A 144179-nucleotide genomic window follows, 5' to 3' on the forward strand; every position below is an offset into this window, starting at 1 on the left:
ATTTCTGGGATATGTAATTGTACTATAGAATGTATATAAATTTTAGCCATAAGTATTTATACGGATTTTATAATATCCATTACTGTGGTCGTACATATGTACATAACATATATGTTGCTAACTGCGAGCAGCTGGGAAATTTATTCGGCGAGTGTCACAAAAATTTTTCATCAACATTTATTTCGGTTTAAGCGAGATATGTATGACGACAATGAATCCATATTAGTGTGGGGGTAGACGTGAATACAAACCACTACCATCGGCTGCACAGAGGTTTTGATGCCCTTTACACGTTTATGCTTGTAATAATAAAACAGCTTTAAGTCAAACAAGAAAGTTGTCCACATAAATACTTAATTTTGTTTTGTCAGTTTATGTGACAGCTATATGCTATATAGCACTGATATAAATATCCGACAAATGAGCAGATCTTGAAGAGAAAAAGAAACAATATCGACATCTCAAAAATTTATGTATTAAGTATAATATAAAGACGGACAGACCGACAGATGCATATGACTAAATCGACTCAGCTCGCCACGTAAATCATTTAAATAAATACTCGATTGGGTCCGAAACGTTTCGTTTTGGCTGTTATAAATTTCGTGGCAGACGTAATATGCACCGTTCAGGGTATAAATACCATACGTGGGCACGTATGGATATGCCTGAGGTCCTGAACCAGGCGCGCCGACATTGCGTAGGCGCAGTACAAGAATTTCACAACTTTTATTCGGTTTCTTAATTGACTGCCTGGTGTGATATTTCAAGAGGGGCGACTGGCAAGTGCCGCATGCTATATCATACGTGTTACATTTGCTTTCATACACACATATATTTTGATAATGGTAATAAATATGCAGTTACTTAGAAAAAAATAAAAATGTTGGCACTAGTGTATTGAGGCCAAAAGTGCATTACTTTGCGGAGGATGACATAGATGTAGACAGTTTTCATATTAAAGAATTTAGATTTTTTTATTTACTTTGTTTTTTCCCCTATTAATGATATTGAGGTAATTGGGGATCGATTTCACACATCTTCGCCATTAATCAATAATATTGCCAATATTAGATTTTCACTTATGTATTCACTTACCATATACATTTATTATTTGTTTCGATAATGAGCTACAATCGGCTGATGCGTTGTCGCAAGATCCCTTTGTTCCAAAATTAATCGCAAGAAGTAAAGTGAGCTCTTTTCCCTTGATAAGGCCGGCAACTCCCTAGCTGTGGGGGTGCTAACAGGCCATTGGCCTATAAGGAGTCCATGCGGTTGGTTGAGAACGCCTGAACAAATTCTTATCGCCCACAAGGCGTTTTGCTGACCTATAGTTGCAATTACAACAATTCTATTTTTATATCTTCACAAAGGACTGTATTTAGTAGTCCAAGGGCGATCTCGGTATAAGCCATCAAACCGAACCGAACCTTTTTTTATTCGGAGAGACTTTCGTATTTTCAGAATACCAAGCGAAAAAAAAACTTTTTTTTGACACACCCTAATATAATCGATCGAAAATAACACTAGTAGGATAGATATCGAGAGTCGAAGAGGGAAACAAGACGCATATGCAGAAAAAAAAGGATACCGATATGCGTGAGTATGAAGAGCTTTAGAAGCTGGCCGACAGGTGAAATGCTCGAAAATTCTATGAAAAGATCGGAGCAATCTCTTGTAGAACCCTTAGAGGTAATAAAGTATGTGATATTCAGAGTATACTGAAGTGAACACTACTTCAGCCTGTTGAATGTCAGTGAAGGTGTAAGATCTGGATATGGCGCACCGGTAGGACATCGATGATGATGGCATATATGTTCCATTTACCGACTATCATGAGGTTCGAATAGCAATTATCCGCCTGTATAACAACAAAGCGGGAGGGGCCGATAGTTTACCGGCCTAGCTATTCAAATACGACAAGGAAACACTGATAAGGAGCAAACACCAGATTCTTTAAAGAATATGGTCGGACGAAAGTATGACCGTCGATTAAAATTTAAGTGTGCTCTGTCCAGTCCACAAAAAGGGAGACCCCTCAATCTGCGCCAATTACCGCGAGATAAGCTTCCTCAATATYGCATATAGGGTCCGTGTGAAGGATGTGAAGGATTGAAGGCCAACAAACTGATTGGGCCCTCTCAGTGTGGATTTAGAGCTGAAAGATATACTTTTGAACAGATTTTCACCATGCGCCAAATTTTGGAAAATATCTGTTAAAGCAATATCGAAACACACTACCTCTTCGTCGATTTGCTGCTATGATTCTATGTTTGAACTGCGTATCCCCGCAAAGCTAGTACGGCTGTATAAGCTGACATTGAGAAACGAGAAGTCCTCCGCCAGGAATGGGAAAGACCTCTACGTGTCGTCCGATACCATGGTAGTTTCAAACAAGGAGACTCCCTATCGTGTGACTTCCTCAATCTATTGTTGGAAAATATAATACGAGCTGTAGAACTGAATAGATAAGGTAAAGTCTTCTATAAGAGTGTGCAGCTGTGGGCGTATTCATCTGATATTATTGGATTCAACAACCGCGCTATTAGTTCTGCTTTCTCTACAAACTGGATAAGAAAGCTAAGCATATGATTCTGGTTGTGAACGAGGATAGGACGAAATATCTCCATTCAACGAGCAAACAGTGATTGCATTCGCGACTTGGCTCTTACGTCAATGTTGACAATCAAACCGCCATAGATTACTTATATATCTTAGAGCCAATATTAACATCAACAACAATATCAGACTTGAAACCTGACGCTGTATCACTCTTGCTAACAAATCCTACTTTGAAGTGAGTAGGCAATTGAAAATTGACAAAGATCAAAATTTAGACGTCCCTTAATATTCCCGTGCTATATGATTGATAGAAACGCTTTGCAGAAGATGTATGATCCTTTGCGCATTGGCCACTTCGAATACCGCATTCGACGGAACGATGAACTGTGCCGTTTTCGATTCAGTATCTACCAGTAGAAGCAGAGGAAAAGGAAAACCTCCATTCCGGATATCAGGTTGGGAACGATCTGGCTGCACTTCTATCGAACTGGCGCCAGATAGCAAAACGGATAAACGACTGGCGCGCTATCGTTATTTCGGCTATAACCGCGTAAGCTATGTCTACGCAGATATAAAGAAGGATCTACTCTCATAAACTATATATCTAACACGATTAGTTTCAGCTCTTACGAACAAGTAAGAGGTAAAATAACTCTCATACACTGTGCGATATACAAGTATTATGAAAGTATAAAAATTTGAACCTCTTAAATTAATTTTCGCTTATTATGTGGCAAAAATTTAAAACCACAAACACGAATGTTCATACAACTCAATTCATACTAGCGATATCTCAACTTTAATCCCAACCAAGATTATTTTGAAACATTAAACAGCGTCAGCAACAGTCTCAAGAAATCAATTTCCACTCAAATCGATATCGTTGCCATGTGAATTTCCTCGTTGGAAGAGAAGAGCGGGAAAATGGCAAATAAGAAAAACGTATATTTTGATAAGGCATTTTTCATGTCAACAAGTCGGCACAATCTGAGCGCCAAGTAGAAAAGTACGCACAATCAACAGACAACCTTTCGCACACACACAAACCGCCACACTCGCTCTGGTTAATACTTATGTACGTGCGTCGGCTAACCATTTTCATGCTTAAGAAATCTCCTCCTTTAACTTTTTCATTTCCTTTCCTTTTGTGCTGTTGCCAACTCCTGACCTGTTGCCTTGCCGTACCCATACCCCTTCTTACATTCCGGTTCCAACGCTGCGTCTCACGTTACTTGCGGTACATTTACATTTTATTACAGTCATATACTTATATTTGTGTTTTCACTTTACGAGTATTATTCTCGGGTGTATTTATACGTGTGTGTGTACTTTACAAATTAATTTCTACCGTCGCGTGCAAGCAAGCTTAAATAGGTGTAACAGAGTAATTTAAATAAAGTACTTGTCATATTTATTAATGCATAAGCACAAGCACATATAGAGTTACACATTTTACACGAATATAAAAGAGATAACAATATAACAGAAAATAATTATACACCTCTATGAAAGCGGGTGTTGCGGTATGAATTACGAAAATATTTGCACAAACGCGGGCAAAAGCTAATTGAGATAGATAGGAATTCAGGACAGATGAAAAGGGAGACATTTGGAAAGAATTTCTCTTTCGAAACCTTTAAATATAGATATTAAAAGGATATGTAACTGAGTTGAACTCTTTAATTTGAACTTATATAAATGAATTTGGTGAGTAGGAAGGAGGGCCAAACCCGGCTTTAAATATTTTGCAAGGTGGTTTAATATACGCCACTAAAGCTTATCAGAAGAAGTTTTTGGAAGTTACATTCCATCCGATATGCATATTAACCGTTTCCACTACAGAAGCATCCATTAAACAGGGACGGACCAAGACCTTACTGACGTAGAAACCGCATGCGCCGGTTATAGCCGAGTTAACAACAGCGCACTAGTCGTTTCTTCTTTTCGCTAAATGGCGACAATTGGAGATTTAAAGCGAAGCCAGGTCCTTCTCCACATACTCTTTCCAACGGAGTGGAGGTCTTCCTCTGGTTCCCCGGTGGGTACTGCGTCGAATACTTTCAGAGCTGCAGCGTAATCGCAGTCTCGGGAATAATGAGTTTGGTTTTTTGTTCGTCGGGAGAGAACTTTATTTCTCAATTGTCTACTCAGTTTATACAGCCGTATTAGCTTTGTAGGGATACCAAATTCCGACATCGTGCTATAAAGGCAACACATTTTCGTGCGGTCAAAAGCAGCTTTGAAATCCACCAAGTTTTGGAGTGTGTTGATCCTCTTTTCACGGGTATTTTCCAAAATTTGGCGCAGAGTGAATATACGGCCAGTTTCACACAGTACTCGTAAGCTCGATAGATGCTTGTATGCGATATTTAGGAGACTTATCCCAAGGTAGTTAGCGCAGATTGTGGAGCTGCCATGTTTGTGGATTGGGCAGAGCAACTTAAATTCCAATCGTTGAGCATGCTTTCGTCCGACCATATTTTACAAAACAGCTGATGTATGCTCCTTATCTGTTTTTCGCCGCCGTCCATCGACCTCCCTTGCTTTGTTGTTCTTCAGACGGGCAATTGCTATTCGAACTTCTTCATGGTCGGACAATGGAACAACTGCTTCATCGTCTTCGATTGGGGAATCGTATTCGCCTTCTCCTGGCGTTCTGCTTTCACTGCCATTCAGCAGGCTGGAGAAGTGTTCCGTCCATAAATTTAGTAGTACAGATAACCATTTTCGGGACCAGGCGAAGTCGAACGGCCTCAACCCTTTTGGTGATGTTTCCTCTTGTAGGCTGAATTTACCGTCTGTTGTGCTAAAGATACCTTCCTTGCCCAATCTGGCGTTAAAGTCGCAAGTGCGATTTTGACATCGTGGCGGGGGCAGCTCTCATATGTGCGCTCCAACCATCCTTGGTCACATTGTCCTTCTCTTTCGTCAGAGTGTGAGCGCAAATCAGCGATATGTTGGAGAACTTCGCTTTGATGTGTATTTATCCACCAGAGTGAATGATAGTACTCGGCCACCGAGTCTCTCTCCCATCGCGAATCTCATACCGAATTTGCGCTTCTTTATATAGCCACTGTAGCAAATGCCACTTTATACCGCATACTACAAATATATTTGGCAATATGTGAGTTAACTTAGTCAAAAGGACTTCGTTATCTCGAACTTAGCCCTTCCTTTGTTTTTTTTTTTTTTATTGATATAAGCCCTCCATTTTACTTTCGTTGACCGCATCTTTCATTAGCTTAGTGACCAGAAGCGTTGAAATACAACAAAGAATTTCAATTTCATTTATAACGTTAACCTTTACTAATTTCTAAAACCACATTTGTAATAAATACCACCTAACCATTATCATCAGTTAATCTGTAAATTATATACTTAAATTATTTAATTAACATACAAATGTATATATTTTTATTTATCTTCTTTTAACTATTGCAGCTATAGTAGAAAAAACAGTCAGCAAATTTTAATTTTTAATCACATAAAGAACTCAAACACTCTAGGAACTTTAGAGTGATCACACAGGAGATATTTGTACATTCTCTTTTTTAGGGTAATCGACTGAGTCGCCAAATACACGGACAGTAGACTTCCCGGAAATGGTAACAGGGAAATTTTGTATTAAATGGCGCCGCTCCTCCTCATCACTTTCAAAACGATTATCACAACTCCGACACTGATCCACAAAAAACCTCGCTAAGTACTCTTTTACCTTATAACATTCTGACGAGCATTTCGATTCTGGATGAAATTGCGATCCAAAAAACGGATATCTAAAAGTCGTTAGTTTTGTTGGAATTAAAACTTAATTCACAGTTAGCATGTGTTTACCTGCGATGTTCGATAATGGAAGCAAATTCTAAGCGCTTCGCGTCCTCGTTTTTCGCCAATATATGCCACACATCATTGAAACTTTCAGCTGTCTTTATGGAAAATTGTTTATTTAACAAACAGTTAGTGGAAATCTGTTCTACACTTCAGACTATTTGGAGAGTCCGAAGGTTTTAAATGTGTAGAAAAGAAAAGTAATTATCTGCAGCTATCATTACCTTAAGGCTCACGCAATACCTATGGCGATGGTGACCGAATGGGTTGTTCTTCATAATGATCTCTAATTCAACAGGTAAATCGGCAAAAAGTCGTGAATCACGAAAATCTGTAAGAAATTATTTCATATGCTTACATTCAAATAGTTCGTTTACAAATACGAGGTGTGTTTAAAAAATGACGGGATTTTAAAATTTCGTGAGTTTGAAGAGCCCAATTGTCCGCTAAGGTTAGACGTGTTTTTATGTTTATTTGAGATTTTTTTAAGTTTAAGATTTCTTGGCTATTAAACAAACTGGAACGAAGTCCAAGCCTCCATATTCGCCAGACATTGCTATGTGTGATAGAGTTTGAGAAGGTGTCTGACATACTACTGTGACCAAAAAGTAGTAAGACCGATTTTTACGATGAGTGAAATTATTTAACAAAGATGTTCCATTAAATTTCGTGTGCGGAATCAAATCGCTGGTGCCGAAATGTTCGGAATGTTGGAAAAGGTTTACAGTGATAACTGTATGTCATGAGCAAATGTTTATGATTGGTACAAATTATTCACACGGTCGAGAACGCGTTGACGATGAACCATGTCCAGGACGGTAATTAACATCAACTAATGATCAACATTTCAATAAAATAAAGGAATTTCATACTGTCATGATTGGAATATCGAAAAACTCTGAGGAAACCATTTTGAAAGATAATTTCATAGACGATCAATCGACCGAATATCGTGACAAAGATGAGCCGAAGCCTAAAAAAAGCCACGTCAAACAGGTCAAAATTTAAGGTTCTATTGACAGTTTTCCTCGATTATCGAGATGTTGTGTACTCGGAATTCTTTCCGGCCGACCAAACTGTCAACAGTAGCTACTACTTGAGTGTTATGCGTCATTTGCGCTATTCGTACAAAGTGGCCGAAATTATGGGCCGGCAACTCTTGCTTTTTGCTCCACGATAATGCACCGTCGCATACTGCATTGATTATTCGTGTGTTTTTGGCAAAATTTTCTACCAAGATCGTGCCACAACAACCTTATTCGCCTGATTTAGCTTCGTCTGACTTCTGGCTATTCAGCAAACACTTAATGAATTGAAGATTGAAGACATTAAACGTGAATCGCTAAGTGCATAGAAGGCTGTTCCGGAAAACGACTCTGACAATTGTATCGGGGATTGGAGAAAGCGTTGGCGCAAGTGTATTGGGGCCAAAGGCGATTAATTTAAAGTGTACGACGTAGATTTTGAAAAATTTTTTGAGAGTGCTTCGCGGGTGATCAGCTTTTTTTGGATTCACCTCATTTTGAAACACGTACACCGTCGACTGCTTTTTACTTTCGGGCTCTTACGTATAAGTTAACGATTCATCGCCTGTCGTATATTTTTGTCGTTTCGTGCAATCCCACGTGAATTTTTTTTTACAAACAAATGTTAATGCAATCTTGAATTTATGCTTGCCCCGCTAATGTCTATTGGTGTCTTAATCCCACGATGGGTCACATTAAGACCATGCAACGTCAGTTTGCGCACAGCATCAATTGTTCCCGGAACAAGAACTGATTATAGACGACTTTCGACATACGACCCCGATTGGCTTCAGCATACCATTGATAAACACTGGTCTTTAATGCAGCTTCATCGTCAAAAATTGAATTAAGTTCATCGAGCCACTGTTGCTGAGATAGTCAACGTCAAAAGCGCAAAAATGTTCGCGATTTAATTCCATTTTTCGCTGAGAGGAATATCAGCTGTAAACAACGTAACTTGCGCGCTCGTATATCAATTCGCTCTGAGTATGTATGGTATAATGTAAAAATGCCAAAATTTAAGATAAAGTTGTGAATCGACAGAGTGCTATACTTGAGTTGTCAAATCCCAAAATATAAAAAGCAACCCACTAATGTTTATAGATTTTTTGGTTATATACATATGTGGCTACTACTTCAAGTTTTAATGTGCAGTTCTATAAATATGTAATGATTATAACTGATTAAATTCACCTGGTAAAAATTCCACTGATAAATAGCAATTCATGAACTCGCATTTGTCGCGCACATCAATGCCGTAAGGTGCATCCGCCAAATGGGTTGTGTAGAGTACCAAGAGCTGAAAGCCTAGACATGTTCCCCAAATCGGTAGATTAACACCTTTCTTATGCAATTTCATAGCTATTCGTATAATATTCATAGTGGCAGTAACACAATAATTTGTTAAATCCAAGCGAGCAGGATCGTGTTCATTGACATAGACCGCACCACCAGGCAAAAGAACGCTGCGAAAGAAAATTTGCCAAAAAAAAAAAATTTGGAAATTCCATGAATTCGAATCTTACCCATTTACTTTGCTTAATATGTCCTCATAATAGTCGACACTTCTATTGATCCTTGTTTTTTTTTTTGCACGTAAGTTCGTATAGCAGTTTATGAATAAGAAGTAAAATTATAAAGAAACAATATTTATACAGTTCTTTCAATAAAATTGTCACAAATGTGACATACCAAATAGGCACAACACCAGCTCCTGCATCCTCCAAATATTTCACATTCCTTTCATCAATATAACTGCAAATTTCGGGGCTCATACTATCCTTACGATCAATACACAGCAGACCAATAAGAGGCTTATTCATAATGATATTGAAATGTTTTTAAATCTATACTCGTAAACCTGAAAAAAAATTAAAACGAATACTCACAAATGTCGGATAATTTTTTTTTTTTTTTAATTGTATACACATATGTACATGTATTATGTCAATAAATAGCCGATATCATTTCATACTATGTATGTATGTATGATACAAGTGAGTGCAGGTGAAAGTATGGAGAAAAATCTTCAGTTCTTAAAAACTGAGTATGATCACCCATTCTCTCCTTTTGAATGTCCATATCTTCTGAACCAGTCAAGCTCTACCACCCATACTCAATGGAGACATTTAGCCTTATCGTAAGCTTCACGTGAACGTCGTGGAAAAATTCACAAATTTGTGTTTTTCTTATGGTGAACTTCACATGGAGAAAAAATTCCATATTCGAAAATTTTCCTTAACCGTAAATTAATTTGTTTTCATGAAATTCGTTCAAAAAAATATTAATTGACTTTAAGAAGTTTTTATATATAACTAAAGCCTATTAAAAAAATACAGCTGACGATTTTAGTCAGCAGCAATGACGAAAGTCTTGATAAAGGAAAAGTTTTAAAAAAATAAAACAAGGAGAAAAAGCATGTGTTTTGAATGATGTTACATTATTTATCCAATAGCAAGAGGCCACAATTAAGTTACCACCCAATATGGAGCCATTCAAATTTTTATACCCTGAGCAGGGTATATTAACTTTGTCACGAATTTTGTAACACCCAGAAGGAAGTGTCGGAGTTCAGTATGTTGTGCTGAGTCGATTTAGCCATGTTATTCTGTATATATACAACCAGTCCCTTAGTTTTCAAAATACCGTTTTGAAATTTTTCAAACGTCATTTCCTCTTCAAGAAGCTGCTCATTTGTCGGAATTGCCGATATCGGACTACTATAAAATATAGCTGCCATACAAACTGAACGATCAGAATCAAGTTATTGTATGGAAAACATTCAGATTTGACAATGTATCTTGACACAGGTTATTTTCTAAGATGTAGTGTTCCGAATAAATTGTTCAGATCGGTTAACTATAGCATATATATAACTGCTATACAAACTGAACGATCGGAATCTAGTACTGATAAGGAAAATTTTTGCATTTGACGTGGTTTTTTCACGAAATTTGACATGGATTACTGCTTAAGATAATAACATAATCTCCGACATTTTTGTTCAGATCGGATTGCTATAACGTATATCCACACAAACTGGAAACTTAGTTAAAAGAAAAGCACCTGTGAAGGGTATATTAGCATCGGATTCACCGACCGTTTTTCTTGTTTCAAATACACCAATACATCCGAAAATTATTATCTACACAATTTATGCAAATAAGATAGGATAAATAAATGAGGATTACACCGTGACCTAAGATCTATTGTACCCCAACATAACTATTTTTAGGGGTTAAAACGGTTTAGCTTAATTTCTGGGAGAACATTGGTTCTTTGGAAAAAAGCTTATATGATTATACCATGAAAATTTCGATTGAAAATTAGGGTTTACTTTCGATATCTAGAGACAACAGGGTGGCAAAAATATTTTAATTCAATAATTACTTCATGTTTTTGAAATAGTTTACCCCAAATTTCGTGAAACAAACAATATTTGAAAAAAGTATTTGCCAAAAACTTCGTTATTTTAATTTTAACATAAGTTATGGGGCTATGTAAAAACGTTGTGGACACAAAAGTTTGCGATGTTTTCATTACCTACTACTATGAGCAAAAAATAATAGACTATAATAGAAAAATCTATGTCGTCCCCCTAAAAATAATATCTCATGGCCCCAATACACTTCCTCCAACATTTTTTCCAATCGTCGAAACAGTTGTTAAAGTCAATATCCGCAAAAGTCTTCAATGTGCGCTACGATGTTTTATGTCTTCGATTCACTCCAAACGGTTCCCCGAAACGGTCGTGTGAGATTACCGAATAGCCAGAAGTCAGGCGGAGCTATATCAGACGAATACGGTGGTTACGGCGCGATATTTATCGAAACTTTGGCGAAAAACTCACGAAGAATCAATGCAGTATGCGACGGTGCATTATCGTGGAGCAAAAACCAAGAGTTGTCGGTCCATGAACCTGGCCTCCTTTTACAAAAAGCTTCGTGCAAAAGACGCATAACACTTAAATTGTATACCTTAATGACAGTTCGGGCGTTCGGAAGGAGTTCGAAGTGCAAAACACATCGTAATTGAATAAAACTGTCAAAATAACCTTCATTTTTGTTCTTATATTCGGCTGATTGATTGTCTGTTTCCGCGTCGTAAGCTTAGATCAAAGACTAATCGCCAGTGATATTGCGTTCATGACATCCTGATAGTCGGAAAGCATTCTTTTCAAGAAGTAAACGCGGCGCTGTTTTTCGAAAGAGTTGAGTGATTTCTGAATCAATCTTGCTTTCACTTTTTTATGCTCAAATGATCTTTTAAAATGGTTTTCACTGATCCTTCCGATATTCCAACGAATCCAGTTAGATCCCTGATCTCTATCAATCGTCGGTTCTCAAGCAACAATTCCTTTATTTTATTGACGTGTTGATCATCAGTTGATGTTGATGGCCATCCTGAACGTGGTTCGTCGTCAAAGCGCTCTCGACCCTCAATGAATAATTTGTATCAATCAAAAACATTTGCTCGCGACAAATTATCACCCAAAGCCTTTTACAACAGTCTGAACATTTCGCCACCAGAATTTTGATTCCACACACAATATTTAATGGAACTTCTTTGCTAAATAATTTTACTCATCGTAAATATCACCGAATACACTTTATGCACTTCCGAAATAATATCGTATACTCAACATAAATGATTCATTGATGTGACATTTAGCACAGTTGTCACTAACACTCATACCAATTTAGAAAAGAAATATCTCGAAGAATAGGTTTTCGCGCGAAATTAAAATTCAAAAATCCTACTATTTTTTGCTTACAGTAGTATAACTTTCTTATATAATTTTTTATAAATGGCACGTAGTTTTGTCGGAAATCGAGAGGATAAGTTTTTAACCCTGAAAAATTAACTCACTCCTCCCCTTCCTCTTACAGACCTAAAAAAAATTACCGTAAATTATTTTTCCTCTCATATTTTTATTGTGTGTGAGCGATTTTTCTCAACGTTGCTATGCAGCATACATATGTATATATACATTAGAGTGTGTTTAAGGAATCAACTTTCCACTTGACGTCAAGAATATGCATAATTTTGTGCTATACATTATAAGGAAACTAAGTCATATGATAAAATCATATAATATAATAACATGCAACAGAAACTTGTGTATAGTTTATCAACGTTCGAAGCTTCACACGGAAAACCCACAGGCGTAAAAGCCGATATTAAGAGGACGACCAAACACCATAAACACATATAAAATATATATACATACATACATATATATATATATATTTATATAGATTTATTTACACAAATATACACTCACAGTTATGTATATAATAGCAATCGAAATTAAATGGAAAGTCAAAAAAATGCGCTGATTCGCTGCAAAGTGTTTTCTCGAAGGTCAAGAATATGCAAACAACAATTTCGTTTGCCAAATTCTAAAATAAATAAAATATATGGTATATGATATGTACGTATAATACAGAAACACCTCTCACGTTCACAAAGATACAGATGTTTAAGCGAACTTACTAAAGTGCAGTTGAATGCAGGTCTTTTTCACTTGTTCTTTCACGCGAGACTAAAAAAGAGCAAGAACTTCAAATCGTCTATATACCGTGCATTATAAAAATTGGCGCCAAATTCAAGCAAACGTGTATATAGTAAAATACATACTTATGGATAAAAGTGCACGTGAACGAAGCACTTACAGCGGTCATCATTTCGCCATTTCAACGGCTGTTATCGTGTTAAACGCAGCTCTCTAATCGAAACATGCATGTGCATCCATTGTAATAAGCGACGTCATACACATATGTATGTAAACAAAAACTTAGAGAAACTGTGAAACATGCAATCACATTCGTAAATTTTTAGAATAGACTTAATTATTAAAAAATTTTAATGAAACGAGTATAATTGAGGCGAATCAAAGCAAACGGAAGCAAAATGTTAGGCAGCTCTCATCTGTTTACGTTTTACGTTTTGCTAAGCAAAAATGGCCATTTTTATTAGAAAGAAGACCGGGAAGCGAAGTGTGATATGCTTTCTTCGCTTCAGTCATGGTTCTATAGTAGTTGATGTAGCTTTTTTAAGTGCTACCAAGTTTCTTTTACCGATTTTAAACAACTTTTACTATTGTGAATGGTTCAAATCTGAAATAACCGTCAAAATTGAAGATACAAAATGTCTTATATAACAAAAAAATCTATATTGCATGATTTTAATTGCCTACACAATGATTCAAATTTGTGTCAAAACGGATGAAATATTTGTATATATCCATAATGTCAAGATCAGTTGTCTTTTGTTTTTCTCATGAATTTTCTGTTTACATTTTGATAATTTTGTGTTATGTACACACTATTCGGTTTCACTTATCACTTAAAAACGCATATTCATTGGTTGAAGTATTTGAAATTTTTGTTTTTGAATCAGAAAATTTTGAATAATTTTTTATTTTTGGGGTATCGGCACAATTTAGTCATGGCTTAGACTTGATTTAAGAAGCATCTCGCAGCCAAGGAGATAATAAATATTATTTAGCTCGAAAATATATAAAAAAAAATATATACATAAATTTTTCAACAAAAAAAGAATATATATAAGCATTTTTTGAGGACATTTCTCAGCAGTTTAGTTTTCGTCTCTCTTTTAGAAAATATGATATACTATAACTTGTTCCTTACTCTGCTAGCTCACAGTTAATTCCAATGTATGGAAGTTCAGGTGCAACGCTATATCACTAAAAGGTTGCTTAAGGCTTAGTTTAGAAAATGATCTATATGAAAGGTATAGTGTTCAACGTTGTGGTCCTGCCACAGCTGAACACACAGTTGTGATAATATAAAACGATTACTTCCCAAAACTTGGTGATCTTTACAAGGTTGAACACTATACCTTTCATGTAAATGAAATTTTCTTTTTTATATAAAAGTTTTACACATCGCTCTCATAGCCGAACACATTTCATGTTCATTAATATTTTCATGCAAACCAAATTAATATAAGCGAACACTCCAATGACCGGAAATGGTCATTATTTTGCTATTTTGTTGTCGTGTGGCTTCGAAGTTAAATTTTTGGATCAGCCCTGCTTCAGTTGACGTTCTATTTAAGCAGATTGCTCTTATATTAATAGTATGAGCTTGCATTTCTAGATTAACGGTAACTAATCTTATTTCCATAACAAATCGATTCAAAGAAGTCGAAACGGGCCCGACACTTTTTCTGGCCAAGAAATCTCAATTCGGCAACATTTAAATTTGGAAAAAAACTTCATCAAACAATATACATATATTCGGAATAAAATATGAGGAACCTTTAAGTAATTGTAGTAACTGTTACCTTGAATCGTTTACCAATCATCACCAGTCTGTAACATTCGCCATAGATGGCCTACATTATCTATTATGTAAAATCTATTTCCTTAATACAACGGGTTTTTCAATAGCAAAGGACGCCATATTTTTTCCCGCTCTTTTGACATTTCTCTTCAGCATAGTTTGCCTTTTTAATCGCGGTCCAACAATTAATTATTAAAAATGCTGCCAAATGGTGTGGCCGAAATTTTAATCCACAGGTACAGTACAAAATGTTCCCATGCCAGTGAGATAAAGAACTGTCCGTAGTGTCGAGAATATTACTGCCGCAAGCGCATCGATTGAGGAAGACTCAAAACACTCTAGACTTAATCTGTGACGTCGTTGTGGCGAATTTTGGGAAAAGATCTTGGTCTACATCCTTACAAGATCAAACTGACGCAAGAACTCAAGCCGCTTGACCACCAAAATTGTCGTATGTTCGTGAATTGGGCTAAGCAACAACTTGAAAATGATTCGGATTTTCATTGAAAAATCATCTTCAGAGACGAGGCTCGTATCTGGCTGAATGACTTCGTCAAAAAGCAAAATATTGGTCAGGCAGCCATCAGCACGTACTCAGTGAGTCAACATTACATCCCGAAAAAAATACTGTTTAGTGCGATTTATGGGCCGGCTGCGTCATTGGACCGTACTTCTTCCGTGATGATCAAGGCGGCACGTTATTGTGAATGAGAATCGCTACCTCTCAATGATAACCGAACATTTTTGGCCCGAATTGGATGATATGGGCTTGGATAATATGTGATTCCAACAGGACTGCACCACAAACCACACAGCGAATGTCACAAACGATTTATTGCACACCAAGTTTGGTGAACGTATTATCGCTCGAAATGGCCCAATCAATTGTCCAACTCGGTCGTGAGAATTGCCGCCTAAAATTGAGTTCAGCCTCTGGACGTCTTCAAGCGTGCCGTGGTGGTCATGCAAAAGAAATAGAGTTCCATACATAATGGCATCGAATGCGCTTTCACAGGAATAAAGAATTTCATTGATATCCCAAATCGGTTTTGTTTCATTAAAAAAAAAACCCCTGCATTATTTATATAAGTGGAAAATAAAAATTCGCATATTTCTGTTATTTTCTTGTTTATATGAAGAAAAAATGAGAAACTTCATAACTCTCATAGTAAAGGTATCGATAAAAGTGTATCGATATCTGATGTCAACATTCAAGCAGGCCAGTAGACAATAGATATGACTCAATTTGCTCCTCTATTCTTATTTTCGAGCTTTAAGGTTTCATTTTATCTTTTTTCTTCTTACAGGGAAGATGGAATTTTTGAATTTTTCGTATATATGTATGTATGTATTATACCGTCAACTTTAATTATACACTTACGATTAAGGAAAAATGTTTTATTATTTTGTTTGCTGCACAGTTTTATTTTGTTATTTATCTATTATAATTTTTATTATTTTTTGTACCGATAGTGCTATTTATCATTTGTCACTGAACAAATAAATCGCAGAAGCTTAGTTTACAATAATTGCTGTTAGAGCAAAGTTAATTTTGTAGACAGTTTGAAGGGACAATGTTGATTAGCGGCAAAAGCTGTGTATTCTTCCATTTAAACGTATAAAATTATGTTTAGTTGGTGTATATTTGTATTTATGTAATTTACTAGCTAAAGCAGGAGACATAATTTTACGCTTACAGCACCTTTTAGTAAGAATCTATTATTTTCCGCATAATTTTAGATGTGAAAATTAAATAATAAAACATTATTAAATTATGCCAGCAGTGAATCTTTGTCCTGTAATGCCTCTTTGCTTTTAATTAATTTATGTGTGATTCACACACACACTTGAAGCTGCTAATGTAAAATGTATGTAGGAACTTTAGGGAGCAGTTGATAGCAATAATAATAAATCCATAAAGTGACATCACGCATGTCGGCCCTCATGGCCAAATAGCCTAAAAGCGCGATAGATGTTATGACGTCATACACGCCTCCAAGCGTCCAAAATAAAAAGCGTAATTAGCGCCAGCAAACAATGCGTTAGTATGGCGCCGGCCGTAGAGGCTGTACCGGTAGTGCGTGTTGAGGTGGAAATGTGCGCTTCGAACAAATACTGTTGTACGAAAGCGGAACCCAGGGCGCCCGTATACTCCGGTTGGTAATTATAGATGAGTTCATTGATTTCCTCGGTGCGATTTGCGAAGTTGTTGCGATTCTTGCGCGCTTCATTCACAAAGAAGTCTGCGAAATATTGCGAGCCGATAACCGCTTGTGAGGTGTGCGTAATATTTCGATTCGGTATGAATTCGTAAAGTACTTTCTCAGGATGGAATTGCACGCCATAAAATGGATACCTGTAATAAATTAAATTATAAGTTTATTGCAACAAAGTATAAGAATAATTGACAAGGTTGTTCAAATACATGTTTCTTAGAAAAAACAACAGTTGCACAAAAATTAGTTGGAATTTTTTATCCAAGGCAGCTGATTGGTATAACGGGTGATCTTTTTCGGACAGATTACGCGTGAGTCGTGTCAAGTCTTGTTATTTGTGTTCAATATTACTTGGCATTTCATCAGGGAAAAAACGTTTACAAATCGTTCAACTTTGTTACGAAAAATCACGTTTTGTAAAGAGTGTGTATTACGATTGTACTATTCGCAACATCATCCCCGATTTTGAGACCCAGCCTTATTTACAATTCGATAGTAAAGACCAGGTCCCGGACGCAGTCAAGAAAATATAGCTGCCGTAGCTAAGAGTATATGCGAAGACCGTGGACTCGACGCTGTTCGCAGCAACTCGGACTGACATATTCAACGGCTTAGCACATTTTACGTCGATATCTCAAATTGAAAGCGTACAAAATACAACTTGTGCAAGAACAGAAGCCGCTTCACCTTCCCAAACGACATCGCTTTGCTTTATGGGCTCTTGAAAAGTTTCGAGAAGATCCGACGTTTTCGAGAAAATTTTTCTCAACGATGAGAACCATTTTTGGCTTAATAGGTATAAAAGCAAGCACAATTACCTCATTTCAACCTGAATAGTTTCAAGGGCTGTATTTTAATCCAAAGCAAACAACGGTTTGGTGTGGTTTGTGGGCCGGCGGAATCATATGTATCTATTCAAAAATGATGCAGGTGAGCACGTAATCGTCCGCTACCGCGCCCTGATAACCGCCTATTTGATGCCTGAATTTGAAGCCAGTGATCGCGGCGCCATTTGGTTTGGTTTTTTTTGGGCGTCACTTCCCACAAATAGCATCAATTTAGTAGATCTATTGAGACAACACTTCGGTGAGCAGATAATTTCAGATTTTGGCCGGCCGATTGGCCGCAAAGATCCTGTGATATAACACCTTTGGACTTTTTGCTGTGTGGATATATAAAGTCCAAAGTCTATGCGAACAATCCCGCTTCGGTTCAGACCTAGGAGCAACATATCACACGTTTCATTCGCCAGTTACCAGTCGAAATGCTCGAACGAGTCATCGAGAATTTGACTCTTCGAATGTACCAGCTGAGACGTTGCCGCTGCCAACACTTAAAAAATATAATCCTCAAAAAATAAATGCCAAAAGATGTACTTTCGAATGATAATAAAGATTCCTAAATAAATTTGAAGTTTCTATGTTTTTTCTTAAAAAAAAAATAAGGAACCTCGAAATGGATCGCCCTTTACAACCAAAAACTTGTATTCGAACAACCGTTATGCGCCACTTCACGTACTTGACGTGCTCGACGGTCGATATGAATTCCGCGCCATTCCAGTCGTGATTTACGCTCAGCACATTCCACGAATTATTTAGGCCGTGGTCCGCAAAAGTCTAAAAATAGAGCATATAAAACGTTACATAATCGCATAAATTTAGCTAAGTACCAAAAATAAATGCGCACAAAGACTTACAATTAAATTACCTTTGGTATAAAATGGCAAATGGTATCTAAAAATATACGAAATAATTTAATTAAATGCCCAAGCTTACAACCAATACTATGAGTTTCCGCGCCATGCTTTAACTAAACTTAAAACGTGCACAATTACAAATACAAATGACAGCTGTGCGTATAGTAGTGCTAGATTTTTATGCAATCGAAATTGGAAGAAAGATTGCGCATTTAAAATGTATATGCATATTAGGTAAGGTAAAGCGAGATTTGACACGAGATTGGTACGAGAGGACGGCAGCGTAATTGGTTTAACGGAATGGCCAATGGCAGTGGTACCGCTTTTAGTAATCTGCACGTCGCGTTACGTGCAAATTTGTGATGGCTTGACTCAGCATTTTTTGAGCACATGCAAAAAGTGTCAGATCAGGAAAGAGAATATACGTCATATTTTACATTTTTGTACGATTAAGATGAAAACTCAAGTCAGATGCATAAAATGTAAATCTTCGTGGTTGAACTGAGGTGAGCTACATTTTTTTTGATGTGAGTTTTGTGGGATTGGCAGGCAATCATCTACTAAAAGTTGATAGCCTTTGCCCAAACTGTAAACATATACTGTCAACACTTGAACCGTCTGAAGGAAGGAAGCAATCGCCCAAAAGCGGCCAGCTGGACAATGGAAGGGGAATTGTGTTCCATGTAGTCAAAGTTAGGCTACATATCGATAGTGACTCGCCAGAAGCTCCGGGAGTACGATATTGACCACAGGTGATTACGACCTATTCCTGTCTATGGCGAATGATTTTGTTGTACAATGGCGACATGGGTTTCTGCGAGAGTGGGCAACGTAGTGGCAAGAAGCTATTGAACAGAATAAAATAAAGCCTGTAATTTAATGCTAAAACAACGGATAACTTTTTACTTTATTTTATAAATCAGAGGCCAAAAAGCCGATGGCCAGCAATCCATTCGCAAGGAAATTTTGTTAAACGCTGAAGTTAACTTTTGATTTTGAAACAAAATTATCGTATCGTGACATCTGCTAAAAGTCACTGTGTCGTGTGCTCTATGGCCAGAAGGAATCAATGATCTACATTTCTTCCAATATGAAGCCGACCACTATGCCATACAGCCAACGAAAAAATCAATTTATTGAACGAGCACATTATCTCGCGCAATTGAACCGTGACCTGACCTCCAAAAGCATGCGATAAAAAATAATTGAAGTTTTACACTGCGACCTGTGGTCTATTGTACCTTCTCCTATATCATACATCTAATATATCATATGGGGTCGCAAAGGTGCTGCACTCTGAATAATTCCATGAGTTTGGTGGACGCGATTGAGGTGATGTGATACCTGTCCACGTAGATGGATCCTAAGGCCTTCAGCATGGTTTTACAAACTGCTGAGCAATCTAGAATCAGTTGTTCTGGAGTTTCCTGTTCCCAGTCGCAAAAGGTAATTTGTGCAAGAGACTATGGCCATGTTGGACAAGTGTTTCTTGAGCCTGCAGTGTCCAGTATATAGAGAGAATTTGTTTCAGGGGAGCTTGACTTTCCTCGGTTGTAACCTCCTAGTAGCAACTGGCCGTTCCACTCCCCACTCTCTCCTCTAGGCGGAGCAACATTTGTTATTTTTTATTTGATTAAATTTTCCAGAACTTATATTTTCTTATCGACTACATTTCTTTCTTAGAAAAATTATTAAATTGTCATCAAACTCAAGCTTTTTGCAAAGCTATAGTTTAAGCAGGCCTGACATACAATTAACCGTTACTTTAATTATATTAATGTTATTCAGACCAGCTTTGTTAATTCGTTAATCGTTACTCGGTGGTTTTTTACGTGGCTTTTGTTTTTGTAAAATTAACAGACTATCGTTTTACCGAATAACGAAGCTACCGACCAGACTGGCAAGCATGGTAGTTTTTTCATTACTTGGTGACATCACTCAGCTGTTTTGTTTGCGTTGTTGCCTCAAAAGTTAACAATTCATTGCAAAAAAAACGCATTTGCTGTCTACTATTAATTAGTTTCTGATAAACTTTTTAAAAGTAAGTATTAATTTAACAATGTACACCCACTACTGAATGTACAGCAAAAAGTATGTTCACAGTTAACTCAATCGCGCCAACAAAGCCCAGCAGTGCGTATACGTAACATTTAAATATTTTTTTTACACAAATTTACAAAAACTACAATACCATGTATGTACATATGTATGTGTCTATGTCCAAAGTAATTTCTTCATTATAAGAATTACAGTGAAATATTAGTTGAATGCGCAGTTCGCCGTTAATAACATTAGTATTATTAGCATTATCACTTTATTAGCCACTTAGTTTGGTCGACAACAGTAATTATGAATTATACAAAGACCACCAACATGCATGCACCCGTCATATATATGTACATACATACATACAAATACATAATCCAATGTACGTACCTCCTTCGTAAAGCAGAATATGTGAAAATTCGCTGTGACATTGTAAGTGCTGAATATCTGCACCACTTCATCGCTAGCTGGTGCAAAGAGTCTGCTCTCCTTGTAACCCTTCTCGAACTCCAACGGCAGTGCTTGTGCCGACGACGAACAATCGGTGCGCAAATCTGTGGCGTTGGCCGACAAATACACCAACAACTCATATCCTAAGCAAGTACCCCAAATAGGCATGTAAATGCCGCGTTCGTTCATTTTGATTGCGATGTCGTATAAGTGATGGCCAGCGTCGGCATAGCCATGAGATTGGTTGAAGTACGTCGCACCGCCCGGCATTAATACACTGTTCAGCGTAAGTGCGGTAAAAGGAGGATTTGAAATGGAGGGTTGGATACATACATATATTAATGTGCAAATATTAAAATGGAGGATTCAGGCATTTAGGCAAAGCCACTTACCCATTTATTTTGGACATGATATCCTCGTAATACTTTCTTTCACGATCAATCCTGCAATAACAAAAATAGAAATTGGAGTATTCAACGAGGTAAAATAATAAATAATTAAAATAAATATAATAATAAATATGTATAATATAAGGAATGCCCATCTTCTAATAGTAAAAGAAAAATGAAAAGCGATTGCCATAAATGGCTACAAGTAGTGAAATTTCGAACAGAGAGATTTGCATTTTCTTCAAGTATGATATCTTCAAAATAAATAACAGGCTATTCGGAACGATGAGTTGCGGACTTGAAACTTTAAATGCGCTTTTCTCAAAATTGTATTTTTCTAACTCCATTAGTATCTCAAAAACGGATTAACCGAATAACTTGAAATGTGTAAGGAAAACTCAGCACATATAAATGCATGGAATGATCTATTCTCAAGAAAAAAAATACCAAAATTCGATTTTTTACAGCAAAACAAAGCAAAATTCACAATTTTTTCTCAATTCATTTAACTATAGTTCATTCCGTGCCGCCGCTAATTTATTTGTTTCTGATATGCCAAGCAGCCGGAATCGTGGAGGACTTATCCAACTTTTTCACCAAAATTATTTTTTTAAAAAGTGAGAAGAGAAAAAATACAGTATATTACAACAGCTATTGTATTTGGGCAGTCAATTATAAAAATGACGTTCCATATACAAAAGTAGTAAGGAACTATTGATGAGAAGAGCCGTGTCGCGGTGGAGAGAAAACAGTCTGCCTACAGCAACGCTATAAACGATCACAACACGTACGGGATGGGATAGATGCCGAAGTTGAAGAGAGAAGCGAGGCGCTGAAGATTTCAAGACCGGAGCATTCGATGGAACGATGAGCTGTACGCTATACTCTTATACGACGACATTGACATAGATCAGCGAATTAAGAGAGGCTTGGTCATGTCGTCCGAATGGATGAAAACACTTCAATTCTGAGAGTATTCGACACAGTACCCGGCATCGGCCCAGCAGAAGCAAAGGAAGAGGAAAACCTCCACTCCGTTGGTAAGACCAGGGGAAGAAAGACTTGGAATTTCCAATTCGCGCCACATAGCGAAAAGAAGGAAAGACTGGCGCCTTGTAAACTCAGCTATAACCGCGTAAGCAGTGTCTACACCAATAAAGAAGAAGTTTACGAAAACAAAAATGAACTCATGTGGCAATTTGCGAATTTTTTCAAGCTGGCATTTATTCTGCCGCATTTATTCTGTGCAGAATATTCTAAACAGATGTCATACGCTCATGCCTTTCTTATTCTCTTTGCATATTCTCTTAATATTAATCAAAAGAGGTATCCGCTAAGTAATTAATGTAAACGCAATGAATTAGCGCAGTGCTTCTGTTTTGTGGTCTTGAAAAATTTAAATTTCTAAAGAGTTTGGAAGTGTGTGCATTAGCTTTATTTTGCATATATATGCATATATGCATTTATATATGTATATATGTATGTACCTATATACATACACATGTGTATGCAAGACCCAAGCAATCTGCATTCAATCGAAGGAATTAAAAATCAATTAGAAGCAGAATTTATGTGTTTGATTTTTTTATATTCAAAAATAAAAGCTGTTTTGCGTGTGAAAACATGTGCGCGTAAGTGTGAACATCAACAAAAAATTGTTAAATAAATAAATTTCTTCATTCGTTTCTTTTTTTTTTTTTTTGTTTTTGGTCTAAAAATAATAATTATACTTCCACTTTTGGCATATCAATAAGCAATTTGTTTAATTCTCACCCAATTAGTTTAATAACCGCATTGCTTCGGATAAATATCTGCGCAGAAGCCTTTCCAAACATTCGTTAAGCTACAGCAATGCAGACACACAACGGAATTTTTTATACTTTTGATTTGTGAAGTTATATTTTATAAACAAAATTGCCTGCACGTACTCACTATAAAAACATGGAGCAACTCACAGTGTTAATACTGGCTGCCGACACAGGTGCCGCCATATTGTTCACAGCATCACAATTGGATCTCAACAGCCTAACCTTAATTGGAACAACCAAAACTCAAACTGGTTGTCCTTGGAGATCCACGGAAGCAAAAAAGTGCATATATAATAGTTTTACAAAAAATCATTGTCGATTAGCTTCTTTCCAGCAAATATGTCTTAAAACCTGAAGAGGCACACTTATGTATTGTTACTTTAAGCAAATCATTTTCTTAATTTTTCGATACCTCAATTAGTTTTTCAGTTAAAGTCTTCTAAAGTGTAGACGTTCAGCTCCATCAGATCCCATCAAACACGATTTTTTCAACACATTTATGTACATTTTTCAATATTCAACATTTTTCAAACTTGCTGGAGTGATTAGACGGAAGTGGAACGACACCATCACGTATTGGCCTTTGGACAAGTTACTAAAACAGGTATTGGAGGTGAAAGCAGGCGGTGTTTGGTTAGGCAGAGATACGTGTCCATTCCCCTCTCCCTGGTAACATGCTTTATAGATGTCAACGAGGGAGCAAGTGTGTATCTATTTCTTCCATAACTAAACAAAACTTGTTCAAAACAATACTTGGTATGGAGGTCGAAAAGAAAGAAAAGCAGACTGGTATATCAAGGAAGAAGGCTTTGTTTGAAAGCAAAAACGACCTCTAAAGCATTGGAGAAAGCTCACGAAAGGTTTACCGAATCGAATAAGGAATTGCAATTGAATGCCCACAGTCCGCTAGAAACGAAACAGCTACCATCGAAAATGGAAAGCATTGACCGGACAAATCACTCAGAAAAAATGGAAAACGTTAGAACTGAAAATGCAGAATGCGCACTTCGCAAGATTGTCTTAATGGGGTCAAGATCCTAAAATATTCCCTGCTATGAGTAAAGATAGTGGTTTCGAAACTTTAAGTAATGTGGGAGATTGGAAGATGCTGAAAGTCACCAACTCCGATAAGGAGGCTGGTAGCCAAAACTAGATTGTATGTGTTTTCTTAAAATGAAATGTATCAGTGAGATCAATAAAGTATCTAAAGCTTTCATCAAAACTTTTTAAACAATGTCTTGATCTATTTATTAGTACAGCTAGCATACCGTCTATGGCTTCCAGGATACAGTGATAAACGTGGCATGACTGGAATATGGGCCGCACATGTCGTCTCTTAAAACTCTACAAAAAAGAAAAGAATGATATAGCAACTCTAGTAGGAATGCTAAAAGGACACCGTCTAATAGGCAGACATGCCGATAGACTAGGAATGACATATAATGACCTTTGTAGAAACTCTCAGTAGATAAAAAAGAAGGAGACTTTTAAATAGTAAAAGAATTGCAACCATCAGTCGGGGCTTTTTCAAGTTAGGGGATGGTTCAGAGAGAAGCCAATAACGTGTGGGGACATTAATCCCGATGTTATCACATTAGGCTGAGGGGATTTTAGTTTCGGCAGTCTAAGTATGGGCCATACGGCCCGACATTAGCTCGGATATATTAGTTCAGAAGAAACATGGTTTTGAGTTGCAACTTCTGAATCTAAGACGTATTTTCCGTGCCCCCGTGTGTTGACAGCTCCCATAGCCGGCCAACATTGCAAATTTCAAAGTTATAGTCGCTATTGATGGTATTCCGTGTGTATCTTGTCAAATTGTTAATGAACTATTGCATCCTTCCAGGCTTTGGATGCAATCTTCTCAGATATGATTATCAATTGGATTCCGGAGTCAAATAATACTAGTGTGCTTCAGCTCATAATCAACAATTCATACATGTTGTTGATCGATTGGTTAGATTCACTCCTTTGAACATGTTCTCGAACACACTTCAGATTAATTTCAAAGGGAATCTTAGCTCATAATCTATCCTCAAAATACACAATGTAACATTTCCGATTTTACTGCTCCATACCGTTTATACCGCTTTTACAGTAGTCAGAGTATAAAATGCATGGCTACACACAAGCTTACTAGTTCTAATATTAGCTACTAAATCAGCATTTCATATCCGTTCAATAAAACCATAAAAAAAATTCTTACCGGCTAGCTTGTATGAATATATCAACACTAGGTCAATGACTTAGAGACGTTGTTAATAATTATAATTCACGCAATTCAAGCAACCATAAGCAAGTAATTATATATGATATGATTGTATTCAAAAGGCTTCCCCGAACATAATTGGTTTTTGTTTTAATTTTATAGCAAAATATGGTAATTATTAAGTCTCACTTAGAGAATAAGTATAATATGATTTAATAAAAATCATGACCAGAGGAAAATAATGAAACTCTGTTTTTTTGAAGCAAAACAGTTTGTAATTCAAATACATACATACCAACCTTGCTTTTCTTGTTATTAAAAACAGTAATTTCATACCAGGAACTAAATTATTATTGTCATTCATTAAAAACACATCTAAGTTGCGGTTAATCAAAATAATATGGCTGAGATGAATTATATCAGCTTTATTTTTTGTAGTTTTATAATCTTGTTGGATTAACTTGTAAAACCGAAAATAATAACAACTATAGCAAGTAAGGAAGGACTAGGTTCAGGTGCAACCGAATATTTTATTATCTTGAAACTTGCAGGAATCAAAGCCAGGGAAATACCTATAGGTGTAAACCGTCTAACAGAGGATCGGAATCTAAGCAATTTCAGATATACATTAGGGTGATTCAAAAAAAAAAAATAAGGAAGCCTCTCCAAGCATGAGTTCTTAATTGTAACGGGAAGGTCCTCCTATTTACATATTTCTATTTTTTTCTTATTATCATATAGAAAACTTTATATCTCGCTTCCAATCACATCAACAAATATTTTGTTCCCTAGATTTTGTGGAAAATTAAATGCTCTACTGAACTGAAACTCATAGGTTTTTGGAGAGGTTTTCTTAGAGGTGTCTAGGAACCTATTTTTCAGAGTACCAAACGAAAAAAAAAAAATTTTTTTTTTTGATTCACCCTAAAATGCATTGATGTTTGACGACGAAAAACGCTTAAATTTATCGAAAAATCATATGAGACCATTTTTATAGAGCAGTAAATTTCCTACAAAACTATAAGTTTCATCATGCGTAACGATTTTTTTTTCCATTGAGTTATGAAATTCATAAGAAATAAAAATTTTTCCGAATAATAATCAAACTTCAACCGTTCATTTCTTTTAAACGGTTGGGTTTACGAAAAAATCGTATGAGACTTTTTTTGCAGAGCATTAAATTTCTTACAAAATCTAAGGAACAAAATGTTTTTTGAAGTGGTTGGAAGCGAGATATAAAGTTTTCTATATGATAATAAAAAATAGAAAATTGTAATTAGGGGGGCCTTCCCCTTACAATTAAGAACTCATTCTTGGAGAGGCTTCCTTAGAGGTGTCTAGGAGCCTATTTTTGAGTGTACCAAACGAAAAAAAAAATTTACGTATGTACATACATATACACTATATACGTCATACATTGACCGACATACTATCCATACATACATATATGTATGTATGTACGGCATACGGCTTGTTAAAAAAAACGAAAATCATTATACGTAGTATATGAAAGTTGGGGTAGTATTGACCCGATATTATCTGTTACTAAAGAATTCGGCCACGCGTTGCTGTGGTATACATTTTGTACTATTATTCATATAATAAACTATTCAATACAATAAAATTTACAAATAAAGGCGAAAACGTGTTTACTGTCCAGTTAATAGAGTTGTCCGTTGAATAGAACGTCCATTTAATAGAACTTTCTTTGCATTTTTTATTTTTGAATTATTTTTACTATCCTATCTTCTAAGTTGGTCCGAACTCCACACAGTGTGCTAAATTTTACCAAAATTAGTTCAGTTTAGGCGTTTAGGAGTCCATCGCGGACAAACAACGTGACAAGTGCTTTTTATATATAAAGATGAGTAAAACATGCTGCCTCATTTTCAGTGATATGACTCACATATTGGCCAAATATACTATGCGGTACAAAATCAGTTCGATTATTTTTGTATTAGATATATGGGGGCTAAGAGAAGTATGGGCCTGATTCAATCCATTTTCGACATACAGACAAACTATTAATAGGAAAAGGTTATCCCTGAATATTAATTACAGATATAGTTCACACGTCGTCGGAAAGGATGAAAACACTCCAGCTCTAAAAGCATTCGACGCAGTACGAACAGGGAGAAGCAAACTCCGTTTTAAAGATCAGGTGGAGAAAGACCTGGCTACACTTGAAATCTCCAATTGGCGCCAAACACCGGAAAGAAAAAGCGACTGGCATGCTGTTGTAGACTCGGCTATAACCGCGGTACATACGCCAATAAAGAAGATGAAGGCCCTTAACCCTTGAAAAACGCGAAATTATAGTGTTTGACTACACCCGAACTTAGCTCGTCCTTACTTGTTTAAGTTTTTGTTAATGTGTTCGTTAATTATGAATACATACATTATGTGGTTCCGTGATATAGTAGGGTCATTAAGTATGTAAAATTAAGTACTTGTAGGTAAATAAATATGTACATATCTGTTTATATGGCAAAACCAAACTGAAATTATGTTTATAGTATACACTAGATACAAAACAGATTAGACCGTGGCAGTCACGATAATATCGAATCAATTTCATTGAAGTAAAACTATTTGCATACGTACATATGTATTTGGGATCTCCATAGAGTAGCTGCTCACTACCCCTATGCTGTTAAATGTATAACACAAACAACAAACAAAACAAAATTATTATTCTCAGAAACTTTTTTATTTTTATTGAAAAAGTTCCAAATTTCAAATCACTATATTTAATCGTCTAATTGAGATAATCAAACTTTGTCGCAGAAATTTTAAAATTTTGACAAGTGAACTTTCAGAATATGTGGGGGTTATTTTTGAGAAACGAAAATTAGTTGGTGAAATTTTAGTTTGAATGAAAGAAGGAAAATTCCTATGTAAAATGTATGGGCACCTAAAAAAAAAATAGCGACCCCTTAGAGTTACGCTACAGCGCCTGGCTTGAGGAAGAATTTTTTGTTTGTCAATCACTAACATTTGAGGGGGTAACAGTTGATAAAAAAAATTCTAAAAAAGTTTTTGAAGCACCCTAATGTGGGTACTTTGTATATATTCACTCGCAAGTACACAAGTATGCACTCGCTCATTATTGCACTGTTATCAGAAGAGTAACGTCAACAGAGGAATATAAAACACGCGCACATACGGTTGTCAACAGCACCGTTACAGTATGCTAAATCACTCAACTATCATTTTATCATTATCAGTTGTTTTTAAATAATAATAAATTATTAGTGCTTATGTACTCACCAAATCGGCACCACACGTCCGCCGGCGCCCTCAATAAATTTCACGTACGAAGCGGCAATGTAACTGTTGTAATCCTTGTCGGGATAATGGCGGCGCACGAAATTCGACACTTCCTGTGTCAGGATACCGACAATGGGACGAGTATTCTCCGCATTGACATTTACCGTTACGTCATCGTTAATATCGAAATACCTGCCAGCAAACTGAGGACTGCCGCTGCGTGCCACAGATCCATTACTCACGGATAAAATCGATAGAGCAGCCAAAACTGTTGTCACAGTGACGCTGGACGACGAAGTGGCGTCGCTAAAGATCGTACTTATACGCATTGCTGTGCTGACAAGGGCGTCAAACGGTAAATGATGAATGTGTAACAGCTATGCGTGAGTGTATGTGAGTTGTATGAGCGTGAAATTTTCAGTTTTTAATCACGTTTCTGCACTTGCGAAAACGGCTTCTGCGGGAGCGCACCTCCAACGCTCGACTGTGACAGTGAGTAGCGGATTTTTGAATATTTACAGGTAAGCAGCTTGGAGTAGCGCGCTACATACATACATGTGTATGAATGTATGCGCTGTGCGTGTGTAGGTTGGTGTGGCGGTGCAGCGACGAAGCGGCTGCGCTAAGCACTTGAATTCATAAACACTTTCAGCGCGCTGTGCCATACATGCCAATCAAGTTTTAATTTTTAATTGGGCGCAATGTTTTGATTAACGAATTTTGCGCGCTGTCTAATGCATGTACACACATACATACATATGTAGGTGTGAAAGTGGGTGGCTGTGTGCGTGTCTGGCTAACGGAGAAGAGCAAAAAATATTAAACTGATATAAACAATCAAAATCAAATCAGGGAAATTATATCGTTGGTGTTGAATGAAGTGTTTGTCTTGTACGCATATATTTACATATGTTTGTATGTATGTGTGACTTGAAGTAGCAGATAGCAGGTATGGAGGGAAATATAAAACATAAATTACAGTTATAATAAACACATTACTGCTTGTTTATTTGCTATCAGAAATTTTTCACGGCGTTTAACACTTTCTTAGATATATGTATGTACATATGTACTAACTTTGTAAATAAATAATAAGTATGTATGTTTGTATATAACACTCACCAATTTATGTTGAAATTTTATTATGTAAATATAATGACAAAAATTATTTGTAATATTTTCGTTTTTATTTTTTGAACAATAATTTCACAATTTCAACCAATACAAAAAAAAATCAAATAACTAAATTAATACATCAGATAATACAAAAGTTGATATATTTAATCAAACAAACTTCGCGCAGCCAACTGCATTATATACTAAAGAACCTGTTATTAAATTATGCTTAGTTCACCGTGCCGGCAAACGGGGAAGTACATGCACTGAAACGCCTTTTACAAAGTTTTACTTTTATAGCAAGAACTAAAGGTAATATTAAAAGGAAAGTATATCATTTGTACATTGTGGAGCCTGTTTAATTTGCTAAATATCTGGTTGAGTTCCGCCTTATACTCGTCATATTGCCCACGTAGCTGCAACGAGTTTGAAGATGACTCTGAATGGCTATGCACATGTGTACACAGAAAGTATTATTCAACCAGAGACGATCTTTATTACATTTTTCTCGGCATTATAAAAATAATTCATAAAACGATTTTTTAACAATTTTGGTTATTTACAACGTTAAAATGCTTTCAAAGGAATGTACAGAACTTTAACTGCTTTTGCTAAGGAAAATCTTCTAACCAAATCTATCAGCCGTTCGCAAGCCACTCAAAAACTTGTCAAAGAAATTTGATAAGCAGCTAAAAAAATCAAAGCTGTATATACATATATCGAAAACATTTCAAGTATCTGTTTGGTATTTCCGAACACACGTGATTTAAATGTTCGTACATAAATGTAACTTGACTTGCAAAGTAAAATACGATTGATTTACAAACCTGTGTGCTTTTGAAGACAAGTGTAGTTTTATATAAACTTAAATATTATTGTATGAGATATATGGAAGCCAAATGCAACAAATCTTATCTAACGAACACACAACAGTACGTGACAATATAATAAAATGTGTAATAAACATTAATACATAATTTTTAAGACTAATTAAGTAAGTTATATATCATTTAAAATACACAATTTGCTGCTTAAAAACACCGACAATCATTTTTACAAGTCAGAATGAATCGAAGTGAAATTTGTTATATACTTTACGTCTTCGATATTTCCTTCTGGCGGCTACAAACGTCGTGGTAATTGCTTGCTATACTCTTTTCAGCGTATTCAGCGCTACAAAAACAACTATGCTAAAAGTCATGTTGTACTTCCTATACAAAAATCACATTCATTAACTGACAGGAAACACATCAAACACTTAAAATGGCGGAAGCGGCATATCCAAATTATCCAACACTCCCTAAATGTAAAAGTACATACAAACATATATACATATGTATATATGTAGTCACATTAGTATATCGTGAAATGTTTTATATTTGGCACTAACAAAGTACGTTTATATATTCAATGACATTATTAATATAATAAATACTTTAATAGAATTACGTTTTTGTAAATATGCGAAGATTGGATTTTCACAAACTGGCAACTCTAGTAAGGTTATTATAACCTTGTTATTGAATTTTTATGTTAGAAAATACAATACTCTTGTGTGAGATCAGTAAGAATATTTCTTATACTCCGAATTGATACGCGCCGCGTTCATAGAATGCTCCGAAATCATATACAAAATATTTTTACACATACGAAATTATTTTTCAGGAGTACGAAACACTTTTAAGCGATATAAAATAAGTCTCATCAGTATCTCTGTTGTGCTGCTAAACTGATTTAAACAGCTGATGGCCGCCTTATAATTGTTTTTGTTTTTTTCCCTTTCTTTACGTTTTCTATCTCTACAGCTTATATGCTTACCTTGTGCACATGTATTCACTTATACCCGCAAACTGCACAATAATGCAAAATATTAAAAGCAGATTTGTTGATAACAATATTTAACGGCATATTAAATTAACACAACTTCAGAGATAAGACAACAAGTTCCAACTCAGCAGAAAGGCATATATTAAAAACACGTTAATTTTAATTAGATATGATATTTATGTATTAGTTACCAATTAATCATCCAAACAGCTAATCGGATTTATTTCAAAGAACACCGTTAGATTGGTGATCTGCTGAAAGCTCAACCACCCATCATATTTTGCAGTTTATTCTTGATACTCTTCTGCACACTTTGTAAATACTTCATTTTGACTAGTAAAGACTTTGCCTCAGACAACGCTTTTGACTCAAAGCTGATGCTTAACTCTTTCACAGCTACGTTTAGTTGTTGCACAATGTCCTCATTTAGGCGCTGCAAATCTTCACTGGACTTCGTGTCAGCCACTTCCTCGTTGAGCTCCATCATTTCCATAAGAAATTCCTTATTCAAAGCGCTATTATCCTGCGGCATTTGCTCTCCTTGCAACTTTAATAAATACTGACCACGCTCTATTGGAGCAGACAGTGTTTTGTAGGCTCTATTTATGAGGGCACTCCACTCTGCAGAGTTATTCTGCTCCCGCTCTGTTCTATAGCAAACAAAACAAACAACAATGTACCTTAGATTATCGAAAGTATAGTAAATATACACACTTGTTGCTGAATTTGTCAGGATGTACCAATGTTTGTAGTTGCCTGAATCGTCGTGTTAGCTCTTGCGGTTCCAACGAAAACTTATTTGATAAATTAAGTAAATGAAAGTAGTTCTGAAAAATTACAATTAAAAAATTATATACTGAGTATCAATATACATATATCGGATTTGTTATTACAATTTCCATATCTACATCTTGTAAGAAGCCACATGATAAGCATAACATATGATTTTTACGTCCTTTCTGGTTACAATTCCAACATGCGCTTTCAGTCATGGAGCTGGTTGTTGGCGCATATTTACGTACTTGCAGTGAAGAGGTCCTTAATGTGCTAGATTTTGCGGATCTAATAATAGCTTCCTTCTGCTCTTCTGTAGACTTAGGAACAACACAAAAGTTAGCTAAGCTGGGTAGACGGGTGCAATTCATATTGGTGTTCAACTCCAAACGAATAGTATGCAAACATCTCGTAAAACGCCGCATTATAGTATGGTGCAGTAAAGCTATTAATTGTGAACTTCTTTTCTTTTTCCGAAGTTATTCATAACATACAGTCACTAAAGGAAGGTTCTTATCTAATTCTCGTAATTTTTTATCTAATAATAAAGAATATGGAATCAAAACAAATTAAATGACATTCAGTCATTTATCTGTGTTGCCACCCCGAACTAAACTCAATCGAGCAGCTTTCAAATACCCCTCAGGAAATGTAAAGCCATCTCGACTTAAGTCATCACATTATTCGCCAGCGCATTTGTGTAAATACTTTTCGACCATTTTCGTCTGTGTTAAGTTGAAGTGAAAAAATAACATAGGTTGTAAACACATTTTACATTTTTCTGCGCTGTATGTTATTTGTTTCATTAACTGAAATCTCTGATATGGCACTTGGGATATTATTAACCGAAAGTTGGCTTTTCACTTCGCTTCTAATTAAACAATATAATGTATTCGATTTGCCATTCTCAAATGTTAAGTGATTCGAAGGCAGGTGTGTTATATATACACTGTTTTAAAATGTAGTCTTTAACTAAAAACGGTTGTGATCGTGTTCCAATTAGAATGTTTTGAGCGGACGTTAATCTCATTTTTATCCCATTTTATTTAAACAGAAAAGCATATAAATGCGTAGTCTAACACAATTTCTTATAACGAATATCTTTTCACAGTCTGGCTACTTTATTCGGTATTTACGTTTTAAAACGTCGTACGGTAACATGAATTCCTCAATTCCCATTTTTATTTTGCATAAATACAAATTCTCTAGTTTGCAAGGAAAGGCATGTATATTATTTCACATTAAGATTTTTTTTACATTATTAAACGTAGTAAGTGTAGCTTAATCTTGGCTTATTCAGTTTACATAGTGTTCAGAAACTTATTCGGTTATGTCCAACGAAGTTCGATTAAGTAAACGCCTCTCTTGGCTCTTGCGTCATGGAGCAGTGCAGGAAGGAATTCCCTTACGTTCAGACGGATTTGTGTCTGTCAACTCCATTTTGGAACATCCAAAACTTTCTGGAGACTTTAATTTAAAAATACTGCAAGAGTTTACAAAAAAGGACCAGAAGAACCGCTATACGCTGAAACAAAATATTGACGGCTCTTGGATGATACGTGCTAATCAAGGTCACTCATTGGACAATGTAATAGGATCGCATTGTTTTCAGCGCATTTATAGCTGCGATGAAGTTGATATAGCGGTACATGGCACATACTACCGTTATTGGGAACGAATACTCTTAGAAGGGCTTCGCACTATGAAACGTACATATGTGCACTTTGCCGTGTACGACGACAACCACAAATATAATGAAAAGAATAATGCAGTAAGTGGTTTTCGTAATAATTGCGAGCTGCTGATATATTTAGATGTCCGAAAAGCTATGGAACACGGCGGAATGGAAATTTATCGCTCCGCAAACAATGTTATATTATGTGCGGGAATTAACGGTTGCATACCTAAGGATTACTTTCAAAAAGTTGTAGACCGACGCACTAAAAAGACTTTGTCGTTTTAGTTTCTTGTTCAACTTTGGTTTTATAGATCGTAATACACTATTTATAGTAATTTTTGCCAAAAAAAAAATAACTCCGAACATCGATATTGTTTTATTCGACTTTACAGATGAGTAATTCACCGACTAAAACAGCTATCACCGAATCCATTAATACAAATTCTAATGATAACGATGATGCCACTAAAAAATCTGATTTTAAATGTACCCTATGTCCTCAAAAATTCAGTAATATCCATGAATGTTTGAAGCACGAACTTTTGCAGCATGATATTAAAAGAACAAAGCGACCTCAAAAGACATTACGCACCAAAGTCACCGCTATCCTTGCAAAAAGCAGGACAGATGAACAACAATCACTAAAAAAAGAATTACTAAATGGTCTTCATAACTGCGAACCAGGTCAAGAACTTCGCAGTATTTTTAAACATCACAGAATGAATGACGGAAACTTAATTTTGGTTTATGAACGCATCGAAACATGTCTAGAGAAGGAACTACAGCCGCTAAGAGGGCTAAAAGTACATCCTTTCGGTTCCATTGCAACTGGCTTAGCTTTGAGAGGTAAATGTGCAAAACAATACAATTTTATTTAGATATTTAATTTTATTTATAATTTTAAATGCTTCTCATTTCCAGACAGTGACATCGATTTGTATATTGAGCATGCCAATGGTTTTCAAACAACAGTAAATTTAACTCACCGGACATTCAATCGTATCAATAATATTTTACAACGTAGCAACTGCTTCAGTGAAGTTATTCCGATTCGACAAGCCCGTGTACCGATTATCAAATGTAAGCACAATCCCACTGGATTCAGTTTGGACATAAATTTATCTTGCCCCAGTAGTGTGAGCAACACGAAATTCGTGCACGACCTGCTGCAATTCGACAACAGAATTCATGAGTTAATTACGTTCCTTAAAATATGGGCTAAGCAGTTACAATTAATTGGTCGAGGGAATATGACCAGCTATTGCCTTATTACACTGGTTTTATTTTATTTACAACAACCACAGTCGAATCAACGGGCAGTGCTGCCATCAGTTAAGGATCTCCAAGCGAATATTCCTGACAATTTGATAATGGGTGTGAATTATGCGTACCAACTTCAAGAAAGAATATCTCCTTTACCACGAGATTTGACAACTGCAAGACTAATTGAAGGCTTTTACAAGTTTTATAGCAGCTTTGAGTTTGAAAATTTCCTTATATCACCATTTTTGGGGATAGCGATACCACTTATTGACTTTAAAAAGGGTCTCTTCAGTTTTCCAGCCTATAATAATCAGTTGCGCGCTGTGGCCATCGTGAATAACGAACCTTTGCAACCGATTCAGGTCAGCGAGAATATATTAAAAAGTAGTATTCACTAAATCTTTTATTAAAAGAAAATATAGTCAAAAATAAATACGTATACAAATTATATATTTATAAAATTTTCGTTTTTAGGTTGATCGTTGCGTTTGTATACAAGATGCTTTTGCTCTAAGTCATAATGTTGGCAAGTCTATATCTCAACTAAATTTGGAGTATTTTCGAAAATGCCTAAGCCTTGCTTGTGATGTATACGAAGATGTAGACATTTCAACAGATGCTCAACGGTATGAGGCACTACTTTATAGAATTATTGATCGTTTGGCTCAATCGGTGAATATAAACGTCCCTTTCTCAAGCCAAAAAGCAGACAAACCTTCGCCAGCAGATGCTTCCAATAATAGTACCGGCACCGTACGCAGTAATAATAACCCTAACAAATTGAGTTATCGTTTCGCACCCTCGCGTTCGGAATTACGAACAATCGTAGCGCTCAATGAAGAAGATAATTCGAAGACCATATACAAATTATGGGCTAAGTATTATTTAGAAGCCATTACCGAAATCATTACAGAAATCTTTTGCTTGGACATGCAGTCTGCCACACCCACCCAATATGACAAACAACAGCGGTTGGATGAATATACTGGCTCTCACACTTGGCTTTTAAGTGGCTCAGTTGATCAGTGGTCGGGTCGTATGCATCAGCGTTGCCATGATAAAACGTTTATGGAACTGCAGTTGGAGCAAACCAAAAAATTTACTTCAGAAAGACGACAAAACGCCGCATTTGCTGTACAATTAAATGCCATATTAACTGTAAACATATTAAACAATTGCACTGCCATTGAAGTGGTAGTGACACCGCGAGTCACAAAAGGCCACGCCCTAATAAAGAATGATCCTCTGAGGAAGTTCTTCGCTAGTTTTAGGGCGAGCATGCAAAACTTTAACCTAAAGGAAAAACTTAATACAAATGCATCAAATAAATCTATTGAATGAATTTGTATCTTTTATTGACAGGATCCAAATATTTAAGTATTTATGTACAATATTTTTATTTTTGAAACTGACCTATATAAATTTTGATGAATAAAGTTGTATTTTATAATTAATCGGAGCAATTAAAAGTTAAATTATATTTTACTCCTAGCATGTCATTCACAAAGACGGAGTAAGTTCCTGAACGGTCCCGGATTTTTAGCCGGAATTAAAAATTTCTTCAGGAATGTTATCAGCCGCTACAACAAAAACAACAGGAAGTTAGTGAGGGCTCCTTTGTGAATGGCGATCATTGCGTGTCTGAAGATAATTGCGTTCGAAGTCTGATCGACGTACCGTGCATTGTCGTCCACGTAATCAAGGAAGAACCTATTGATGCACCTAGAAGGCGGCTCGCTTCAAGCAGATGACTGCAATGCTGGTTTCTGCGAGAACATACCAGCAGAAACTGCTTGGAGAGCAGCTTGTTATGTTCCTTAACAGTAAGCAAGGTCCGCATTCTTGCTGTGAAGTTTTTAACCACAAACACCAAGAGGCATCTTGAGATAGTCCAGTGTGCAGTATTCTGACACGTCTGAAGCTTCTTTGTTTACGTTCCACCACATTCAGGTGATCATCCTGTGCAGTGTAGCTTATGACCGGCCGGCTTCTTGCCTTATATTTTGGCAACAACATTTCTCTGTCTTTTCCCCATGAGCTACCGGATAGCAAGTTGAGGATTTTGTTGCGATTCTGTACTTTCGCAGTTATCGCGGTCGTATGCGGAGCGCACAGGTAGTCGACTGTAACACCTAGAGTATTAGGATTATTCGAAGTCGGAGTTGAGTAGCTTTCTACACATTTTTATTGTCCACATATATTTTCCAAGTTTTTCTTTAAATAAATTCGTTTGGTATTGTCGTGCCTAGGATTTCCAAATGTTCTACTATGATGTTATATGGAGTGGAATGAACGCCAGAATCATTTCCATCACGACTTTTATCTAATCCACCATAGTCCTTAGCCGTATTTGTTTGTCTCAATGAGTGTAATCTCGATTGGCGAACTGACAACGGATGCCAATGTTCGTTAGCAACTCTAAAAACACATCCACAACTAGGTTCTATTCACCGAATTCTCACAATGGTGACCGTCTACGCCATTCTTTAACATTTCGGTCTGCAGGTCTTATACTATTTGAATTAATTGATCCGCCACAATCTCAAACGTAAATTGCGTTTTCAACAGAGCTCTAATGCCTTCTATGCTGTTTCTGAGGGTGTCATCCCTTCTTCAGCATTTCTTAATTCCGTACTGTATATTGTACAGTTAACGCTGTAACCTTTCCTCACAGCAGTATGCTGTGCTTTGAAAAATAACATTGCCAGCACTTTGACTTGCTAAGTGCCGAAAATGTGTTCGGCCACCAAGATTTCTTGTTTAAACTTCTGTACTGCGTTAGTTCAGAGAAGTCCTTGTACTTAGGCCAATATATTGTACAGAGTATAACAGTAAGCGTATTCACCTAACGCATATTAGTAACAGATATTTATATATGTACATAATTTCGCAGATGAAAGCAAGCTCGATAACTTGTGTTCAAATTTAGATATCTTGATCAATCACTGCAAACGTTTCCTTTGGTACTGAGTTGAATGGACAAATTCGGCACATTGCTAGCCAGCAAAGTTGTGGTAATCAAGGAGAAGAATATGAGAAACGGTCACGTTCGATCAATCTTGGCGATGTCCTTTTCAGAATCCACAGATAACCAGTCCGGATATGTGTCGTGGGGTCTGGCAACACAAATCGCCTATAAAATGTTGTAAACTGCACCGAGTAGTTCTTATCATGATCAGGCTAATAATGAGAAATAAAATTGTAGGTTCTGGGAATTCCATTTTGCTTTCTAATATTACGGTTTTACACTTCAAAGCCTCCTATAAATTTACCCATGTATGGGCCATGAAATGGGCCACTGTTTCTATAGAGTCGCACAGTGAAATGTTAGGCTGAACAAACTCCTACATCTCAAGAAACTTCAGGTAGAGCAACCTTCAGGTTTTCAGTTCCAATTAAGTTTCCAATAAGCTCCAGCATGGCCCGCTTGACACTTAACCTAGTCGCCTGCCATAAAATGAAGCATATAAAGTAAAAGATCTATTCATTTATTTAAACCTTTTTTCTTCTTTTCAAGGATAAGATTTGAGGCGTTTAAGAGTGTACAGAAATTACTTTTGCTCGCAGATACCACATGCGTTCGCAGAATTTTGTTTTATTACCTGAACTTAAGACTCTGGTATTCGAGCGATGAAATTTCCAAGAATTATTTATGTTTATTAATCCCTACTCGCAGAAATATCTAATATTTAAAGTTAAGCTACTAAAATATGGTATCATTCACATTTATTATCTAAAGTAGATTGAAATACAGACGAAACTCTCTATAACGAACTCCAATGGACTGGATATCTCAAAAAATTTACTGGATATCATTCACATTTATTATCTAAAGTAGATTGAAATACAGACGAAACTCTCTATAACGAACTCCAATGGACTGGATATCTCAAAAAATTTACTGGATATCATTCACATTTATTATCTAAAGTAGATTGAAATACAGACGAACTCTCTATAACGAATTCCAAGGGACTGGATATTTATTTCGCTGTAAAGAAAATTCGCTATATGGAGATTATAAATGTACACTCAAAGTAAACCTAAAACACAGTGTTCTTATAATTGCTTCACAATAATGAAAACTTCGTTATATAGGAGTTCGTTTTAGAGAGTTACGACTGTATATTGATTAAAACTTAAAAATGAATAGCGAAATTGCAAATCTTTAGCCTTAAATCCAAATAACAGTAGATTATTTAAGAAAGAACAGGCAAGACCAAAATGACCTTCGCAATGTCACTTTTATTAAAAAAAAATGGGTTTCCTTTTAAACTATTGAGAATAATAAAATGTATGTATACCCCTTACTTGATCATTATCGATTTCTTGAAAACTGTCAATTATACATTCTGACAAAAATAAAAACTCCCGGAAATTGTAGTTAAATTCTCCGGGTAAATGATATTTCAAAAAATTTATTTTCCTAAATTGGAAAGACATTTCTTTAATTGTTAACTATGGTAGAAAACATTCAAAGGCGGTTGAGAGATCGTTGAAGACAATCCGCTTTCTGGACGACCATCCACCTCTTCAAGTAATGAAAATATTAAAAAAGTGAAGAATAAGGTGCTTGAAAATTGTCAGGCAAGTTTTAGAGAGATGACAAGAGAGTTCGACATCTCTTGTGAGTCCGTTTGAATGATTTTGGAGGATATTTTGGGTATGTAACGCAACTAGTCCCGATAAAGTTGAAATTTTTCAGAAAGAGTTCCGACACCACCTTCAAGAGAGCATAATAACTGCCGATGATAAAAAACCAGAGCGACAGTCGGTCAATAAGGAGTTCTATTTGGCCGTATTGAGGCGTTTGCGTTCTCACTCTTTCGAAAGCGGGCGAAATTGTGGAAGAACAATTCATAGATTTTACATAATGATAATTCAAAATCGCATCGTGCCACAATTGTGAACGAATTTAAAGCCAAAAACGCAATAATACCATCGATTAACCACCATATTCATCAGATTTGGATCCGTGTGATTTTTTCTTGTTCTCCAAACTGAAATTGCCACTCCGTGGAACCCGTTTTCAATCGTTGAAGGGCATTACAAAAAATGTTTCGAGAACTACTTTAAAGGCAACAAAATAAATATTTATGAAAATTAAATATTTTCCGTTTTGTTTACAATTTCGAGGAACTTTTTTATCACAATGTATATACTTATACATGCAATCAATAAAATGAAGCTTTAAGATTTGAATATTATCTTAGCGTAAGGTTAATATTGAGTTAATATTGAATTACGTTAAATTAATGAAAATGTCAAGGATAAAGATTCTCTTAGAACTTAATACGTTTTTCCGTAACGTAACCTCACTTATTAAATTCAGTGTGTAAGTATTTTTTGAAATCTATAAATTAAAGTGAAAAACTTGCGAATTTGTAATGAAAATGAAAAGAATTGAGTATGTAAACCTTTTCCGAAAATAAGTAATATTGTTACTACACAAAGGAAACCTAAATTACACCAGACATTTACCCAACCATTGAGGGCGGTCCACATTGTTTTGTGCTTTTTGTGGTCGAAGAGACCTTTTATCGTATAATACGGCATTGAGACGCGCTTGTGTCATTAAGAAAGTTATGAAATAGTTATAGGTACGGCATCTCAATTTTTAAAATTTTTGCTTAAATAGCAACGAATTCTGCGATTTGCAAACAGTCGGGAAGTGTTTGCGAATTAGTGCAAGTCGAGAACTTCTCCATACTATTAATATTTAAATCTCAGTATTGTCATTCTAAATAGCGTAAGGCAATTGATCAGTTATGACGGACGAAGTGCAATTAAGTAAACGGCTCTTGTGGGTGTTGCGCCATGGAGCTGTGCAGGAAGGAATACCTGTACGCTTCGACGGCTTTGTGCCTGTGACCGCCATTCTGAACCACTCAAAATTTGCTCGAGATTTTAATTTTAGTAAACTTCAAGAGATTGTAAGGAAAGATGAAAAGAAACGCTTTGCGTTGAGGCATAATAACAATGACTTTTGGGAGATACGTGCTAACGATGGTCACTCAATGGTCAATGTAGTAGGATCGCATCCTTTCCATACCTATTACAGCGTCAATCATTTAAATAAAGCAATATACAGCGCATACCTTCAATTTGAACGAATGTTTATGGAAGGATTTAATGCTATGATACGTTCACATGTGAACTTCGAGACGTATGACGATAACAGTAATTATTGTGAAGAGAAAAATGCGGTAAGTATATCAACTTAAATATTTGAAAAGTTGGAACAATACTGTTTTATGTGAATCCTAGGGTTGTGGTTTGAGTTACTAAGTGATTTATTAGTTAACTAATATATATTTTATTGTATTTATTCGAAAAAAATTAGTCGTTTTCAACTTTACAGATCAATCTACCGATTAAAACAGCTACAATCGAACACGTAAATACTGTGAATTCTAACGGAAACAAAGTCAAAATTAAAAAAATAGATTTTAAATGCACCATATGCTCTAAAAAATTCAGAAAGGACAAAGACTGTTTGAAACATGAGCGTTGGGAACATGACATTAAAAGATCAAAAAAGGGCTTAAACGATAAAGTTGAGGATATTATTGCCTATATAAAATCGAACGAACAACAATTATTGCAAAAGGAGTTACTAAATGCTCTACATAACTGTGAACCAGGGCAAGAGTTATGCAGTATTTTTAAACAACACAAAATGAATGACGAGACCTTAAGTTCGGTTTACAAGCGCATTGAAGCGTGCTTGAAAGATGAACTACGGCCGTTAAAAGGAGTAGAACTACATCCTTTCGGGTCCATAGCAAGTGGCTTAGCTTTAAGAGGTGAGGGCACAAAATATTAACGCAATTTTATTTATTTTAAATATTTTCCATTTCCAGACAGTGACATTGATTTGTATATTGAGCTTCTCGACAACGCCCAAACAACCGGGAATCCAACAAAGCAGGCATTTAATCGCATCAATATTATTTTACAACGCAGCAACTACTTCAGTGAAGTTATTCCGATACGACAAGCGCGTGTGCCGATTATAAAATGCAAGCACAGTCCCACTGGGTTTAGGCTGGACATAAATCTATCATGTTCCAGTGGTGTACACAATACCAAATTTGTGCGAGAACTTCTGCAATTCGACAACAGAATTCATGAGTTAATTATGTTCCTTAAAATATGGGCTAAGCAGTTACAATTGATTGGTCGAGGGAATATGACCAGCCACTGCCTTATTACATTGGTATTATTTTATTTACAACAACCACAATCGAAACAACTGCCTTTGCTGCCAGCAGTTAAAGATCTCCAAGAAAATGTTCCTGAAAATATGATAATGGGTGTGAATTATGCATATCAACTTCAAGAAAAAATATCTCAGATACCCCAGGAATTGAGCACATCAAAACTAATTGAAGGCTTTTTTAAGTATTATCGCTGCTTTGAATTCGAAAAAATACTTATATCACCATATTTGGGGAAAGCGCTACCCATTGATAAGTTTAAAAAAGGTCTATTTAAGTTTCCAGCTTATGATGCTCAGCAATGCGATGTGGTCGCCGTGAGAAACGAACCTGCACAACAGATTCAGGTCAGTAAGAATTTATTATAAAATAATACTCAATAACGCTTCCAAAAATAATCAAACCTAAACACTAAAATGTAGTACATATTATATACTTGTATTTATAAAATTTTCGTCTTTAGGTTGATCGTTGTGTTTGTGTACAGGATGCGTTTGTTCTAAGCCATAATGTTGGCAAAGCGATATCTCGTCTCCATTTGGAATATTTTCGAAAATGCCTGAACCTTGCTTGTGATGTATACGAAGATGTAGCGATTTCAACAGATGCTCAACGATATGAGGCACTACTTTATGGCATTTTTGAACGGGTAGCTAAATCGGTGAATATAAAATGCGATTTCCCAAGATAAATTCTGGACTAGTTGGGGCGAACCAGAAAATTTTAAATTAAGAATTTACATACATATTATATAACATATATGTATGTTAATAAATAAAGTTGAATTTTGTGTTTAGGCGGAAAAAAGTTTGTATTATCTATTAGAGATCTTTCCTTAATGAAAGGCCTGAGAAGATAATGGCCTGCAGTTAATATTCAAATAGGGGAAGTATTCTTAATATGTGTTTCATTCGATTGCAACGAAAATAACATTTTACACTTAATAAATTAAAGTAATAAAATTACCGAAATTTAAAAATACTCCTACTTTTGAAACCTGAAAAACGCTCTATGGCATGCTGTTGTATATGGTTCAATATTATTAATACCCACCAAAGTTGAAGATATTGAACAGATGAAAGAGGCAAAGATAATGAAATACTTGTACATCAAGCAAGGAAGGGCTAAGTTCTAGTTAAACCGAACATTTTATGCTCTTGAAACCAGCAAGAACCAAAGCCGGGCAAATACTTTCACGTGTTTTCAATATTAAAAGATGTAGCGAAAGGGTTTAACTTTATTGTTTGAGAAAATCTTGAATGGATTACATTCAAATTTGCACTTATTTTAAACGTACTTTCTTATATCTTAAATACGTCAGCGAAAATTCTTTTAAAATCATCCTCAAATGTGATATATGTGATTTAATCTCAACGGAGGGGCTAAATTTAATATATTGAATTATTATGAAAAACTTCAAGCAAAGAATCGATTGGAAGTGAAGTTATTGCGTTTTAAGGATCAGTATGTTTGTGTTATCGGTGCGAAAATGAACTTCGAACTAAGAGCCAACATTAAATTTAGTTTGACGACCAAAAATTGCTCAGAATCCAACGTTCGATCAACGCTTGTGACCGATTATTTGACAAAAATCGCATTCTAACCATTAACCACTCCCCGTATTTACCTGATATGGAGCCGTGAATGAAGAAATATTTATTTCTTGTTTTAACGCGATTTTGGTAGTATTATATATACGTTGTATGGAAAGAGGAAGGAGTTACAATCCATTTCATCTATTTTCACAAAAAGGGATGATAGGGGATTTTAAAGGATTAGTCCTAAGAAAATTTAATTATTGCAGCTTAAGTGTTTTAAGAGATATGTATGTACAATAAACATATTACAGGGCGGAGCTACGCTCATTCTTTCAAAAATTTTGCCTTTATACTGCAATCTCCTGTACCAACTGTTAGTTTAATATCTCAATTTACTTATACATAAATACATAACCCAATATCTAACTCGATTCCTTTTAGGTACAAAGAACCGTAAGTTGGAACACTTTTCAAGGTATCAAGCGAAATTAAAAATTTTGAGTACTTTCAATGCCTAGCAGTATTTTACTATCTTACCTGAGTTGAACACTGTGATATTCGAACAGTTAATTTTCCACAAATTATTATTGTTAATAATCTCTATCTCACTTCTAATCTAAATTACTAAACTAAATACCTGTAACACATAGGTATATTTTGTTTTCTTAAGCTCTGAAATGTGAATGTAATCTTAACGCATTGAATTGTCTTCATTGAAGTTTCGATATAAATAATAAAAGAACTTCAAATCATTACCCTAACAGCGTTTAAAGCAGGTAAATTTTTTAAAAAGAACAGGTATGAAATATTGAAATGACTTTTGCGATATTATTATACTCTCCCAACATGTTGCATAGTCCAAACAAACGATAACTTCCTTAAGAATTGATATATCTTAATGAAACTTGTGCACCTGATTCTTGACACTAAGGTAACGTTGGTATTGCAGATATACAAATTGGGATCATAGCCACGCCTACAAAACGTTGTCTTGTTATGCTGTAAATAAGTCACAATTTAAGATATAAAACTGTAATTTGATACAGGATTTTCAAAATAAGTTAATTAATACCAAATTTGTAATTCATTCACCTTTCGCCGAACAATGAAGTTGAGACAATCAAACAATTTTATATTCTTAATATAAAATTAATCCAGCATCTGAAGGTTTTTATCTGGCTTTGATTCTTGCATGTTACAACAGTATAAAATGTTCAGTTACACCCAAACTTTGCCCTTTCTTACTTGTTCTATTTGTTGCTAGTTCACTAAAAATATTATCGTTGACGTTTTTTCTTATTTCGAAGACTACATATATTGGACTAAATTTGAATGATGTTCTTGTCGTGTTGCTTTGGAATTATTGTTTATTTTTTTTTTCTTTTGGTCTCCTGTGGTGGACTGTGGGACGGCATTTCAAGCTCCTTAAGCACAGCTGCAAACGAAACCATTGTTTTTCGGAAAATGCAAAAGAACAGCTGGTACGACGAGGAGTCGCAGTGGAGAGAAAACAGACTGAACGAAAACATGCCAGCTCTGAAAGTATTCGACGTAGTACACGCCAGGGGAAGCAGAGGAAAAGGAAATCCTCCACTCCTTTCCAAAGACCAAATGAAGAGTGACCTTTCTAAATTTGGAATCTAAAATTGGCGCCATATTACGCCTATAACCGTGTAAGCCATGTCTACACCATTGAAGGAGAAGAATACTCACGTATGTTACTTGAATATCTTTAGGGTCTAAACCAGCAATTCCATCTGCGTTCCATCAGTAAAAAGCTTGTCGATTATAGAAAATATGAATTAATTTATTATCACCATAAGTTAAAGTATTGACTACAAATCACAGTATATTAGCATTTGTAAAAAGTTATACTTATTCAAGGATACTTATGTATAACATTGTTGTTGTATGCATAACACTAAAGCATTTCGATTATCATTTAAAACTATGTAGTACTTACTATAAGATAAAATTATTTATTGTATATTGTTACATTTAAAACATTTGTAGTTACAATTAGTTTTGGCAAGCGTATGCAATTATTGTTAAACTTTGTGATTTAGCACATATGTATGTACATTTATTCATATATCTATATGCATATGGACCTAACCACGACTGTATCAATTGATCAATAAGTCGCGCAGTTTTTGGTGTACGTGCTGATCTTATACGTCCTTTGTCTCTTGATTGAAGGATTTTCAAAAAAAAAACTATCAGCATAATTTTAGATTTTAATTCATAGCTACACGCCAGCACATTATTTCTAGAATTCTGAATTTTAATGAGTTTGTTCTGCCCGTTCATTAAATTATTTCTTTCCTTTAAGTAATACGCCACCTCCTCGCAATTAGCAATGACTTATTGATGCAATATTGACAAGTATGGTTTTGAAATTGTAATGATTACTAGAAAAATTTAAGACCTACATTCTCAGTCTAGAAGCGAGTAAAATGAAAATTCCTTACATAGCGTAATATATTGAGACTATAGAAATGAGTTCTCTACATACTTAAGCAAATATTTTTCGAAACTTAAGTGACATTTTTAATTAAAGCCTAACTTAAACGAGATATTCACCCCCCTCCCCGTTGGAAGGCGGTCCACATTGATCAGTGCGCTTTATTCGTTATGCTATTGTTCGTCGCCGAAGATGTGGTCTTGCGCTAGGCACAAGAGCAATATTTCTTTACAAAGCTGTCCGATATGCAATGCGAATCTTTGTAATACGAATCCAGACGACTTATTTCACCTGTAATATGCATAGCCTCGGTCTCCGGATTGTAGCGCAGTGTTACCTCAAAATCGGCACTATTCGGTTTTGTAACGAAGTGTAAACGATACACATCCAATGCAGTGCCGTTTGCATCTTTCGGTCTGAAAGCCTCATATGAGCGGTGCGCACTTACGACATTGTGGAGCTGCAAAGCGCGACATTGAGACGCGACTGTGCCATTCCGAAAGTTACGCACCAATTCATTTATGTAGTTAACCGTTGAATTGCCCAATTTTTGTATAATATTCGAGTTTTTATGCACCTTATTGTAGGGTATACAGGTGCACCAGTGTTCATCGATGGCTGCATCGTTACAAGAACGATCCAAAGGCACTGGTTCTAAAAGCGTTTGGCAATTCGGGCAGCCTTCAGCTGGAGTTAGAAACTTGGCTTTATCTTCAACACGCTCGGACATGCCAAGGAAATGCTTGAGGGTCATATGCAGATCATACGGTGTGGTTAGGCGATTCTTATTCACACTTAAAGCATTTACAAAGCTTGGGTACCTTTGCTTCAGATACTGTGGCAACCAAAGAAAGATGAATGGCAAACGTTCCTCCATATGACCAGATGCGGTTGTGCGTGCAGGTCCAAAGCGTAAACCGTGATCGCTGAAGAATACAACAATCATGTGTTCGAGTATACCTAATCTCGCTAAGCGTTCCAAGTAGTCGAGCACTACGACATCCATCGATGAACAGTCACTTAAGTTGTTGTGACTGAAAGAATTGGCCCAAAATAAACCGAATAATGGTTGGTCTTTGAAACGTGCGGCAAATTCAATGGCATAATCCAACACGAATTGTGCAGACTGCTGATAGCCGAGGCAAAAGGTGAGACCAGACTTATATGTTTTATGTAAATGATGTTCCGCAGCCAGTTGGAATGGACGTAAATAATAGTCTACAGGCGGTTTCGTAAATCCCACCTTATAGTAGTTGAATGTGCTAATATCTGCTGCATCTTCACCGTAACCTGTCACATAGCCATGCTCACGAAAGGCATTCCAAATCAAGCTGCAGTTGTCTAAGGCACCCAAAACTCTTGGAGGACATTTTGTAACTGTATTGTCTTTATTGTAGCCAGCAAGTACAGCCATAAAATTTGGGAATGTATTATCGTCTATCTAATGAAAGAAATATAATTGCAAATATACAGCTCTAAATATTCTTATGATACATACATGAATTTATTAACAAGTTATATACTAACGGATTTTTCAATATGAGCGCTACAAAAGTTTTTAAATAAAACGGTCCGGTTTGAGATATCAATGAAAATCTTTATTCGACTTCTTTTGCATAGCTACCATGGGCACGCTTGTAGAAGTCCAAACGCTGAATCGGGTTTTAAGCATAAATCCGCCGATACTGCTGCAATTTCACGTTCGATATTCGTAAGAAATTCATCAATCGTCGCTGGCTTGTTGACATAGGCCATAGACTTGACGTATGTAGCTCTACAGGAAATGGTCTAATGGCCATTTCGTGAGATAACACCTTCACCAAACTTGGTTTTCAATAAATCTATTCCGACATTCGCTGTGTGGCTTGTAGCGCCGTCGTGTTGGAACCAAATATTTTGCAAGCCCATATCATCCAATTTGGGCCAGAAATATTCGATTATCATTGAGCGGTAGCGATTCCCATTCACAGTAACGTGCCAGCCAAGATCATCTCGGAGGAACTACGGCTCAATGGCGACGCCGGCCCATAAACCGCACCAAACCGTATTTTTTTCGGGATGCAATCTTGACTCATGGAGTACACGTTGCTGCCTGAACAATAGTACACATTTTGACGAAGCCATTCAGCCAGAAATGAGCCTCATCGCTAAAAATGATTTTTCGACGAAAAAACTCTCCACAACGACGTCACAGAGATGATCAACGCTTGAGAACGACGTGTGAGAGACTGATTTGAGTCTTCCTCAATTGACGCGCTAGCGGCAGCAACATTCTCGACGCTATGACGACTATAAACTGAACTTAGTGCTCTTAAACTTGAGGCCACTGATTTCAAATTTCGGTAGTAAAATTTAATAATTTCGACTCGTTGTTGGATCGTATATCTTTCCATGATGAAATGGCAAACCTTTATGGAGAGAAATTTCAAAAAAGCGGGAAAAATATGGCGTCGTTTGCTGCTCCTATTGGTCTACTTTTGTAGCGTCCCTATTGAAAACCCATTTATAAATGTAGTCTAATTAGAAACAAATCTATTACAAAAAGCATTTCAATATAGCGTCAAAAGAAATGCTACCGCATTACGTTATGTATTTGAAGCAAACTGAGTAGTTGTACAGTAAGGGTTTGAGGATATCGACACAACTTGGGCCTTAATATCTGATACTTTCTTCTGAACACCTTAAACCCATCGGATATTAATGTTATTGCAGTAACAATTTTACTAATTCATCCTTACACATATCTCTCAATAAGACTTCTAAAAAGCTTTTTGAAAAAAATTGCTTTGTGGAAAGACTGATTAAATGGCACCGCTGAAAATTTATATATTATACTTATAATATATGCTATTATCTATTATTAATACTTATACATATGTAATAATTAGAGCAGTTTCGGTTACCTTATTGTAGCCACTTAATTCGAACCAATCATTGTCGTATAGGTACTGCGCTGTCTTCGGCATGGCTCTGATCAAATTTACACGCGATATACTATCGATACCAATCATTAGAATGCTGGGCGGTTTTGTACGGCCACGCTCAGTATCCTTCTTCTTCCAAGTTTTTAAACGCTCCCGCACTTTTTCTTTTTCATTTATTAATGGGTGGCCATTTTTATACACATTTCGCTTATTAGAATCACATTGTACTAAAATGCTTTCGATAGAAGGCGATAAAGAAACACTTTTCTTAAAAGGAACACATTTACTAAGTCTGAAAAACACAAAACAAAAACTTAAAGAAATATTTAAATAATTTTTACTAATAACAAACAAATTTTAATGACGGTTACATTTATGAATAGAGTATTTATAAATCAAATACATTTACAGTTCTAAGAGATTTTTTGCTAATTCGTTGAACTAAACTATGGCGTGAAGGACAAGCAGCTCTTTTGGAAGACTTACGGATGAGCTGAAATACAGGTATTCCTTGATTTCAACTCGTTTCGTCGCCCTAATCGTTTAAGTATATACATAAAGGGTGATCCACTTCGAAGTTGCCCACTTTTTTACAGAAAAAGCACAGAAACTTCAAATCAAATGAGGAATGTTAGCTATCATTCGAAACAAAGTTCTTTATCATTCATTTTTTGAAGATTATCTCTTTCAAATTTTGGCCACGGCTACGTAGGAGCTGGTTCATCCGTTGAGTTCAATTTTCGATCACTCGTTCGAGCATTTCAATCGGTAATACGTATGATGTTTTGCTCCAAGGCGTGATTGTCCGCATAGACTTTAGATTATACATATACTCAAGTTTAACGGCGTGATATCACACGATCTTGGTGGCCAATCGATCGGCCCAACACGTGACATTATCCGAACCGAAGTGTTCTGTCAATAAATCCATTGACTGATGTAATGTGCAGGAAGTGACGCCGTCTTGTTAAAACCAAATGTCGCCGAGATCACGTGCTTCAATTTAAAGCATTAAATATTCAGTCAATATTCAGGTTGCTCTTCATCCCAAATGCGGCAATTTGTTGGTTTACATACCCATTGAAATGGGCCTCATCGCTGGACAAAATTTGGGTCGTAAACGTCGGATCTTCTTGAAACTTTTCAAGGGCCCATAAAGCAAAGCGATGTCGCTTGCGAAGGTAGAGCGGTTTCAGTTATTACGTAAGCTGTATTTTGAACGCTTTTAATTTAAGATCTCGATGTAAAATGCGCCAATCGTTTTATAAGTCAGTCTGAATTACTGCAAACGGCGCCGAATCGACTCTCCACAGTTTCAGCTACGGCTACTATATTTTCTTCACTGCGTGCTGAACATAGTCTATTCGGTCAAATATTATTCAATAATTAATTCTGGTTTCCAAGATGGGTCGATTATGTTGACCATAAGTTGAACACTACCGCGCGAAAAACATTCTTTATAGAAGGTGAATTTTTTTAATAAAGTTGAACGATTTGTAAACGTAGTTCAGTCGGAAGTCTTACATATACATATCTCGATTAGTTTTAGGCGTTACAAACAATCGTTAGGTAAGCAAAACTATAATACAGTGTATACTATAAAAAAGGTTCTTCACTAAACTTTATAATCAAAATTTAGTATATTTTCAATATATTAAAAAACCACATTATTACAGATAATATTTATTTTGCTCTAAAATGTGTAAAAAATAAGGGAATTTAAATTTCATGGAAAACAATGCAACACTGATGTGAACACTTCGTAGCCTAATGGCCGTGACAGAAGACTGCGCTAATTTGCATAAGGGGGCTTAATTTACATTTACTTGCGCATTTAACCCATGTTAATGCAAATTTGTAATGCACATGAATTTCGTGCATTTAGCTGAATTTACTAAATTTGAGTAAGCAACACTGCTCAAAAATGGCCGATTTTTGATAGTTTTTGAGAGATGTCGCTTAAAGTCTGTCGTCTCCTTTGCGTTTACAGCAGTTTTATATTGCTAATTAAATTATGTGTAAGTATATTAACAAAAACATACTTTAATATTTTTAGATGGCAGAAAATAAACAACGCACAGTTTGCTATACATTTCTCTAATATTCTTTATTTTTTCACACACTTTTTTCGCATTACAATAAATTGTTGCTTTTAATTTCACTCTATTATCTTTGAAAATAAACGAATATTTCGTTAAATTTATATTGATCTTCCAAAAATACCAAAATTTCTATTAATAATTTCTCTTATTCATTTTTATTTCACTTTTTTTTTAATAAATAAACAAATTTCACTAAATACACAAATCTGCCGTCTGTCACCATAAAATTTCAATGCGCATTACCGTTGCTTTATGAATACCAGCTAATAAAATATAGGAATTGATGAATGAAATGAACGTACATGTACATGCATGTATTAACTAATTAACTTTAGGTGGATCTGCATAACATGGAGAGTATCGAGTGCAAATGTATTAAGAATAATTTTAAGTCTATTGAAAACAGGCAACTGCATGAAGTTCGTATGTTAAAAAAGTCCGTTGGAGATTTTCAGACAGTATGCACGTTATTGTGAAAGCGTGTGCTCTCATCTCTCTGCACTTTCAGACATGATACGTGTTTTTATATATATGACACGAGTGAGTAACTTTGAGTTAGTTTGTGTTTGCATATTGTCTGGAAAAGTAAGGTGCTTGTTTTGCTGTGGTTAAAGTGGTTTACAGAAAGTGATGGATAGTGAGGAATATAAAGAATATCGTTCCAAACTTATTGTACTAGTGCGTAAAAATAAAGTCTTATGGGATAAGACTAAAAAAGTCCGCCTCAGTTATGCGGCCAAAAGCAAAATTTGGAATACGATAGGAAAAGAGTTAGGCCAATCAGGTTAGTATGTCGTAGTATTTGTCTTTGAACATGTGCGTGTGTATGTACATGTATATTTAAACCCTGCAGGAAAGTGATTGTAGTTGTGCTGCATTTCCGTGATACAAGTTTGATGCCGTTATAAATCAGGTGTTTGTGTGAAACGAAATATAATTAAATATGTGTGCGTATCTATGAACGTTTTGTTGTTAAAAAAGCCAATACTTATGTGTGTGATGTTGTAGCCGTGACATATTGCTCGTTCTTCTTTTACGGGTACTATATTTAGCATTTTTCATGTTACCAGAAAAACATACATAAATATGTACATATGTACAACGTGCGTTCCAAAGTAAAAAGGAATCTAGCGCCCCCTGGTGGCACCCTCTATATGTCGACTAGTGCGTTAGAATCTGCTAGCTTTATCGATTGTCCAGTGAGAATTTCATGACATTTCATTGATTGGAAGTGAAGTTATTGCGTTTTAAGTGTCAGTATGTTTGTGTTAACGGTGCGAAAATGAGCCTCTAACAAGGAGCCAACATTAAATTTTGTTTTAAAATTAGTGAAACTTTTACAGAAACGTTTCTATTGATGAAACAAGTTTATGGCGATGATTGCCTATCCCGTAGCAGAGAGTACGAGTGGTTTCAACGCTTTCAAACTGGTCGTGAGGACATAAATTACGATCATCATAGGGGCCAATCAAAAATCAGCCGAAATCATCATTGAAATTCATGGAAATGGATTTTAACATCTCCAAAACATCGATTTATCGCATTTTGCCCAAACATTTGGGCTTACGAAAGGTTTCTGCACAGTTTGTTCCGCACAAATGGACTGACGGCCAAAAATTGCTGAGAATCCAATATTCGAAGGACGATTATTTGACCAAAAATTACATTAAAACCATTAATCACTCCCCGTATTCACCTGATATGGCACTATGCCAATTGCCCATGAAAGGAAGGGGCCATTCAAAAGGCTTGTACTGGCACACTGGCGGCCATACCGGCCAACGGGTTAAAACACTGCACTCTGTATAAAAAAACATACACATTTTTCTCTCTCCACAAGTGAATATCTATAAATTCTAAAATCAGACAAAAAAAAACGATGACGGATATCAATGTACTTGAATTATCGTTTGGAAATAATATGATGAACATAAAATCCATGGTATTTCCGTTGCTTACTAATAATAAGCTAATGTATGGAAGTATATAATTTATTTATTCATATATTTATCAAATCATACATGAATGAAATGTAGATGTAAATCTTTGGGTTCTTCATGCAATGGTGAAAATTGTTGTCATACAAAATATGCAAATAGATTTGGAATGCATACAACTACAAAGAACACAAAAAAATCCTCTCTGAGTTTGCTCTTTCTCTCTTTTAGAGATATGCATTGTATATGTAGACATGAATAAAAACAGTATGTTAACTGCTAAGGGCCAACAGATATAACTTACCTCGCTCTGCGTGAGATTACAGTCTGAAATAACGAAGCGAAGAAAAGAAATGCTTTGCTTTCAGAGTTGCTCTGTAATAAACCGGCAACTGTTCATTGGCAAAGCGTAAAATATGGCGAGAGAAAATATAACATGTTGCCCAACTTTGCTTGGCTTCGCGCCGAAAACTATTTATGTGAACGTACAACTATTTACATGAACGCCTACAAATGACTGACGCAAATCGATGCAAAAGAACTGTGAATTGACCATTAGATATTGCAATTGTAAAAAACTAGAAACGATCGACACAATGTGTATGTGTGTGCGCACTTATTTTAGTGAGAACGAATTTATGTAGCGAAGGAGAGCCAAAGTACATCCACGTGCATAAATATATACGCTTTGCGCCTGCAACCTTACATACCATATATACAAACATATACTGATAAAACAGAAATACTGGGAAAGCTGTTTTACTCTGAGCAAGTTAAACCAGAGAACTTAAAAAATTTCTCTGGTTAAACCACATATTGTTTGTAGCATTTTATCTTGTACGGAGTTCATATCGAATACTAAATGCTATTGCAAATACCGCTGTTCTAATAAGATTTCATGAAACCTATGAAAGTATGTATAGCGGGTGATTCAAGTAGAAGTACTTTTTTCAATAGCATTTTTGACAGATCACGCTAGAGTCGAACAAATTTATAAATCATTCAACTTTATTAATAAATTCATATTTTGTAAGGTATTATGCTCAGCATAATTGGTTTACCAAAGCGCCCAATACACTATACCAGCATGCTGGCGCAATCACTTGATGACAGCGTGTTATTCGCAAAACCATCACTTACTTGATATCCAGCATTATTGGATAATATTCGACCAAATAGATCGCGTTCAGCTTGCAGTGAAGTAAATATAGCAGCTGTAGCTGAGAGTGTACACGAAGATCGTGGAGGGTCGATTCGGCGCAGCACTCGGACTAACGTATGTAACGACTTGGCGCATTTTACGTCGAGGTCTTAAATTGAAAGCGTGCACAATACATTTTGTCTAAAAACTGCAGCCGCTCGTCCTTTCCAAGCGACATCGCTTCACTCTATGGGCTCTTGAAAAGTTCCAAGAAGATCCGAAGTGTTCGAGCCAAATATTTTTAACCGATGGGGCATATTTCCGGCTCAATGGATATATAAACAAATATAATTGCCGCATTTGAGGCGAAAAACAATTTGAAGATATTCAAGAGCTCATTTTTCATTCTGAAAAAAAAAAAACGGTTTTGTTGGTTGTGGACTGATGGAATTTTTTCAAAAATGATGCCCGTGAGAACGTAACCCTTAATAGCGACCATTATCGCGCCATTACAACCGGTTTGGTTTCAATTAGATTGCGCTACTTTACTCATCGCATTCTTCAATCAAAAATTTGTTGAGAGAACACTTGAGTGCGCAGATAATTTCAAGTTTTGGGCCTGACGATTGGCCACCAAGATCGTGTGGTAATACATCGTTAGAGTTTTTCCTCTGAGGTATGTAAACTCTAAAATCATCACACTTCGATTGCGACCTTGGAGCGAAACGTCGAGTCATTCGTCGTTAGAAATTCTCGAACGAGTCATCCAAAAGTAGATTCAATGGATGGACCATCTGAGTCGCAGCCGCAGCCAACATTTGAAGAGATATTCCTCACAAAATAAATGACAAAAAATGTTCTTTAGAATGGTAATAAACATTCCCCGTCATATTTGAAGTTTCTTTGTTTTTTCCCTAAAAAAGTAGGGAACCTCGAAAGGGATCACCCTTTATTGCTTAAAATTTTTATATGTGCTTTTATTTTTTTTTTTTTTTTTACGGTCTATGAGCGATACTCCCCGCCTTCTGCAGACATGAAACCTTACCTAACCCTAAACTCAGATGAAAAACTGTCGTTACAATTTTTGTAATGAAATCAAAACTATACATAAAGTTAAATTATGTCTTCAAATACCATTTCGACTGCTCAAATATTTTTTATCGGCTCTTCCATCTGTCTGTGGTATATTTGCATCTAAAATAGTGTCCAAGTGTAATATGATTAACAAAATAAGTTACATTAAGATATAAAAATAATGACTTTTTAATGAAATGTATTTTTTATTATTATAATTCTGGCAGGAGAGATGGTACGTAAAAATTGGCAGTGTTTGCGTGATCAATATCGTAGAGACGTGAAGAAACAAATGGTAGACGGGATTGCATCTTCCTGGATATTTTTCGACGAAATGACTTTCATTCGGAAATTTTTACATATTCGGAATTTCGATGGAAGCCTAGATTCAGAAGATTCCGAAATTATAAACAAAAGTGGTGGCTCAAAAAAGAAGAAAACATGCAGGAGATCATATTCGAGGATCATTCCAACAACAGACAATTTTATGACCCAGATTTTTCCTACAGGTAACTATATATAAGTCGATAAATTTGAGCTTATCTTATGTAATTAAAGAACTTTACAGCAACTAATCATGTAAACTCAGAGTGCCAGAAACAACAAGAACAGCAACAAAGTGATGATTCGCCTACGAAAGTAAATTCGACAACCCGTCTTCATAGACCAATTAAAACGGACGTGGACAATGAATCTGTTGAGACAATAATAAACAATGCTCCTATGGAGGTACATACGTACAGCGTTTACTATCAATTTTATACATATTATTTTTAATTATAAATATTTTGTACTATTATGTACAACACTTTTAGCTCCTTGACATTTTTTAAGTTCATTTATATAATATTTTATGTTATTTTAAATTTTAGCCACCAAATGCAACTGTAAATGAACTCTTAGAGGAAAGAGCACAAATTCCAAAAAATACTGAAAGGACACATTCACAGTTGAGGAATCGTACAGGTATTCGTCTTATTCATTTTAATAATTATTTTTTAGCTAACCTACTTTTTTCAATTTTGTATTTACTAAAGAATTCACACCTAACAAACAATCAAAACGAAACCCGCCTGTGAGTAATATTTACGAAATTCCGAGAAGCATTGAAATACCAGTTATTGAAATTAAAGACGAAGTCGAAATTTTAGTAGCGGAAAACGACACAGTTGCCGGCGCGACTGTTGCTTCGGAGAGCTCCACAAATATAATGGAAACAAACTGTTCGATAAATGAAAAAAATTCAGCCGAATTTAGTAGAAATTCAAGTAAACATATAGAAATAGAAAAAGAACCGACTGATAAGGAGGATGACGATTATCATTTTGTGATTAGTCTCTTGCCAACATTGCGACGCATTTCTTGTGATCGAAAACTAAAAACGCGTATGGAAATAATGAAAGTTGTAATGGAGGCGGCACAAAGTAATGGCACATAAATAATAAGTATTATACATATGTTGTTATACATATGTACACTAACTATTAGTTAGATAGATATAGTTATAATGAGGTATTGCACTAACTATTATTATACCCTAAACAGCGTATATTAAGTTTTCCACGTAGTTTGTAACCTTATAAAGTTACAGAGTCTGTTCGGCTGAGTGTATATAAATGAACTAGTTCCTCAGATTTATCGATATGAGTTTTTGCACATTTGCTTTTCCCGCGAAGAACGTGCTTATTTTTAATTATTTTCCAGAACCGCCGATATGGTATTACTATAGCTATAGCTGCCATAAAATCAAGTTCTCATATGGAAAACTTTTTATTATAGCATATAACTTACATACATATACATATTATGCATATAGTTGCTAAGAAATGTAACTGTAAAGAGTATTATATTTTCGGTGTAGCTTACTAAATTTGTTAATAATTATTATTAAATACGTTTAGATAGATAGTTAGTCAAATAATAATATTCTGTCAAACTCGAAACGGGCTGAATTTAGAGAGTTCTTAGTTCCCGCAAATGAAGAAAATATAATTATTATCAAATCAAAGAAGGTAATGTGATTCAATAATGAATTATGACTGATGAAATTGTATTTAAGTGCAGCACTACAACGCAAAATACTATTGAGTGCTGGAATAACCAACCATCGTTGCAATTTCTATATTTTTTCGTACTACTTATACTTCTTAAATTAAGTTATAACCGCTCATAGGCAACTGAGTTGCAGATAGCCATTCCTTGTTATAACTTAGCAAAGTTTTATGATCAAATACTTTTTTAGTTTGAAAACAGTGTATAACTTAAAAAAATATACTATATGTGAATTTTTAACTATTATCTATATATGTTTTGAATTAAGTATTTGATCTCCAAACAAATTTTTTTTTAATAAAAATAAATTTGTATGCCTTCGTAACATGTTACTACAAAATATATTATTGTTTTCTTCACCTAACAATTTTTTAACGGGCGATCCAGTAGATCTTACTTTCTCAATCGCCTGTTTTTAACAGACCGTGTGTGAGTCGTGTCAAGTTGTCATGTTATTTTTGTTCTGTATTGATTGGCATTTCATCATGGAAAAATTTACGCCAAATTGTTCAACTTTATTACGAAAATTCATCTTGAAACCCAGCATTTATTATTAGATAATATTCGACCAGTATACGAAGACCGTGGAGAGTCGATTCGGCGCCGTTTGCAGAAACTCGGACTGACTTATGCAATGATTCGGCGTAATTTACGATGAGATTTTAATTTAAAAATGTGCAAAGTGCGGCCTGAGCAAGAAGTGAAGCCGCTTGACCTTTCCAGGGGACATCGCTTCGCTCTATGGGCTCTTGAAAAGTTCCAAGAAAATCCGACGTTTTCAAGCCATATTTTGTCTAGCAATTATACCCATTTCGTTTCGACGACATTGAGCTGTCATTTCATTTAGTAAACACAACGGTTTAGTATGACATGTGAACCGGTGAAATCATCGGACCACATTTCTTCAAAAATGATACCGCTGAGAACGTAATGGTCAATGGCAACCGTTATCGTCCCATGGTAACTAACTATTTTATGCCTGAAATTAAAACTCGTGACCTCATTTGATTTCAATAAGACGGCGTCACTTTCCACACATAGCATCAAACAATGGATTTATTGAGAGAACACTTGGGTGAGTAGAAAATTCCACGTTTTGGGCCGGTTAATTGGACACCAAGATAGTGTGATATCACACCGTTCGAATTTTTCTGTGGGTATATGTAAAGTATATGCGGACAATCTCGCTTCGGTTCAGGCCTTGGAGCAAAACATCACGGTGTAATTCCCCAGATACCAGTTGAAATGCTCGAAAGAGTCATCGAAAATTGAACTCAACGGATGGATAACATGAGACGCAACAACAATATTTGAAAAAGATAATCCGCAAAAAATAAATGGCAATAATATTTTTTCGGTTGATGATAAACATTATAACATACCTACATATACAGTTTTTTCTTGTGAAACATTCACGTACATTTCGAAAACGAATGTAATTTGGTAACATAGTACACGCGTTCCTTGTCGCTCTGTAACAAAGAGTATTGCATATTATTGTATGGAAGTGGGCAACAGCAGGTTAACGAAATAGCGTTGTCTGAAAACACATGGAGGGTTCAGTCATCAATCAAGCAACAAACTTGGTATTATAATAAAATATTTTCATTTATCACAGATGGCTCAGCGGCCAATAAAGATATATACATAAAGAACTGCAAATACATTGGTTCCGGTTGTCATTGCACAACATACTCAAATGTATTATATACTGACCGATATGTGATGTTTTCCATCATTACCTTTTGTGAAATTAAATGAGAGTGTTTTCCTGAACATAATAACATATTACGCTAAGATAGAGTTCTTATCAGCGGAAAAATTAATGCTTCCCGAATAATTTGACACAACTTTATTTGATATTTCAATCACAGGGGATAAATATATGTATATAGTATATAAAACTGACAAGGTATTAGTGTAATATATAGTATGTGTACTCACCTATAGTCACAATCTGCTTTCGCTCCAGTCCCATTGCGCATTATCGACTGGTAACAGCAATGGATACGCCCAGATTTACTGAACGATTTGATTTCGCTCTCTTCAATTCGCAGCACATACTCTCGTGAAGTAGCATTGAAGGCGACGGACGTGAGCGGCTTTTTGTTCGAGCAGGGTTTGTATTTCTCACGTTTGAAGTGTTGCATTATGTCCGGCGCATGCACGTCTACGTCCGGTATTCGACAGGATTCACTCCAAACAAGATAACCTGTGGGTGGTCGCATTATTTTATATGTGTCATTAGAGAAGGAATTTTGAGAAGTAGAATCATTGAATGACTCTACGCTGTCTGTTGTTTGGTCAATGGTTGATGTCTCAACCAATTCAAAAGTCGACGAAACGGTCGCTGAGAAGGGTAGCTCAGTGTCGGCCGGTGGTGTCAGTAAAGGCCTTGCAGCAACACTTTTGTTAAATCGCGACGTGCTGGTGCGATTTAGTATCGAGTTGGTGGAGACTACTTATGCAGATTTTGGTTTTTTTTTTTCACATTCATATGGTGCACATACATTTATGGACGTTTGTATAATTAGACGGTGGACGTAGCACGGTACATTACAGCAAGCATTATTACAACAAATTGATACAAGCAATTTTGCAAAAAAATTTATTGTGCGAGCAAAATCCAGAATTTTGAATTTTCGATTTTTGTTTTTTTGTTGCAATTGCGCCAAAAGCATGCAAATTAAGAAAGAACATAACACAAAAGTAATGAATTATGACGAACAAGCAAACAAGTAAAACGACACAAAATGAAACTTACAAATAAACAGTATACAAAAACTACTCTAAAACATAATAATAAAATATAATCGTAATAAAATTATACAAAATTATTGGAAATATCATAAGAATTTTAAGATAACTTATCTTATATATACTTAATGCTAATACACCTAGCATGATGAAAATGATGATGATTGGGATTATTGCCATAATGATTTAGAATCTAAAGAAACTATTGGTTCTAAGGTCAAGGTTATCGTTTATCCTATAATCAAATAAACTGGGAAAAAGTCAAGGTAATGTAGGGAGAAGAGCACACAAAAATGCTATAGATTTTTGGTCTGTAACCCTCACCTCCTTTATGTTGAAAAGCACATCTGATAAATCTTCGGAGACAACTTATCGACTGCACAACATGCCTACATAAATGGTCGTCCAACAGAAACTGCCCAACACGAGGTGGAAGAGTCATTACATCTAAAATAGTATGAAATGGCTGCCTTTCATGATACAGAGGAAGCTTTTAATAATATAGAGTTAAGCACGATCGCAGAGTCGCTCAGACATGGCGGCGTGGGCGACATGTTGTGCAAATGCATACAATCAATGCTTATAAATAGCATTTGCATAACTGTATCTATCTAAGCAGGTATTCACAAATACAAACAAAAAATCAAAATACCTCAATTTCATTTTCCTACACTCGGTAGTACTACAATTTTCTCTGCCACACACCTAAAAATATCTAACGGTCGAGATCGATACCAAACTGAACTGAAAATTGAATATTGAATATTGAATATTGAGAAACGTATTAAAAAAGCTTACCCGTGCAAGAGAATAATGTGTAGGGACTGGGGCCTAAAACCGAATATAGTCATGTGGTTGTATACGACTATCATTAGACAAAGCTTACATATGGAACACAGGCAACACTGTAATGTAAATGGAATACAGAGGTTGGTCTGTGCAGGAGTTACCGGGTTCTTGTCCTGAAACAGCTGAAAATAAATCTAAATACAAAGATCAGACTATATGCTTCCAAGATTATATTTCACTAGTGACTTTCAGGTACGAATACCCTCCAGAAGGTTTAGTAGAATTCTATATGAAACTATAACGACGGGCCTTAAAGCAAGGACGGGAGTATACTCTAAGTATCTTGATCATGCATGATGATAGCATCTTTCAAGTGGAACTACTAGGCATAAAGAAGGTCAGTGGAGTTCTACTGAGTAACTACGAGAGGATACAGGGGGACTTATCGTTGCTATTATGGTTTTAAGCTCACTGACAGGTAAACTTCGCTGTCCATATTTTGGGTATCCTGTCATAGCAACATTTTCGGCAATGTAAAGCAGACGAGTTGGACAAGTCAGAAGCCTCCCTAGACTAAGTCCGGGGCGCAAAAAATATCGTGACCGGTAGGAACGATTAAGAGGGAACTAAACTCTCCTAGACACTCTTACCAGCTGCCATTTGACAACAGAATACGAAATTGTACTTTACGAGAGAATAATCAATTGTGTCTATTAATGGTATATTAATGTGAATATTATAATACTTATAACTGTAAGGCGAAGGACCTTCCCGTAACAATTACAAATTTATTTTGAAATATTTTCTTAGAAGTGTCAAAGGACCTGTTTTTAAAACGCTTAGTACTAAGAATCTCTGCAAAAAATGTGGCAAGTGGCAAGAATTATAGACGACAGAAATACCTAAAAATCTCATTTCCCTTCACTCCGGAACATGAGTAAAAAGTATTTCAGGCCAGCTCAGTTTCGCATCTAAAAAATACTCAATCTATAGCTAAATAGGTTCGCAGTACCAGAGGGTAGTTGATAAGATAAGCAAGACCTCCCAAAGCGGTCTAAAAACAGAGATAAAGAGATGAATAAATAGCTAATAGAAGTGCATAACAGTTTCCTAAGAAGAATAAGAAGGAAGAATTCGCAACACAAAGCTTAATGTTCCAATACTCTCGGTCAAAAACATGAAAACAACACTTATCCTTGTGCGACTGTTATAAGCCGCCAGAGATCATATCCAAGTGGTCGAGAATGTCGGCTAATATGTAGAACAGAGGGAGTTGATTGCAGGTTGTTAAGCTCAGCTCATAGACAGGTCTCACAGTAGTAAGGTCTACGAAATCGGAATAGGCTCGCAAAAATGGGCAAAGACTGTCACTATTATTTGAAGAACTTCACTTTTCTCATCACAATAACAACAATCCGATATGTTCCATTCATATCTGCTTATCTAACTCCGGCGTAATGCCTCGCTGGAAACCTCGCAAGAATTTATTTAAAAAAGAAGTAGAAACATAAATAGTAATATGTTTAACGTACTATCTGATCAAATTTGACCCGATTGGTCCATTTAAACTGACAGCACAAACCGAATGAATAAATACAGATGATTTGTACAACCCTTTTTACATACTTTACTTTATTACCAACCCAAGTATTTGGGTGGCACAAGTTATACGGTGAAGGTCATGAAGTAATGTTTTGAATATGAAGTATACCAAAAAACCTAAATGTCTTGCAAAACGACGTCGAGTAAAGGTCGCAAGGGGGATGTTGACAAGATACGCATCGACACTATGTACATTCATCAAACGCATCGTTATTGGTGACGAGGCGTAGGTTTATCAATATAAGGTTGAAACTGTTCAACAATTCTTATGGGACCCACAAAAGCGAGTCGAAAACGAAAAACCAAAATTTGATATTGATTTGACAGACGACCATCCCAGCCATGTAAAAACCATAACAAATGTATAAAAACTTTCATTAAGCATTGGCAAAGTAGTTTTAGCTTATACGTAGGATGCAGTTATCAGTCCGGATCAAATTTGATGAGATGGTAAATATGACTTCGTTAAAAGCTAATGTCTCTTTTGATTCAGTTAATCGTTTTAACTACAGAGATTATTGGAACTAGCAAGAATGTTAACTTTAATGCAATTGGCTTCACTAGTGTTACAACATTTAGGCACTTACACATTTTTTCAAAAAATTTGTAAAAAAAATTTACGATAAAAATTCTTATTATTTTCAAGTGGTTTTAAAATGTGCTTAAAATAAATATATTAATAGAAAAAAAGTAATATGCATGCACTACATGAAAAAACCATTAAAATAAAATGTCAACCTATACTTATACATACATCTGCTCTAAAAATACCTGCGGCGCTGCGTCTATCCAAATAATCAATATTTAAAAATACACCTCGGCGTATACGTACCCTTCATGCCAGGCACATGTGAGTAGTGCAGGACGGGAATGCGCTCATCCGCATAATCATTTCCGCGCATCGAACTACTCAAGTAAACAATGAATATCACAAAAGCGAGTAGGAGCAGCAGCTGCTTCCGGCGTAGTACCCGATATGACCAATTGAAATATTTGGCTGATGGACTGCCTGCCTTGCCAGTGTTCGTGAGCTGTTGCATTGACTTTTGCCAACAAGAGGACACCGCATTTTTCATTAGCTGCTGCCCGGCACATGATAGTACCTCTGTCTGTACGATTGTCTTAGACTTTCCCAGCGATCTAGTGGTATCGGCTGTGAGATATTAAAAATCAGTTTTATAAGTTTTAAATCGCTCAGAAATTTACCTTGCTGTGTGGCCGTTATTGGCGTTGAATCCATATTTGTGTTGTTACGTGTTTTCGTACCATTTCCAAGCAAATGCTCCTTATCCTCATCAGTGGAGTTAGTTGTGCTCGGTGATATGCTCGCCATAGTTAATAGTTTGGGTTGCCGCCCAGAGGGGGTAGTGCATATTCTTTAACGTTCGAATACCCTAAATAAAGATTAATTATTTTGTGATTAGTTATTTATCTAAAATGGTGGAACTGTTGTAACTATGGGAAGAGAAAACTGTTAAAATTTCTAGAAAACTTCCTATCTGTGGCCACCACATGGATTAGGATGGGAAACACGGCTTTAAACAACTTCTAAAAGATTTTTTGATTACCGTTAACTTGGACTACTTTGGAGAGGTGTATTGAGGGTGCAGAGAAATTACATACTTATTTGTTTGCTCTGTTCTGGACTGATATTTTCAGACAGATCTAAAATTTCGACACTTTTTAAAAAAAGACCATCACTAGAATTGAATCCAAATGTTTCGAAGTTATACCTAACCTAAAAAAATGCTATTTATTTCACTGTTGGATAATTTTCTAAGTGCGCCATTTTTAAACACGTTTTTCCCGAAACTGTTTTTTTGAAGTCAGTTGGCCCGATTTCTAGAGTACTACTCAACCGATCTTCATGAAATTTTACACATGTTTTTGAGATACAATTTTTAAAGGCTTGGATGACATATTTTGTAATTGCGGATTGAATCAATGTTCAATGATTAAGATGATTTATAATATGATAAAGAAGTTTTTAATAGTGGCTGTCCAAGTGAACATATTTCTAACCTGAAACAGTTTTTTCATAACATTTAGACTAGAAGAGGACGTTAAGTAATATTAATCGGGAAGGACCTCGTTCGACACCAAACGAGGTTTCAGACAAGGGGACTCGCTATCACATGTATTCTTCAATGTACCGAGCAGTTACATTCTTCTATAAGAGTGAACAGCCGTTGGCGTACGCCGATGATATTGATATCATTGGCCTCACCAACAGCGCCGTTTGTTTTGTTTTCTCCAGACTGGATAAAGAAGCGAAGCAATTAGTTCTGGTAACGAACACGACAAGACGAAATATCTCCTGTTGGCAGTCATAACTTTGAAGTTGTAAAAAATTTCGTCTTGGCATTAACACCAACAGCAATCTTGGTGTTAACGAAATTCAACGCAGAATAACTCTTGCCAACAGGTGCTACTTCCGACTGAGTAGGCAATTGAGAAGTAAAGTCCGCTCTCGACAAACAAAGTCTAAACTCTACAACTCACTCATTATCCCTGTCCTACTTTATTGTGCAGAGGCATGGACGATGACAACATCTGATGAGTACGACATGAGTTTTCGAGGGAAAGGTTCTGCAGAAGATTTGTGGTTCTTATGTAGTAGCAACGGTGAATACCGCAGTAGATGGAGCTATTAGCTGTAAGAGATATACGACGACATTGATTTAGTTGAGCGAATCAAATGACAGCGGCAAAGCTGGCTAGGTCATGTCATCCGAATGGATAAAAACACGCCAGCTTTGAGAGTATTCGACGCAGTACCCGATTGGGGAAGCCGAGGAAGAAGAAGACCTGCACTCCGTTGGAAAACCGAGGTGGAGAAGGAGGAGGAAATATTACATTTCTAACCCACTAATGGAATGAGAGAAATTAGAGGCATGTTGATTGTATTTACCTCTGTGGTATAAACTCAAGTCAAGTCAAACTTTTTCCCATTCAGAAATAGTGTAACAAGCTTAGGGGTCAGAGCTGTTATAAAATAGTTATATTCCTTCGAATATTATCTTGCCTTTTTCGGTACCGCTATACGCACCTATGTCGAAACATGTGGCTGTAAATGACTTCATAGCACATTTTGCAATCGCATTGGCCTTTATTCTTGTTACTACATGACATTACATCAACAATTAAAAAACCTTTAAACCTATCGTATTGTGCAGTTGTGTTAAACCTGAACATAATCTGTTGACCCTGAAATTTATCTCTAAGATTTATGTTTGGTTGTTTTTTTTTTTCTTTCCATAATGATGTTTTTTATGATCTTCTGCATGAAACTGCAGCTTAATGACTATTGTTAAATTATCAGCTTTTTTGTAACTATGAATACATACAATATGTTACAGAGTTGTGTATATGTTGCGGCTGGCATAACAGTTAGATACGTCTTTTTCGTGCAATAAAAATATTTATTCCAACAAAACAATTAATTGTTGTGTATGGCTCGCATCACGCTAACTGCTAATTAGTATTAAAAATATTTTTTAACAAGCAAATTTATATAAATGTGGATGTGCAGCCGATAGTTCTTCATATACATAAATATATATTATATATACACGAATGCAATTTAACAATTTTAAATTCACTAAAATAAATAAATAAAGGAAGGTAACGTTCACAATGAGCAAATGTCGTTTTAGGATGTGAATATATCTTTTGATAAATGGGTAGAACGTGACTCAATCGATGTCAGTGGGAAATTGCAAGATTTAATATTATAGTTTTGGTCAACCAACGGTGTAAAAAACCCAAAGAAATTTAATTTTACGTCCGATATGGTACTAGGTAGCTTTATAGCTGCAGGTGTCAAACTTGGAAAATAGACGTGGCCCTCTTTTGTGTGAAATCCAGTGTCTCGAGTCTTGATGAACCGATTTCAAACAAATGTGGCACATGAAATTATTTTAACATTCCTATGTCATATAACACCATTTTAAATTGCTCTTGATTATTTCACTTTATCTTATACAAATGAATAAGCAATTAATATACCATATGCCCAAGAATTTTCCAAACCGAAAAGAACTGTTCAAGCCCCTAGGTACCGAATATGTGAACCCCAGTACTTATAGTTGACTTTTTACCGAAAATACCGGTCAATGTATGGGATATGCAATTGAAATTCAGGGATAATCCTTTCTTGACAATAGTATATCTGTGTGCCAAAAATGTGTCGAATTGTGTCAATTAGCCCCAATACCTAATAAAAAAAAACATTTTCGAATATTGGGGTGATTTTATACTGTATAGATAGGTCAATGAAAATTTCAGAGGATGTTTTATTCCTAACACTGTATCTTTGTGCCTAAAATAGTTAAAATTGGGTTAAAACTTGATCTAGCCCTCATATAATTATTATTATTATATTATATTATTTTCGAACATGCAGATAACTTGATTCTATTGGATTGGTAATTGTAAGTAAGGTACCTTAAAGAAAACCAGGGATACTTTTTTTGGCATGTGGCGTGATAATAGTTAGTAGATAAAATCGGGTCCCCAACTTTCATAAATCATTAATGTAGATTTTCGTTTTTCTAACAAACCTTAGGCCGAGTTTGTCAGTCAATGTATGAGTTATATAGAACATATCTACTATATATATAAAATTGCTTGGATTCCGATTATCTAGTTGAAGTTTTACACCTTCTGGTATTTCCTTGGCTTATTGCTGCAAATTACAAAAGCATCTGCTGCATCCGAACTTAGCGCTTCTTGCTTACTTGTGTATATTATACTTTTGGTAATTACGTTATATGTGGTCCCTAAAATTCTTAGGACGATGATTTGACCAAAAATCACATTTTAACCATTAACCACACCCGGTATTCATCTGATATGGCGGCTATACCATCAACGAGCTAAAACACTCGTTCCACATGCTTTTGGACCGTTCACAAAGCTGTATTGAAGCAGAAGGAGCCTATTTTGAATAAAATCAATTGATTTTACCGAAAAAAACCATTTGTTCTGTTTTTTTTTTTTTTTTTTTTTTTTTTGGTTAATCCTGTTTACTTTGGAACGCACCTTGTACTTTTAGTAATTTTCAAGGTATACGTTATGTAAGTGGTGGGGTTATTATTATCCGTTTTTACACACTATCATGCTATATAAAAATGTTTTAGAGGATTGCATACAGCTGTTTATTGACGAAAACTATATTTGTATATATCTATAGTATAACAAGTAAGAAAGGGGTAAGTTCAGATGTAATCAATATTTTATACTTTTACAAATTGCTAGAAGAAAATTAAACATTTAACTAGAGAAAGTATCGCCGTGATTTCATTCATTTAAGGTTCGAGGATATACCGTTATTAGAAAAATATTATTTCTGAATTTAGTTAAGATTTTCTTACATATTTGCCAATAGATGCGGTATAAAGTCAATCCGAAGTTCGAAAATATTTATGTTCGACATATGGGAACTTTTGTCAAGGATCATACATTTTTTACTTAAGTTATCGCTTGCACGGGCATACAAACATAGGGACGGCATAGGCAGTCACTCGGAATTCAACTCATCACGTCATCTTGATCATTTATATGGTATGTAGATATTACCCATATCTATTTTGATTAGTTTTAGGTGCTACAATCAACCTTTAGATAAAGAAAACTATTATATTCTGTAGCAACATGTTGCAAGAGTATGAGAATGTGGGAATGCCAGCAGATGCATCAAAACCCATGGAAAATAAATACATACAGACATATAAAAATCTATACAGGTCACGTTATGTATCAATCAAGGCATTTTTCACGCGCTAAAGGGACTATTCATCAACATAATTGATATCGATTTCCATCGAATCTTCAGTTTGTATGAAAAACAAGAAAAAAACATTAACTTCGGCTGCACCGAAGCTATTATACCTTTCACAGTTGCATTTCTTTTAGTAAATATCTGACCAGTTTGTATGGAAGCTATAGGCTTAGTAATCCGATCTCAACAACTTTTTCGAAAATTACCTTAAGCAGTAATCCATGTCAAATTTCGTGATCGTTCGATCTTTCGGTTTTTATGGCAACTATATGCTATGGTTAACGGATCTGAACAATTTCTGCAGAGATTGCATTGTTGCTTCAGAAAATAACCTGTGCCAACTTTTGTGAAAATACATTGTGAAATGTAAAAGTTTTCCATACAAGAACTTGATTCCGATTGTGCAGTTTGTATGGCAGCTATATTTGTTTTAGTGGTCCGATATCGTCCGTTTCGACAAATGAGCAGCGTCTTGGAGAGAAAATGATTTTTACAAAATTTCAATACGATATCTCGAAAGGGTCTAGTTCGTATATATACAGACAGACGGACATGGCTAAATCGACTCAGCTCAAATTACTGATCATTTATATGTATATATACTATACTTTATACAGTCTTCCACGCTTCCTTCTGGGCATTATAAACTTCGTTATATTAATCAATTTATTTTTTTCAAGAATTTTTAATTGGAAACCTTTTGTATTGACAAATGTTGAAAAGTTATGAAGACATTGGATTCACCAATAAATATGTATGTATGTGCACACATATGTTTACCGAACTGAATGAGGAATTGTGGGTTTTCTCACTTTATTAGCTTTTCGTTATTAAGCCGCATTCTTATTTGCGATCCAGAGTCCTGGTCTCCTTATGATAATAATATATTGCTGGTAATACAAACTTAGCTATATAGCTTTTCTAGATAGTTAGATGGATCTTTTATCACGCCTGCGCTTGACGCGAATTTTAACAGACTTTGCAGCCTCACTATCGATATCTCCGTCAGTTTACCATACCGAGGGACCCCAAATGTTTACAGCGTATTCTTGACAATGCGGGACAAGTGCATAAGAGATGCTCCATTGTTTCCCTGGTGCTTTCGACGACCATTTTTGCTATGCTTACTTTGAATCTTCTTTCTCATATAATAAATTAAGAACCATATTTTAACATCAAAAAGCTTTTAATAGAATTCATCATTCATTTGAACATCGAAATTTAATGAAACGATACAAATTATCTCTTTGACCCAATAAATTGCTAAATAAGCGCGATAATACTATATAAGCTACACATAGGCACATAAAGTTATATACCAGTGTTCTGTAATTAGGTAAATAAGTCTGTAACGCATTTGATAAAAACTGCGTAAAAACAAATATAATATATATGATTGAACAGTTGTGTGTGTATATATTTTACATTGTGGCGATGAGGAATTGCCTTCAAACACCATAATTGCACACAATAGCTTTACAATAACAGATCTACGAAGGCACGGGTAGACGTTGCGCTCTTCAATGAAATCTAAAATAGCATAAAAACATTCCTGCATCGCAGATATGCACTATATGTACATAATATGTGCATAATTATATGTACATTAGGGTGTCCCTTATTTCTCAAGCTGATGTTTTTCTTACAAACGTGCCTTGAAGGTTCAGATTTTGTGTTAAAAATAAGATCCAACGTAAACAAACAGTGCTTAAATTTACTTTTGACTGATTTAATGCAAAATATCAAAAAATGTCAGGACTTTTTAGTCCCGTTATAGAAGGCGTCCGTTTATATGAGCTGTCGGTAATGGCGATTTTCTCTGTATATGCACGCAGAAGATGTTTTCGTATACATATCTAACGTTATGCTTCAATGACATAGATTTCTGCACACAGTTTCTATCCTACAACTGTATGGACTTTAAAGCAGAGACCACACAACTTAAAGACTTTGACTTTTATTATAAACATTTTGTATTGTAATTGGTGTATATTGTATGATTACTTCAAGAAAAATAAGAACGACCCAGTTTAGAACTTAGGAGATACGTAGGTTGCCTTTTATATTGGTTGTCAAAAAAGTCTTGCGGTATTTTCGCTAGTTGGCGCTGAGAGCGTGTAGTTCTAGTCGCATCGGATCATGCTATACCTTTTTGGAAAGCTCATTTCACGCGCTAACACGTGTTTGATTGATTGTCGTTTCTTTTAAGTCGTTTGTGAGTTATGGCGTCGCAAACATGGAATAAAAAGAAAATACGGCATATTTTACAGCACTACTACGATAAAGGCAAAAATGCATCTCAAGCCGCCAATAAAATTTGTGCAGTTTATGAACCCGACCCAGTTTCCATTTAGACCGCACAACGATGGTTTCAACGTTTTCGTTCTGGTGTAGAAGTGGTCGAAGATGCGTCACGCTCCGGAAGGCCTGTCGTCGAAAATTGCGATAAAATCGCTGAATTGGTCGAAAGAGACCGGCATAGTAGCAGCCGTAATATCGGCCAAGAGCTGGGCATAAGTCATCAAAAAAATGTTATGAACAATTGAAAATTCAATAAAAAAATACGGCAAGACTTTTTTGACAACCTAATAATTCGGAATTAGAGGACAAAAACGAAAATCGCTTTCTTGCGAACCATTAAGATCTATACACTTTTGAATGCGTTGTATCTTATTTTCGAAGAACTTTTGCCATTCAAATTAAGACATATCCAAAACATGCGTTCTGAACGCCTCAACCACCTTTTCATGCGACGAATAACATGGAACTCTTAGTTTATTTTTTTTGACCGGGAATAAAAAGAAGTCATTCGATGCCAAGTCAGGGCTTTACGGTGGATTACTCATTATGATCTACGACGTCGATTGGATTCACCATACTATTGATAAACACTATCGTTAAACTTGTTGAAGCTTCATCATAAAAACTTCAATCGATGAACTGTTAAATGCCATGTCGAAAGTTGTGATAAAAACAACGGCGCAAAAATGTTCGCGTTTTAACTCCATTTTTTGAACGAGATGACTATTTTAAGTTACTGTAAGCACCACAAATGGTGTTTGTATGTGAAAAAGTTCTGAGTATACATACCATATAAAACATCAAAAACTTCTAGTTTAAATAACTTCAACATAAAGAAGTGAGTTTCCAGATTACAACACTAGACTTGCCAAATTACCCTATATAAAAGACAACCTAATTTCGATTACGAATTAATATTTCTCTTAAATATGCAAACATCTTTAAATCTCCAAAGCTTGCTTAAATTAACAATTTATACGATTGTATTATAGGAAGGTCGATCTACTAAAGGTAACAATGAAAAATTCTAAAAAAATATTTAATTTTGTATATGAGAAATAGTTGCTGCAAAGGGCTACATTACGAGGGTAACTTAATAATAAGACTATAAGCAAAAACTTGCAAATTTGCGTTTCGCTTAAAGGGGAAAATTATTTCGGCTGCTTGATGATATTTACATAAGTACATTATAATATTTATATACGTAGTGCTTGTGCTGATCATCATTTGACTTTAATTAAAATTATATATGTACATATGTACAGATCTGTATATGTATTATATATTATTTTGTGTGTTGCTACGGAATATTTGACAATTTATTTATATACATATGTTCTTAAATAGGTTAAGAGAGAGCATATTGATTTGAAGATTCTGAGGTATCTCTCTCATTAACTCACATTTTCGGGATTGCGTAAATCGGAGATGCGGAAATAAATTTACAAAAAGTGGAATGACATCCCTAAGTACATATGTATGTATGTATGTGGGGGTTATGCTAAGCTGTAGCTCAATTCTGACAAATGATATTCACTTATTTAAGTGCATTTACGTCTTAATTTCATATCTTTGTTGGCGCTTGAGCTCTCTAATCTGAAGTGGTCGTTTTCAAACTGTGTCACTGTTTACTATATATTGCCTATATATCCCCCAATTGGTTCAAATTATTTCAAACAACTGTTAAATGCACTAAACTCTGTATAAAAACAAAATACTCTGATTTATTTGCTCACTTTTAGACATTGTTTTATATTTATAGAACTTCGAAAAAAGTATTTTTCAACAAAATTTTTTTAGGCTCATTTGTATCAGCACACTATTTTCTATTTTTATACCACTGTTTAGTAACAACCTTTTATTATTATTTTTTGATGCCAATATACATATGTACATACATCTTTCCACAAATCAAATTGAGTTATTTAATTCTTTATGTACTTAAATATGAAAAGCGCCTAAGTCCAATTAACATAAATTTTTGTTTGTACCTTTTCTTTATTTATTTATGTTTCTTATATGTATATATTTCTTTTATCTTCCATTTGTTCCCTTATTTGTGTGAGCTTTTACCCCCCCAAGCGTTTCAATATGAATTGTTGCTGTTTGTTTTGCTTTTTTTCTTTTTTTTACCTTCACTTTGTTATTGTGGCTTGCAAGTACACGTGCAGTGGGCAACGAAATTGCATTGTATTTTTGCTTTTATTTATTTTGCGTTAATTGTTAAGCGTTTACTTTGTTTGTTTCTCACTGAGCGCTCTAACTGCATATGTATAAACGGCGTTCCTTTCTTAGAATCTTTAATCGTCACAGCTTTTGCATAAATTGAAATTTACTATTACGAAATCATCATTAAATCATTTGCTGTATTACTCATAAAACTTTATTTATAAATTGTCTGCATATTTTTCAAACACCGCAGCTTTAATTAAAAATTAAAAAAAAAAAACATTACACTAAACACTTGTCGTTATTTGGGAAATTTATATTTTTCCTCATACATCATTTGTATTTGTAGTTTCATATACGAAGTTGTTAAGCCACGAACACTTTGAACGCCACCCGTGGCGGTATCACAGACGAGACTGAATGGCGCAAAGTGGTAATCGCCATCGGATAGCTATGACGGCAGCTGCAGTCGGCTATGCTACAGTGTCTTGGACGATTGCCGAATAATAGTCCGCTGAGAAAATTAATTATAATTACAATATATTGAATGGGATGGTATTGCGATATTTTGTATTTGAACAGCAAACGCTTGGACTTGGATAAAATGAACCTTCTATGTAGGGTTGAATGGTGAATTGCTCACTATTTCGCTGATTTATTAATACTAGTCCAGTCATTTAAGCTTAAATTAGGTAAGAATCTCGGAATTCGAGATACCCAGCTGTAAGTCTGTAAATATTGTATATTGGCTCCCTAAAAGTTGTCTCAAAACATATGGTAGGGTGTATCTACCTCATTGCGACGCCATTTCCGGTGAGCTCTCGGAAATAAGATGCGCCCGCATTGGCATGATAGCTCCTTACAGAATAATATTAAGTAAAAAAATGAGTGTTTTAATTAATTTTATTTAACAGAAAACTTGAACGAAGGAAAAACAAAACTGAAAATTGGAATTCCCAAAAATTAAAATTTCTGTAAAATTTCGCAACATTTTTTTTTTTCAAATAGTTGGAATCGAAAAAATCCTGCCGTCAAGTCTTTAAGAATTGTATCTCAAAGACCTGCGTAAAATTTCACGAAGGTCGGTTGAGTAGTTCTCGAGAAATCTTACAAACCGACTTCAAAATCACAAAGACTTGAGTGACAGTAAAAGTGGAACACAAGTGCACAACCGAAACTTATACTAGGATCAGCTTGAAAATTTAGAAACGTATTTTAGAGGTGTTATAGAATTTAATAAGATAATAAAAAATTTGATTTTTTAAAACCCGTAAACCCATGGAACCCTTTAAAAATTGAATATGTCGGCACAGAAAACGAAAATCAACAATATTTCATAATTTTTATAACATATTTGTAAAATAACTCTTCTTAAGCTTTCTGTTATTCGACCATTATAATAAATTATAAATAAAAAAATATATTTATAAATATATGTATACTTTGCATTAATCAAAATAACAATAGAAAAAAAAATGTGTATGAAAACGCAAATTAATCTACTGTGCACCTTTCCGTATACAATTACATCAACTAATTTGTTGCTTTCATAGTTTTTATTAGAAAATATTGTTTATGCACATTAACAAGTAACTACTGTATGCATTGCAAGGAAAACAAGAATTTTGAAAACAATCACATCAAAATAAAATAGTAAAAATATTTGAAACTCCCATCTGCACCATCGCTGGTTCTTCTTACGGATAAAATTACTTCGGTCAATTTCGCGGCCTCGGACAGCGTAAACATAAACACACATACACACATACATACTACATGCACATACATCAGTCTGGCATGAAAAGCCAGTAAGTAGTTAAAAAGGCTAGATAAAGGCGTAAACTAAAATATTTAATTACATATTTTGTAATTTTATAATTATTTCGCTGCATTGTAAGACTTCTTTGCCATCTTTGATTTATTTTTGAAAGCTTCGCAGGTGCAATTTTCGTAACAACAATTTGCATTCATTCGAAAATGTGTTGTTAGCTTAGCCAAGGCACGTTGTTTGACACAAATTTTATGGCAAAAAAGTTTATCATACAAGCCGTTGATTCCGATCATTCAGTTTGTACGGCAGTTACATTCTATAGTGGTCCGATATCAACGATTCCGACAAATGAGCAGATTCTTGGATAAAATCTCAGATTGATATTTCAAAAAGAAAATACAGATATAGTATATACTATACATACATATGTGTAACTTATGGTGTCTCCAAAATTTGCTTTGAGGTGTTACAAACTTCATGGCAAACTTAATATAACCTGTTCAGGATATTAAGATATCTTTGGTTGACGGTGGAAGCAAGAGGAGCGTTTAAGACATCATTAGGTCTATTGTACTGCAGTAATAGCCAACTAAGCCCCATTTCGAACGTCTGAAGCGGCGGAAGTCTGGGCAATCACAAAGAATTCTGCGAGTGTGATATTATTAACAGGAGGATTATGATAGCCCCTACATTATTTAGAAAATAATTTATTCTAATAATAGTAACGGTTTTTTCGATAGGGATGCTACAAAAGTAGACCGAAAGGGATAGCAAACGATGGCAAGTTTTTTCCGCTCTTTTGAGATTTGTCTTCAGTAGGTTTTGCCATGTCATCATAGAAAGATGATTTCAATTTATGGTCATCATAATTGTATTGTCAGTAATTGCACAGTAATGTTCCCGTGCCAGTTAGATAAAGAAGTGCCTGTAGTGTCGAGAATATTGCTGCCGCACGCACACGTCGTTCTCAAGCGTTGGGCATCTCTGTGACGTCGCTGTGACGAATTGTCTTTACCTACATCCATACATATGCACATACTTAAAAGATCAAATCGACGCAAGAACTGAAGCCGCTTGACCACCAGAATCATCGTATGTTCGTGAATTGGGCTGAGCGACAACTTAAAAATGATACGGCAACGCTAGGGCAGCTTAAAGAAATGACATTCACCGTTGCTCCAGAGCTGAGCAACTTATCCCCCTTTTTATTTCCTTCTATACCTACATACATACATTTAGTGACTCTTCCTCAAATTTCCATTGACTTTGATTCAACGGTGAATTTTCGCAAAACCCAGTAAAAAATGGTCTTTTTCAGCTGTAACTTTTTTTCCAACTTCCCCATATTTAATTTGGGCATTGGTTGAATGAAGATTCAAATCTCACCTATCCAACACTATATGGTATGACACAATGTGATTGGAAGCACTGAAGATATGCGATTGCAACGACAACTACTGACAAAATATGAAAAGACTTTTTCGGCTAATCAATATATTAAATTTCTTTATTTAAAGCAGCAGTTTTCACACTTCGGCATTTTATTTATTTGGATCTCCAAGACAAATGTTCTTTTATATTTGGAGACTTAATTTATAGGCAATTTAATTAAAATTTCATTTAAAATGAAATATAGCCACCTTCTAAAAGGAATTAAACTCCGGTTGATTCAGTTCTGCATCCTCGTTGGGTATGAAATGGATCTCACGGATCTTGAATTCATGGACGGCAAGTAATGTTAGAAACCTTAACCAGCCCAGAACATGTAAGGTCAGCTTTAAAATAATCATGACACCAATGACTTAATGCTGCAATTAATGTTATTTAATATGAGTTAATGAAAACTAGGAAATTCTACTAAATCGGTACTTTATCACAGGAACGTGAATGCTTTTTACGCCATACAAATTAATATAAATATAAATATAACTTAATTTCTATGATTCCTAAAAAACTAGCTAAGTCAACCCGGTTTAATAAACATATGTGCATATAGAAATAAGTACATATATGTCGAGTATATCCGAATATACAATACAATGTACAATACATGCAGTGGCAGTTTTACATTTATGTGGCATTCAAATCAGAAACATGCCATACTAGCCTTTCGTTATCACTCCCTAACATCCGGTACTGCGATTGTAAATAAGCGAATATTAGTGAAATAGGATTTTTTATTTGTTTCACAGTGAGCAGTAAATCATGGTTATTTAAAGAAAGGAAGCACAAAACATAATTATTATATGAAAATGAGTACAAATGTTTATGCGGAGAAATATGATTGAATTAAGAAATACCCACAGGAAAAAATATGACAGATGTCGGCAATTTTCTACTCCAGATCTAATGAAATTTCTCAGAAACAAGAAGTTCGTGGTGACCTTTATACATTTGAAGCAGACATAAGAGCGGAGTAATGAGGTGATTTTAAATTTAACATTTTCCATTATATTGGTAATATGTTATTTTCACACTCAATGGCCACCTTCTTTTAAATACATACGTATGTTCATCGAAAAAACTTTTAGAATTTTATCGAAAGGTAGGGAAAAATTAGGCATTGTATCACAATTGTCTGTCACAGCATCGTCAAACCTGATTTTTGTAATAAGCCAAAGCAGTTCGTAATAGTTCGTTTTCCTATAGGGATGTTCTCGTTTTATCGCACGCATATGCTCGTATGGATTTCAAAGAGTTTCAAACAAGCTGCTAACACCCCTTAATAATCACTAATTCGTACTACTGCTTTGGCCGTAGTGTCGATAATTTGTTTGATTTCCGTTATTATTACTTTTTCATTGTTTATGTGAATAAATACAGTAGGGGTATTCTCTTGCTCTTGCAAAACCCTTGCACGGTGCAAGAATCGCAGATTTTTTCACCTAATGCAGCGGCACAACAACAAACACATGCGGAAAAATATTTGCAAGCGCTGTAAAATATGTCAGACCAAAATACTTGTTTATTTGCGTGCAATGTCACGCAAAAATATAATTGCAACCCTATTTTTGCTGTCATTTTACTTGAATACCTTTTTTGACGCTGAATTGTTGAGGAATGTAAATTTTAACTAGATTTTATAATTTCTATTTAAATTATAAAGATTTGTTACAGTTTTTTTTTTTTTTTTTTTTTGTTTAGAATGAATGCAGAAGGTAAGCCAATTGACAATAGCCAAGCACAATAGTCATTTACAATAAATTGACCTAATCAGCCGTTCATATATCAAGAGGTTCTGCAATGGATGCTCTCGTGCCCTTGTGTATTTCGGATTCTTGCAATCTGCAATCTTACAAGACCAGAAGAATCCCCCTAGTGTGTTACGAAAAACTTCATATGACAAACTACAAATGAAAATTGTATTGTTTTTCTAATTTGACCATAAAATTACTGACAAAATAAAAAGTTAAAATTTCACCATGACAAAAAGCACAAAACTGATTAAAATAAAATGGTAAACTTTCGCACTTATTCAGATTTATAAAAATGTATCTTTCCGGCTGGTGTAAGCCACCAAAGTCATTGCTCTTTTTTAACATAGTGTGTTTTGCACATGTATACATACTTATATATGTAGCATATACAGTATGTTATGTCGTATGAAATGTTTGATGGATTGTTGGATGACACTTCCACCCGCCATTATTAATTAAATGGTTGGCCAGTGCTTTGATTAATTCAAATTTAGTATTTTCCTAGTCCAGTGTTCTGGATATTAATAGAGATTAGTACGTTGTTTAGATATGGAGGAATTTCGAGTGTAACAGTACAGATATAATATTAATTTATTGGAATATGAAATCTGAGGGTGTCAGAAATCTGTTATTACTGAAGTACACTCGTCCTTTTATGGTTTGATAAAGCCCTGATGTGTTGGGGATTTCCCGAAGTTATTTTACTCTTCTAAATTTTTTCGCTTTATTTTTGATTTTATGCTACAATTTCTTATCCACGTATAGATATAAAGGGCGATCCATTTCTAGATCCCTACTTTTTTGAAATACAGAGAAATTTCAAATTTAATAAGGAATGTTTATTATCATTCGAAAGAATATTCTTTGACATTTATATTTTGAATACTTTCAAACATTGGTCAAGGGTACGTCTCCGATGATCCATCGACTGGTAACTGGTGAGTGACGGAAAGAGGCACCGTATTGTTGAAACCAAATGTCGCAGAGAGAGATTTATGGTATCACATGATCGGCATCATTTTTGAAGAAATATGGACCGATGATTCCATCATCCCACAAACCACACTAAACCGGTGTTTGTTCTAGATGAAATAACAGCACTTCATTCGCTTCCCTATAATCATAGAATCGCTGAACAAAATTTGGCTCAAAAACGTCGGATATTCTTGGAACTTTTCAAGACTTACCATACGTCAGCTCGAGTTTTCTGTTATCTTCTATTATCCAATAATGAATGCTGCGTCTCAAGGTGAGCGATGGTGTACGCTAAGTGGGCCGACTATTTTGGCAATAAATTGGCTGAAGTGCGCGAAACACATTCTTCAGAGAACGTGATTTTTGTTAATAATGTTGAACAATTTGTAAACGTTGTTCAGGCATATGTCTTTCCATGATGAAATGTTAAATAATAAAAACCATGACAGCTTGATACTGCTTACGTGTGATCTATCAAAGAGGCGACAAGTCGAGAACATTTTATCGCTATAATTTTTTACTATTTTCGTCGTCATCAACTAAACAAAAGTGCATCAATGAACTTAAATCAATTTTTTCGATGAAACTACATCAAGGGCCGATGGTATGGTGAATTCGTCGTTAAAAAATTTTGCTGTTGCTGAAGTAAAGAATTCTAAATCCGGACCCGTTCCGATTACGTACGCCTGACGGTCGCAAGAACGGCGTATATGTGGATTAGTCGAGAGAATAAAAAAAAAAAATAAGATAGCGATGCTTTGAAACAAGTGCACACATATGTGACATCGTGAGAGCCGATGAATCGTGTGATGATTCATAAACAGTAGTCGACTGTACAGGAGTTTCCAGGTGAGCCGAGTCCAAGAAAAGTTGCTCGCGAACGAAGCACTTCCAAGCAAATGGTAGCCTGTTTTTTTTTGGAAAAACTGGAGATATCGCAACTATACCCTTAGAACAACATAGTAAATTCGGAGTGGTACACAATAATTTGTTTGGTAGTTGTCTTTCAAAAATTCGGAAAAAAACAAACGCTGAAGACAGATCACTCTTCCACAATGCGAGGTCTCAAACATCGGTTGAATCAATTGTCTCTTTGAGCACTCAAAACATTGATTTGATGTCAATGTCAATATTTTTCGACAAGTGACTAGGCGGTTAACGCGTTCAACGCACATACATATGTATGTGGCAGATATGTATCTTAATCAGTGCCACAAAAATACCAAAAGTATATACTAGATGTTAATGGAGAATATTTTGATAAACAATAGCAATAAAGCGACGTGTAATGATTAACATTTGTTTTTCTTCTCCTATAAGAAATTTACGCGTGAATGATATTAAAGTCTCCGTGAAGTCGGAGATAACGTTTTTTTATTATTCCCAATGCTAATTTTTTCAAACTCTTTCGATAAAACCGAAATCGATTTGATTTTCCTCTTCAATCCCCTTTATATTAAAAATATCTATTAAAGTAAATATGTAAGTATAAACAATAAACTTAATGAGTAATTGTTGCACGAATTAAGTAATTTTATGATTTCATAATAGTTATTAATTTATGATCGCTTGTCACCATAAATTAAAAGTATTGTCAGTTTAGGAATCATTTCATAAAAAGCTCTCAGTCGAGGTTGTAAGAACGAAGACTTGTTACGCTAACAATATTGTGACAGAAATACATATTTGCAATATGCGATTATTGAGTGTAATTTCAAAAAATATAACTACTATATAAACCATAGTATTAGCTTCATGTTTTTTTCTTTTTGTTTCAATTACCTTGGAGGAGCCTAATTGGCAGTTTTTGATAACCAACTGAATTTCACAATTTTCTAAATCAATAAATATAGAATATTCGTGCACCTGCTTTTTTACTGCTCTCTTGTTAGTATTTTATATAGTGCTATTTATTGATTTTATTACTAGATAAGTATTATTTATAACTGCATAATTTATTATTCTTCGTATTTTATGATTGATTTCTCCCAGGTGACAACTGAAATTGCATTTCACTGAACGACGCTGCACTAAGCACATTCCATAAGCATACTAAATATAAGTATAGTTCTACAAACACGAAATAATTGCGATTGCAATCTACATGCAAAAATGCAAGCCTCTGAAGCTATGTAATTAAATACCGTGTACGAGTATATTTTACATTACACGAAGATTGTATAATACAAATTTTTCAATGAAACGGTTCTCGGTGTACCCGAAGTGCACGTTGTAAAATTTAAACTACATAAGTTTGATAAGTTTTCATTCGATCATGAACTCGATTAATATTTTTATGACTTTTTATGAAACTCATAACACTGTCTCCTAAAATTCTGAGCGTCACGTGATCTCAGCCAGCGTTAGTCAACCGCCAGCAACACTTGTGGAGTTGCGAAAGCCTTTTGGAACAGAGTGGAACGTAAAGGGTCTATTGAAATGCTAGCTCTTAGCAAAGCTCACTTCGTCGTAATGATAGACGATAGATGATAGATTTTACATGACAGAGTTGCAATGAGGAAGAAGTGGGGGAAGCACCTAAACTTTTTCTAATCCACAGTCCAACTTTTCGCATGACTGGTGTAGATGTTAACCGGCTCAGTTAATTAGTGGCTGACTCTAGGCACTTTACGATGGTAGTTTTAATACGCACTTAGGAGTTCTGGGCGTCAGAACGAACAAGCATCAATAGCATTCGAAGTGGGATTATTTGTGATCTCACGTGTAATCTGCCTATTTATCTAACCTAACCTAGCTCTTTCATTATACGGGGAAAAAAATATCTGAATAATGGGTTTTCAGATCTTTACGATTCCGACAAATGATCAATATAATGTTTGAATTTTATTTTTTGCTTCATTGCAATTGCCTTAGGGGAGCCCTTGGACCAAAAGTATACGCCTGTCATTCGCAAGTTACCGGTCGAAATGCTCGAAAGAGTCATGAAAATTAGACTCAACGGGTGGACTATATGAGATGTACCATTTGAAATAGATAATCTTCAAAAAAAAAATGCCAAAGAATGATCTTTCGAATGATAATAAATATTCCCCATTAAATTTGAAGTTTCTGTTTTTTTTCTGTAAAAAAGGGGACCTTCGAAATAGATTTATTTATAACTAATCCTTTATACTTTGACTTAAAAATCGCCAGCTCGAAACCGATTTTATACCCGTTGCTTCTTAAGTAAATTTAACAACCCACACTCACTCTAATATACAAAATCTTATAAATCCACCTTCTTATTAATTTTGTACCGTCCTTAGTGGTGTTTGAAAATATCGACCTTATCGTGACAATTGACACAAACCATCGGTGTTTAGATTCTCACATGCTGCTATTAATGTCACTTTTTATTTAGTATGTATATACATAGTTATACCCATATAGATATGCTAATTTCATATCTTGTAGTTCTGTATAAAATTTCAGTTTGCATAAAATCTTATTTTCCTTCATAATTATTAATTTACTAATTGCAGAATTGTTTGCGTAATACAAAAGATTATATCTATAGAATTTTTGCTAATATCCACTATCATTAAACCTATAGAGTTAATTAATTAGCTACAGTGGAAAACAAGCTTGTTTTAACGCAAGCTAAATGAAGCATTCGCATACATCAGGGACGTGGGGAAGCAAACGATGGTATCAATTAGTTAAATTATAAACACAATACATGGTCACAATGAACATAAGAGACTTCGTGTGCTAAAATCGTAGTTTACCAAATGTATATATTTGAATATACATATACATATATATATTGTATGTATACTAAATATAAAGCTGTTTTCATCCATCAACTGCGGGAGTGGTTAATCGAAATCCCAGCTCGCATAGAAAAAATATACGTTGAATGAAATGGGATTATACTACCTTCATTACATTTACCCTAAAGTATTGAATTCAATTCAATAAAATTTTAGGCAAACGTAAGATTCCCTATATTGAGGCTACTCCACACTTAAACGCAACCAGGAATGACATTAATATATTTTAGGGGAACAATATCTAAATAATTGCAAGAGCGATGTATATTACTCAATCAATTACTAATAAAAATAACTATTGTTCTACTAAGCTGATAATTTGTTCTTATTAATCTGGAACGTAAGGAAGGGCTAAGTTTGAGTATAACCGAACATTTTATATTGTCCGTTACATTTTTGATAGGGAAAGATCTAGACTGATGATCAAGCAGCTTTCGACTTCAGTATCTTCCGACCAAGTATCTTCTGGGTAGCCAAAAATCATCCGTTTGAAGGTGAGGTAAAGTAAGAAGGCGAACATCCCTACACAGGATTGTGCGATGAGTTTGGGATCCGCCACGTTAAAAGAAAAGGATACAACTGCCTCGGAAAAGAGACCACCGTTTTTTAGGATTATGATTTAAGGGCATGCACTTGGAATAACCGGTCTCTTAATTAGGAAGGTGCCGTTGCTCATGATGAAATACCCCCAAATGGGTTGAGACTGATCAATTTCGCCAAGACCCGAAATTTAGTTGCTTGTAGTACTAGTGTAACTGCTCATATTTGTAAAACTGCGCCAATTCTGACCTCCTAGTTGTTTTGACGTTTGTGAGTCAACTCACATAATTACATTTTAGCCTGCCACTCCACTCTTCGTGTTAGGAAGCCATTTAAAACAAGTGTTGAGTTTTGCCTAAAGCTTTGGCTGTTTTTGGCCCGCAAAAATTCAGATTTCTTGATCATAACAAAAAACATGTAAACAATTGTAGGCAGAATTATATACAGAATATTTGGAAAAAAGTGGTAGTGCTATGTAAGCAACTAGCAGTGAAGTCGGCTCTTAGACTGAGTCTAAGACTGAATCCTACCTCTAGCCAATACACCGAATTTTTAAAATCGTATACACATGAATTTAAATTCCATCCCCATTATTACCTGCCCTTCCAAAGAAGATTGGAAAGGAGTGAGGTAGACAAGGGCGTAGTGAAAAGCATATATAAATATGGGTTCAAACTAGATAATTGAGTAGGACCGTTCAACAAAACTAGATACGAAAATAGCCTTCCATGTTTCAGACTGTCAGCACTGTCTTCCAGGCGTAGATGTCAGCAATATCAGAAAGCCTTCTTGTTCTCACAAGGAGTGTGCTCGCAACAAAGAATATACTTATTTATATATTCAGATAGTCAGGCGGTTTTGAAATCACCAAATCATTTTCGGTTTCGTCAAAGTTGGTAAAAAAAATGTCATAATAACTTATTTCAAAAATCCCTAATTTGTTCAAAAATCAGGAAAACGCGGCATGAATGAAATGTGGGTCGCAGATGCCTACTAGAAAAATTAAAAAGGAATGATATTAGATTTCTAGTAGAAATGTAACAGGTGACTGTCTGATTGCACATATGCTGGGAACGCCAAATAAAGACTATTGTTGTCATATAATGTCAGCAGGCAGAAGAAGAGAAGACTACACCATAAAACATCTTCTATATAAATAAAAGACTTTATATAGAAAATAAATCATAAAATAATCGAAGAAAATCCTTAGTTTGTCTGATAACAACCTCCATCCCATAGCCTTTATAGCACTTCGGTGTGGTTTAGATCAGAGTATTTTTATTTTAAAACTTCACTAATGTAATTTAAACGAGAAAAATCGTTAAATTCAGTTCGCTGAAGCTATAATACCCTTCACAAATGTAAAAAAAATATTTACAAAACTCTGCTCAGTCAAGTTACTCGAAATTTCGTAAAGACATCTCGTCAAATAAAAAAAAAGCTTTCCATACAAGCACTTTATTCCGATCGTTCGATCCGACAAATGATCGGCTTATTGGTAAAATGAAAGGACGAGTGCAAAAGTTTCAGAGTCACATGCTTTGAGAGACTAGTTCAAAACGACTATTGTCAGCGGACTGGATTTGAGAAGATCATGTAAGTTTTGTAAAGACTCTGAACTAAAGATTTTGTTTCAGGAAAAAGGATATTTTACAAAAGCTTGGTAATTTGGTTAGATATTGAACCTAACGTTTGAATTTGTAGACAACCCTGACACATCATATGTATTAAATCCAACATTAAACGGCAACAACAATTATATGGGAAACGGAAAAAGTTTCTCCCTTATATTATAGCTATACATTAAATACAGTTTTTATTAATATGTCCGTATTTATGTATGATAATAGAAAACTGACATTTCGATGTAGATGATCAGGCAACGAAGGATAGTAATTACAAACACATGTGGTTGGTCGAATTGAAAAATTTAAATTGCGGCATTGAGTTGTGAAAAATATATTTACATAGTATATGTAGCATGCTGACATCGAGGCCAGTGGGACAATGGCGCCAAGAACAGTAATAGCAACAGCAACAAAAACTCTCAATACTCATTTACTACGTCAGCATTTTTCCATACAAGCGAACAAACCAGCACTCGCCACCCTTTTACTATGACTATTTGCAGAAAGCATGTAGCGCCCGACCTCAACTACTGAAATTAACTGACACATACGTGCTCGTATACATATAGGGTGTTTTTGTAGGAGATATAGAGCTTTCATTTCAAATACAGAAGGTTTATGAAATAAAACGTGTTTTAGTTTCATTAGTCTGAAGAGAATTTCAAATGCTCTTCATTGACGGTAATTTTGGCGCTATCTTTATTTTAAAAAGATATAGACAAATACAGTTTACGGCGTGCAAATGACATCAGAAAGAGTCTGGAGAATCTCTTTAGGATTGTTCTCACTCCAAAAACGATAATTTTACATATTTCCGTAACCGTTAAAGCAGAATAATGCCCTCTCGAAGTTGTAAGCGAAGTGATTTTTAAAGAGACTCTATCTTTAGAAATAGATTTCTGCAGTTTCTTATCTTTACTGAAAAATAGATTTACTGGAGAATAGAAATACTTCATTAGATCAGCTAATTCAACAGATTTTCTTCTTGGAATTTCTACTCCTCTAAAAAACACTCTTTATATGTATAAATATATACCGCAACAAAAACAAACCGGCGAGTGCTCTCAACACTCTTAACGGTGTACACACTCTTTTGTGTGTTTTCGCAATACGGCGGGATTTACTTTGCTGTAGTAAATTACAGCAAATTACACTAAACAGTTGTCATATGAAGAGATGTCAAATTTGTATCATGAAATATTCTAAGGACTGGTGCACTCTATATCTATATCTTACTAAAGTTACACTATAGGGCAATCGACAGAGACTTCAAAGTACATATTTAAAGCACCAGTAACAAGTCAAGGCTGAGCAAACACGATAGATAAACTTTCAATATATTTTTTCATGTTTTACTTTTGCGCTTATCTTCCCTTTAGCTTCAAGTACGTTCAATTTATCCCCCAAAAGGGTAGTCATCAATTCATTAGCACCAGGCAATAGCTGTGAATATGATGACGATAACTGCAGTGACAGCCGCGACAATGACGACACATATTGAATATTTAGAAGTATATAAATATACAAACGAGGTAATACAACCGAACATATGTATGTACATATGAAATATAAATATGTACATATTTAAAATAACTCAATTTGAGCAATGATTTTCACGAGAGCACAGCAGCTTGTTAACCTACCCGCTTGTCACTTCACCACCGCACGGCTTTAACCACTTTGCGACAAAATTTTGCAACAGCTGAAATTGAATGTAGAAATTTCAACATATTTGCCAAACACTTGCAGACACTTAGCACTCGTACTAGTTATACATAATTTATGGAAATTTGCAAACTATTTGTTTATATTGATTGCAAACAGCGAGCTGTTAGCAGCCAAGCCTATAAACCGTGAAATGTGTTAGCGTCAGTGAAAATTCAGCTTTACAACCGCCTGGCGCTGTGAGATATTACTAAATATTTGCTCATATCGCACAAACGTATCCTTGTTGTCCTCGAGGATGTCCGGTGTGGCGTACTCAGAGCGAATACCAACCTTTACACACGCTCAGTGTTGACAAGCAGAGTATAACGGCGAGTAATGTGAGTGTTAGACGGTGTGGTGAAAAATTGTGCGATGGAAATACCCTGTAAGACATTGGATGATGTATTGTAAACGGGTTGGAAATACTAAACTTATTAAAACTTGCATAAAATAGCAGTTTTTAATTTATTTAATAAAACGACTCTGTGAAAAAAAGGCTGGTTATGTAATTAAAGTCTTTTGAAACGTGAAATCAAAACTGCGACACTAGGGAAACAATGGAGCATCTCATGTGCACTTGTCCCGCGTTATCAAGACTACACTGTAAGCATCTGGGGTCCCACGGTATGATACACTGGTATCGATAGTGGTGAAACAGAGTCTGTTAAAATTCACGGCAAGCGCAGGCATCCTAAAGGATGACTACTTCTCTTGGACCTAGCAACCGAACTCCATTTGATATCGCAAAGGACCAAAACCAAAGACATTATTTGATTGATAGTAAGTCGCCAGCCACAAAACTGATTGACACTGCCCACTTATGACTTAATTTGATTATTGTAGATACTGTATTTCATGTATTTTTATACCCTGAACAGGGTATATTAAGTTTGCAATGAAGTTTGGAACAACCATGATGACCCCATAATATGTATAAATGATCAGCGTGACGAGCTTAGTCTATTAAGCAGTGACATATGTTGGTATGTCTGTCCGTCCGTTTACATACGACCTAGTCTCTCATTTTTTTTATATATATCGAACTGATATTTTGCACACGTTGTTTTTTCATCAAGAAACGGCCCATTTGTCGGAACCACTAATGCATATGGCTATCGATCGGAATCAAGTGCTTGTCTGGAAACTTTTGATGAGATATCTTCATTCAAACAACAATGCAAGTCTCAAAGAAACTGTTCAGATCGAGTCATTATAGCATACATATGCATGAATTTAACTGCCTTACAAACTGGCCGATCAAAGATCTTGAAGGGACTTTTTCTATGTGTGAAGAGTATTATAGCGTCGGTACAGCCAAAGTTAATGTTTTTTCTTGTTTAAATAAATTACGGTAAAAAGCCATGACTACTTAATTTAGGTGTTCTAATTTAGTACCTTTAGACGGTGTCTTAAATGGAAAATCGAGTAATATCAAGGCATCTTTAATGAATTAAATGTAAAACTCCAAATTTTAGAACCTTTTTTTCGTATATGACATCAATTTATATCTCTTTATTTACAAATTTACAATTTATTTATTTACAAACATTTCAAATTCAATGTACATAGCAACAATCTTCATATATAAAAAGTACGTGTCACGTTGTTTGTCCGCGATGGACTCCTAAACTACTAAACCGATTTTAGTAAAATTTATCACGCTGTGTCCAGTTCGAACCAACTTAGAAGATAAGATAGTAAAAACAATTCATAAATACAGTGAAAGCGCTATTAAATGGACGCTTTATTAAGAGGATATCCCCATTAACCATGCACATTGTTGATGTTTATTAAGTGTAAACTATTATTGAAAAAGCCGCCTTAAATTCGTTATTTTTCCAATGAAATTTATTTCTATGAACATATTCAAAATGAAGTCACAGGTACAAAAACGTTTCGCCTTTCTTCCTAAATAAAATTTTCACTGTACTGAATAGTTTATTATATGAATAATGGTATAAAATGTATACCACAGAAATGCGTCACCGGATCTCCTAGTAAAAATATATAAATTCCAAAGCCTTACCTTTATAACGCCAATATAACTTGTTGCACATAACTCATTGTAGTTCTTTTTACTATTCATAATTTATTTTACACTATTTCACCGATTCATAATTTTTACACATATGTACATACATACACAGAAATGTAGTTAATTTTTCTTCTCACGCCGGTTTAAAAGTAAGGATCGAAAGCTTTATTTTGTAAATTTTCAATTGACTTTTACTATCTACTCTTTATAAGAGCGTTAATATGAATGAATAACAGTTTAACCACCCGAGGCAAAGCAGCATGCTAACAAGTTACTCTCGGTTGTAAGTGGTCTCGAACTCAACAGACTGTGGTGAGTTTGCGCCGCATCGTGTTAATTGCGAAAATTGCAAAGCGCGCGGAATAAGAAATGGATTTATATACATTTGTTTGTTTTGGCTTGACAATTGTTGTCTTTTCTTTTAATTATTGCAGTAAACAAATATGAAAATCGCTTGCTTTCTCTATTGCGCACTCAATAATCGAAGTTTGTATTATTCGTCCAAACATACAAATAATGCGGCACCTATAAATCCATATCGTCTGATGTAGAAGGAGTGTAAAAAAAGGAATAAGTGAAATATTTGCATTCATTTAGCAGTTCTGGGCTAACAGTTGCGTTAATATTTAAATGTAAATAATCAGAGTATTAGAGATTTGGACTGATACTGGTATCTGATGATCTTAAAAACAATCTTTATATTCTTGCAACATGTTGCTACAGAGTATAATAGTTTTGACATACGTATCTTCTGGACCACCGAAACTCCAATAGCCTTAGGACATGATAGGCACCTCGCCGTATACTTTTAGATGAAATCATGAATGAAAGAGATCTGTCCGACCGATTTCAACAATATTTGGTACGTGACATTCCTCTAATATTTTAATGTTGCTGTGTGGAAATAAGCGAAATCGGAATACAGCGACAATATACAATTCCATTTGAAAGTTTCACCTTCCAGCATACAAATGCACTATACTGATACTTAAAACGCAATAATTTCACTTTCAATCGATGAAATGTCATGAAATTCTCACTGGACAATCGATAAGGTTAGAAGATTCTAACGCACCGTTCGACATATAGATGGCACCACCAGGCGCTAGGTTCAAAAAGACCTGTTTGCTTTGGAACACATCCTGTGTATAACCCTATATCTATCTCGATTAGTTTTAGGTGATACGTACAAACGTTAAGTGAACAAAACTATAATACTCTGTAGCAACTGGTTTCAAGAGTATAAAAAGAGGCCGGAATTATGGCCCGGCAACTTTTTGGTTTGCACCACAATAATGCACAATCGCATACCGTATTGCTGCTTCTTGAGTTTTTAACCAAATTTTCACCCAATATCGTGCCGAAGCCAACGTATTCGCCTGATTTAGCTCCGTGTAACTTCTGTATACTCCTCAAACTTAAATGATCATTCCAGGAAAATCGTTTTAATCAATTGAAGACATTAAACTTGAATCGCTACACGCATTGAAGACTATTCGGAAAATGTATAGCATTCACAAACTCTTAGCTTATCTTGTGCTGCGCTATACCCAATTTCAGTCATTGAAATCGGTTAATTTACTATACAAAGTAAATATTATATATAATACAACAATAAACACTCATTCACAAATAAAAAGGCATTCATATAAGAACTTGATTTCGATCGAATGCTATAGTGGTCCAATCTGTACATTTTTGTCAAATAAAACAGTTTTTTTCAGACAAAATCTTGATCGTTAAGTTTCACAAAATTCGATGTCTGATTTGTGATAGAGCTCAATACTCACAGAGGAAGTGAAGAGCCGTTTCGTTGGTCACTTCAAGTTTGTAGCTACGGCAAGTAGGGTATATCAATTTTAACACATGTTCTCCAAATGGCCAATGCCTCTACTTTTCAGAGACCTATGTGATAAGTCCTTAGTTATTATTTTATCATATTAGGGCCATATCCGTTTCATTATCCTGCATTTGGTTGTAGATATTCATATATTTTGTTGGCATATGTGTTTGTGCTCTATCGAAGTTAGAAGATTAGAAACAATACTCTTGGCTTATTTTAATCTTTTACTATCAAAAGAGTAAATATGCAGGTCCAAAAATGATGTGAAGTGTACGGAGAAGATTTGTTGATCGAACGAAAATGTCGATGATCGATGTAAAATGTCATTCTCGTCGAATAACAACACGACAGTTTGCTGAAGGATTTATGCACATGAAGCGTCTAGGATTAAATTCTATTCTAAATTTGATATTTGGGTTCTGCTTGTTCTTACAGCACGAAATTTGCTCCGTTGCATTAAGGACTGTAATTTGAAGCGCCTTGTTACTGGCGACGAAAAGTGGGTTCCTACCACTTCCAAGTCGGAGAGTCACCAAAAAAAAAGTGTTCTGTTGCCTGTTTGATGGGATTATAAAGGTGTCGTTTATTTTGAGCTTATACCCCACAATCTCATGATTAATTCTGAAGTGTATTGTGATTAGCTGGACCAGTAAAGTGATGCACTGAAACAGAAGGGGCCAGAATTGATCAATAGAAAATGTGTACAGTTTCACCAAGACAATGCGAGACTTCATAGAAGTTTGATGACTCGCCAAAATCTTTTTCAGCTTAATGGTCGACCGCATTCTCCAGACTATTGCATGTTCCGGTCTCTGCAAAATATTTATAATGGGGAATCTTCACTTCAAATCGGATCGTTGAAAAACACGTGTATCAACTTTTTTCCGAACTCTGTTACCATCTCTCTAATACATGACTGACGATTTTCAAATACTTGAACCTTCGCTTTTCTAATATTTTCATCAATTTAATTGGAAAAATGCATTTTTTTGAACCCCTTACTTTTCGACCTAAAACTCTAGAAATCAAATGAAAATAAATATTTAAACTATTTGAAGTTTTCACTTTTATTTATTTAGATTTAATTATTAATAAATGCAATTCGTATTTATTATCTAACTTTCCATGGAAAACACTTTAAAATCAATTTAAAAACATACCTACATAAATTTATTTCACCAGTTTTTGCCGCTGTTCGGCGTCTCTCCGGGAAGATTGATCAGTTTACTAAATGCATGTTATCAAAATTTAAATACATATACTGTTTTTTTTCATTCTTAGACGTACCTATTACATGTATGCATATGTTTTACATACGCATATGCATGTACATACAAATGTATATAAGTATGTATGTGTGTTTGTGCCTGCATATGTTATAATATTGACAGCACTTGCCTTTGCGGCATTTACAGTTTTAGTGATTTTATATTTTTTACTTACATGTGTATTTACAAATTAAGATTTATATTTTGATAAGAGATTCGCAGTTTTTCAGAAACTGTCGTACTTCGAATGGGAAACGCATTAAGCATGTTAGAAAAGAAAAGATAGTGTTGTGATTTAAAAACATTTCATTAACCGTTAACTGGTTTGTGCTAGTTTTAGACAATGGCAATCGGTAGTACCTAAAACCAAGTAATTTATGCAGTTAAGAATTTGCTTTAATACCGGTAGAAAAAGCTATCTTAATAATAGTTCGTCTGTTTTTAAAGATTTTTTCTATAAATTCCATTTCTTTTCGTATTATTAACATTAAGGAAATTATTTAAAATTTTTTTTTATTTTCGAACTGCTTGGTCATCATTCAACTTAATTCTACTAACTAAAATTTATGCAGGAAATGAAAATATTAAATTAAAGATGAAAATAAATAGTTGTAAATAAATAAGAGTGTCGTGAATGATTAATTTTTGTGGTAGTATTTGGGTGTATGAACAATTGCCAACATCACTGGGTCAAAGAATTTGCGCGCATGCGCATAAACATTTGTCTTGCATTTATGAAAACGAAACTTTGCACTTTTACAAGCAAATCTATGGCTTGCCACTACATAATCGTTGTCCCTCGCCAGCAAGGCGGCAATTGCTTCGAAGTATTTAGTTGTAATGGTAAGACGTAGTTTTATGCATAGAATAAATAAACTTAATAACTACTTTTAGGCGCATGGAATATCGAAAACGCTTTGAAAGTATTGTACGCGTTTGTAGTTACAGCGACGGTAAAGTTTGTGCCAAAGCTCCATGCTGCTCAGCACTGTAAGTGGACAGAATTGTCGCTCAAAACTTTCTCACATTGCCACCAAACTAATTAAGCTTTCGAGTCATACAAAGTGCTGGAGTAGCAGGTGTGGGCATATCTAAGGTGGCGCTCACCTACCACAATGGCATGGGACGATGTCTGGCAAGATAGTTAGGCAAACTGCTGCTATTTGGCGCCGGACATCCTAAAAAGTGCATATAAATATTTTAGTATTTTTCATGGATTTATAAAACTAAAAACAAACTTACTACAAACGGAACAGGTCTGCTCATCGGTGCCATCACCACAACCGTCACGACCTGAGCAAACGATTGCCGTCGAGCGGCAGCGTCCGTTGCTACAACGATGCGGACAATAGGCATCCTCGTTCTCCAGCAGGCCACCGGCATTCAGCAGACGCAGGAAGAAAGTCGGCATCGAACGCGAGCCACATAAGTGAGGTGGCTCATCGCTGCCATCCCGACAGGAGATAATCGCATTACAGTACTCATATTCGGGCAGACATTCGCCGCTCTTGCAACGGAAGGTATGTGGCGGACATGTGCCCGCTTTCACAGCATTGCAACCCAACTCGTCCTCACCATGCGGGCACTGCTTGCGTCCATCGCATCTCGCTGCACGTGAAATACAACGGCCACTACGCTCACATTGGAACGCCTCTTGTGGACAGGTTTGATTTAAACGTGCGTTAAATGTGCATTCCTCATCCGAATCGTCATTGCAGTCTGGACGGCCGTCGCACACAAAGAACCAGGAGATACATACACCGCTGGAACGGCACTGCGCAATTGAGAAGAATAAAGACATTATTAGATTTGTTGCTCTAAAAAGTTTTCTTTTTCATTAGTTACCTGGAAAGTTCCAGGCGCACAACCTGTACGCTGAGCACTGCATTGCGATTCCACTGCTGTGTCGGACAATGCGCAGTCACATATGCCATGCGTGTTACAAACCGTGTTAGGGTCAGCCAATTGACATTGTCTGTCATTCATGCAAGTCAGTCCTAGTGAAACGGCTTCCGTACCCAATTCAACACGCTTACGAATTTCTGTGTAGAAAAAAAAAACTATTCGGCTTGAAGCCCCAATCTAAATATCACTTAACCTCACTTACCTGTATTCGGTTTGACGCTCAAGATGTTTTCTGTGCCTGGTAGTTCTTTTACTGGCTCGGGTGTTGCCTCGCTCTCGGGCGTTACATCTGTCATCAGTGGTTTAAGTGTTGTAACTATCGGTGCCGCTGGTTCCATTAGCGTTACACGGCTAGCCAATCCCAACATAGTCTGCGTGGTAATTTCAACGATATCACCAGGTGTTGCGGTCGCTTCCTCATTGGGTATTTCTTGTGCGCCGTCGCCTGAGGCTTCTTCTTCCACGTTGTAAGCTGCATTTGATGCTGTAGTAGTCTCCAAAATTAAACTGTCCGATTCTAACTCTTGCGGATGTATATCGTCAATGGATGTTAAATCAAAGGGCATCTCTTCAGGAGACAATGTATGGTCAGTTTCATCAAGATTTTCTGCTTTCGTGTTGCCTTCAGCATTCAGCTCGGTGAAATGTGTAGCGGATTCTGATTGTTGTGGCGCTTCTATATCATTGCTTGCTTGCATACTCAAGTCTTGAGTGTCAGGGTAGAAGGTTAATTTGTCGTCATGCGCCTCATGTGTCTCTGTAGTTTCGATCTGTGGCGGCATTGCCAGTTTTTCTTCAACAATATTGGTGTCAGCTGAAATTACATCTGATGCAGGTACTACGGTCTCCTCTGGCTGTGCGTTAATACTTTCTTTATCATTAGCGTGAGAATCCTCCTTTGATATGACACCTTCCACCTCTGTGACGGCTTCTAATGGTGTCGCTGTAGTTACGTCCTCAGACAAAAGATCGCTAAGTATGTCGGCAATCGATTCGTGTTCCTCAAAGGATTCATTATTAACATCGGTGTGTGACAACGATTGTGGAAGCGACGCATCATGATCATTAAAGTCAATGAAATTCGTCTCGGTCTGGTCATCAAATTGACCCACCATTTCGTCGGTGTGCTCGCTTTGTGCACTATTAAGCATTTCGTAGCTTTCAACCGGCGCATAGTCTAACTCGGGTAACAAAGTGGCGGTGTCTTTTTCAGAGTTTTCATTAAGCGCTAATTCTAAAGATGTTTCTGATAGATTTGCTGTTTCTTCATTCGAACTAATAGAATTGTCTGCTTCTATGGGATTGATATGTTCAAGTGAAGTTTGGCTGAGTGGTTCCAGTGGAATAGTTTCATCAACATTCGTAATTTGCTCAAGCTTGCCTGGATTTTCAACAGCCTGGTTGTCGTCAATGACGTTTTCATGCACCGCCGTTATTATACCCTCTGACGTGGTTTGTTCTACTTCTTGTTTTTGATCATCTCCATTTTCTGCAACTTTCAAGTGATCTTGTTCATTATTAGATGCTAAGATTGCCTCCGGGATAGGTCCCTGCTCTCCCGCTGTATTCTTCAAGTCCTGCTCAACTGGCTTCATATCATCGCCGTTATTTATTCCTAACTCATTTCCATCTTCCAAAACGTTCCTCACCGTGTGAGTTTCGCTTTCTGCCATTATGTTATCTTCATTGACTTCAGAGGATGGAATAATCTCATTATGTTCTTCAGCTTCAACATCATTTGCTTGAATCAGCGGCAGCTGGGTCGTTGCTACGGCTTCATCAACAATTGCAGCTTCTTCTACAATATGCTCATCAATTTGATCATTAGCATTAGCTTCATTTTCTTTTTGGTCAATTGTCTCTTCAGCGGCATTCGGTACACTCGTTATTTCTACAGTATCAGGGGTAAGCTTGTTATCATTATAATCATGTATTAGTCCCGCAACTTGTTGAACTAATTGACTAGCAGCTCCATCATTGTCTACTAAATTAGCTTCATCAGTTACAGCTCCAGTTGATCCGAAAACATCTTCATTATGCTGTTCATTTTCCGCTGGTGAGTTGTCTTCCTGGTTCTTGTTCGTTGACTCATCAACATTTTCTTCTACAACAAAATCATGTGCTGGCTGTTGTGGTTCGTTTACAGTTTCCTCATTGTTGCTTGGTTCAGCTTGTAAATCCTCAGGTTGAAGAATGTTTTCCCCTTGCATTTCTGGTACGATTCGTTCCGTTATTGCAGCAGATACTTCCTCCGGCTCACCAACATTGGCGGTAATCTGCACATTGTTGTTGTGCTCTTGTTCTACAAGTGTCGACTGCGAGTCTACATCGCTTGCGTTTAAGTCATTAACAGCAGTAAAACTTTCATTTTCCACATTTTCGGTTTGCTCTGCTTCTATCGCCGAAGTACTGTCATCTGCCCGTGGCGGCTGCGGCTGTGCTAGTTGTGCATCACTTTCAGTTTCATGTGCTTCGCCAACTTTGTTTTCTTCCAAATGCTGTTGACTGAATTCCGACTCCGCTTCTTTCTGGTTTTCATGCTCAGCAAACGATGGCGCTTGAGGCTGCAATTCAAATTCCGATGTCATGGCAGAAACAGCTGGCGCATTTTGAGATTCTTGGGCCCAATTAGGAGAGTCAGTTATGGCGAAGGCTTCATCTGCATTGCTTGCTTCAGTATTTTCACTATTGAATTCGTCTTGTGCTGTTTCATAATCAAATTTCATCGTATCATCGGCAATGTCTGCTGCATTCTCTTCTTCGTGCTCCACATCTTCGTACATCTCCATTTCGGGGTGAAAATCAACATATTGCTGTTCCGATGACATTGAATTTGGTACATCGGTGGCGTCATGAGGCAACATTGTGGCCGCTAACAACTCATCAGCATAATATTGATTTTGCTCACTATGCTGTGGTTGTGTTCCAGCGGAAGATGAACTTTCCACTTCGCCTTGTGGTACTGGGTTTGGTTCCATATTTTGTTCATTTTCGTTAGCGGTTTGCTCATTCTGATTTTCTGCGTCATTAGTTTTTTTGTTTTGTTGAAGTTCTTCCGGAAAGTTTTGCGATTCTTCTTCAGCAACATGTTCCGTTTCTATTAAATTAGCTGTTTCGATATTGTGCTGATCTTGTGATATGTTTTCTGGCACTTCTTCAGCAGTAAGGTGTTCCACTTGAGCAGCATTAGGTGAATCATTATTTTCAATTTCCTCAGGACGATTTTCTATTCCATCTTCTGGCAAGGATTCCATTTCAGCAACATTAGGTGCTTCAATGTTTTGAGTGTCTTGTGGAATATTTATAACCACTTCCTCTTCGGCGACGTGTTCCGCTTCATCCAATTGCGTAGCTCCTACGGTAGCGTGTTCCATTTCATAGTCTTGCGCTACAGGTATTGTATCAAAGCTTGGTTGCTCCTTCTTTATATTCTGTTCCGAATCGCTATTGATTTCTTCTTCTGTTGGAGTTGTATGCTGCTCTGCACCATATTCATATTCGTTAAACAATTGTGGGGCTTTGTTAATCGGTATTTTGTCCTCTACAATTTGCTCAGCTCCACTTTCGGATGGCTCTTCAACAATCTGCTCTGCTTTTACAGGTTGCTCGTCTCGCACAGGTTCCTTTTCCAATTCATGTTCGTTGAAAGGGTGAGCAACTATATCCACATTGTCAAAGGATGTTTCGGCAACAGATGGTTCTTCAGCAACTTCAGCATCATCTCTGGGTGGCATTGATTGTTGTTCAACATGTGAATCTTCTTTAGTTTTCTCTTCTTCTACCAAATCTGATTGCTTCTGATCTTCTAGTGCGTGATTCAGCTGTTCCTCTTTTTCCGAGATTGAAACTTCATTTATTGGCTCAAATTCCGCATGATTAGATTCCTTATGATTTTCATTTTCTAGCTGATCTTGCTCTTCAACAGACTGTTCTACTTTAACTGGCGTTGCTGCTTCAAACTCTTTATGGTCTTCTGCTACATGATGCAGCAGCTCTTGCTCCGCTATGTGTTCCGCTTCATCAATTGGCTCTGTTTCCACAAAATCTGCTTCTATATGGGATTCCGTTACACGGTCCAGTTGTTCTTGTTGTACGGCTTGCGCAGTTTCCTTAGCTAGCTCTTCAACAGCTTGCTTATGATCCTCAGCCACGTGATCTGGTTGCTCTAAGTTTTCTTCCTTATGTTCCTCTTCTACACTATGCACGTCATTCACTGGTAATTGCTCCACCTGCTCTCCCTCCACTTGTTGCTGTTGTCCGTTGACATCAACTTGCTGCTGATTTTCTACATCGTCACCATCATACTCATCATCGATCTTGTAGGGATAATCATCTGCTACTGGAGTGGTATCTTGTGGTAATATTTCATCAGCTGCTATTGCATGTGATTGCTCATCAGCTGCAGCAGGTGTTAATAACTGTTGTGCAGAAGTTGTTGGCGAATCCATATCGGCATCAGAATTAGCTGGAGATTCGGCTATGTCATCGAAAGTCGATTGCTCCTCTACACTATCGTACCGCACTGGTTCAGCCGCGGAGGCCGCTGTTGTTGTGGTTACTGGTGCAGCTGTAGTTGTCGTTGTCGTAGTTGTTGTGCTGCTAGTCGTACTGCTAGTTGGTGCTGGCACAGGTGCTGCAGCTTCGGTGGGCACTACAACATTACCCTCCACACAAAATCCACCTACAAGTTTGGCAGGCGAAGTGCACTGGCAACGACCGAAAAGATTTGGTATGAGGAAATCACAATGGGAACGTGAGTCAAACATCTGACAGTGGGCATGACTGTAGCATACGGAACCAGGCAGAGCCGCTGGAAGTAAATTAATGTAAAATTGCATATTATACTATCTGAAAATGATTCTGGTGAAGTTGAATGTGGTTGTGGGTATAAATAGTGTGTGATTTAATAATAATAAATTTATTGTGAAAAATTCATTCAAGTAAAGTAAGACCGTTTGGAATTGGAAGTCATATAAGGTTTAACGATCTGGGAGCTGGATACTCAAAAAGGTTATGATTTCTTCATCATCATACTCCACGTGTAGGGGTAAATTTTACTTACACTACTATTTTATACCCACTTTTCTAAAACACTGTTCCTTTAGGTATTATCCACTCTACCTCAGAGTGATTTTGTCGTACGATCTATGCAGGTTCTAAGATGTTTCCTCTAAAATTTCTAGTAGAGCACTAGAATATTTTCGAAATAATGAGATAACGTAGCGGGAGAGCGTACTGCTCTCAGAAACAAGAAAACAAACAATCAAACAAATTTCTTCTTTTTCCTCAACAGAAACGATTTTACATTGTACTAACAATTGATCCAAGTGAGGACGTTCTTTGGCATTTCATCAGGAAAGCCAAGAAATAGAACGACATGGCGCATTTTACGTCGAGGTCTTAAATTGAAAACGTAGAAGATGAAGCTAGTGCAGGAACTGAGGCCGGTCTACGTTTCCAAGTAACATCGGTTCGCCCTATAGGCTCTTGAAAAGTTTTAAGAAAATCCGACGTTTTCGAACCAAATTTTGTTAAGCCCATTTCTCGCTCAATGGATTAAGCAAAATTGGTGCATTTGAGGCGAAGAGCAACGTGAAGAGATTCAAGAGATGCCATTTTATCCAGCAAAAGAACGGTTTGGTGTGGCATTTAGGCCGGCGGATAATCCCTTTTCGATTCAGGTCTTGGAGCAAAACAGCAAGCGTCACATTCGCCTGTTACCAGTCGAAATGCTCGATCGAGAAAATGTCACCACCTTGCAAATTAGGGCGAAGTTAACTATAAAATATTGCAAATAGATACCCAAATAATGATAGATAGATTTCTTCCAATATAGTCTCTAACATATTTCCAAATGCTAGGTAGTTTATAAAGTAATACCTGGTATTAGCCAATATAGCCAGAGAGTAAACTCGTATCGATGCTAGGTATATAAAGATTAGGGAAATCCAAAATTAGCTTGTTGTTTTTTTTTTTTCTCTTTTTTGTTGCAAAAGAATTTGAAACCTACAAAAGCGTGTTGCACCTGCATAGCAATTGCTCCGATGTGTTTACCAACACAAAATTGCATTACACATACATAGATATTGTTGGTATTTGTGGTTGGAAATGTGGTTGCTTGTGGCTGTTGCGTGAATGCAACAATGAGGCATCTCGGAATGCTGCATAGCAGCACACCGTAACAACAACACAAAAAGCGAAGAAAAAACACACAGCGTCCCATATGTGGCAAGTCGCCATATATACCAGCACAAGCATATAGGCTTTTACATTTATATGTATGTATATGGAAAATGTACGTCATTGTGGTGACCCACTTTGCGCGCGTACAGCTAACCGCTCCAACAGCTCCGATAGTCAACCGAAACAACCTGTTTTCACCGGCAGCTCAAGTGCAGCGTTCAATAAATTTCCTCTTGTTGCTTTATTCTATGCTTCAATCGGTTTTTTTAAGTTTCGTTGCTGATTTTTATTAATATTATTATTGTTGTGGTTAATGTTATTGGTTCATTGTGGCAAGTTTAATTGTGGCGAGACGACGACAACCGCGGGCAGCTGCAACAACAGCAACAATCACACAGCCGAGACGCGGCGACAAAAGCATTTCAAGAGCAAAGCCAGAGACTAGGGCAAACTGACTGTTGGACTGACTGTGCGACTGACAGTTCGCGGTTGAGTAGCGAATGGTGAATGGTAAATGTTGAAGCGCTCGTCACACTTTTGTCTCAGTGGTTTTATTTTGCTTTTGTTGTTTTTGCGACTGTACTATTGCTTAGCTGCCTGCTGCCAATATGTGGCCGTTTACGTCAACGAACCTTACAGCGTCCACGACGCGTCGGCAGCCAAACGAAGACACGACGCAGACGTGCATCATTGGCACGTCCCAGCCGTTGGCTGCGTGTCTGATCACTTGTTGATCGTATGAGGCATCGATTGGTGTACGGCAGATTATCGATGTCTTTAGCGCCATTTCTTATTAACAAACTATTCAACATTAACTATAACTTAATGGGGATAGAGGAGAAAAGTGGTTGATTTTAGTCGTGTTCTTCAAGAGTTTAAACAAATAAAAAACGTTAACTTCGTTACAGAAGCTAAAAACAATTTACAAAAAAGAGGTTTCCTTACAAGATCTTGATTTTGATCGTTCTGTTTGAAAGACGCTTGTCCGATCTGAGCAGTTTCTTCTAATGTTCTAGCCATTGGACAATAATTGATGCCAAATTTCGTAAAGATCTCTTGTCAAATAAAATAGTTTAGACTAGAGTAGAATACTTAAACACATCAATCTTATAACGAATATTCCAAATAGAGGTACTTTTTTCAATAGCCTTCTTTTGACAAAACAAGCGTGAGTCGCCTTAAGCTGTCATATCACAGATTTGGCAATTTGTGTAAGAACTGAAACCACTCGATTTTGACAAGGGACATCGCTTCGTTCTATGGGCTCTTGAAAAGTTCCAACAAGATCCGACTTCGAGCCAAATTTTGTTCAGTGATAAATCCCATTTCTGGCTTAATGGGTATGTAAACAATCAAAAATGCCGCAAGAGCAACCTGAGGAGGTTCACGAGCTGTCATTTCACTTCCGATTGGTCACCAAAATCATGTGATATCACACCGTTTCACTTTTTCCCGTAGGGATGTGTAAAGTCTAAAGTATATGCGGGAAATCCCGCTTCGATTCAGACCTTGAAGCAAAGCATAACGCGTGAAGTTCACAAGTTACCAGTCAGGTATAGCTACGGCCAACATTTGAATGAGATAATCTTAAAAAAATTAATGCCTAAGAATTTTATTTCGAGTGATAGTAAACATTCCCTATAAAATTTGGTGCTTCTGTGTTTTTTTCTTCAAAAAAAAAGACGGTCTTTTATATATATCAATCTTTAAAATAAACATCCAATATACACTAGTGCTTAGGAATGCGAACTAGACGCATTATTTTATTGCAAGCAGAATTTTAGCGTAGAGTTATTTTATGATTAGACTGGTTTGGGTGCCTGGCCTGTGGTGTAGTCAGTATTGCAGAAAAATGTAAAACTGTGAAGTTCACCTTCTTACGACAGATACTTCAGTCTCAATAAATACTGAATGGAAACAGTTATGACCTTCGTTGGCCTCTAGTGGTTCACCAATCGAGTGCTCGCACTCAGACCAAATCTGCAAGAGTTTGTGAACCACCAGGAGGTGTGTAATCGCAAAATCTTCTTGCCCATGGTGAATCGCAAGAGGTCTAGGGAGCTCATAACTCGTGATTCGTGCAACTACTACCGCTGTCTGGATGAAGATGAAATAACATCAACAAAATACCTTACAAAATACTATACATAACTCAACTAACTTTTCCTAACCGAAGCAATAGGCTTACCGAGGAACCTGAAAAACTTTAAATGCATGTAGAAGCCCACCCAAGCATATGTAAGAGATGTCCTTACAGATATATAGCAGACTAACTAAGCGTTCGAGTTTAACGAATCGAACAAACATTACGAATTGTTTAAACAACGTTAACATGTCCTAAGACCCATTCATTATTGTATTGCGCTTCTTTCTTTTGTAGAGACGTTGTTATTATTATTATTATTATTTTTTTTTTTTTTTTTTTTTTTGTCAATGTAAAAAAATTGATTAATCCCAAGCCTAAACTTTGCAAATCAAAACCATATAGCCTTGAAGAAAAGCTAAGTATCCGCTTACACCCTTTCGTCGAATTTTCGACAAGGGAGCAGCGCTCAACGTTAAGGTGAAGAGGAATATAGGTGAGCACATTCAAAATTGCTTCCAGCAATAGCGGTCGTGTTTGCAGGTCTTTATCTTCGGCATCTGGTTATTAAGTTACCCACACATAGTATGTTGGCATATTCATTTGTGCACTCACACACCTGGCTTTAATTATATGTATGTGTACACTCAGCAAATGCAATACTGATTACCATTGCCATTACCGCTTTTATTGCGTTCGCGATTATGATTGTGATTGCGGGAAATGCACGAAAGTATGTTGCAACAATTTTCATTGCTACATTTGTCCAACTGCATAAGTGTGCAGTGCAGCAGTCAAGCAAGTGACCGTCGAATATGGAGGTGAACATTTGTCCAGGGGCAGATTAAACATCCCTGTAGGAAAAAGTTGTTATGAATGTTCGCAATAGAGTTATGTTAGGTGCGATAGAGTGATCTTTGCATTATCTCGGTTTAAGCAACTCTTTTTGAAATCTAGAAATTTCAAGTCCCTCATCCGAGGTTGTTTTCTTTTTTTTTTTTTTCATTGAGAGTGTTTTTACACCGCTGGTGTAAATTCCAGCGCATAACTCTGGAGAGGAATGTTTCGCCTTCAAACAAAGGCTAACCAGAGCCATATGTGAAATAATCGTTTCTATCCACTCCCAAGTGAATGGCGGTCAGAGAACTTTCCTCACTTGCGTGAACTCCATCCTCACGCTGTTGTAAACTCTCCTATAGCCGCATAAGCGATGTCTGCGGCAATAAAGAAAAGGAATTTTAAGTCCATCCTTCAGTCTAACCACCATAACCCATTTGAGCGTTAAATTATTGAATGTTGTTTCTTTTTTCAGGTAACAGAGCAAGATGTCGTCATACCCAACATACGTTCCGCTTGCAAAACGTTCCCGCATGATACTAACCACCTCCTTATAAACCCACAAAACCCTTATAATCCTAGGCATGTTTACTTATGATTCGATCCCTTTGAAAAACTTCGTTTTCCGAAGCTACTTCTATAGAACTTTAAAGAAAATGAATCTACCTTACCTCACAATATGAGCTAACAAATGCATTCTTCAATTGGTTGTGCCCGTATATCAAAATCATGTATAACACACTTGGCATTGACATCGGTCCAAACGCACAAGCATCGCATCAGCTTTACACCTAGAGGGTGCTTAGCTACAGAACCACTTAAAAGCTCACACATACCGCAATGAATGTATGCATTTGAACATAACTGCACCGTTGCACGCACTCACGCACGCGCTACTTTTGACACAGATTCAATTTCGTTTTCCGGTCGCGTGCGCATGCGAGATCACTGTTAACCGAAATGTGAGAATTCTTTAACAAAAAGGCGAGAGATCAAAGAAACAGCATAATATTTACAACAAAGCAAAACGAGCTAAATTGAAAACAACAACTAGCATTCACATATAATTTATTGAAGACAATTTTCGTGGGTATGAGTGGCTCTGCCACATTAGGCGGCCGGAAAAGACCGGCAATGCCGCTGAGCGACGGCACACAGCTGATCGGCAAACGCAGATGAGGCTGAATGAGGACAGTGGTGATAACAACTGTAAAAGCCGACAGCATCAACTGCCAAAGCAACAACAACTACAACAACAGCATGCATGGCAGTGGCAGTAATATTGCTGGTTGTTATTGCAGATCGACGACAATTCACAAACAGTATCTATGCTAGCTGTGGCAGTGGCAAGTGGCATAGCATACATTTCCTAAGTTGGTGTGGCGTCGCCGGGCATTGCATGCACAAGAGCATGGCAATAAATGCAACAACTTGTTGCCGCATGTGCGTGCAGCAATGTGGTCTTTGGAGCGACAATGTGTTGCATGTTCGCGCATGGATTTTCAATGCCGCATTTACCGGCTGCAATGACAGTCAATGGCACTCAATTGCTGGGTATTAGTTCGATACAATTGGTTTTGTCGTCAAGTTTGCCATTAACTACAGCTGCACGTGTTCACATGAATGTGTGTGTGTGTCTGTGTCGCTACACCTTTGGTTAAGCGTTGCCATTTCTTTGCGCCTTCGTTGAGCAATTTACACACTTTACAGTTGGAAGTCATTCGATGTGCAAATATGTCACGCGGTATACACACGTACACTCATATGATATGATAAGTTGGAAAACATCCAGGTGAACTGGTTCAAGTTCACTTGGCTACCTTTTTGTTGCATTCTTTCAGTTAAACCTAGAGTGAATATAAGTACCTATGCGCAGTGTACACATACAAGTATATATGTATGTATTCTTCAGTTAAGGATCTACTACACAATTATGTGCTCACAGAAGTAACAGCCATTGGCTTTGGTTTCCCTTTGGTCTTGGTTCCCCATTGGTCTTGGTTCCTCCCATTTATCTTGGTTCCAGTGGGACCAGGCTTCTCAGCTGAGCTCTAAGCTACCGTTGGGGTTGGCAGACCGCGGATAGCCGAACGGCCTGTATTAGCAGGTAAGTTGCGAAATATGTTATAACGAATAAGTAACCCCGACGAAGAATGACAGACGTGGAGAAAGCGCTATAAAAGCCAGCTAAGACAGTCGATCAAACACAGAACAGAAACAATTTGAAAAAGAAACTGTGTTTCGAGATTAGTGACTTTGTTGATGTGTCATATACTTTTGGTTTCGGAGGCGCTGCCCCAAGTCAAACAACGTGTCGTGATTGCTTCCGTCGCTTCAAACATTTAATATTGACGACCGTTCGCGTGAAAGAAGGCCAAAAACCTTCGAGGACTATGAATGGGAGACATTGCTCGATGATAATCCGTGTCAAACACAAAAAAAGCCGTCAAACCATTTCATAACGACTACATTCGCTGGGTATGATTCGTATGAACTTAATACCAGGAAAGGGATTCTGCTGCATGGCAATGCTCGGTCGCATGTTGTCAAACCAGTTCCACTCACAAGACAATATCGAAAAATGGCTTGATTCTTAGATGCCATCACAAAATGAAACGTTTTGACGAATTGCATTTTTGTTGAAAGAACTTCGTTTCACATTAATGTACATATATATATATATATATATATATAGTCCCGCGAATAGTCCCTCACTTCTTAAGATATCAATCTGAAATTTTGCTCAGGATCACTATTGCATCTAGCTCTCATACCAACTGAACGGTCAGAGTCAAATGCTTGTATGGGAAACCTATTTTATTTTACCTGTTAAATTTGACATGGCTTATTGCCAAAATCATCAATAAATTACGGAGGTACAACATCCCCAGGAATTATTTAACTCGGACAAGTATAGCTAGTTGCCATACAAACAAAAAGATCAGAATCTAGTTATGTATATTGGATTGGACAACTAAAGCATATAGCTATCGTACAAATCGACTGAACAATATAAAGTCCTTGTATGTGTATAAACTTTTTATTCGTGAAGGGTACGCTAGCTATTGTATCGATTTAATCTCGAAACAAGTTTTTTGGATTTGAGTGCTATAAAATATATAGTCATCTAAAATGTAAGGCAGCGTGTTATACATATAACCATTTTAACCATAATTCAAATTGTGGTTTACTTTGAGTGGTTTCTACTAAATCGTTCTACCTTCGCTTGTGAACCTATAAAAAGTGATGTTATGTATTTCAGTTGACGATATGTAGATGCCATACCCTCTGAACGATCAAAGTCAACCTTTTTTTAATCGTTACAGTTAAGCTAACATTTTTTGTTCTTTTAAATGTAAAATCAAATATTTCTTTTCAATATTTTTAAGAAACTTATTCTAACATTTTCGTATTTCAGATTTTCTTCCAGAGTAATTCACTGCAAAACGAGAAGTGCAATCAATTGTAATTTCTATTTCATTCGAAAACAAATCAAATGAATGAATCAGTCAGTAGTCACATCATTCACAAAGTTAATTAGTGGGAATTAAAAGCTCAAAAGCGGCAGCAGCAATAGTTACCACGAGTGTAGCAACAGCAACAGCAACAGCAGCATCAGCGACAACAGCGCAACAACGGTAGAAAATAAAGAGAAAATGCAAAAACTGTAATTGCCACAAATAGAAAGTGGAAGTTGGTACCATTTGAGCCGTTGACTGTCATCCGATTACAGCAACAATTGGCGTAGAAGAAATTACACGCTAAATTGAGATTGGAAAAGCAGGTACACGGCAAGCAGACATGAGCTGCACATACATTCATATGTACTTTTATATATATGTGATATATATTTTATATAAATAAATACTATGAGATTCGCATTTGCAGACAGCGCGTTAATGGCGTTGAAATCGCACTTAACGGAAGCATACTTTTTTTGTGGAAGCGCACATATTATTTTAGGAGGGGCTCCAAGCACAAGCATGCTTCCATTTGAATGTTGAATGGTATGTGGACATTCACAGCAAAGGCAATTGTTGCAGACTGTATGCATGTCCAAGCAATGGCCAAATGACCAATATTAGAACGGTAGAATGTACAGATATACAAATTTGCGATTGCTGCTAAGTGATTACCACAGCTGGCGCCAGCTCGAACTACGTTCGATAATTTAGCTTGCACCGAAACTTACAGTCTATACACTGTCATTTAAGGTACATACGCTTCCTGGAAATGAGCCAGCACATGTTTGCTGATTTTTTCATTATCGATAGCTAAGTCTTACAATGAGCATGTGCATGACAGCTACAGTTGTATTTAACTTTGCTTCTTGGCGTTATGCATTTCTCTTTTTTAATTTGATAAAAACTTTCTCCATTTTGCAAGTGACAGCACTGCAGCTAAGTCAGCAGCCGCAGCTGGGCTCTATGGTGCATAACTACTACGTTAGCATATGTACCATATATAGTATATGGTATGGTGGCGCTTACGGTCAGGCTCTTTTGTTGTCAAATGACGGTCAATTGTGTTTTACTACAATCCCATAAAAAATAAACAATTAAATAGGGTAGCTGAAAGGTGTGTCTGTTCTGCCTACTGAGCTTTGGCATAGTGATGGGAAAGGGTTGATGCAAATATTTTCATGCTTGGAATTGTTCACTCCTCGTTTTACCACAAAGAATAAAGGTATATCTTTAAAAATGCTGACGATTACAGGTTATAATATGTAGCAGCGTTTAAGTTCCTTTAATTTAAGCCTCCATAACTATATAATTAGACGTACATTTCTGCTGAGAAATACAGCAAAGTGCTATCAAAGAAATGACTTTACAAAGGTCCTTCGTAAGGAATTAATATAATATATAATTTTTCTATAGTAAATACATTTTTTTTCTAATTAAAATAGTTTTCCTTAAAAACTTTGAACAACCTGAATTTGTTGAAAACGTTCTATTTAAATGCATCCCTACACCAGTTTACAACCACAAACGTCTGTCTAAAATTAAACTAGACCGAAAAACATCAGATTTGTAACTAGACTACGAATATTTCTAAAGGATTAATTTATTTGACCAATCTGTTAGATTGTTTGATTGATAAACGAGGAATGCGCCGCAACCTTAGGTCTAAATGTTGGAAAATGCTTACGGTGATTTAGTTTTATCAAAAACACAAGCCTACGAGTGGTACAAAACCTTCAAAGATGGTCGAGTGATCGTTGAAGACATCCCTTGTTCTGGACGATCTTCGATCTCTCCAACTAATGGTTTGAATGATATGGTGTTTGAAAACCCTCAGGTAAGTGTTAGAGAGATGAAAAGAGAGGTCGACATCTCTCACGAATCCCATTTGAACGGATTGGGTGTGAAACGCGTTTTTTTTTCGATTTCTCTCTTTCGATGATTTGGTGCATCATGAATTTGTTCTGTTTGGCCGTATTGCAAAGTTTGCGTGAGAATATCCGTCGAAAATGGTCGGAATTGTGGAAGAACAATTTATGGATTCTACACAATGACAATTAACCATCGTAGCGAACTACGATTGTGACTGAATTTAAAGCTTTGGTTTCGTGTGATTTTTTGGTTCTTCAAATGGAACTTGCCACTCCGTGGAACCCGTTTTCAGTCGATCAAAGAGATAAAACAAAATTTTCTGAAGGAGTAGAATACTAGCAGATTTCACTAACTGAATTATATCGGCTACACCAGAGCGTCGTCTAGTTTGCTGTGAAAAAGATTATACTAATGAATTTTGCTTTTCAGAAATTGAGTTGGATCAGATTTTTGATTTATATAATTATATGATATCTATATATTATATATAAAAGAAATTTGTTGTTAGTTACACCATTTATAACTCAAGAACGGCTGAACCGATTCGGCTGAAAATTGGTGGGAGGTAGTGTAGAACCAGGGTAAGGACAGAGGCTACCTTTCATTTCTTTATATTAGAGTCCAATACAACTCATAAAAACAAAAAATATATTTCAAATTATAATTATTTGTTCAAAATTCATGTGTGTAGGAATCATTTGAATATATGCGCACAATTTTAAACAGATTCTTCATAAAAAATAATACAATTGCTAAGTATTTGGAATAGTAGAAAAGAAGTGCAACCAAATATGCAGTGAAATAGATTATAACTGTTTCAGTAATCAGTTATTGAGTATGTATAATACCACATGCATCCCAAAATACTGATGTCATAACCTTTCCAGCCGCCCTTTTCGTCTTTCCACGCCTGAGAACCGGTTCATCATGTGCAGTCCACTAGAATGACTGTCGATTGGACTACTGTGGGAAAAGACAGAGCTATGTTTCTATCACCGACGCAAAAATTCAGCTTTATTCCGATTAGAGAGCACTCAACCACTTCTCAGAATAAGTTTTTCGTGGTTTTTGTTGGATTATGAACTTGCGAGGCACTCACTTTGCACAGAGCTTTCGCGTCTTTAAGTTTAGCAAATAACTTTTCATCGGTGGATTTCCCTGAGCCCAAATTCAAGGGTAATGATTTATTAACACTCAAAATGCTTTAAGTACTTTTTTTTTTAAACTAACACAAGTTGATTTACAGAAATGCTATATCACATTAACTAATAATTATAATCCAACTAATAGAAATCATATAGATATTAGTAGTAGTACTATATATGTATCAGCCACTAGCATTATAATAAGGTAACTAAAGCAAAATAAATGTTTACAACTCGTAAATAAAGTATTATTATTTAGGAATCATCATATCATCAGAAGCTCGAGTAGGAAATATTTGTTATTTTTTTATATAACAACGGAAAGTTAAATTGTTTTCGCAGACCAGCTAACTTGCTATCTTATCTGTCTGCTCTCTAACTCTATCTCGACTTCAGCTTGGGACAAACATAGCACAACAACCTTAATGTGTTCTAATTGTATCTACGTAGTAGTCACTATCGTCTGCCGCCGAGATGCTTCCAATGGGAAAGGAAAACATTGAAATAAAGGTGTAAGATTTGCTGATTTACGTGTAAGATATTGCCTTCGCCTGACATTCAAGAAACCGTAATTTTCATGATTTCTAATCTGATTAGATCATTGAGGCAATTGCTTGGCGCCGCAGTCTACATACATGTTACTAAAACGAACGCCTTTGCGGAGATACGAAAGTACATTAGCACGTAGGCGCTGACTGGCCATGTAGGACAAATATTCTATTATTGAATACATATATATTTAAGTATAAACTGACTAACATTTTTTATCAAATTATTACAGTATAGCAGCTAGCATTATCCCTTTATATGATACGCAATCCACTTTCTAGCATAATAAATTAGACCTGAACACATTAATAAACTATTAAAATTACGCTACAAAAATGCATTAAAAAGAAAATACAACTTTGGTGTATGACTAACATTCATCAATTTTTGTAAGCGGTTTTTATTCGATCATCGAGAGAATATGAAAACTTAAAACAAGTGTTTTTCTTGAAATCAAGTCAAACTTAAAACAATACCAAATATGACGAATAGGTGATATTTAAAAGAAAACTAGGTGAAAATTGTTATTTTTCTTTTTGGTATAGTACTACTACATGGTACATAAACCTTAAAACAAGCGCATGACTATTTTTAGTTGTAAAAGAAATTTCAGAGATTTCCCAGAGGGATTTTTCATTTATTATTTGGCAGAGTTCGTGCGCTAACAGCTTCTTCTCAACGTAGGATGAGTATGCATATGTGGCAAGTCAAACACCTTCCAGTCCAGTTACCATTTGCTTTATAATTAAATCGCATTAGACTGATAGTAATGTGTTGAGGTCTCTGATGACACTTACATATAAAATATTTCATTACAAAGTGAACAAATGAGTGCTGTCGGAAGTCAGTGGATGTGTGTAAGTACATTTTTATGCACACGATGATCTCTGTATGTTTGCACTATTGTCAGTTTGAGTCGCGATCTACATCAATACAAAAGTTAACACCTACTTCGGCGTCATGGATGGGTTGCAGGGCATACACTTGTTGACTTAAGCCATTCATAACATACATAGTTACATACAAAATTCGAAGTCTACTTTTAGATCATCTCTTTGCTGTAACGATCGTGACTGCAATGTTAAAACTCAATGGTACTTTACTATTTTACTTTATGTGTGTTCATTTACTTCACAGATATTCTTGTAATTTCTAGTAAATTCAACTGGTAACTAATTAACCTATTATTTAAATAATTATTGTAAATAAATTTTAATGCGAGACTTCATACATAGCACACATACACGTTTTTTCGGCACGTTTGTGAACGTACTTTATGAGCTCTTCAGGGGCACATGCGTGTGACACGCAACATGTTTCTTAGCTCCCCTTTCGATCGCACTCGTACCACCGGCGAGATAATATGCATGTATGTATAGTATGTAAGTGTAATGCAACAGTTACAGAAGTGTCGGAAATAGCTTTGAGCGTTTGCTATGCGATAAGTAACCTTTCCAATTAAGCGGTTCGTAGGTTGGTACTTAAGAGTCATTCAATGCATGCAATTTTAGACTGTTCTTACTTCTATCTTATTTCAGAGATATGGTGTATTTCTAACTAATATTTTTTTTTTGTATTATATATAAGAACTAAAAATATCTACATCAAATTTGAATTATTTGTTCAGATGATTGTAACTTATATTCGGATCACTATCTTGTTACAGTGAAAACACGCACCCGCTCCTGTGCACCACAAAAAGGCACGCCAACAAATACAAAGGTTCGACGTCGAGAAGCTGCAATCACAACAGACAGCCGAACGATATTCTGCTCGCCTTGCATTCATTATAAGGGAACTGTGGGAGGGCATTTCAAGCTCGTTTTCGGAAAATGCAAAATAACAGCTGGTACGATGAGGAGAGAAGTCAGACTGCCTACGTCGCAATGTTACGCTTGACAAGCTAGCCGACAAGAGAAGTGCTTGAAACAGAAAGTTTAAAGACCGAAGCCTACTCTCGTAGAGGCGATTTAGTGACTCATGCCAGGAGCATACTAAAATTATAGAGGAAACAATTCTCCAACCTGCTGAATGGCAGTAAAAGCTTAACACAAGAAGATGGTGAACCCGATTCCACAAGCGATAACGATGGAGCAAATTTTCCTTTGCCCGATCATGAAGAATTGCGAATAGCAATTAAAGAACAAAGCGGTGGCGGCCGATGGATTGCCGGTCGAGCTATTCAAACACGATGGCGAAGAACTGATAAGGAGCATGCATCACCTCCTTTGTAGAATATGTTCGTATGAAAGTATGCCCGACAATTGAAATTTAAATGAGCTCTGTCCAATCCACAAAAAGAGAGACCCCACAATCTGCGCCAACTACCGTGGAATAAGTCTTCTCAACATCACATATAAGGTTCTATCGAGCGTACTGTGTGAAACATTAAAGACCACCGTCAACAAACTGATTGGACCTTATCAATGTGTCTTAAAACCTCGAAAATCAACAACTGATTAGATTCCATGAGAAGAGGATCATCACAAATTATCTCTTCGTCGATTTCGGAGCTGCACCCCCGACTTGGCTCCCAAGTCTCTATTGATTGTCATAATAACTTCGAAGTCGTAGATGAGGAGGAAGAGGAAGACCTCGAATTCGTTGGAGAGATCAGGTGGAGAAGGACCTGGCTGGTCTTAGTATCTCGAATTGACGCCAAATTGCGAAAAGAAGAAACGACTGACGCGCTGTTGTTAACTCGGCTATAGCCGCTTAAGCGGTGTACGACCATGCCTATCCTACAACGAATGTAATTATTTCTCTAAAGAATTCTGTTAATTCGTTACTCTTTCCCTTATGAAGATAACACATTACCTAGTTCTTATCCAAATTTGCACAGAAATATAAATAACGATATCATCTCAGTTTTGAATACGTTATTTATTGGAAATTAAATTTCTAATATGAACAACTGAATTTTTGATATTTGAAAAGAACATAACATTAAATTTCTTTCAATGCAAAACAAAAGTGATTGTTTTAGTAAGTAATTGCATGAATACAAGTGCTATCTGAGTATATACTAGTGAGACTAGTTGGATTTGGTATGGTGCTTAGCAATTTCAGCGTACTTACGTCCAAGGCAGGTATGTTTGCGGAACTGCAGGAAACCCTCGACGCAACGACAGGCGCCATCCAAACAGCTGCTGTTAGCCACCTTCATTGTGCACTGATCGTTCAGAACGCAGTCACCACCCAGAAGTTGCGCTGCAAAGAAAGAAGAAGAAGAACAACAATAAGTTGCATACATATTCTTGGACAAGTTAAAAAAATAAATAATAATAATGGTGTGTGTTACTTAGAAGAGCAAATACCAGAGAAAAGTTAAATAAAATCGACAGTATGAAGAGAACGCAGGGATGCAGGCTGAATTGACAGGTGAGGCAATTAAGAAGAAACACACAAAAACCCAAACGCAGGCTCAGACGCATAAACCAATATTTGGTGTGAAACATACATACATACAGTATGTAAATATATCTATATACTCTTCTACGCCCAAGTATGTACAATTATCGGTATGTAATCGTTGAGTTAAGTGTGTTCGAAGACACTTCGAAAGCAAATGGAAAATTTGGTAGTGCATGCTGAGGTGTGTTAGCAAAGCTTTCTGCTAAACGACCGCTCACTAATGCTCGCATGTGTGGCATGTGTTGAGGCATGTTGCACGCAACACAAGAATGCGCACTGTTGCAGTGTGAAGAAAACGGCATCGGCTGGGCAGCAACAAGCTGCGAGAAGCTCGCGGTCAGTGAGAAAGTCATATGTGTACTGCTGACAAATAGGGAAGGAATGTAGCATTCCGTGGGCAGCGCTGTTGGAATAACCGAGCAAATAACCCGCAACACAACTACAGCTATACCAACAATACAAAAACAAATATTTGCGCATTCTATATGCTGTGTTACATTGTGTTACCAGCTTAGCTTTGTGGCAAAAATTCCTGAGAATTATTTTGAACTTTTATACAGTAAATTATATCGATTGGCATGATAACTGCTGATAAATTGAAAATCTAAGTGTCTCTCTGTTCGTCGCGATAATTTGAGATATATTGATCAAACTTTGTAAACGTATTCACTAGGCACTAATGGAGGTTGATATTGTAGAAGAGCGAAATCGGCCCATTTTTAAAGGAAAATTAATGAAAATTTAGTTCGCATAATTATATTCTATGGAGTCTTTATGTTGTCCAGGGCTCTAGAAAGTACCACACCTGCAAAGAACGGCGCTCATCAGCATTTATGGCGCACTAAGGTCCACTCCAACCATGACAATTAACGGTATCTGACACATAGGCATCATCGGTGTTTGGTGTTTGGCTGCGAATCTTGATATCAGACAGATCAGATATCTGGGATCCTAAAAGAACACGTGACTGAACACTCGAAAATCTTCACGCACTTTGACTTCATACCGGATCACTTGGTTCATGGAGTCGATAAACCGAGCTCTGGCGGCTCCTTTTCTGCCGACGAGGGAGTTATAGGCCGCTATCAGTAGAATGAGAGCGGTTCGGTGCTTCAGTAGTCTCTTGTGTTCTACTACTAAATAACTGGTCTTCGTGGGAGCTTGGCCAGCGCTAGGCCACCTTCGGTACATGCGCTCTCGTAAAATTCTTTTGACCCAAGATCGATTGCAACAGATCTCTCAGTAAGGCTAGCCTCTCCCTAGTTGTGGGGCTTTAAATAGGAATTGCCCTATTGGCGTTCATCCTGTAGAACTGCGAACCTTTACAGCCGCCGTTTGCAGAATCTCTATCCACGATGACTGTTTCGCGTTTGGGATATCAATGCTTAAGCACTTAGGAGCGCATACCTTCAGACATTCCACTTTGGGGGGACGGAAGTTAAACGCCTTTGGAAATTTGTATTGGCTGCTAAGAGTTTTGCTAATTTTTAAGTTCGACCACGGGAGTTCTTCCTTTAAAAGCTTAACAAAGGACTACATATGGCAGTCCACGCGCGATCCCTTTAGATCAGCCTTATAACCTATTTCAACCGGTAACTAGGGTCCACAATACGTTGCAAGACTGAGCAATCCCATTAGGGAGTGGCATATGTGGTTTTACAATTTTTGAAAAAGAAGGTGTGGCCCCACCCTCTAATAAGTTGAATGTACATATGTATCTCCCTAACCACTTAAGCCAAATCGACCACATTTTCTCAGAACAAATGTTTTTGTTATATCCTCCGACGGTGGTGCGCCAGCTTGCGACCAAAATTTGTCGAAGTCGGACTACAACTGTGCAAGTACCCAGATATTGAATATGTGGACGTTAGTTCCTATAGCGAACTTTTTATCAAAAATATAGATCAATCTGTGGGAAGTTTGAAGAGTGTCCTTTTCTGATTTCCAATCCCTTTCAATAGTTCACAGTATTTTACTCAAAAAAAAAATGGAAAAAATCATTACTGCTGTCACCTCTTAGTTTCCTACATGGTGGCATTATCAATATATCAAATAGATAATGAATCCAACGAACGTTAGGTTCGCTGACAATCATCATTCATCGCAGCTGCCCGTGCAAAAAAGCGGGTCAAATATCCATGTTCAAGTAAGCAAACTACGCCTTTTCTGGCATTCCGGCAACAAAACAAACCGTACAACAGCAGATAAGCAAAGCCACTCATACGTCAGCAGATCAGCTATGTACCAGCTGCCAAAGAGCTGCAATAAAAAACAACAAACAACTGAGTGAGTGCTGCAACACAATAATCGCAGCACACTGACAATTGCAACGATCGACAACAGCAAATGCATAGCAATGTTAATGTAAGCGATGTTGCTGCAGCATATCAACATTGTTGCATGAAAATCGGGGACACACGCCATGTGTACATTATTCGCTCTTTGCTTGTTTAGCTATCAGCTAAGTTTGTTTGTTTGCCTTAGGTACACGTTCGTATTTACATACCTATACATTGTATTCTATGAATGGAGAAAAGTGTCGAACGAGCTCTTAAGCATATATCTATAGCTACTTTTATATATACGTACACAACTATATGATTTACGATGACTTCCCAATGATATGAGAAATAAATGTGCTGTGTTAGACCCAGCAACAGTGGTGCGTCTAACAACGCCTAGGCCTAGAAAGATGCAGAGCAGCATTACAAGTAGTCATTTATTCTATATATGTATATGTTTGCATTTAGGAGAGCATGCATTAGCTGGCTGATTGGCTTGCTGCTGTCAGCTGTAAGTGCATTAGATGCAAAACTCGCATAAAGTACAAGCCTAAGTATGTGTGTTTGCATAGGGAAGTATTTGATATCACATGCAATCGTTTGATTTTGGTAGTTTGGTTGTTTGTGTATCTGTAATTGACTATGATTGACTGTTTGACTGATTTTCTAGTTCGCATTACAGGTCAACTATTGTCGGCCACTTAAAGCACTCACACCTACAAGTATGTAATGTTTGCATTCGAATACCATTATTTTTTGAATAGCGAACCTGTTATTGCAATACTTACATGACAGACAGCTGGTAGCGTTGTATTGCACATAATATGGTGCGCACTCGCAATAGCCGGTCGCCGAGCAGGCGCTACCTTTGATGAAGTCCGTGCAATCCATATCATGTTGACACTTGGAGCCCAAACGGGGTTCACGATGCGGTTGTGCTTGGGTGAGCAACGCGCCATTTAGTGCCGCACACAGGAATATCTGTAAATAAGGAACGAAAATAGTAATCGTCAATAAGAAAATCTAAATAATAAAAAAAGTATATTTTAAATGCGTGTAAATATCCAGGCGCCTTTATAACATGATTTCAACACTTGATTAATAATTTGTTTCCAGTGCGCATTCATTCTATAGAAAAGTAAATTTATATGTCTAACAAAGATAGAACTTATAGAATTATATATGTCTAACTCGATAGGAGAGACTATAGAAACATAATGGGAATACTAACTGCACTTTTGCAACTCTGATGAGGGTATCTCCAAAACATGCGTTCTGAACGCCTCTTTTGGTATCGAAAAACGTTGAGTAAAGAGAAATCATTCGCAGCCTAGTCAGGGCTATACAAAAACAATCATATCGATATTTTGAGTGCTCAAATACTTAGTTGGTTCAGTCGATGTGTGAGAGCTCCCATTGTGATGGTGAAGACTGGTCTGTCTTCGGTGGTTGGTTTTCCTAATTTTTTAAAAACAACTGGCAAACAAATGATTATATACCACTCAGAATTTAGTGTTCTGTATCGTTCTAGTGGTATGATTGCAGACATATCCAGTCCATACAAAGAACTACTGTTCATCACCTGTTACGTTATTATAGACGAGTTTCGTAACGCCGATATCTTAGTTTTTAACATTTCTGTCGACCAATCGAGAACTTTTTTGAGCGCTTAACAAATTGTGTGGGACTAAATGTGAACAAATTTCTTTACAATCAAATGTTCATGCCATATTGAAGGTATGCTGCTGCCGTTAGTTGTCTAAATCTCACGTTAGATCACATAACAATCCTTTACGCACAGCATCAATAGTTTCCGGAACTACAACTGATTTTGAATGAGCTGTACGAAATCCATTTAGGAGTGATCTACGATCTCGATTGGATTCGTCGTACCATCGATAAACACTGGTCCTGGATGGAGCTTCATTGATTGAATTAAGTTCAACGAGAAACAGTTGCTGAGTAAATTCACGTCGGAAGTTGTAAAAAATAATTACGCCAATATTGTGAGTTCCCAAATTCCAGAATATAAAATATTTCAAAAAATATTTTGAGATACTTAAGATTTCTACGAGACATAAATCCGTAACAAATGAACTTTATTAAATTGTTAAAAGTTCATAAAGAAGTAAAGGTTGAGCAAACGTGTTTCTACTCTAAAAATTAGTCCCCAGTATCAATGTCAGTATCAGATGTCGGTATAAAAATGCAATGGATCATACTTGCGGGTTTTATTTTGAAAATGATTCAAACAAATATTTGTCAATAGAAAAAATAATGAATTTAATTTAATAACTACATTCGCATTCACCAGTTATCAGTCGAAATGCTCGACCGAATCATCGCAAATTTTCTTCAAAGGATGAACCATCTGAGACGTACGGCCAACATTTGAAAGAGATAATCTTTAAAAAGTAAATGCCAAATGTCAATCTAATCTTTCGAATTATAAGAAACATACCCCACTAATTTTCAATTTAATTCTTTAAAAAAGGAGAGAACCTCGAAATGAATGTTTATATACCCTTTTATAAAATATACACCTGTAAAGGGGACTATAGCTTAAAAAGCGCAAAAAGGCGAAGAACTGATCTAGTAATTTCTTAATATACAATACATATTTTATAATTGCATATAAAAGTAATATACATATGCACACATAAATGTTTAAACTTTCTATTAAATACGTTCCTGTCACTTCCCCACTCATGTACATTTCTACTCATATGTCTTCTTATGCCCGCAAGCACATAACTATACATCTAAAGATTTCAATTCTCTTTCCTCAACTAAGTTTTTTCACCAAATGCTTTTATCACTGTATAATTAAAATATACCGTAATTAATTTTTGGGCGTTACAACTAGTTGTTTCTTAGTTAATTATGTACTTCGAACATATACCACTTTATCATACACATGTATGTATGTATGTACTTTGCCAGTTATTTCATGCTGGAATGACTATAATGATCGGGAACTGCAAAGTTCAGTAACATTTAGTTCCCATACGGTTATGAGATCTGAGTCAATTAAAAGCTGTATTCATATGCACATATACAGAAGTATACTTACATTATTTTAGGTGTTTAAGTTTTTCAAGAATTGTTATGATTTATTATAGCAATACTGATTTATGAATCAATGCAAGCAATGAAGGAATACAACGATTGATCCGAGTGTAGGTACTTATTTCAATAGCTTTTTTGTCAGACGCGTGCGTCATGTCAAGCTGTCGTGTTACTTTTGTTCAATATTGTTGGCATTTCATCATGGAAAGACTTGCGCCTGAAAAACGGTTACAAATCGTTCAACCTTATTACGATTAATCTGTAAAAAATGTGTTTTGCGCTTCGCTTAACTTATGATCAACAAAATCAGCCAACTGAGCCTACCATTCGCAATTAATTGTTGGATAATATTCGGCCGAATAGATCATGTCCAACACAAAGTGAAGAAAATATAGAAGTATTAGCGGAGAGTGTCCGCGAAGATCGTGGAGAGCCGACTGACGTATGGAACGACTACATTTTACGTCGAGATCTTACATTACAAGCATACATAATACAGTTTGTGCCAGATGTCAATTCGCTCGACCTTCCCAAGCTTCGCTCTGTGGGCTCGAAGTTCCAAGAAGATCCGACGTTTTCGAACAAATTATATTCAGCGATGACGCTCATTTCTGGCTGGATATTTAAACAAGCCAAATTGCCGCATTTGGTACGAAGAGCAGTTACGAGAGAGCATTTTGATAGTCTACTGATCATACCTTGGAATCGGCCAGATTGGACATCTATATTACTTATCTCCCAAGCAACCGTTTATTCAGATTTCTCAATCTTGGCCTTAAAAACCGCTGGCTCGACCCCGGATGTTTGTTGTTGAAAGTGATCCGTAGAATATTTTAGAAAAACGGATTTAATAGAAAAAATCGCCTCGATCTAATGTACATACATATAACACACGTTCTTAATACCATACGGTTGTTAAGATGAAATATTTTCAATAAGTAGATCTCGAGATCAAACAATTTGAGAAAGGCTAACCGAATCACAAAGACATTCTGAGCCTGACAACTAATAGCTTCGAGAAAAATTAATAAATTAATAATAAAATTAGCCAGTGAACGACACTACAACCGATTTAAACAAAACTGTACCATGTGTCGGCAATCTTACAAAAATATAAATCGGAAGAAGCCCTGAACGCGTCTACGTGAAATTAATTTTATTTAAACACAAACAAATATGTTTGGCCTGCGGCCAATGTAAGTTTACTTGTTATTTCTCGCGATGAGCTACTACTGGCACATTCCCAGCATCACTCGCCGCCAGACGCTTGTTTGTGTCGCTCATTATATATGCATTGGCTTTCGATTTTATGAATGAAACGACTTTTTTTTTTTTTGTTGTTTCTTTCTGTGTTTTAAAAAGCAAATTGCCATGTGCATACCGAGTACATGTGTATGAAGCACAATAACGGCGCAAATTAACGGTAATTGGACACGCCCAAAAGCGGCAATGGCCTCAACAATAACAATAAATTTGAGGAATAAAGTCTAGAATAAACTTGGCAGCGCTGTGAGATTGCCGGCAACTGTGACGAAAATAACAGTCACGCCGCAGTTCTCTTCCGCTGTAGCTCGACTCTTACATGCATGTACATATACTCGTATATATATGTATAAGCATGTGTGTGTAGCTGAAAGTTTGTAGCATCTCGTGTGTCTCGATCACTACCTCTTTTAGTTGGTGTTCTTTATACACATATACATATGTGTATTTATATATGTATATACATATGTGTATGCAAGCTGAGTTCACCTCGCTTCGTTTACGCTATAATTACATAAATTCAATCAACCCACCGACCATTCAGTTAGTCTGACAAATACATAATTTGCACGGCAGCATGAAATCCTTAAATGCGGCCATAATGAAACGAAAATCCCAAAGCTTGCGAAAAAACGCCATCGGCCAATGAACTCGTCGGAGCATTACGAGTACTTATGCACTTGCCGGTCTATTTGTGCGTATTTACATACCCAACTACCTACATATGTATGTATATAAGTTCGGCTTTACGCTCGTGGTTGTGGGTACTCTATGCACAGCGGCAATTTTAATTTACTAATTCTAAAAATTAAATTACCATAGCAAACTATTACAAAGTGGCAGCAAACCGGCAGCCAACTAGCCCCACAAGCTATTTCATACCTGTGTATGTAAGTGTGTACGTGCTGCGCATGTGCAACACCTTCAATCGCCCGGCAGCTGTCCGACGTAATATATACATATGTATATGTACATAGCTGAGTTGTGAACATGGTTAATATGTAAATCTTCATCTAGTTTTGTGTGTATGTACACACGTATTGCTTGTCTGTTCGGCTTCCCAGCGGCAAAAATCAGTTCGCCTCATAAATTCTCACGCCATCCGCAGCCACCACGTTTTGGTTTCTTGACCAACAGCCGACGCAGTCAGTCAACCTGTTCGGGCTGTGTTCAAGTTGCGTAACATTTTACCGTTTGCTTGGTATTAGAAACCTGATAATCTAATTAAAGTCAGCTTAAAATGTATGCCCAGCAATTAAATTTTATTAAAATAGCATCCGGTGAGTATTGGGCGAAATACGATTAGGTAGCTATTTTTGGATCACAACAACAAGTGCTATAAATTTGATCTAGATACAACAATAAAATAGTTAACAAATTATAAAGTTGTAAGAAATTTTGTAGTGCTTATCTAATATTAGAGCTTTGCGTATATACTTGCGAACATTTGGAGTAAGCTTCTTGGTGTAGTAAATTTTAGGACGATAACTCAAAGACTGAGGCACTAGCTAATATACATACATATATACAAACGGGCAAACAGACGAAAAGACAAGTGGATAGGCAAATAGTCGACTTTCCTTCTGGGTTTTACAAACATTGTCACAAACTTAGGGTGCAAACAAGCAAGGAAGGACTAAGTTCGGGTGTCACCGAACATTTTATACTCTCGCATCGAATACCGTATTTGTGTAAAGTTTTATTCCGCTATCATCATTGGTTCCTAATGTATGTATATATTACACAGAGAAGGCATCAGATGGAATTCAAAATAGCGTTATATTGGAAGAAGGCGTGGTTGTAAACTGATTTCACTCATATTTCGTACATGTCATCAGATTGTTAAGAAAATATTATGTACCGAATTTCATTGAAATCGGTCGACTACTTCCTGAGATATGGTTTTTGGTCCATAAGTGGGCGACGCCACGCCCGTTTTCAATTAAAAAAAAAAACCTGGATGCAGCTTCCTTCTGACATTTCTTCCGTAAAATTTAGTGTTTCTGACGTTTTTTGTTAGTCGGTTAACACACTTTTAGTGATTTCCAACATAACCTTTGTATGGGAGGTGGGCGTGGTTATTATCCGATTTCTTCCATTTTTGAACTGTATATGGAAATGCCTGAAGGAAGCGACTGTATAGAGTTTGGTTTACATAGCTATAGTAGTTTCCGAGATATATACAAAAAACTTAGTAGGGGGCGGGGCCACGCCTACTTTTCCAAAAAAATWACGTCCAAATATGCCACTCCCTAATGCGATCCTTTGTGCCAAATTTCACTTGAATATCTTTATTTATGACTTAGTTATGACACTTTATAGGTTTTCGGTTTTCGCCATTTTGTGGGCGTGGCAGTGGGCCGATTTTGATCATCTTCGAAGTTAACCTTCTTATGAAGCCAAGAAATACGTGTACCAAGTTTCATCATGATATCTCAATTTTTAGTCATGTCACATCTTGCACCGACGAACGGACGGACAGACAGACATCCGGATTTCAACTCTACTCGTCACCCTGATCACTTTRGTATATATAACCCTATATCTAACTCTTTTAGTTTTAGGACTTACAAACAACTCCTCAATGTCTTCAGGTTGCTCTTCGTCCCAAATACAGAAATTTTGTTTAATTGCATACCCATTGATCCTGCGATGTCGCTAGAGAAAGTTTAATTAATTTTTTTTTAATGTCTATCGAATATGATATTGAGTATGATATTTGGGGTACTCACAACCTGTCATTAAGCATCATAAGGTCATAAAATTATAAATGTTTACGCTTATTAAAAAAAATTATTGTTGGATTATATACAAAAATTAGTTTACACAATTACAATTTTCAATGCTATGTTTCCGAATCGTTATAACTTATAACTTCATGAGACTATATGAAACCCCTAATTGAAAGTGATGCCAACAGCGAGGACATTTGAAATACTTATATTAATAGATCGTTGCCAAAAACAAAATTAGTAATCATCCAAACTTTTTTCTCTTTGGCGTATCACCAGCAAAATAGTTGTCGGAGTAGTGTCACATCATATTGCACTTCTGCGAAATAAATATATCCATTTTCCGCGAAATAGGAATGAGCTGAACACGGTTAGAGTAAAAACTTTCGACGTGCGGCGCGTTTCACTTTTCTGACTAAGCTTGTCTGCTATATTTTCCCATATATTTCCATTTTCAAAACTTCCAATATAAATGTAAACAGAAAACATATGTTCTGGCAATGGTAAGTACTAGTTAACCAATAGTTAATTTTAGTTTACCTTACTTAAAACTGTGAGCTCGGCCATAAATCTTGACGATGTTAAATTACAGTCAAATTTAGTATGAAAACTATGGGTAAAATTTATATTTTCTAAGCTTAAGAAGAATTTCCTGGCTTTCCTGAATCGAATTACGGAATTGTATTAGGCATCTCTTTTTTAGCATAGCCCTTAATAAGCTCTAAAAATATGTAATGAAAAAACAACTAATGCCTCGAATCCATATATTTCAAAATAACCTCTCTTGCGGCTTTCAACATAAAAATTTGAAATTTGTCTCACTGATTTTTTTTATCAAAGTCGGTAGAAGTAGCATCATTCTTCGAAATTCTAAACTTAATTTATTCATCCTAAATGCCACTTCACAGCGATGTCATCTATTTTAAGCACCTCCTAACGATTTCAACGGTAGCCGAAGCTTGACACCAATCAGTGTCTTATCTATCAAAGTTTGTAATAAATTCAAAGCCAATGATTGGACAGTTTTGAAAAGCTGTGTTGTTTCTAATTAGTCTACTTTTCAGCACATTTTGTAGCGTTTTTTTTTGTTGTCTAAATCGCTTAATCACCTTTTCTCTTTAGAAGTGCTTGGACATAAGCCGGCGCATATGTATGTATGTATACCAACATATGTAGGAGTGTGTTTTTGTTTATATGAATCATTCGTTTTTCATTAGACTATAAACGTTATAGAAATTGGTTTCTAATTTATTTTATGAGTTTTTTTTATGAAATAAACAAATTTGAAATAGGCAACACTAATTGCCGCTACATATATACTTATTTCTGTGTGTGTGTGTGTGTGTGTGTGGATATGTATGCATGCACCAATTTTGTAACAATAAACAACTTTCTGCAACAATTTAAGAAAGTAACTGAAGCAACATACTCTTGAGTCGATGAAATTTTGGAGATATTTTGGAGTAGCTTGTACGTGTCGGCCATGCTAATTACACCATTATTCTTTCCTACATATAGTACATTTGAGCTTACATACATATGCATGTTTGTATGTATGTGTGGTTACCAAATCCACTTGCACCTACCGAATTCTTGTCATTGTTATTCATTTATTCGAACACAGTTCAAAGCTTGTACACTGTGAACAGTTTGACCTAATAAAGTCGGTGCTGATGAAGTTTTCTGTTTACCCAATTTTGACCACCACGCAGTCGACGCGTTGGCTCTCAGTGTTGGCTTTGTTGTGTTTTCCTTTTTTTCTTTCTTCTCATTTCAATTTTATTACACATGGAAATTTCGCTAACTAACCGACGCGTGGTTCTATTTAGACACTTAACTGTTAACGTAATTTACTTTTTTCAAAGTCGCTCTTTACGCGCTCTACGTGCGTAGTCGACTGCGTCAGCGTCGTTGGCGCCAATCTTGATGGCACTTTTGCCGCGATCAAATTGCTTTGCTTTTCACTCTCTCGTGCGAGTCACTTGGAGCTGCGCAGTTTGTGAGAAAAGACGTGAAGTGTTTGGGTAGTTAAAAGGCGGTTAGATGAGAGGGTAGACGTTTTACGCCAAAAAAGGTAATAAAAAAAAGCCTATTAAATGGATTTTTAATAGTGATTGATGCTGAAGCGGCTGGCGAGCTATACTCGTATGTATCTAAGTATACTTATAGAAATGTGCATATAAATGTATTTGTACATGTTTATGGTTAGTTATTTTAATCGTTGTTAATATATATTTTATTATTAGCAAGTTGAATTACTTGGGATAAGGAAGAAAGGTGTTATTTTGGTCGACAAGAGTTGGAGATCTATCGTTATTGCTATTTTTTTTTTTTTTTTTTTTTTTTTTTTTTTTTTTTTTTTTTTTTTTTTTTTTTTTTTTTTTTTTTTTTTTTTTTGTTTACAAAGACCTCGATGCGTCGTAAGACATCCAACTACTATTTTGTTTCATATATTTGATGTTATAAAATAGAATATGATGACTAATATTATTGATATTAGAATATAGAGTAACTGAAAATTCTTAAATTTAAGAGAAAAATGTTAGAAAGCTAAAAATTACACAAAAAAAAACATAACTATTTCAGTATAGGTAAAGCGTCTGACCTAACGTTAGCATCGAACTTTAATGAATCCGACAATATCCTTTGATATTTGAGTTCGATAAATAATGTGAATCCCAAAGAGATTGATAATCTTCACTAGGCAACAAGCAAGGTGTGTAATGTTGTATTCATGTTTGATACTTGTAGAAACTACTTCTTATTCCATTTGAACAAATTCGACTATTTATTTAATATTATATAACACTGCATTCATTTCTTTTATGAGTAAACATTACTGAATATGACCTATGGTTAGGCTAGGTTAATTAAATAGGCTGATTACTAGTGAAGTTACGAAAAACCTTACTTGCTAGATACGCCTTTCAGTTGTGCTGCCCACAACTCCTAAATAAAGTATGCTGAGATTTCGCGAGCTCTTTGATCTAAGGGATCCCAACCTGATTGAATTTGAATATGTATGCATTCTCTTGACAAGACCAGCTAAACAGTACATCCTCTGCTACCTTCATTGCTGCCACTTCTGTTGGAAAGACAATGCGAATTTATCCCGCTCCCGTTCCAATCTCTCCGTGAGATTCGATCGATACGCTGTGACACCGCTCCATCCTTAATATCTATATCTTATCTATTTTCTTCAGGAACCAGCGACTTGATTAGCTGAACTGTATCAATGTCGTCGTATATATCGTACAGCCATCGCTGAATCGTTCCATCGACTGCGGAACTCGCTGTTACCAATGCGCAAAAGTCCATAAATCTTCGGTAAAACCTTTCTCTCAAACACTCCTAAGGCCGACTCATCAGATGTTGTCTGCCTCTCTACACCATATAGCAGTACAAGAATGATAAGGAACTTGTAGAGTTGGGTCTTTGTCGAGAGAGGTCTTTATTTTTCAATTGCCTACTCAGTCTAAGATTGGATCTGGTAGTTTGGCCATTACGGCTATATTCTATTCTTGCATCCTCCCGGCGGAACCTGGAAAATTTAGTAACCTTTGTGTAAGCCTTGTGGGAGCCAACCCGTGTGGAACCTGAGGTCTTGGCTAAAGGAGAGAAAGTTCAGCGGAACCACTCCAACATATTCAGTTTAAAGGTTAGCTGAAGTCTAATTGCACCGTCTATTCACTAGAGGTACAGCTGCGTGCTAGCGGCAGTCTTGAAACAAGCAACTCGCTATAAAAATGTGTATAAAACTTTATAATAATCACCTAGGGTGGGTATGAGGTCGGTTTGGGATCCGCCACATAGAAACCACTCCCAAAGAAAAAGAAACAACACCAGACCAGACCAGTAGCAGAGCTGTAGAGAGTAAACAATACATATTCTCCGGGTAATTTTTAAAATTTTCTTAAAAAACTGGAGATTACTAGGGATTAGGAAAATATACCAAAAATACGCTGAGGAATTGATTCCGTTCGATTAGTGCAATAGTGGTCCGGTATCAGTGGTTCCGCCAAATGAGCAGCTTCTTTAGGGAGAAAAGGACGTGTGCAGAATTTCAGATTGATCGCTACAAAACTGAGAGACTTGCGTATATGCAGACAGACGGACAGACAGATGTACATTGCTAAATCGACTCAGCTCGTGAATTTATAAATATAAATTTATGGGGTCTCTGGCTACCTAAAAAGCACAATTCCGAAATTATTCCTGCCGCCCATCTGATGCCCATATAAAATACGTATTCATATTAGAATAATCATAAAGATTAGAAATAAAATGTGCCTACCACCCAAACGAGGCAAATACAAATATAATTCAATTTACTCTCAAGCCCCGCAGGCGCACACAGCAGACCAAAAGGAAAGTAGCTGCAGTTTTTTTTTAATACAGTAAAACATAAAGCAATCATGAGCACTCATAAATCGTAACTAAGCATTCAACAACAACATAAAGCAATCTGTCTGTCTAGTCGCCCATTAGTCGGCGCTTTCTGCGAGCTGTCCGCCCCCATTGCATGCATTTGACAGAAGAAAAAGTCTTGTTTCGTTTCGTCAAGTGCGGCCTTTAGCCAACTCCTAACAGGCGGCTGTGACAGCTTTTCAAACTGCACACAACGAGAACAACAACAAATCAACACACAGACATCACTCAACGAATGGAGTTTTTGTGGCACGCAGATTGTAGTCGAGGCAAATGCGAGTACGAGATACGAATATGCAGATCAGCCATTTGATGCCATTGTTGAAGTTGTCTTCTAAGGTGTTGCCATTCTTTTTATAGGCAGCAATAAAAAATCAACTAGACGGCGCAAGTGGTGAACAGCGCAGCTAAAGGAGTTAATGCAAATTGCAACAAACATTCAATAAAACCACTCAGCAGCGCACTAACAGGCGGCATGAATTATATTGAGTGCGTGTGTGTGTGAGACTGCATTCGCATGTTAGAGAAGCGCAGGATTCTAATAAAAAAGTGTATTTAATGTACGTGTGCGCCATTGCTGGGAATGTGCATAAGCAGGAAATGCAAAAGTGAGTCTCACGATCGCCAGTAAAACAATAAAAGCTAGCCAACAAGGCGCAGCTAACTCACTTAAGTTGCTTACTTAGTTAGTTAGTCGGTTAGACAGGCAGAGCCAACCCGCCAGCCGTGGTAGGGTAGGCGCTGCAGACACAACAGCTTTAGGTGGCTATTTGGAAGCTGGCGCGCTGTCAGCTAGTTAGCTATTGAGCCACATATGCATGCATGCAGCACACATACATACAGCCATCCAGTCAGACATAATTAAGGCACATAAAACATTTTTAAATTACTTTCGTGTTTTATGGCGCTCTTGCCCCTGCTATCTGCAACTTCCTCTGGCATTTTTGATCTTAACAACATCGCTTGTTATTTGTATGTATGTGTTTGGATTTATGTTTGCTTATCATTCCAAAAACAGCGGCCACTAAATTGTTGCATGCAGCTGAATTGCAGAAACGTAAATTGAAAACAAAAGCCACAAACACACACGTAATTTGGAGCGATTGAAATACATAAATGGCAGCGATTCAAAACAGACTTCGTCTTGCATGTCTGTGTTCTAAATGACTTATAACGACTCTTGCTCGCATGCCAGTTCAAGTTGTGGCAATATCACTAGCAGCTCAATGTATTGCTGCAACAACATCAACACCAGCGCAATCATCCAGGCCGGGCCTTCTAATGCATTTGGTGCATGCAAGCTACCGCAATTTGTCGGGATTTTAGCAATCTGCTCGCCATATCCGATTGCCTGTCCTTATTGCTGATTACGCGCCGTTGCGATTGCTCTTGCTGATGTTTCTGCCGTTGCTGCCATTATGCGGTGCCACTCTCATTTCAAACATACTATGCATCATTGGACGCTACCAAACAATGTTATTATAGTCCAAGTCACTAATATATTTCTTTGCCGTTTGGAAAAAATATAATATTTTTCGTTCCCTTATATTTTCATCTTTACTGAAAGTGAATTGAGATTTTTAACGATCACCCTAATGTAGTTAAATTCGTAAATCAGACTCAAATGCTCCAAAATTCTATGTTGCCGTATTTGTTAAAAACTGCTAATTTCTCGTAACTGTTATTGTGGCAAGCCTGCCGTGAAATGCACTTTTTATATCCGCCTTTCTTTACGGTGGTAAGGGTAAGACATTTCAGTTAAATTTCGTCTACCAGAATATCATGAAACATATTATTATGACCCAAAAACAGATGAACAATCGACCGAATATCGTGGCAAAGGTGAGCCGAAAACGAATACACCACATCAAAGCAGGGCAAAATCAAGGTTAGGTTGATAGTTTTCTTCATGAATTTTTCCCCAAGTTTTCAAACGATATCGTGCCGCTACCATTAGCCTGATTTAGCGCCTTGTTACTTCTGGCTATTCAGCAATCCCAAACGAGCGAATTTACTATTTTTTGCTTACACTTAACATAGCTTTACGAAAAATATTGTCATGGATATCTTAGCAACTTCTGATAGTGTCAAGTGTCCAGACTACAAAATTATTCGTCCAAATATTGAATGTGCTCTGATTTTTATAATATTTAGTTTTTTTTTGTTTATCATGAAGCGCATTTTTGGTAATATTTTTTGGTTTTTGCATCCCAGAAGGTTTTAAGTTTTAATAGAAACCAAATATGAAGATATCTAAACCTACAGTCTACCAAAGTCACTCAATAAAACTTATCTTTTAGTTTGAAGAGTTTATTATGCTCCCAGAACCCAATAATAATAATTAATTTATCAAAGCAGTTACGTGGAAATACATTCTTTGAAATAAATTTGTAGAAAACTTCCGAAGCTTAATATAGAAAAGTTGAAAGGCGGACTGTAGTTGATCTTCAAATACGGCAATGCACGAAAAATACAGATTTTCATCAGATCAAAGTTCTGACTGTTCCGAAATGTGAAGCTTGAAAAGTTTAGTTTAGAAATTTTTCTTAGGTAACGATAAAGCACCAAATTATGAAGAAATTTTTTCAATCTTTACGATTCTAAGATCAAATAGTTGATACTCCTATAACGGATATCATTTTCAGATAATTTATATAATTATGGTAAGAAACGGGGAGATATGTTTCACTAGATCTAAACGTTATGAAAGATCGTCCCATAATGGGAGCATATTGCTTATCTTTAAAAAGACATTGTCAACTTGAAAATTATGAAGGAAAAACTTTCCAAGTACATTCAATTAGTGTGATTTTGAAATTTGGCACTCTGTTTTTTTCAATGACTTCTTTTTTTCTCCAGACAAAATTGGTTTTATAAATACTATATATCTGTTATATTTGCATGTTCTTCTAATTTAAATATTTAAATACAGATTTAAAAATAAACGGGAAATAAATTTTATAAAATCATGTCATGATCACGATCTTATATCTAAAAAAGCCGCTGTAGACCAGTGTATCATATTTAGGATATGATAAATTATGGGCGACAACGAAACACTTTGATTGTTTCTTTATTTAAGAAAAGGGTAAATAACAAAATTTTATATTTTGTTTTTACTTTATTTAACTATAACTTACTAATTTTTGTTAGAAAAGTTGGAGGAAATCAGAATCATCGGCTGATGATCGCTTTTAAATTATCACAAGCGTGAAAAAACTAATTTGAATGACTAAATTATAAATAATAAAGTCTAAGTTGACGTTCAAAAAAGTTTGAACCAAAAGTTTTGTTCCTTCCGCCTTTTTATTTCATATGAAGCGGAATCCTTTACAACAAAAAATACCAGTAACATGTTCGCTCTGATTCCCTTTCTGTTGTTTCTGATATTTAATTTAATTTCATCAACAATAATTTTAGTTAATAAAAAATAAACTTAAAGATTAGCAACAGACTTAAAGCGAAAAATTATTTTAACTGTCCGTGAAAAATTGCGTTCTTAATAGCTTTACCCATAAAGTAACCAATTGTCGATCACCAGCGCTTTCAAATTTGCAACATACAAACTCTTTACATTTAGGTTAAATCGAATTGATACGCCAAATTAATCGGTAAATGAATTTTTAATTTATATTTGCCCCAAAAATTTTCATTAATTTTACTTCAATTGAAGAAATGTTCGTCACAGTACAAAATGATTAGTTCTGCCACATTAAGAACTATTTTACAAAAGCCAACATTTTTTTGCGCCTAACTTTATATTCTTTTTTTTGCGAAAATGAACATTAAAATGAAATGTGGAATATGCGTGGAGTCTTGTTTGCTTACAAAAGTTTTTTTATGGAAAAGATATTTTCTTTCTAAATGTTCTCGGAATAATTTATACCCGAAAGAGCCTAAACGTTTTCAAGTTTTCACGGAATTGAACGCAGAATATGACTAGTCATATTTTAATGTGTTCTTTTAATTAAAATTAAATTAGTTTTTATCCAGTCGCTCCAGTCGTTCTCTAAAATTATTCCTTTAATAATAAATAACACCTGTCAATAATAATTCTCTCCCAAATGTAACCACTGCCGGGTGTACTCTGTGTACAGACTCCTCCCAAAACTTTTTGCTGGGAAATTATGCCAAATTCTCCTCACTTTACATACATTTCTTTCATGCCAAATTATTTCGTTGTAATAATTTTTGAGGTCAACTATTTAGATTCTACTTTAATGCTTAAACGGATTTTTATAAAAAAAAAAATGTATGTGAAAGAAAAAAAATAACAGTTTCTGTACTTACACACATTTATAAAAATATCTTTACGCGCAATCAGATGGAGAGAAGTACACATAAACTGCTAATGTTGCGCAGTGAGCAACGAGTACAAAGAATTCTGCGTATTGCGAACATTTGCTTGAATAGAAATGATGTCGGCATGTTGAATGAATGAATGAGGTTTGGCCGACCGGCAGATGAATGGCTGGAGTCGAATTGCGGCTAAGAGCTGTGCTCATGCAGTGAACTTTGTGCAAATCCATTTGCTACGCTTTAGTAGATTTAAAAGCGCGTTAGAAAACCAAGCGAAACAAAACCAAAAAAAACAATGGTTTGAATGCATGTGAGATAGATTAAGCGGAGTTTGCGGCGAGGAAGATGTGCGAGGAAATAGGTGAAAACTCGGTAAATTAAAACCTACTAATGAGCCAACTTGGCGTTAAAATGCAATGAAAACACAATTAAATTTTAAGAACACACAAGTGATAAGAGCCATAATAACAACACGAAATTTTGGCAGTAGGTTAAACTTATTAAATATACACATATCTAGTACAATGTACCGCCGAAGTGCCATAAATTGCAAATACGTATTATATACATATAAGTATATGTGTATATGTACGTCGCATTTTTTAGCTTAAAAGCGCGAAATATGACATTGTGATCATGAATTAAATTAAATAAAAATTTTTGTAAATATTTTTTTGTTTAGAATTTTCTACCCGTGAAGAGGTACTTTTTTATGATTTAGAGTTTTGAGAAAATGAAACGATTCGAAGCAGTCAGAACTTTGATAAAAATAAATACGAGGAACGGAAATTTTAGTTAAATCACAAAATATGTATTCATTAATCTACATTAATGTTTGCATTAGGGTGCCAGTGCTTCCTCCAATCGTCGAAACATATCTCAAATTCGATTTTTGGTCTAACTTTTAGTTCTTTCTGCGATGCGCATTTCATATCATCTATGCTGGTGAATCGGTGGCCCTTTATCATATAGAAAAACTATTTTTTGAAATAGGAAAAAGTCTCACGAATTCATGTCTGACAAATATGAAAGCTGGGGCTTTCTTAACTACAGACAAAGTAAGTAATGAAAAGCTTTGACAATTGACAATTGACTACAAGCTCGCGAATTTTTAATTTTAAAATACTTGATATTTTCTTAACGCACCTCGTAAATTAGGCATAAAGTTTAGGAAATAAAAAAAATTTTGCTCTTTCCCGAAGCTCATGTCGCCGTTGACATCGTATTTGGCATAAACGATCTTAATCGCAATTTTTAATTGAAATCATAGCATCAATAACTACTTTACTCGAGAGGATTTTTCTCAGGATATTCGAACTTTATCCATGAAAATGATGCATGCTTAAAAAAAATACGACTTTTTCCGTAATCCTTTAGGCCAATTTGAAACACATGCTAGTGTCGTTTAAAGATTTTGTCGTTTGGATAAAGGTTGATCTTTGAAACTGAACAAAAAGCTCAGTCCTCAAAACAGAAAAACTTAACATTTCGTTGATAACTGCACGGACCATCTCAGAAAGGAAGAGAGCGTGCTTTTGCTTCTCGCAGCTTAAACTACTATTCATGCAATAGAGCATTCTTATCCTTTGCCTAGAAGAGCATACCAGGAAGCAGATTGTACTGGATTGTATGGAAAATAATGAACAAAGGAGAAAAAGTTGTGGTTTTATTTTAAATACAGCTCTGCATAAAATATCAGCATTTTTAAAGAACTTTTTATTATACTGTTGCAAATATGCATTTTTCCTCGAAATTTCGTCTCTCATGTAAGCTAGTTCTCTTATAACTATTAGTCAATTTAAGAGCTGACTAAATTCCCAAATCTCGTATATTCACCTAAATGACCTTTACAAAACAAACATTTTAAAATGTACACACTTTGGTTTGGGTATTTTAGATTTCTTTTACGTGCATAATGAGTGTGCAGATTATCTGAGCGCACTAGGATTTGGTCCATAAATTCACATTTCTAGTTAAATGTACAAAAAATAGTAAAAATATTTTCGACCGCAGTAAGTTATGCCAAACATACATTGCTGTTTGCATATATTATACAAATTGTAATATTCCCTAAAAAAATAACCTTATGGTGAATATTGATTTGAGATTCTGATTACACTAGCAATAAAGTTGTCTAGTCTCAATAAAATATATGTAGATAGTATTCAGCTAAAGTCATAATTTCTTTCAATATCTCCTCGTTTTAACTATTTCTTCATTTATTCTCGGAAAATGCATTTTCCCAAAATAAGTTTAAAAAACAACATAAATTAACTTTACAAACAAGCAGTTAAGAATACACACATACACGCGCATGCATACATTTTGGCTGCGCACACAATATTGGCCTGTAAACAAACTACATACATACACAGAAAAAAGTTTAATAGCAAGCAATAAAGCTGGTAGAATTCACTTACCACTAAGGCTCGCTTAACCGTAAAAGCATTTCGAGCAGGTTGTCGTCGTGTGTACGCCATATCGAGATGCGCACACTGCCGCTGCGGCCACGGTTGCTGCCTCTGCTGCACCAAAGTAATATTTCCTCGTGTGTTGTTGTTTTTTTTTATTGTTTTACAAATGTTTGCAGCTAGCGGTAATGCTACTTTGACTATTTCGGTGTTGCTTGTAGGATTTTATGTCTTTAAGGCAATTGGTTTGGTTGTTCTTTATGTTTACGGTGCTGTATGAGCTATTACTTCACACATACACACACACACTCACTCGCACAACAACTGTTGGGACGTAGGGGCGTTCGGACGCACACGTTAACTTCACTTTAGCACGTTATGTTGCGATCCGTATGCGTTACGGCGGCGATGACAGCAAACATAGGGGCGCGTCGTTGTGTATGTGTCTCGGTATCTGCGCGAGTGTGAAAAGAATGAAAATAAAAAATGAGAAATTTTCGAGTATGAATAAATATGTGTTTAGCTATTTAAAACATATATACATTAACATTTTAGTCAAACGTTCGCACACTTTAGTGAATGAATGCTCATGTGTTAGCGCTGTATGCAAGTGTATTTGCGTTTGTATGTGCGTGTCTACATATGTATCCATATTAAAGAGTCGCTCATACATGCAGCTGAGTGCTTTCACATGAACTTCACCTAAAGTGAACTCAGCTGAACCGTAGCGGTACGTTTAAAAAGTTCGTCTTGCCATTATGGTTGTTGTTGTTTTATTTTTTTAGCGAGTAAATAAAATAATTTAGTAGAAGAAAACGTTGTTAAATGCAATGAAAACGCTGAGAAAAACTTATAACTACAAAAATGCCGCGGCGGTGTGCTATTCGCGCAAAGAAATTAGTTTTGTATTTGTGACAAAAGGAGCAAGCGCAGGTTGAAGCGCAATGCAAAAAATGCCAAATTGAAAATGTAAATGAACGTTTTTAGTTGTTCAAGCATGGTAACCGAAAAACCATTAAAATGAAATGATGAATGAAACAAATGAAATGTCAAATGGCACATCTTTTGTATTGCCAATTATTTGCAGCCTTCGCTGAAGACAATGAATCATCTATGTATAAAGATCTATAAGTCAAACAAGTTAATTAACTGTCGACATTGGATGGTTGAGGCTAGAAATTATTTTCCAGCTGTGCGCTATAGAAGAATTCTCAAAAGGTTAAAAACGTGGCTTATTCTTGTATATATGTATGTATATTTACATGAAAAGAAGTTGCCAAGCTTCTTGTTGTTGAAAAAATTTATTTTAAACCTAAAGTTGATACAAGTCTTTCCAATTAACCTATAGTTGAAATATCTGATCCAATAAAGCAGAATTTGAGGAAAAATTTTTTCAGCGACAATCAAAAAAGCAATTATAGCTTATTTAAATTTCGCAATATCAATTTAGTCATATGAACATGGTATTTTATTAATTATGAAAACCGTTAAATTAATTTTTGTGTACTATTCTTTTAATTACGAAACACAATATGTCTGTTTCCTGTTTCTTTTAAGAGAAATCAACTATTTTTGAATTTAAAGAAAAGACTTAAGCAACGAACTCGACTTCAAGTTGGGAAATTTCCTAATAAACTAATATGACAGCACTTAACTTAACAAGAAATTACTACAATTGTCACCATTCAAGTTGAAAAATAATTTTATTTTTATAGTTTTTATTGATAAATGAGAACAAAGGTCGAATTCTGAAAATGCGCTTACAGACCATATACAAAAACGGATGAACAATATGATAAATGTTTGTCGGAAAGTAAACCAAAAGTTGGATTGCAAATGAAATACAGATAAATATACATATGTTCCACAAACTAAATGACACTTTTTGCAAAGCAAATACAGTAAGAAATTTCCATACAAGAACTTGATTTTGAATGTTCAGATTGCATGACAGATATATGCTATAGTAGTCAGATTTAAACATTTTTTCAGACATTTTAGTGTTACGTTGGTCAGAATTTCATTCGAAATTTCGTGAAGATATGTCTTCAACTATAAAATCTTTCCATACAAGAACTTTATTTTGATCATTTAGTTAGTAAGGCAGCAATATGATATAGTAAATCCGTATAGAAAATTTCTTCTGATATTGTAGTTTTGCTTTCTAAAATACTTTATGCCAAATTTGGTGGCAATATCTTTTCAACTAAAAAGGCTTTCCATACAAGAACTTCCTTTTGACTGTTCAGTTAGTATGGCTGCTATATGATATAGTAAACCGATCTTGAAAATTTCTTCTGATATGGTAGCTTTGCTTCTTAAAATACTCTATGCCAAATTTCGTGAAGATATCTTTCGAATTAAAAAAGTTTTTTATACAAGAACTTCATTTTGATAGACGGTTTCGACAAATGAGCAGCTTTCTGATGTCGTTCCTGCATCTGTCTTATATAAGGCGGTAAACAAAGACTATGCTAAAAAACTTAAGAAATTATTTTACAAAGAAGTCTTACTTTCTAGATATATAGCAGTAAAGCGATTGAGTGTGAGGTTGGCAACTAAAAAATTCAAAAAGAACAGCTGTTGTCATCAAATAAAATTTTTATAAAATCCAAAAAAATCCATCCACATACCCTATAAGTCGTAAGATATTGGGAACTATATTTTGACATAAGAAGAGGCAATTTCGAATATAAGAAGAAGCATATTTTTTAAATCGTATTTCTTTTTTTTTTTTTCTACATTAAATATATACAAATAAAGTTTGATTTTCAAGGAAACGTTACTGTGTTTTATCCTCTACGGGATAGTCTCAATTAGTAGCTGCTTAAGTTTAAGTACTTATTTACGGCCGTGGTGCTAGCTTCAAATCTTCCCGCCAAAGTGTTTTCATAGACATACCCGCTTATGTTTTCGAACTCTTTGTACAGTAGTGATGAGCTTAAAGCCAGCACTTGCATATCCATATATATTTGAGTATGTGTTTATAGAGGCTTAAACAACAGCTCACCTAACAACTCGTCTCGATGGCATTTTATGTTGTTATTATCATCTCGCTTGACTTTCTCAACTCCTTTCTCATTTGTTCAACTTTTTTTATGAATTACGGTTTTGTTTTCTATTTAAAAAATCATTTTACTTTTTACTTTTGTTAGTAGACACATTGTTTATGTCGCTTAAGAAACTACGACGTTAAAACTTCAACACCAACCATGGCTTGATGGTGTCTTGTGACCATAACTTTTTATAGTTACTGCGGTATTTGGAGCACACTAGTTTCGGTCAGAGCAATAAACTGAAATTGCGACTTTTATTACCCGCCCAAAGGTGAGAACAGTAACCAAAGGCTAACACAGCTAAGCATATATGCTGATGTATACTAATACATATATATATATATCATATATATATACATATATATTCGATACCGAAAGTTATTAGACAACTGACCGTATGCCCTGTACCAGCTAAAAGCGACTGCCCGAGACAACATCTTTATGGCTTAATTAAGTTTCGTGTAAATGTGCTGGAAATTGCATTTTGCCACTAATATTCGCGATATATTTACGCTACTCTATTTTACATAGCGCTACACTGCGCTTATCATCTTAGCCAACTAGTTGACACATTTCTTTCGATTAGCCTAACCCACGCCAGGTCAAGCCGATCACATAGCTGTACAGCTGCCAGGGCATTTCCACTGCCACACACATATATACATACATGTGAGCGCATGTATGTATGTACATATATTGTGTGCCATATCTCGAAATGCAGTCAGTCAGTCGGTCAGTCAGTGCACAAACCAATCAGCCGCTGCTGCGCTGCAGTTGGCTGTTAGTTACTCAATTAGGCAGTTAAACTGTAATAGTCACCCGGGCGAATGCGACTGCACCTTATGGCCAATGTGGCACACTGATAGTCTGCATGTGAAAATTTCCACTTTCAAGTGAAAGGCGTACCGTATCGAAGTGCAGTGAAATGTGGTGGCTGCATCACTCCGTCTGTGCGATTGCGCTCGCCACACACCAGCTCTCACCGCACACTTTTCCACCGGCTCGTTCGCCTTGCACTCTTATTTGCACTTCCATCTGCTGTGAACTTTGTGAAAATACTTTTGGATGAAAAAAGAACCAAAAGCTTTTTTGTAAACAAATTTGTACAATATTCCTCGACATGTATGCACATGTCTAACCGTGTGTCCGTAGTTATGTTTGTACTAAAGCTTTTAAATAATGTTTTATATGTAGTTACAAGCCATTTGATTTGAATTTCTTCGTTGAAGTGAAAATAAAAGAAAAGTACAACAAAACACGTTTTAATTTAATTTGATTTGTATTCTTTTGAAGTACTAAACTTCTTAGGCGATTTATTGGAAAACACAAGCATAAATTTTTGCAATGTACATATATATGTATGTAAATAATGCCGTCTGGTTGGATTTACAATAATATTATATATTTGTACACTTAATGTGATATTTGTGCATGTATATAACCATTTTGGCACATAATCTCTGATTTTTATTGCTTTTTAGCTTATAAACTTCTTGGCATAATTACATCCATGCTAATTAATTTAATCGAAAACATAAGCAATTAGAAAATTGTGAAATTTTGTTTATTTATTTTCGAATTTTTTGTTTTTATATCCTGAACAGCGTGCATTAAGTTTGACTCGAAGTTTTTAACACCCAAACGGATACAAATACTTAAAGAATGTATACAACATGCTGATACATGACGTTCTGAGTCTTTTAGCCATATCTGTTGGTTCATCGCGAACTAGTTCTTCAGATATCAAACTGATCTTCTTGAAAAGCTATTTATTTATCGGAGCTATCTATATCGAATCACTATAGCCTATAACTGCAATACTAACTGAGCTTTCGGAAAAAGTGCTTTATGTAAAACTTTTTCACTTGCCGAGATGTCTTCAGAAAGTTTGACTTCGATTTTTGCCAAAATCAGCGGTGCGATTTAAGAAGAAATTGTTCTGATCGACCTTCTGTAGCATATAGCTTTCATATGAATTGAGTGATCAAAGCCAAGTTTTTGTACGGAGAACTTTTGTATTTGACAAGATATCTTCGGGAAAATCGGATGTCGATTATTGCTGAAGACAACGAAAGCTAAATGCTTCATTATCGAAGATATAAGCATATGGGACTAGCAGACTTTATGGTTGTTATCAGATGCAATGTAGTACCCTACGACACTACTTGTCTATAATATAATATAAAATAATGATTTTTTTTTTTTGGCGAGAAAGCTAATACAGATAAATTCAAACTGAAAATCCTTCATAGGATATATTTCTACTTCTATAAAAAAACTAAAAACTAAACTAATACGCATTTTTTATTTTGAAAAATTTCAAACCAGTATCGATTTACATATTACATGGCATTTCCTGCTGATCAGAAGACTTAAGTAACGAACCTGAAACAAATTATTGCGTACAATAGAACACCTCGTAACTGACAAATTTTCCTCCACTTCACTTTGTATTACATATGTTAACATTATTAAGTTATAATTTTTTTAAATCAATATTGATATTGAAGGTCTCATCCATAATGTGATCACCTAACAAAAAGTGATTTCCTTCTGTCCTAATTTTGTATTTAAGAAATTTACATACGAGTATTTGTAAGTGCCCAGTGAGAAAGGAATTCAAATTCTACGCTACGCAATTTTAATGAAAAAAATACAAAAGCAATTTAAGTTTTAAAAGTTTATTGATAGATCATAGATTAATCAAATATACTTAAAAAGCATACATACATTTATATATATAGTAGATATATCTATATATATTTTTTTCCATAAGCCATTAATCTACCATAACCCTTACAACCCTCAGGGTTTCTTATAATATCGTATTATATTTGGAAAGCACTTGTAGTAAGTAAATTATGTTCACTTGCATAAATGTAATGTAGTTTTTTATTGCTTTTTTTGTAAGTACAAGTATATAAATGTACAGCTATTGGCAAAAGCTAAACTAATTGAAGACCAAAGCAGAAATGGCAAGAAAACAAAATTCCATTAAAAAGTGAAAAAGTACTATTTTAATTATTTGCTTGAGATATGTTGCAAGTTAGTCAATGAATCGCTGCAAGTCACTCACAAATATTGTATTTGTGTTTGTTTCTTTTGTGTTGGTCGAAAGAAAGCAGACAAAAACGTTCGTTTTGTGGTAACAGTAACAGTAGAAAGTTGGTTGTTGGAAAGTGTATGCAGCTAATTTTAACAAACAAACATAATTAATAAATTATTGAAAATTTCAGTTGTACTATGTTGCGATAGCCAAAAGAAGCACATGAATCACTTCTAAGGCTATAGCATTTTCTTACAAATATCTGTTTTCGTAACAGAAATTATATGTATTGGAAGCAGAAGAATTTTGCAATATCATTGTATTTAGAAAAGATTTTGAACAAACGTTGCAAAAAGTATTCAAAATTAAAATTGTATGTTGTTTCTTATTAAAGGTATCATTTTGCTATCAACTCATATGGCAACATTACCAGTCACGGAGTTGTAGCATTGCAACACCATTATGCTATTGAAAACTAATATTCTTTATGCAACTCCTATGTCGTTAAAAATTGTTAGCAGAGGAGTTAAGGTGAATTATAATAAAATATGCTGGAGCATTGTTCTTACGATTGAAGAATTGAAGAATATCCACTTAAGGGTACAAGGTTTTATGGGTTTCAAAAAATCGAAAAAATCAAGTTGATGCGAATAATAGTTTCGGAGATAAAGCCTTGAGAACTTGTGCGCTCGAGGTCAGCTATACAGTCACCTAAATATTTAACTCGTTTTTCTCGAAACTGTGTTTTTTAAATCGGTTGGCAAGATTTCTCGAGAACTACTCAACCGATCTTCATGAAATTTTACACAGGTTTTTGAGATACAATTCTTAAAGACTTAGACGAAGTGCTTTTATCTATTTGAAAAACAGAATATTGTGAAGTTTTCATTTTATTCGCCAAAAATAAAATTTTAGTTTCTTTTTTATTTTTTTGTCCACGTTCTAAGTTAGGGGTTTATCGAAAACACGTATTTTTCCCACTTAAGAAGACCCTGCAAGGAGTTCTTCCGCCAACACGGGCGCCTCTTTTTTTCAAGGGGTCACTGGAAATGGCGTTACCATCAAAGAGGAAGCAAACTCGGAAACATTCTACATAAAGAAATTAATAAAAATTGCAGTAAAAAGAAGCACTTTCTACGTCATACTTGACAGCGCTATCTGTGGAATGAATAGCAGATTCGCCGCAGTGAGTGACATAAACGAATCGTGCTTATTTCAAGGGCATTTCCATGATATGAGAGAAGTTAAACTCAATGCATTAGCAAACATTTTTGCAAAAAATTATTTCGTTGGCGTATATGATAAATAAGCTATTCACCTCAGACACATTGATGAACATTTTGAAAACCTTCTTACTCCATACAATTTATTGAATGCCATCAATGCTCGAAAATTAGGAAGACTTTTCCAAATATTTGCAACGCTTTGAGAATATTTTGCACTTTACTCAAGTGGTGAACATTAGGAGTACATTAGCAATCATCGATCCTGCTCGTCATGGCGTACGACTAACTACACTGTGCCTAGAGGCAGAGAATTGCCTATAAGTCGGAATTTTAGATTATGGCAGCTACCACTTCTAAGTTCCATACAATTGAAGAATGGTGGATTTCAAACTCCGTTTTCAATAACTGTCAATAGATTTCAACAGTTTTTACTTATCCATATATTTTTATATTCCGCTATAATCTGGAAAAATATTTTTTTCTGAAAGTCTATGTTTGAACTGATTTCCATATAGCTAATTTTCAGAATTGCCAAATTGACTCAGCTCGCGGACTGATAATTTATATAAATTTTTGTAGTGTTTCCAATGTTTCCTTCACACATAGCAGAGTATAAAATATATATATCTAGTACAGGGTATAAAAAGCATGCCATTTATCATATATAGAATAAGTCAACAATGCTGACATACAATTAATATACAAGTACTTATCATAAAAACGAAAACCCTGATTTTTTTTTCAAAACATGTAATAAGCATGTAAAAGTATCAAATTTGTATGTCTCTATACATATATACATACATATATATTTAGTTTTATTATAATTTTTTTTTTTCGCATTTTAATTTTGAAGAAGTGTCTTTGTCTACATGAAAACCGCAGACAGCAACGCAAAATCATTTGGTTATTTTCTGGTTGTCGTGTCTCGCTCCTCGTGAGTCCACTGCAGAAAATATTTTAATGGAAGCTGTCAAAAAGCACCACTCCTGGCACAACAGCGCAGATACACAAGTACCACAAATGCAAATCAACGGCGTAGAATGCGAGGAATGTCTTATGACCAAAGTAATGACCAGACGAACTGACAGATCGATGAATTGCAATGCTTACAACCACACATAGACACTCGAATACTCGTGCTAAAATGGAGGCTGCGCACAGAACTCGAGTGGCAGTATGAAAGTGCGCTCGGCGCTTGGCGATTGCGTGGTCAGTGGCAGGAAGGGTGTGCATAAGCCACAAGTGGTAGAGAACAACTAAGCAAACGAATATCCATACTGAGTAGGTAGGTGGACAGATCAAATGAAGTGCTGCCGTGTTTTGTGGACTCACCAGCGGGACACGCGCACAGTTTAGCACTTAAACCAAGTTTTGAATGTAAGGCAATTGCAGACGAAGACAAAGGTGAGCCAACGAAATAGGCATACTCGCACCAATCTTTGAACATATGTATGTATGTGTGTACAGCTATGCATGCGCTTAGGCTGTGGCGAGTCACCCAAGCAAAATGGCAAAGAGACAGACAAATCGTCGAGTGCAAAAGGTGTGTTGCACAAATAAGCTGATAGAAAAGGTGGATCTTAACATGAGTTGATGGCCAGCGAGCGAGTAACTGGTTGGAGAAATGCTTATGTAGTCGATCGGTTACTCGATTCCTTACATGATTGTTCATTGCTTAGGAAGCTCACTATTTGTTGAATTTAATGAATTGCCAGCAAGTTCACCAGCCAGCCAACTGTACACATACATATATACACACAAGCATTCTAGGAGCTGGTGTATGGCTGACTAACTGACTGACCCGACTTTACGGCTGACGAAGTAAAAAGCACAACAACGACTAGGAGCTGAATTTTCTTACTTATGCATGTATGTGTTGCCGGCCAATATTTTTGGCGTGGTGTATGTGATTTTCAACACCGTTAGGTGGCCAATATGGCAATGACGCTGCTCATGTGCAACATCCCAAGCGGCTACCTTGGCAATTGCTTGCAGTGCGGTTAGTTATTGCATTCTATCGTTGTTGGTGGCAATGTAATATATTTTTGATGCGTCTAAATTTGCTGCCAGGAAGTGGCATTCCGAAGCCTGTGTTTGTATACAATGGCATAAATATTGCACTACTGATGTAAATCCAATATGTCTGGCTGTCAGTTTTCTAACTAAATTCTATAACAATAAAATACGCTGCTTATTCTAACGGTATATTTATGTCAAAAATAAAAACAAATTGTACAGATATAAAATTACCAGCCAGTCAGTCAACAAGTCAAAGCATGCCAGCCAGTCAGCTAGTCAACCAGTTGGCAAAGCATAGCCACCAGCACTTTCAGCGAAAACCTCAAGCGACATACATATTAGCGCTTTATTGGCGTTAGTGGTGGTTATGGCATCTGACCCTTGGCAAAGAACCGCAATACTCGAAAAAACCAACTGACAAACATAGTGACAGCCGCACTGGCAGTTGCTTAGGTATGCATAAACATACATACATATATATATACATACACTATATGTCTATATGTAGCTGGTCTAACCACTTTCCAAAAGTAGCTGTGGATTTTTCAGCCACTTACAAGTACTTCAGCTGAATACATAGCGCTTTTACTAAATACAGTTTTGCATGCCGTGCAGTAGCGCTGTGGCGGCAAGAAGCCTTATGCTTCGCCACAATGGCAACTCATCCGCTCCGTGCGCATGCCATTCTGTGGAAATGCGCATATTTAGTTGGTAACGGACGAAAATTAAAACGAAAATCTGCACATTGCAGTTGTGAGTCAAAACGTGTAAGGTGAAATGACGAGTGTAAACGATTCTTGCATTTCATATGTCTGCAGTTAAAGATGCGCATGAGCA

The 144179-nt window shown here is 36.0% G+C and overlaps 9 protein-coding genes across 15 annotated transcripts in view; 4 read left to right on the forward strand and 5 right to left on the reverse strand.

The window, feature by feature from the left end:
• Positions 1-6051: 6051 nt before the first annotated feature.
• Positions 6052-12951, reverse strand: LOC108967001 (gamma-glutamyl hydrolase). Its single transcript, XM_018930196.1, has 7 exons — positions 12915-12951; positions 9111-9279; positions 8945-8995; positions 8613-8884; positions 6618-6724; positions 6400-6491; positions 6052-6341 (listed from the first exon to the last, which is right to left on the reverse strand). The coding sequence occupies exons 2-7, from the start codon at positions 9239-9241 to the stop codon at positions 6086-6088; spliced, it is 909 nt and encodes a 302-aa protein (XP_018785741.1). The 5' UTR covers positions 9242-9279; positions 12915-12951; the 3' UTR covers positions 6052-6085.
• A 3401-nt stretch (positions 12952-16352) lies between these two features.
• LOC108967003 (gamma-glutamyl hydrolase A) lies at positions 16353-31823 on the reverse strand. Of its 2 annotated transcripts, none has more exons than XM_018930200.1 (6): positions 31378-31823; positions 28813-29604; positions 21529-21579; positions 21077-21413; positions 18463-18560; positions 16353-17084 (listed from the first exon to the last, which is right to left on the reverse strand). In XM_018930200.1, the coding sequence occupies exons 2-6, from the start codon at positions 29139-29141 to the stop codon at positions 16712-16714; spliced, it is 1188 nt and encodes a 395-aa protein (XP_018785745.1). In that variant the 5' UTR covers positions 29142-29604; positions 31378-31823; the 3' UTR covers positions 16353-16711. The 2 variants fall into 2 exon arrangements, with proteins under 2 accessions (XP_018785745.1, XP_018785744.1); XM_018930199.1 differs by having other exon boundaries at positions 28813-29608.
• Positions 31824-31912: 89 nt separating this feature from the next.
• LOC108967004 (iron-sulfur cluster co-chaperone protein HscB, mitochondrial) lies at positions 31913-33066 on the reverse strand. Its single transcript, XM_018930201.1, has 3 exons — positions 32649-33066; positions 32470-32582; positions 31913-32405 (listed from the first exon to the last, which is right to left on the reverse strand). The coding sequence occupies exons 1-3, from the start codon at positions 32952-32954 to the stop codon at positions 32018-32020; spliced, it is 807 nt and encodes a 268-aa protein (XP_018785746.1). The 5' UTR covers positions 32955-33066; the 3' UTR covers positions 31913-32017.
• Positions 33067-33676: 610 nt separating this feature from the next.
• On the forward strand, positions 33677-36812 carry LOC108967002 (terminal uridylyltransferase Tailor-like). Of its 2 annotated transcripts, none has more exons than XM_018930197.1 (4): positions 33677-33751; positions 34600-35053; positions 35129-35832; positions 35945-36812. In XM_018930197.1, exons 1-4 carry the CDS (start codon positions 33689-33691, stop codon positions 36809-36811), a joined length of 2088 nt encoding a protein of 695 aa, XP_018785742.1. In that variant the 5' UTR covers positions 33677-33688; the 3' UTR covers position 36812. The 2 variants fall into 2 exon arrangements, with proteins under 2 accessions (XP_018785742.1, XP_018785743.1); XM_018930198.1 differs by lacking the exon at positions 33677-33751 and adding an exon at positions 33769-33799.
• Positions 33759-34596, forward strand: LOC108967005 (putative tRNA 2'-phosphotransferase). The gene has a single exon (XM_018930202.1). It carries the CDS (start codon positions 33860-33862, stop codon positions 34490-34492), a length of 633 nt encoding a protein of 210 aa, XP_018785747.1. The 5' UTR covers positions 33759-33859; the 3' UTR covers positions 34493-34596.
• Positions 36813-41537: 4725 nt separating the features above from the next.
• LOC108966980 (terminal uridylyltransferase Tailor-like) lies at positions 41538-43392 on the forward strand. The gene is made up of 4 exons (XM_018930167.1): positions 41538-41676; positions 41832-42276; positions 42334-43037; positions 43154-43392. The coding sequence occupies exons 1-4, from the start codon at positions 41584-41586 to the stop codon at positions 43379-43381; spliced, it is 1470 nt and encodes a 489-aa protein (XP_018785712.1). The 5' UTR covers positions 41538-41583; the 3' UTR covers positions 43382-43392.
• A 2661-nt stretch (positions 43393-46053) lies between these two features.
• On the reverse strand, positions 46054-89137 carry LOC108967019. Of its 5 annotated transcripts, none has more exons than XM_018930227.1 (6): positions 88940-89137; positions 64277-64464; positions 63903-64223; positions 59867-60380; positions 49596-49908; positions 46054-48133 (listed from the first exon to the last, which is right to left on the reverse strand). In XM_018930227.1, exons 2-6 carry the CDS (start codon positions 64401-64403, stop codon positions 46898-46900), a joined length of 2511 nt encoding a protein of 836 aa, XP_018785772.1. In that variant the 5' UTR covers positions 64404-64464; positions 88940-89137; the 3' UTR covers positions 46054-46897. The 5 variants fall into 5 exon arrangements, with proteins under 5 accessions (XP_018785772.1, XP_018785773.1, XP_018785775.1 ...); XM_018930228.1 differs by lacking the exon at positions 88940-89137 and adding an exon at positions 86850-87050; XM_018930230.1 differs by lacking the exon at positions 88940-89137 and adding an exon at positions 73287-73722 and having other exon boundaries at positions 59867-60134.
• Positions 52266-58030, forward strand: LOC108967022. The gene is made up of 5 exons (XM_018930231.1): positions 52266-52502; positions 56098-56379; positions 56439-56599; positions 56743-56836; positions 56908-58030. The coding sequence occupies exons 1-5, from the start codon at positions 52349-52351 to the stop codon at positions 57306-57308; spliced, it is 1092 nt and encodes a 363-aa protein (XP_018785776.1). The 5' UTR covers positions 52266-52348; the 3' UTR covers positions 57309-58030.
• A 2696-nt stretch (positions 89138-91833) lies between the features above and the next one.
• The window catches only part of LOC108967023 (putative mediator of RNA polymerase II transcription subunit 26), a 55856-nt gene continuing 3510 nt past the window's right edge, over positions 91834-144179 (reverse strand). Inside the window, exons 2-8 of the mRNA XM_018930233.1 lie at positions 134002-134446; positions 116579-116771; positions 113173-113304; positions 94167-98774; positions 93905-94101; positions 93302-93833; positions 91834-93237 (exon numbers count right to left, since the gene is read on the reverse strand). Coding sequence (XP_018785778.1) covers positions 93167-93237; positions 93302-93833; positions 93905-94101; positions 94167-98774; positions 113173-113304; positions 116579-116771; positions 134002-134061 — 5793 coding nt within the window. The 5' untranslated portion in view covers positions 134062-134446 and the 3' untranslated portion in view covers positions 91834-93166. The remainder of the gene's footprint in view (positions 93238-93301; positions 93834-93904; positions 94102-94166; positions 98775-113172; positions 113305-116578; positions 116772-134001; positions 134447-144179) is intronic.

Source organism: Bactrocera latifrons, unplaced genomic scaffold, assembly GCF_001853355.1.
Source record: "Bactrocera latifrons isolate USDA-ARS-PBARC rearing strain unplaced genomic scaffold, ASM185335v1 scaffold_172, whole genome shotgun sequence".
Lineage (NCBI taxonomy): Eukaryota > Metazoa > Arthropoda > Insecta > Diptera > Tephritidae > Bactrocera > Bactrocera latifrons.

What these genes read in the sequence shown, in the direction of transcription:
- LOC108967019 (XM_018930227.1), bottom strand. Translation starts at nt 64,403, where the DNA reads ATGGCGAGCATATCACCGAGCACAACTAACTCCACTGATGAGGATAAG. An exon ending in ACATGTGCCTGGCATGAAGG is followed by an intron (nt 60,381 to 63,902) that starts GTACGTATACGC and finishes CTGCATAAGTAG; the next exon opens with TCTCCACCAACTCGATACTA. An exon ending in AAAGCAGATTGTGACTATAG is followed by an intron (nt 49,909 to 59,866) that starts GTGAGTACACAT and finishes TGTGTTTTTCAG; the next exon opens with ACTTAGTAAATGTGTTCCTT.
- LOC108966980 (XM_018930167.1), top strand. Translation starts at nt 41,584, where the DNA reads ATGTTTATGGAAGGATTTAATGCTATGATACGTTCACATGTGAACTTC. An exon ending in ATTGTGAAGAGAAAAATGCG is followed by an intron (nt 41,677 to 41,831) that starts GTAAGTATATCA and finishes TCAACTTTACAG; the next exon opens with ATCAATCTACCGATTAAAAC. An exon ending in AACCTGCACAACAGATTCAG is followed by an intron (nt 43,038 to 43,153) that starts GTCAGTAAGAAT and finishes TTTCGTCTTTAG; the next exon opens with GTTGATCGTTGTGTTTGTGT.
- LOC108967004 (XM_018930201.1), bottom strand. Translation starts at nt 32,954, where the DNA reads ATGCGGCGTTTTACGAGATGTTTGCATACTATTCGTTTGGAGTTGAAC. An exon ending in AAGATGTAGATATGGAAATT is followed by an intron (nt 32,583 to 32,648) that starts GTAATAACAAAT and finishes GTAATTTTTCAG; the next exon opens with AACTACTTTCATTTACTTAA. An exon ending in CCTGACAAATTCAGCAACAA is followed by an intron (nt 32,406 to 32,469) that starts GTGTGTATATTT and finishes TGTTTGCTATAG; the next exon opens with AACAGAGCGGGAGCAGAATA.
- LOC108967002 (XM_018930197.1), top strand. Translation starts at nt 33,689, where the DNA reads ATGAATTCCTCAATTCCCATTTTTATTTTGCATAAATACAAATTCTCT. An exon ending in TCTCTAGTTTGCAAGGAAAG is followed by an intron (nt 33,752 to 34,599) that starts GCATGTATATTA and finishes TCGACTTTACAG; the next exon opens with ATGAGTAATTCACCGACTAA. An exon ending in AACCTTTGCAACCGATTCAG is followed by an intron (nt 35,833 to 35,944) that starts GTCAGCGAGAAT and finishes TTTCGTTTTTAG; the next exon opens with GTTGATCGTTGCGTTTGTAT.
- LOC108967022 (XM_018930231.1), top strand. Translation starts at nt 52,349, where the DNA reads ATGGATAGTGAGGAATATAAAGAATATCGTTCCAAACTTATTGTACTA. An exon ending in AAAAGAGTTAGGCCAATCAG is followed by an intron (nt 52,503 to 56,097) that starts GTTAGTATGTCG and finishes TAATTCTGGCAG; the next exon opens with GAGAGATGGTACGTAAAAAT. An exon ending in GACCCAGATTTTTCCTACAG is followed by an intron (nt 56,380 to 56,438) that starts GTAACTATATAT and finishes AGAACTTTACAG; the next exon opens with CAACTAATCATGTAAACTCA.
- LOC108967005 (XM_018930202.1), top strand. Translation starts at nt 33,860, where the DNA reads ATGTCCAACGAAGTTCGATTAAGTAAACGCCTCTCTTGGCTCTTGCGT.
- LOC108967003 (XM_018930200.1), bottom strand. Translation starts at nt 29,141, where the DNA reads ATGCGTATAAGTACGATCTTTAGCGACGCCACTTCGTCGTCCAGCGTC. An exon ending in GGACGTGTGGTGCCGATTTG is followed by an intron (nt 21,580 to 28,812) that starts GTGAGTACATAA and finishes TTGTTATTGCAG; the next exon opens with GATTGATCGTGAAAGAAAGT. An exon ending in TATTCTGCTTTACGAAGGAG is followed by an intron (nt 18,561 to 21,076) that starts GTACGTACATTG and finishes CTCTATTTTTAG; the next exon opens with ACTTTTGCGGACCACGGCCT.
- LOC108967001 (XM_018930196.1), bottom strand. Translation starts at nt 9,241, where the DNA reads ATGAATAAGCCTCTTATTGGTCTGCTGTGTATTGATCGTAAGGATAGT. An exon ending in GCTGGTGTTGTGCCTATTTG is followed by an intron (nt 8,996 to 9,110) that starts GTATGTCACATT and finishes AAAAAAAACAAG; the next exon opens with GATCAATAGAAGTGTCGACT. An exon ending in ATCAGTGGAATTTTTACCAG is followed by an intron (nt 6,725 to 8,612) that starts GTGAATTTAATC and finishes AATTTCTTACAG; the next exon opens with ATTTTCGTGATTCACGACTT.